The 144179-nt window shown below is 39.3% G+C and overlaps 3 protein-coding genes and 1 non-coding gene across 6 annotated transcripts; 2 read left to right on the forward strand and 2 right to left on the reverse strand.

Annotated features, from left to right (window-relative positions):
- Positions 1-29743: 29743 nt before the first annotated feature.
- On the reverse strand, positions 29744-29850 carry LOC137939584 (small nucleolar RNA R71). Its single transcript, XR_011109966.1, has one exon. It is a non-coding gene; the product is annotated as a small nucleolar RNA R71 (small nucleolar RNA).
- An 8111-nt stretch (positions 29851-37961) lies between these two features.
- Positions 37962-39158, forward strand: LOC137939344 (transcription factor TCP11-like). The gene has a single exon (XM_068784624.1). The coding sequence runs from the start codon at positions 38148-38150 to the stop codon at positions 38769-38771; it is 624 nt and encodes a 207-aa protein (XP_068640725.1). The 5' UTR covers positions 37962-38147; the 3' UTR covers positions 38772-39158.
- A 3193-nt stretch (positions 39159-42351) lies between these two features.
- On the reverse strand, positions 42352-99879 carry LOC137938947 (OVARIAN TUMOR DOMAIN-containing deubiquitinating enzyme 12-like). Of its 3 annotated transcripts, XM_068784073.1 has the most exons (12): positions 99626-99879; positions 96395-96516; positions 92348-92768; positions 92083-92258; positions 79682-79755; positions 78743-78797; positions 47397-47471; positions 47251-47324; positions 47122-47170; positions 43417-43501; positions 43110-43166; positions 42352-42680 (listed from the first exon to the last, which is right to left on the reverse strand). In XM_068784073.1, exons 3-12 carry the CDS (start codon positions 92676-92678, stop codon positions 42643-42645), a joined length of 1014 nt encoding a protein of 337 aa, XP_068640174.1. In that variant the 5' UTR covers positions 92679-92768; positions 96395-96516; positions 99626-99879; the 3' UTR covers positions 42352-42642. The 3 variants fall into 3 exon arrangements, with proteins under 3 accessions (XP_068640174.1, XP_068640173.1, XP_068640172.1); XM_068784072.1 differs by lacking the exon at positions 96395-96516 and having other exon boundaries at positions 92348-92720; XM_068784071.1 differs by lacking the exon at positions 96395-96516.
- Positions 99880-121090: 21211 nt separating this feature from the next.
- On the forward strand, positions 121091-121507 carry LOC137938222 (uncharacterized). The gene has a single exon (XM_068783214.1). It carries the CDS (start codon positions 121091-121093, stop codon positions 121505-121507), a length of 417 nt encoding a protein of 138 aa, XP_068639315.1.
- The last annotated feature ends 22672 nt before the right edge of the window (positions 121508-144179 follow it).

The raw sequence follows: 144179 nt of genomic DNA on the forward strand, positions 1-144179 counted from the left end.
AACCAATTTTCTATATCTGGCATAAAACATGATCAATCAACCTATGTAAGCTTGATCGGTCTTATAGAAAGTAGTTCGGCAGAAGCACCTAAAACATGACTATGTAATTGATTGATCGATCATAACAAAAAAATTCCATATTGAGCTATAAAGTGTGATCGATGATACATCGTTCTATGATCAATCATCCATAACATTGCATAGCCAACCCCATAAAGTATGATAGATCAACCTAATTGGATTAATCGATTAACTAACCATTTTTGAGAAGTTGAGAATTCAATTGATTGATGGGCTAGTTGATCAACAAGTCTTTGGAATACAAAAATACAGTTGTTATACATGGTTGATCATTCATAACTTTCAAGTGATCGATCAATATTTTTTTGCAACTTTTTGAAAACGGACAAAAAATGGCTAATTTGATGGGGGAACTTATAAATACCCCTCCAAACACATTGTGAAGAGCAACTCTAGCATTTATTGGAAAATTTATTGCATTCAATGACTTTTTTTATTTGAAATTCCTTCACAAACCAATTTTTGAGAGAAAATAGCTTCAAAATTGCAACAAAACTTCCTATCCCTCTCAAATTCTCCATGTATACCAGTAAATCAAGCTCGAGACACTCATCTTTTGTGCATCAAAGGTTGGAGACTTGGAAATCTCAAGAAGAACATTTTCTATCCAAATTTCATGGGAGTAAGTTTTCTTTTTATTTTTGTATTTTCATTGATTCTTCTTGTTGGAAGTTGGGCCCAAGCCCACAGACCAAGGAAGGCCCACACGTCCAAGTTTGTTAGAAGATGGGCTCAAACCTATAAGACCAAGGAAGACCCACATCTCCAAGAGAGGTGGAAGATTGGCTCAAGGCCCATAGATCAAGGAGAAATCCCACAGACCCACACAGTGGTGGCATAATGGTAAATAAAGAGTCATCTCATAAAGATGACATTGATGTAATTAGTTTTAAGTTTTAGGAGTATTATTGTAATATCATAATCTTATTCATCTATAAATTGAGCCTCAAGGGGAGGGTTAGGACACAAGTCCTAACTCGTGGGAAAATGCATGATGAAGACTTTAAGAGGAGATTGTAGTCCACCAAATGATAAAACGATATATATAATGTGACATATGAGATAGACTAAGATACTCAAAGTCACAAAACATCACCATTAGAATAAAGAGGACAAAGACTATAAAAATTACTCAAGTATCACCTATGAAAAGGACATAATATATCTAGCAATATGCGTTTATGCCTAAGAAGAAATCATAGCTAGGTAAGAAAGTACAGAGAGAAATAATTATTCACTTGAAGTAAGTTTTCCGATATATGTAGGTTTTAAGTGGTAAAAACATTTTCGTCTTGATTCAACTAGCTCCACAAAACTTTTTAATGGGATAGAAAAACAAATAAAAATTGCTCTTGAAAAAAAAAAAAATCTTGTTCGAGTTGGTTTTAGGAGATGAGAAAATTGTCACCCAGAATCTTCCACAAAAATTTAAAGAGGATAAAAAATAATTTTCTTATTGCCCATTTTGAAAATGAGTTTATTAATTTTATTGATTATGTGTATGTGTGTGCGTGTATCTGTGTGTTTGTTTGTTTTAAGGATAATGTACTTTTAGTATATTTAATAGGATTAACGAATTTTGGTCATTCAATTGTGAAAAAGTATCTTTAATAGTTTGAAAACTATTCATAAATTAAGTTAAGTTCGAAAATAAAAATTTTAGTTTTGGAATATAACTAGTAACAGAAAAGGTAAATAAGTAGAAAAAAAAAAACTTGTTATCATATGAAATGGAACAATTGGCTCATGAAAGTCTATCAAATTAAAACAAACATTCAAGTTTTTGGTGACTCAAAGTTACATTATGGAATAGATAAAAAAAATTAAGTAATATAAATGTATTGAATATATTTATAGTAATTATATTTTTCATTACATAGTTACATAATATTTTGATTTTATTTTTTTGTAATCATAATTTTTAAAAAAAAAAAATTAAACTAATAGGAGGAAACAACATAATTTTACTCTCGGATTGGTTGTTAGTGGTCACTTTTTCCTTCATTGCTCCGTGAGGTCAAGAGAAAGATCATGAACCCCAAAGGAAAGAACACACCCCAAATGTTGCTTTAAACTGGCATGGGTGTTTTGGATTTTTCGAAATGTATCACCTAGATCAAACTTTGAGATATATCATTTCGCTCCCTAGAAAATATATGATCCCATATATAAGGCACCCTGGTTTCATAAAGACACAATTGCAAGGATTCTCAATCTAGTGCCACTCTATCAGGACCACTGGTTCATCTACCAAGTAGGGTCCAAATTATTATTTTTTTAATTCAAAATATCAAATTTAACTCTTGTGAATTGACACTAATGACAAGTCAACCCCATCTTCACAACACGTGTCAAAGGATAGTAGGACGAGGTCCAATGTCTTGCTCTAATAAGCCTAAGCCAAAGTTTGACAGCCCCATTTTAAATAGCTGACAATTAGAATATTTCTCCAATTACATTTGTATTCAGTATTTGATTAATTGTATATGTAAATTTAAGAAAAACATAAAATGACATATGTGTTGTATTTTTTCTCTCAATGTGCCTTATTAATTGTTTTACTAGTAAAATGTATATAGGTAAATGGGTACTCTTACATAAATTCATAAATTACTTTTCTAAATACTTGGATATTATACAATGAAATTATCATTACCTTAGTTAATTATTTAGAGGAAAACTATTTAGAAGTGTTATTACCTGAATAAATGAAAACATATTTTAGGATCGACATTATGAAGACGCAATTATTTTGGAAAAGAATCATTAGATAATTTTACGTTTTTTAGGAAGAATTAACAATCAAACTGTGTCTCTCTCTGTTAAATTACTAGACCAACTATAGTCAAACCATGTACTCCCTCTCACAACCATCGATAGTACGTTTCAAATATGAATTCATGTATTAAGAGAGATTTATCTCAATCACTCTCTATCCACCCACATGAAGCAAATCAATTCGAAATCGATTTTAATAGGTATAGATGTGGGTGGCCTTGAAAGTCTAATATGTATAGATTACCACAAAATCCAATTCATACTATTGATATATGGGAGATTTATTCCCCATGATACTCTCATATTTTTAAATTAATAAAATTTTAAAAGCCACATTATTTCTAACGTATTATAAAAAAAAAATTCAAATCACCTTAGTAGATTAAGAAAACATTCGAGATACACCCGTTGTGAATAGGATAACTATGTAAATGGTTGTTTGAAGTTTAGAAGTGTTTTATAAAAATTACGAAAAACTATGGTGTAGCACTGGTTCAAGAAAAAACATTTTTTTCCCAAGCCACTCATTGTTTCTTTTCTTGCTCGAAGTTGCTGCATGAAACTGCGACAAACGTGCATTTGAAACCGTCCTCCTAAACACTTTGTTCAAGTGTTTTTCTTTGGAAATCGGAGGACCATTCATCCTTTGGTTTCTATCATAAGAAAGAATTGGACATATTATGTGTTTTTAGGGTGGCATCAAACTGAACCGGTTCACGAATAACTCGAGCTTGGCTTGGAGCTAGTTCGATTAGATTCGAATAAATCCCATCTTGAATTGAATTCGAGATGGGTTTTCGATTTTTTTAAGTAAACAAGCTGAACTCAAACAAGAGGCGATTCGATTCACAAGCTCGCAAAAACAATGTAGAGTTTCTTAGTTTCATTGTAACCCTAGCTTCTCTCTATTGAAAACAATTTGTTTCCACAATCATATATTGATGAGATGTATCTAACCCTGGTTTTCATAGTCACTGATCCACAAATTCTATGTCTCTCTCCAATATGGTTTTGGATCAATCTAGAGCCAATCTTGGTTCCTCATTCAAGGCCACTAAGATCTCTGCTTCGTCAACCTTATAGGGGTCAAATTGTTTTTTATTCAAAAATTGGATTAAAAAATCAGAACTATCTAGGTGTCAATTGTAAGCCTTCAAGAACCTGTGTTTGTAATATTTAATATAATTTTTAATACATAGTTATATAATATTTTGATCGTATTTATTTGTAAATGCAATTTTCCAAAAAAGATTAAAAAAATCCGAAGAAATAATATAAGTTTACTCTCATGTTAGTTTTTAATGGTCACTTTTTCCCTTCAAGGAATCTTCCATGAGGTAAGCGCAAGACACTAAAAAGAATTATATTCTTAACACAATCATGTTATTAATTTTATTGCACTTCTAAAAGAAAAATATTTAGAGGTGTTATTACCTAAATAAATGAAAGCCAGTTTTAGGATTGACAATACGAAGGCCCAACTATCTTGGGAGAGAATCACTAGACAAAGATTATTAGTCTTTTAAAAAGAGGAAAAATTATCATGTATCAATGAATTAAAGAATAATTGGGAATGACTTGAGAAATGCAAGCACATGGAGTTTTATTCATAATCTAATAGTCAATTTAAGCCACTAACATTACTTTTATAGTGCCCCTACAATAAAAAGAAAAAAATGTTGGCACACATTCATTTGGACATTAATATGAAAGAATGGACTAAGCTTATCTACCGGTCAATCAATCAAACTTTATCTCTCTTTCCTTCTCTCTCTATAGAACTACTCGACTTGCTACCAATCAAACTATTTGCTCTATCTCTTTCTCTCTCAACCGTTAGCAAAACGTTTCAAATATGACTTCTTATACTAAGTAAGATTTCTTTGTCTTACAACCTCTCTCTCAATCACACTCCAAATAGAAATCAAATTTAATAGGGATAGAACTGGGGTGGGCTCGAAAGTCTTATATATATATCGATTACTCAAAAATCCAATTCATATTATTGATATATGGGAGATATACAACCTATGTTGTATCAATGGACTTGATAGGACAATACTCTCATACTTTTGAAAAATTAAAATTCTTAAAAACTCATTATTTTTGCAACATATTCTTGAAAAATCAAGATACTCTCATCTCTTACGCAAAATACAGATAGATACTCAAACCAGCTTTTGTCATCTGATACTCTCATCTCTTATGCAAAATACAGATAGATACTCAAACCAGCTTTTGTCATCGCTCTCTCCCTCTCTCTCCTCTCTCTCTAATTCAGTTCCAATGCCATATAGTTGTTGCAGTTAAAAAATCTCTTACGTGGTCCGTGGATGGGTTGATCGGTCCACTCGTCCCTATCCTCAATGAATCAACTCGTCTCTCTCATGTCCTATTCCCATATTGACGAGGTAACGGCTAGAGGACGGACTTGGGAGTTGGAAAATTAGCATGACTTGACTGGGAAAGCATCCCTGATCTTGCAGAAAAATTCCAGCAATCATGTTGATTCTTTCATCCCTTCACTTCACTTGTATCATCTTTCAAGAAACAACCGGTTAAGCTTTTGCAGACCCGGAACATAAGATCTTGCATCGTATCGTCTCAAGAAACACCGAGATGTCCATCACTGATCTTGACATGGCAAAAGTAATTCTCTCTCTCAAAAACACCCAGTGGGCTTAAATATTTTTTGGTTCTTTTAATGCAAGTCTTTGATGTAGCTCTTCCATATAGAAAAATAAACTGTTTTGGGAAAACGGAGGCCAAATGCAAGCCTCCATGAATTGACTTAACTTGGAACTGATTGGCTTGGAAGAAAAAGGCCAAAATGACGACTTGAGTTTGATAGTGGATTCACCCCAATTCCCCTTCCTCTCGGAACCGAATCCAATAAATACCATTGCAACTCCCTTTCCTATCTCTACTTCACTCCACTTGTCACTGAAAATGGACCAAAAGGCAAAAATTAGGATTTGATTAGTCAATAAACAAGGCCAAAATGAGGACTTGTCAATTGGACAAGCTATCGATAATAAAAAAAAACTATAAGATGTATTTGTACTAATAGAAATAGTAGGAGAAAAATAAAAATAATTTTTTTTCTCTCAAATGAGTAAGTCTTTAGTGGTGAGAAAATTTTCAATTTGATTCATTTTGCACAACAACTATTTTGAGGAGAAAGGAAAACTATAATTAAAAAACAAAAACATAATTTTCTAATCTTTGAGTTAGTTTAGGCAAATAGATTTTTTTTTACCAATTCCCCCTACTCAATTTTGTAATATAACCAACATGTTCACTAACCAGTGAGTGAACCAACATGTTCACTAATCATGTTGCAACTTGTTCATGCATTTCTGTTCTTGTTCATCGTTCTGAAGAGCATAGGCCATATTCTAAAATAAATGAAACGTGTGTTAAGGAAAACATTGACCAAGTTCAATGTTTAGTGAAACCAGATTGCATATTGTGTAATGCATCTCCTCACCCTAGGGCATCATTGTCATTTATAAAATATGCTCCTAATAAAATATATTTGTTGGAAAACAGGGCCCAAGCCCACACGACCAAGGAAGACCCACATATTAAAGTGTATTAGAATATGGGTTCAAGCCCATAAGACCAAGGAAGACCCATGGATCCAAGAGAAATAAAAGACGAGCTCAAGGCTCACTGATAAAGGAGAAGGCCCATAGGCCCACATACATTGATGGCAGGATGGTAAATAAAGGGTCATTACATAGATATGGCAGTGATGTAATTATGTTAAAGTTCCAGGGTTAAAACCCTAAGTTAAGGGGTATTATTATAATATTATAGTTTCATAAATCTATAAATAGAGCTTAAGGAGGGTAAGGAATAATCAATTCCATAACCCTTCTTCCTCCAATTTTCTCCCAATGAGTTTCTTTTCCTTTTTCTCCATGAGTTAAATTCATGGAGTCCTGAAAATCAACGTAGTATTAGAACTTTGATTTTCAGGACTGCGACTATGGTTATTCTCTCTTTTATTTGTTAGTCTCGAGCACTATTTTTTTGCTTTCATCTTTTTTATTAAATCATATCATCCACCATGCCTGTATGCTCTCTCTCTCCACACTTTTTTTCCGTATCTGAGTTGAGCCGAATTGACTCGGTTTAGTAGCTTGAGTCCAGCACGACAGTCGATCGGAGGCTGGAGTTTCCTCCTAGCGTTGTCGCCAAAAGAAAAACTCAGCCTTCCCCAACATTGCTTTCCGTCAGTGAGTCCATATTGGCAGCGGGTCGAACACTGGCATATTGGCGTGCGGGCTAAAAAAACGGCATCGAAGACGAAACCTTCTCACGGCGAGGAAGTCGCCGAGCATTGCTCTATTGAGGTTTACAATCCAAGATATCTTTTCGTTCTCCGTTCTGGAGGTTGAAGACGACTGCCGAGCTTCTCGAGTGCCAGCACTGAGTTGCAGTTTCTATGCTTTGTTTCCGTCGAGAGTCCATTACAGCGTCGGCATTCGGGAAGAAGATGTACTACTGTTGTATTTTTTTCGTCATTCTCTGTTCGGCGCCTTTGCCAAAGAAGAAGAAACACCAGGCAATGCAAAGGGAAGCCAAGTCGAAGACGGAGACTCCTTCACTGTCTCTTTGAGAATTATACACTCTACTAGCTCCGCCGAGCTTCCCGAGCGCCAGCTATGAGTTGCTATTTTTCAGGAAGTTGCCATCGTCAACGTTCGGCTTAATTCCCAATGATGTCTCTTATTTCGGAGAGTTTCCATTTTCGTCTCGCCTTCAAGATCTCTCTGGCTTTTATTCGGAAAATTTCCTCCCAAAGATATCTCATTTTCCACTGTTCGGTCAGGGAAGAAGGCACTGTTGCCTTATTCAAGTTTCCTAAGGGGGGGTTAGTCCACAATGAAGTGGAATGAATTCACCCCTCATTACTTAGTTCATTAAATAAAGGCGTTAGGGGGGGGGGGGTTAGTCAACAAAATGAAAATTTGATCTTCATCTTCATCTCATGCATCTACATGATCTTCATCTTCGAAATAGGTGTTTATTGTGGAGAAGTTCATCTTCGAAATCTTCAAAATAGGGTGTTAGTGTGGACAAGTTCATCTTCATCATCATCTTCATCTTCGAAATTTAAAACCATTGATTTTATTAATTATAAAAATAAGTTAATTAAACCAAGTGTTTGAGTTAACAATATTTTAATTACCACTATTAAATCACTAATACAATAGAGTAAATAAAAAATAAATATGATTAATGAATAAAAAAGTATTATATTAATAACATAAGATAGATTTTTTACATGGTATTAATTAATAATATATTTTGACAAAATTAAAAGTAATTAATTAATCAAATGCATACTTTAATTATATTTTATTTACAAGAGACTTAAATATGAAGTTTAATATGGTAATAAAATTGAACAAAAATAATAAATAAATACATATATAACTTTATTAATAACCTAAAAGAAAGATTATTCTAATAACGAGTTTATGCCTTTAATATTAAAATCATCAAGTTACAAGTTTAGTACATATAAACAACGCATGTTCAAAAGTAATAAGATACAACCATCATTTATCGTTCTACATGGAAGTCGATTTGGCATCTCGAAATTGTACGGCTCTTGTAGATTCTAATGCACTTTGCCTCCAAAAGCATGTTACTTGGTTACCCACATCCTCAAGACTATCACAATCGTCGTTGTCTGTATCATCCATTGCACCTAATTGGACTGCACCACCTCCTCCACCGAGCTCGCCACCCGAATCATCATCTTCATCTTCAAATATATCATCATAATCCTCTCCACATATATAATTGTGCAATATGCAACAAACATGTACAATTTTCACCTGGATCTTAAAAGAAAATGGAGGAGTGCCTTTTAACATTTGAAATCGAGCTTTTAAAGCACCAAAAGTTTGCTCAATAATATTCCGTAAAGATTAGTGTCTTCGGTTGAATAATTATTTTTCCTTTCTAGGAATATTATCTCCAAATTCTTGCAGATGATACCGGGTTCCTCGAGATGGAGCCAAAAATCTCGGAAGATTTGCATAACCAGCATCGACTAGATAATATTTTCCTATAATAGAAATTATATACTACATAAAATAATTGAAGATAAAATAGATAAAAAATGACTGCATAAAAATATATTACTTACCTTCAGGAACAAAGATTTTATCTCGGCGAGTCAATGCGTCCTTCAGTACATGTGAATTAGCTACTGATCCCTCCCATCCAACAAGTACATAAGTGAATTGCATGTCAAATGAACATGCTGCCATCACATTTTGTGAGAGATAGCCTTTTCTATTCCAAAACCTTGGTTGATCTTCAAGTGGAATGTTCGCTTTGATATGAGTTCTATCAATAGCTCCAATACAATCCTAATTATACATTTTCAATTAATATTGACTAATTTTGTATATTAATCTAAAATTATTTGGTTATAGGAAGTGATGTTACCTTGAAGTACAGATAAAACATTGAACTAGTTAAAATCTTCGAGTGTGTGCGTTCTGAAGGTCGTTTGAAGTAATCAGAGTGAAGTTTGAGGATTGCATCCAACACCTTGTTAAAATACTTACTTATGGTCCAATTTGATCTATCAAACATCTCTGCTGTGACACTATAAGATTGTTATTGACCAACAGTTAGGAGGAAATATGCAAGTTGTTCTTCAACTGAAATTGTTTTTGTGGCTAATAAAAACCCTTTACTAGTAAGTATATCTACCAATTTGTGAAATACCAGTTGATTCATCTTGTAAACTTTCCAAAATTTAACTAGTGATTTGTCTAGTGCCTTTTGCAGATACAAGGGACCATTCACCCCACAAGAATGTGGTACACGTTTGTTGCAATGGTACAAATAATATTTTCCCATTGCGATAAACAAAGTTGTGAATGCAACCATCGTTGCAACCTTTTCTTTGTCTGTCATAGTATCCATGGAAATCTACAAATTCAATAGCCTAAATGTCATAAACACAAGTAAACATCAATCTTCAATCATATCCTATTTGTAATCACAACCATTTTTATCCATATTCCCACATCCTACATTCAATCACATCCCTACGCAACCATATTCATTTAATTATCCACATCCATACTCATCTACCATATTCATCCATGCAATATATAAACACAACAACATATCAAATTTAAATACTAACCATACTAATAAGTCTTGCAACGTTATAATTCAAATATCATACCTAATACATAATAATATTCCAAAAGAATAGTGTATTTATAACGCATTACAATTAGTTTTCAAAACAAAATTTAAGCCACTTGACCCGCTCTTCCACTATCATCTCCGCAAACGTGACCTTCTTAGTTGGCATATCCAACCATAAAGGAACGCGAAACTTCAATTCTGCAGACAGGTTTGGGATTTCCCTGAGGGCTTTGACCCAATCTCTTTCAATATCGGGCTCTTTCTCTTTAGGCTTCATCATGAAATTCTCAAATGTCTGAGCTATTAGATCCATTGCATCAATGAATCTACTAGTGTCATCATCGGGCATTTCGGTTCTCTTTCTATGACGACTTGAAGATGACCGCTTACTTCTTTCAGATTAATTACCTGGAGACTCATCCGTGCTTAATAATGGTGATGGAGTATCCCTAACTATATCAACATCCTCGGGCTCATCCATCGGGACATGTTCTGATTCATGGATGAGTTCATCACCCTGATCTACAAAGGTTGCACCTCCTGACCCTACGGCTATTGTGTTTCCCACCACCACAGCTAATTTGTCGTACAGGGCGTCTGTACTTCTCAGCATCTTTATGCTCCTACAAGAATAAAACATCCTTTATACGTCTTGGAATAGAGTTATACTAACGCGAAAAACATAAAAAATATTTTATTGTACATCATAATTTACTGACCTTTATGTAGTCAAGCCATACAGAATTACATGCAGTAACTCGTTGTGTGGTTGCATCCCAACCGAACCCACTAGTGTTGATACAACTCGTTACCATTTGATATGTTTTTTTTCATGATCTCGTTCGATTCTTCACCTGCTCAACAATTTTTTTATTGACTGCGTTTTCATTGAACTTATTAACACAGTCCATATATACCTCATGCTTCCATACCCCGTCAGGCAACTTATTCCCTAGATTAACTTGCTCGACCAAGAGATCGAGCATTTTGCTAACATCTTCGAAGGTCCAAATGTCATATGGTCGACCGGTTGGTATTCTTCTTGCAACCATGTATAATCTAAATCCGAGATCGTTCTCATGGAAAAAATTTTATTAGACAACCTTTACCTGTCACGGAAACACAAACCATAAAAAATAGAATACCATGTGGTGGATATGTATAACACCTGAATCTCCTCACCACATGGCAAAAACATTCCATAGCACTTCAAAAATTCTCAACAACATTCTCAAACATTTCAAAATTAATTAAACTATTTTCACTACTGCATATGCACTAAACAATGAGAAAACACACACATCAAGTCCAAATTCACCAAACACCCCTAGTAGAGCCCCATATAACTTCACAGTCACTACGAACTGTACCTCGTCAGTGATGGGGGTCAGGTTTCATTGGCTAATGGACGCCTGTGTAGGCGACTCAGCCTTGTTTGAATTGGACTAAAACCCCCCTAATAAAACCTAAACCATAAACCATCAAACCCTATCACCTACTAAACTCTAAACCCTAAACACCAATTCCATAACATAATACCCTAAACCCTAGACCCCCTAAACCTTAGAAGCCCTAAACCCTAAACCCTACACCATATTTCCAGACCCTAAACCCAAAAAACCCTAGAACTTAAAAACACAAAACCCCCAAAACCTTAAAAACCCTAAACCTATTACCTACTAAACTCTAAACCCTAAACAGTAATTCCAGAATTTAATACCTTAAAAGCCCTAAACGCTACACCCTAATTCCAGACCCTAAACCCAAAAAACCCTAGAGCTTAAAAACACAAAACCCCCAAAACCTTTAAAACCCTAAACCCCCTAAACCTTAAAAACCCTAATCCCTAAAATACCCTAAATCCTTAACCATAAACCCTAAACCCTAATTACAGGACCCTTAAATACCGAGCACCAAACCCTAAAAATAATCCCTAACACGAATCAAGAATTTAGACCCTAAACCGTAACCCTAAATCCCACAATTATGCACAAATAATCCCCAATTAGGCATTGAAAATAAAATTAAATCAAATAAAACACTAATTTAATGAAAAAAATTAGGGTTTAGTCATACCTTCTAAAATTTGGGGAAAACCGAAGCCAAAGGGTGAAATCGATGCCGAATGGAAAAATTGATGCCTAATCGAAGTAGAAATTAAGCAATCGATGCCCAAATGTCAAAATCGAAGAAAATCAAAATCAAAATGGGGAAATCGAACGAAATCGGATGGTATTTTGGGGGAAAGGAGAATAGCCAAAGAGAGAAGGGAGTGGGAGGTTGAAAGGGAGAAGAGAGAGAAGAAAGGGAGGTCGAGAGGGATAAGAGAGAGAGAGAAGTGAGAGAGAAAAACAGAGAGCGAGTCCGAGAGAAGAGAGGGAGGCACGGAGACAAGAGAGAGGGCGAGTCCGAGAGAAGACTGAGAGACAGAGGCCGGAGACAAGAGGGAGCAAAGATGGAGGCCGAAGACGAGAATCCGAGAGGAGAGAGGAAGAAAAAAAGGGAAACGAGGATGCGCGAGAGAGGGGGGCGCGAGGAGAGCGAGGGGGAAAGCAAACCTTGCGCGTCCTTCATCTCAAAGAAGAACAAATATGGCCTTCTTTGAGATGAAGGATTTTAAACTGTGGAGACGAAGGACCGCTTCATCCCCTGCATCCAGATGAAATGTCATCTGCGCTCCACTAACGACTTCAAGTGTTGAAGGGCATCATGCGTTTGAAGTTCATCTCGGACTTCAAGTTTACTAACCTCCCCTTAGTGTAGAATGAATTACATTGAAGTGAGATTACACCACTTCATTCGCTCAGGCAAAAATTGGGGAAAAGTGATTCATACCTATTTTGTGAATCAACCGATTGAAGTGCGCGATGCGCATTGCTCCTTCCCTTCTCCCCCCGCGATCCTTCAGCAAAGTTTTTTTTTCTCCTCCCTCTTCCCCCACCCCTGTCTGCCTTCCTCCCTCTCGGCCTCCCTCTCCTCTCCCTCTCGATCTCCATCACAGAGCACGAGAGGTGGAGCCTCTATCATAGAGCCTCTCGGCCTCCCGACTTCTCTTCTCTCTCGCCTCCCCCTGTCGGGCCTTCCTCCCTCCTCTCGACCTCCCTCTCCTCTCCCTCTCGACCTCCGTTGTAGAGCACGGTAGGCCGAGCCTCTGTCGCAGACCCTCTCGGCCTCCCAACTTCTCTGCTCTCTTGGCCTCCCTCTTTTCTCCCTCTCGGCGTACCGTCGGAGCGTTGCCTCCGTCGTTGTTGCCCGCCTCTGTCGTCGTTGCCCGTCGCCATTGTCGTTGCCCGCCGTTGTCACCGTTGCCCACTGGCCCACCACTGAGGAAGACGATGCGCGCTAAGGAAGACGATGTTTAATTTTTCCTAAGTTAGGAAAAATTAAACCATCGTCATAATTGGTTTAATTATCCAATTTATTAAACCATTAGTTTTTTATTTTTTAAGTATGTTATTAATTAATAATATGTAAAATATATGTTATGTTATTGATAAATTAATATATTTATTTATTTATTATGTATTTTTTTATTTTGTGTTAAAAAAGTGATTTTTAATGTTAAACTATATCTTATGTTATTATAAAATAATTTATTTATTTATTATATTCCCTTATGTTATTTTTAAAATTTTTATTTATTTTAAATAATTTATTCTAGTCACATGTAATTATTTTTTAATTAATAATAAACTATAATTATTAAGTAATATAATATAGTTTTTCATTATTTAGGATATTAATATATTCTAATACTACACGTTAAATCACTTATAAGTGTAGTAACCATGTTTATTTTGGTTAATTATCTGTTTAGGTATATATTCTATTTAAGTATATTATACAAGGTTACTCATTTTCTTCTTTATATCATACTTTTCATTTGGGGGCACTAACACTGGAATATGTTTTCTAGTGCACTTGAACTTGTCTATACTAATACCCAAAGATGAGTTGAAGTTGAATCAATTCATTTAAGTTCAATTCAATTCTTCACTTCAATTCAAGTTCTTTGTGGACTAACCGCTCCTAAGTTAGGAAACTTGAATTAAATCAGTGCCTGGCCCACTTCTATTATGTCGAGACTCAGACTCGCTCGAGTTAATTCAGTGCGCCCGTTATCCCAGCCGACCGAGTGCACCAACCCGACCGAGTCAACCAAGACCAACTCAGACCGAGTCAACTCGGTTCGGGTCAACTTGACTCAGGGCACTTATTTTCTGCCTCAATATACGTGCCCAAGATTTCGACACGACTCGATAAAATTTTTTCTTTGGCTGGATTTTTTTTTTTGTGAAGAATTGATCGATTATTCCTTGGTCAGCATATTATTTGGAACAAATATGTGCATTGGACTATTTCATGGGTCATTTTACAAGAATTATTTTGGGTCGTGTTAAATGGGCCCAAGCTAAGCCCGTTTCAGTTGCTGCTATTGTGTCTCCTTTGATGAGACATTATTATTGTAGAAAAGGTAGCCTCATACCATTATTTATTTATGTCCCTGTCAAAAATATCAAATTTTTTCTATTGGGAAACCATGACGGAGGAACTTCATCCCCGTAAAAAATATCAAAATTATTTGTGGTTGGGAGTCCATGACGGAGGAACTTCATCCCCGTCAAAAATATCAAAATTATTTGTGGTTGGGAGTCCATGACGGAGGAACTTCATCCCCGTAAAAATTATCAAATTTATTTGTGGTTGGGAGTCCATGACGGAGGAACTTCATCCCTATAAAAATGTCAAATTTTTTTGGTTGGGAGTCCATGACAGAGGAACTTCATCCCCGTAAAAAATATGAATTTTTTGTCGTTGGAAGTCGATGACGGAGGAACTTCATCCCCATAAAAAATATTAAATTTTTGTAGTTGGAAGTCCATGACGGAGGAACTTATTATTATATTTATGTTACTTCCCCCATTAATATCATATATTACTCTACCACTTGAGAGTCGTTGTCCTATGGAGGGACAAGGTGGTGGAGGTGGACACTTGAGAACAATGTCTTCGCGGTTAGGAGTGATTTAATCTCCCTGATATTATACCAGTTGGGCCTCATGAACGAGAGAACCAACGTGAGGGGGAGTGTTGGAAGATGAAGGCATATTATACCAAAAATTTTTTTACATCATTTACAACAAGTTGGGAGTTCATGCTATTCTCTCACCCCCAGCTTGAGGGGAAGTATTGGAAGATAGGGCCCAAACCCACACGACCAAGGAAGACCCACATATCAAAGTGTATTTGAAGATGGGCCCAAGCCCATAAGACCAAGGAAGACCCATGGATCTGAGAAAAATAGAAGACGGACTCAAGGCTCACTGATCAAGGAGAAGACCCATAGGCCCACATACATTGATGACAGGATGGTAAATAAATGGTCATCACATAGAGATGGCAGTGATGTAATTATGTTAAAGTTCTAGGGTTAAAACCCTAAACCCTAAGTTCAGGGGTATTATTGTAATATTATGGTTTCATAAATTTATAAATAGAGCTTCAAGGGGAGGTTAAGGAATAATCAATTCCATAACCCTTCCTCCTCTAGTTTTCTCCCAATGAGTTTATTTCCCTTTTTCTCCATGAGCTAAATTCATGGAGTCCTGAAAATCAACAACATTGTCCTTGAACAACGTTTTATGGTCAAAGGGTTTCATTATTGTGGACTAGAAAAAACTCTAGAACATCTAAATTGACTTTGTTGTTCTTTTTATGATTTGTGAATTTCATGGAAAACTCTTGGAGGATCACAACTAACTTGTTATTCTTCATCACTGGAGATTGTTTTGTTATTAGATTGTGTAGTAGTTGTGCTCTATAAAAGAAACAAGTTTACTTGAGGATAATTTGTTACAAAAGCATAGAAGCATGAACCACCAAGAAAAAAACAAATCTATCCATGTCTGAACATCAAGAGGAAATTTTGGAGAAGATTCATGCATAAAAAAATCTGATTTGGCTAAGAAACAACCACCCTAATTCATGATGATACATCAAGTTGATACATTACTCATTGAATCAACTTGATTATAACTACAATGGATCTGTGTGACATCATTGAGTTGATTCGATCCCTCATCAAATTGACTTAATCTTAAATTAATTAATTGGTAAAATGAGTTTGGATTGATTGGACATTCATCGAGCCAACTAGATCTCCCATCAAATTCATTAGATCCTTCATCAAGTTGACTTAATGACTTGTTGAAATTTAAATAAAGTGTGCTTTTTATAAATTCTCACTATGCCTCTCCTTCTATGGCCTTTAACACATTTGATTTTATTCTAATCAAACCCAAAGCCTCGAGTTATTTTATATGGAAAGATTTGGTTTAAATAATGCACAAAAGTTATAGGCTAACATGTGTTTGGAATTAGACGCCCTAATTCCAAACTAACAAGAGCAATAATAATAATCGCAGAAGAAAGAAAAAACAAGTACGAGAACAAAGACAACAAGATTTATACAGGTTCGCCTCAAAGCGAGACTACGTCCTGTCTTCCACCACTACAGTGATCCACTATAAAAATGAATTAATTTACAAGAGAAATCGTACACACTTACATGTATTTTCTCTAACCTCTCTCGGGCTGCAACTCATCTTTCTTCTCGGTGATGATAAAACCCTAACAACGGTGCCCCCAAATATAATGGAAAAATTAGGGCAAACACGATACAAAAGGAAAATTTCCAAACCCCCATGGCTACCTTACCACAAAGGTTAATCCGCATACCGATTCAACATAGGGCATTGATTATGCTCCACAACTTAACAATCTCCCACTTGGAGACAAATCCATCATCAATATAGTGGCAACAACTTCTCAATCCTCAAAGAGAAGTTCAACTGAAGTTGCACACAACTTCAGTTTCTCAATAGTAATAGTTTTTGTCAACATATCAACCGGAATTTGACTTCCATGAACCTTCTCAAGTGCTATGATTCTATTCTCCAGAGCAGATTTGATGGAGTGATAATGCACCTATATGTGCTTTATTCTGGCATGGTAAACATGATTCTTTGCTAAATGAATAACACTCTAGCTGTCACAATACAACACATTATTTCCATGCTTGAGACCTAATTCTTCCTAGAAGAACTGCAATCATACCATGTCTTTGCTGGCTTCGGTCACGACGACACATTCTACCTCAGTAGTGGAAAGAACAACTATCTTCTACAACTGAGAGACCCAACTAACTGCTATACCACCCAATGAGTACACATATCTAGTGGTACTCTTCCTGCCATCAATGTCTCTAGCCATGTCAGCATCTATATAATCCGGTAATCCCAAGTTTGGCTGAGTTTGCAGTGCCTCTCAAATACATGAGAATCCACTTCACTGCTTCCCAATGTTGTTTACCCAGATTACTCATATATCTTCTCACAACTCCAACTGAATGAGCTATGTTTGGTCTAGTGCACACCATGGCATACATGCGACTGCCAATAACAGAAGCATATGGTACATTGGCCATGTGGGCTTGTTCCTACTCTGTAGAATGTGACTGCTCCTTAGATAGCCTAAAGTGACTAACTAAAGGAGTACTCACTGGTTTTACATCATTCATGTTGAATCTTCCAAAAAAGCTTCTTCACATATTCATTTTGTGACAGTTTCAAGACATCAGTATATCTAGCAATCCTCATCCCAAGGATTTGTTTTGCAGCACCCAAATCCTTCATTGCAAACTTCTTGGATATTTCCCTTTTTAACTTATCTATTTCTTGTTTGCAAGCAACTGCTATCAACATGTCATCAACTAGTAGAATGATGTAGGAGTCATGAAACTTCTTCACATAACGACAATGATCTGCCTGACACTTCAAGAAACCATTACTACTCATAAAGGTGTCAAACTTCTTATACCATTGTCTTGGAGTTTGTTTAAGACCATACAAGCTCTTTTGAAGTTTGCACACCATTTTCTCCTTTCCATGTGCTTTGAAACCCTGTGGCTGCGTCATGTAAATTTCTTCCTCCAAATCACTATGAAGAAATGTTGTCTTTACAACCAACTGCTCTAAGTGCAAGTCTTTATTTGCTACTATTCCAAGCACTGTTCTAATAGTAATTAATTTCACTACTGAAGAGCAAATCTTAGTACAGTCAATGCCTTCTTTTTGTTGAAAGCCCTTTACCACTAGTCTTGCCTTGTACTGCTTGCTGCCATCATGTTCGTCTTTTATTTGGTATACCCATTTGTTCAACAAGGCTTTCTTCTCTTTTGGTAACTTGGTCAACTTCCATGTCTGATTGGATAATAGTGAATCCATCTCATCCTTCATGGCCAACTCCCACTTGGTTGATTCATCAACTTGCACAACTTTCTCATAACTCTTTGGTTCACCTTTATCAGTCAATAAAATATAATTTAGTGCAGGGGAGTACCTCTATGGTGGTTTGCTAGTTCTGGCAGATCTCCTGAGTTCAGTTACAAGAATGTCCTCATTTACTTATGGGGGTAGATTTTCCTGGTCTTCCTAAGAGATATTATCGATCTCAATAACTGGAAGATCTCTCAACTGAATCACTTCAGACTATTTGGCTTCATCACTTGTGCTCTCAGACTCTGTTCTTGACCCGTCTTTATACATGGTTGTTAAGCACCTAGCCAATACTATCCAAAAAACCGGCCTATTAGGTAGCGGAAAGCCAAGTGCTTAACCCAGGACCATAACATCACACCCACCTTCACGAGCCGACGTCCACAGTGGCCCACTTGCGACGGCCCACTCTAGCGACACTGGTCTGACCCACCTTTTGTGGCCCTACCAGTAATTTTAATCCGGCCTCTAGGTCACCTCGTCCACTAAGTTTGCTCATGCCGGGATTCGAACTCGCGACGTGGGGGTCCGCTCTGATACCAAATGTTAAGTACCTTGCCAATACTACCCAAAAGACCGACCTGTTAGGTAGCGGAAAGCCAAGTACTTAACCCAGGACCATAACAATGACACCTTCATTGAAGGTCACGTCCTTTCTGCTGATAACCTTACGACTTTGGTCATCCCAAAAGCGACAACCAAACTCGGTACTACAATAACCAATAAAGAAACATATCTTAGATTTAACATCAAGTTTATTTCTAACAGAAGAATCAATAAGAATATAAGAGTCACAACCAAAAACTTTAAACAAAGAAAGGTTTACCTCTTTATCTCTACAGACCTCTTTTGGTATTTTTCAATCCAATGATATTGAGGGACCTCTGTTGATCAAATAGGCAGAGATGCTAATAGCCTCAGACCAGAACATCTTTGGCAATCCCGCATGTAATCTCATGCTCATAGCATGCTCGTTCAAAGTTTTATTCATCCTCTCAACCACACCATTTAGTTGAGGTTTTCTAGGAATGGTTTTCTTCATCTTAATTCCATTATCAATACAATACTACTTGAAATCATCATCTATATATTCTTCCCCATTATCTGAGTACGGACACTTCACCTTCAAATTTTTCTTAGTCTCAACCATTGCTCTCCATAACTTGAATGTATCAAAGGCATCAAATTTCTTTTTCAGGAAATAAACTCATACTTTTTTTATTGCATCATCAATAAATGTCACATAGTAGTTAGAACCACCAAGGGAAGTAACAGTTGAAGGCCCCCAAACATCTGTGTGAACCAACTCCAATTTTATTGTCTTTTGTTCCTTTCCAACCTTAGAAAAACTAACCCTATTCTGCTTGCTGAAAATACAACTTTCACACAAACTACTCTTTACAGTTTTCAACCTTTGCAGCTTCCCTTTGGAGTGAAACACTTTTATTCCCTTCTCACTCATGTGACCGAGCCTATAATGCCACAAATCTGAATGTAAAGAGTTCCAGTTTTAACTCTTTTTCAACAACCATGACTCCCTTAGTGACTTTCCAAGTAGCACCATTAAAAGTCACATTATGACCTTCATCATCAACCTGGCCTACTGAAATCAGATTACGCATCAGTTTTGGTACATGTGTCACCTTGTGAATTTTCCACACCCACCCGTTTGACATCCTCATACTAACATTACCAATACTGATAATATCCAAAAGTTCTCCATCAGAAAGATACACCTTCCCATGATCTCCAACAACATAATTCTCCATGATCTCACGATGTGTGGTGGTATGAAAAGAAGCTCTTGAATCTAACACCCAAGAGTCAATAGGGCTATCAACCGACAAGAGTAAAGTATCTTGTACTTCTTCAGTCTTCGCATTTTTAACATCATTTTTCTTTTCGTCCTTCTTCGGTGCTCTACAATTTTTCTTTATGTGACCAAAGTTGCCACAATACCAGCATTCCACATTCCTTCCGAATTTGGACTTTCTTCTTCCATTCCTTGACTTCCCTCTACCGTTGCCCTTGTTTGAATTCCTCTCGAAGTTCCTGCCCCTAGTATCAACATGTACGACAGAATTAGATGTCAATGATTCTCCAAAGTTCTTTCTACGAACTTTCTCCGCAAGAATGGTATCCCGAACATTATTAAAAATCAACTTCCCATTGCCTACAGAATTGTTGACCGCAACCCTCGTAGGCTCCCAAAAATTTGGTAGAGACACCAAAAGAATTAAAGTACAGACCTCATCATCAAATTTAATTTGAACGAAGGTCAATTGATTGACAATCGTGCTAAACTCATTCAAATGCGATGCTAGTGTATTTTTTGTCATCTTTAATTTGAAGAGTTTTTTCATGAGATGTACCTTATTATTTGCAAAAGGTTTCTCATACATGTCAGATGAATCTTCATCATCCCCGTTGTGATTTTCTCCAACGCTATGTTGTGAGCAACGTTCTTCGACAGTGTTAACTGGACTACTCCCAACACCTGTCTATCGAGGAGAATCCACTCATCATCTTTCATACCTTTTGGTTTCATATCCAGAAGTGGTGAGTGCAACTTTTTAATGTATAGATAGTCTTCAATCTACATCCTCTAGAACGCAAAATCCATCGAATTTGTTGATTCCTAGTGTCGATCCTTCTCCGATAGCCATTGCTCTCAATCACGAACCAATGCTCTGATACCACTCGTTAGGAATTAGACGCCCTAATTCCAAACTACTGAGAGAAATAACAATAATCGCAAAAGAAAGGAAAAAAAAGCACGAGAACAAAGACAACAAGATTTATACAGGTTCACCTCAAGGTGAGACTACGTCGTATCTTCTGCCGCTGCAATAATCCACTAGGAAGATGAAGTAGTTTATAAGAGAAATCACACACATATGATTTTTTAAAGGACCTTTTGTTCAAAGTGACCATAACTAGAGAACAACAATTTGACTAGTTATATTACGTAGAAGAAACCAGTCAAGTCAGAGCCTATCCTATTCAACACCTTCTAGATCATATCTTTAATTTTAATTATCATTTTGCTTCTTCTTCTTCTAGCTAGATAGTCAGATTAGAACGTTAGCATCTTCGCCTTAGACATTGTTCTTATGTGATTTCAAATTGGCAATGTCACAAATATTCAATAATTTTCAATAAGGGATTTGGTTATGCATATTTGTCATTGTTGTAAATTATGTAAACATGACCTTTTACACTCTTTGTACTTTTAGCATTACATCCACATCTTGACCATTACAAGTTATCCATGCATATGTTGTGGCCCAGCCCTTACAACTGTTGGAAGATGGGCCCAAGCCCATAAGATAAGGACCCACCATGATCACACGAGCTGGTGGGATCTACCATGATCATGTGAGGTGGTATGATGAGTCCTACACAATAAGAAGTCATATAGAGCCAAAATTATTATGGAAGCAGGTCTCACAGAAGAGTTTCAATTTAAAGGTGGTTTGGTTATGCTAGTCTTCTATTTATATCGAGTTATTTAATTATGGTAGGACTTATCTTTGAGTGTTAAAGTTTGGGTGTAATTGAGACAAGGGTAGTTTAATTATAATTGGACTCTACTACTTTCCTCTATTATAAATAGAGGTTCATGTACTCTGATTATAATCAAGTCAATTAAGTATTTCTCTTTTCCATAAATTCAACATAGTATCAGAGCAGGTTTTGTGAATTGACTCGGTCAACCCACAAAGGTAATGTGATTTTTTCTGATTTATTATATCTAGCAATTTAGGTTCGTATTTATGTTCTTTTTTTCAGTCCCTATACCCATTATTTGCTTTATGTTTTCACCTCTATAATGAATTTTTCATATTTCAAATTATGTATTGACGAAAATATATTTGAGTTTAATTTTCAAGGAAAAACTATTTTTTTTCCAATCAGAGTTATCTACCAAGAGAAATCGATATTTGAAACAGAAAAGGTCAGATTGCAAAAGAGCTTCGACCAGCAGCAAAATGTTTCAACTTCTAAGCTATTTTATGCTATAAAGGATGAAACTTTATATGGAGAATTATTTATTAAAATAAATATCTATATGTGTATTTTATTACCTATCAACCAATTCTCGATCTGAGTTTTTTATGTGGAGATATTGATCTTGGCAGAGTCATTGGTCATGCTAGGAAAAGGGGAAAGAGTACTTAGTTCAGTAGAGACCGAAATATATCAAATTATATATCTCAATTGAAGTATATTTTATGAAGAGAATTTATACATGTATGAAAGGTATTTAAGTCTAGTTTCAAAAACAGAAAATTTCATGTCAATCTGATCTATATTTAAGGATATATTTGCATTGGAAGAATCAAATGTCATATTGGTATCCTATTGCATTGAAAAATTCGAATTTAAGCCAATTGTTTTGTGCCACTTTTTGAGTTGCTTTTATTGATCAACTATATCAGAAAAAATATCTCACTTACCCCATTTTTGGTTACTACATCTATGTTATTTTGTTCGAGATGAGATCATTGCCATTACCTCCCAACTTGAGGGGGAGAAGTAAAAGAAGAAGTACAAAAAAGAGGTATTTTATATGTTGTGGTGATTTTAATGTGACAAAAATAGTCAAGAAAAGGGGGAGCACAAAGATGAAGCTTTTAAATCTAAGAAAAAAATTTTGCAGCAAAGAAAATTGAAGACCAATAATCCTGACATGAAATAATAATTGTGGTAATTTTGGTGATATCCGACTCAGATCGACTCGATTCTATTTCTCATGCTGGATTATTATTTTGAGGTATTCACAACATATTCCTTGGTCAACATATTATTTGGTGCAGATACTCGCATCGGATTATTTCATGGGTCTTTTTACAAGGACTTTTATTCGTTTCGTTCGTGTAATAAGGGCCCAGGCCCATTTCATCTGCAACTATTGTGTCTTTTTGGATGATACATTATTATTGAAGAAGTGGTGGCTTCAACATCCTATCTTCCTAGTTATTTGACAACCTTACTCCTACCATCCTTTATTTGACTCTCACAAACATCTTTGAGCAAATTGTTTGCATGTTGCTTCGGTTGGGACTTTAAGTCCATCACGTATATGGGTGTTTTACGTCCATTGAAACTTTTATATATATATATATATACCCCTGGGTCTTTTATCGTGGTCTTGTGAATGATAGACATTATCCACTTATCACATCTTTTATCGCCATCTTGTGAATGATAGACATTTATCACCCATTTCTACTTGTGAGAGTTGATGTAGAATTTAGTTACATCGGCTTTAATACCTCGCAAGCGTACGAATCGTTCATGTAATCTAGCGGGAAGCGAGGGTCATATCCACAGGGAGGACTGAATTTTGTGTATTCTTCATTCAACAAGCCTAACCAAATATGATGAATTAATATTAACTAAACACTAATTATTTTTTAAATTATCAAGCAATCATCTGGTTAACTACCTACACAACAGGAAACGTCAACTCTGGATTTTACGGTGATTCGTGCCTCTCTCGAGCGCCACATAACCACGGATCTGATTTCTCAATCCTTACGTCTAGCCCCTCTCGGGCACATAGAGTGAAAGACAGAAATCAGATTAAAATACCAAAATCCAACCTCAATTATAATCCTACCCTAATTAGCTAATTTAATCAAATATCTGGAAAACAAATATTCAATAAACATTAATTATCAAATTAGATTCAATAAACATTCAAAACCTAAGTTCAAACTATATAAAAAATGAAATTCAAAAATTAAGAATTACTCCCCTTCTTCTTCCTCTCGCTCGGGCAGCAACTCGTTCTCACGGGTGCTGCAATTTCCCGAAATCAATGGCTTCGGGTTGGCAAGAGTGAGTGGCCGAAGGTAGAGACGACGCCGGCGACGAAGGTTGAAAGCCGACGGACGGAGGTAACGTCCGACGAAGAACGAAACAGAGATGAAGTTCTCTAACCGGCTCTCTCGAGTCTCGGTCGGAGTCGGAGTCGCTCTGGGAATGGTCGAAAATACGTAACCAACGCCGAAGGATGGTCAGAAAGCGGAAGTGGCACCGTAGAAGCCCTCTCGGATCACTTCTCGGTCTGGCGAGCGACGACTGTCGAACTCACCTCGACGGAGACTCTCTCGAGCTCTCCTCGGGTTTGTTCTCGGTTGCTGGACGGCGGTGGATGACGGTGGCGTGGCGAAAGACAGTGACCCAGCGAGCGACGGTGGGAAACTCCTCTCGGGTCTCCCCTGTTTCCGGTGCTCTGTTCTGGCGAGCAGAAACTGTCGAACTCACCTCGACGGAGACTCTCTCGAGCTCTCCTCGGGTTTGTTCTCGGTTGCTGGACGGCGGTGGACGACAGTGGCGCGGCGAACGACGGTGACGTGGCGACCGACGGAGGGAAACTCCTCTCGGGTCTTCCCCTGTTTCGGTCGACGGTCGTGCTCTGTTTTGGTCGATGCTCTGTTTTCTCTTCACGCTCGTTCCTCCTCCCCCCGTTCGACGCTCTCTCATTTCCTTTAATACCATCTTATTTATTTTAAAATGATTTGACCTAAAAATCACCTCCATTTCACTAAGGGCATTTTGGTAAATATCTCCTTCTCGACCAAAATTCTCCTGAAATTCCATAATTAAATCTATAAAAAGCATTTCAGGAAGAAATAAACCTTAAAAACAATGAAATATAATTCAGGAGAGAAAAATATGCAATATCGACAGTGATTAATGCCGAATTCAATAAATGCTCATTTCATTTGAAAACCGATAAATAACCACCTATAACACAATTATAAAGGTTATTATATTATAATTAACCTAGTTCTCATGTCAGAATATGGCATCTATCAAGAGTCGGTGCCCGGGTTGGGACACTGTGATGAAGGAGCTAATTACTACATATATGTTACTACCCTTAAATTGGCATTTATTATTCCAACCACTTCAGAGTCGTTGTCCTGTGGAGGGACACAGTGATGGAGGAGTTTTACTACACTTCTGAGCACTACGTATAGACCCACCACCTACAAAAGATATAAGTGCCACTACCTGAGAATGATAGGAGTGTGCCCTACATCCAGCATGGGTTATGACTGAAGTATGGAGCAATGTCATACGATTTGGAGTGGATTTACTCTCACTTATCTTATGCCAACTGGGCCTCATGGAAGAGAACACCAGCGTAAGGGGGAGTGTTGGAAGATATGGAGGACTGCAATTTTATACGAAATGATCCTATGCATCATTTGCAGCAAGTTGGGAGTTCATGATGTTCTCTCACCCCCAGCTCGAGGGAGAGTGTTGGAAGATGAGCCCAAGCCCACACGACCAAGAAAAACCCACATATCTAAGTGTCTTGGAAGATGGTCCTAGGCCCACAAGATATGGACCCACCATGATCACACGATTTGGTGGGACCCACCATGATCACGTGAGGTGGAATGATGAGTCCTACACAATAAAAAAGTCTTATAGAGACAAAATTATTATGGAAGCAGGTCTCACAGAAGAGTATCAGTTTAAAGGTGTTTTAGTTATGTTAGTTTTCTATTTATATTGAGTTATTTAATTATGCTAGGACTTAACTTCAAGTATTAGAGTTTGGGTGTAATTGGGACAAGGGTAGTTTAATTGTAATTGGACTTTACTACTTTTCTCTATTATAAATAGAGATTCATGTACTCTGATTATAATTAAGTCAATGAAATATTTCTCTTTTCTAGTAATTGAGCAACAACGTTTTTAAGGCAGGTACTCATTCCTACCCTTAGACCCCTCACCATCACCTTTCCTATCAGTTCCATTATTTTTTTTAGACGATGACTCACCATATGCAATCCTAATAAATACTCATGAGGTTAGTACAAATTCGCAAAGAGAAGACAACCTTGATTATTTTCCTGTAGACTATGGACCACCAGATTTGAGAAGATCAACTTTCTTTCACGCACAAATAAATGATTCTTATATAAAGAGTGAATAATTGATGAATATATTAGTCTCAATATCTTTATTCTCACAATTTTGATGATAATAAATAAATTATAAACTAATAATAATCATTAACATTTTTAATACAACAAAAATACAAATAAAAATCCTTATCAACATCATTATTCAAATAGAGAGTCTACACTACCAAAGTGCATACAACAAATTATAAAAAGAAAGAAGACTTTTCGAACATAGGGATTGTTCAAACAAAGATATTGTTCGAACAAAGTGAAAAATAAAATGTTAAAGGAGGTTGTTAGAAAAAGGATAGTGTTCAAAGAATATGAAGAAACAAAAAGTTCATTTGGAATAAAGGATATCCGAATAAAGGCAATGTCGGAACAAAGCAGAGCAACAAATAATAAAAAGGTGGGAGTTTGAACAAAGGTGTTGAATTTATGGAAAGGAGAAATACTTCATTGACTTATTGTAATCAGAGTACATAAACCTCTATTTATAATAGAGAAAAGTAGGAGAGTCCAATTACACCCAAACTCTAACACTTAAAGGAAATTCCTAGCATAATTAAATAATCCAATATAAATAGAAGACTGACATGACTAAAACAACTTTAAATTGAAACTCTTTTGTGAGATCTCCTTCCATAATAATTGTAGTTTTGTTAGACTTCTTATTGTGTAAGACTTCTTATGTCACCTCACGTAATCATGGTGGGTCCCACCAACTCGTGTGATCATGGTGGGTCCATATCTTATGGGCTTGGGCCCATCTTCTAACACTATTGGATATGTGGGTCTTCCTTGGTCGTGTGAGCTTGGGCCCATCTTCCAACACTCTTGAATATGTGGGCCTTCCTTGGTCGTGTGGACTTGGGCCCATCTTTCGACACTCCCCTCAAGCTAGGGGTGAGAGAACATCATAGATTTCTAACTTGCTGCAAATGATGCATAGGATATTCTCGTATAAAATGGCATATAAAATGGTAGTCCCCCATATCTTCCAACACTCCCCCTCACGCTGGTGGTCTCTTCCATGAAGCCTAGCTAACATAAGACAAGTGAAAGTAAAATCATTCCAAGCCATATGACATTGTCTATACGCAATGCTCAGAAGTGTTATAAAACTCCTCCATCACTATGTCCTTCACAGGACAACGACTATCAAGTGGTAGGAGTAATAAATGCCAATTAAGGGGGGGTAATGATAGATGCCAAATTCTGGCATGAGAACTATATTAATTAAAATAGAATAGCCCTTATAATTGTGTTATAGGTGGTTATTTATTGATTTTCAAATGAAACATGCATTTATTAAATTTGGCATTAATCACTGTTTATATTGCATATTTTTTTCTCCTGAATTATATTTCATTGCTTTTAGGGTTTATTTCATTGCTTTTAATGACTTTTATGGATTTAATTATGAAATTTTAGGAGAATATTGTGTGGAGAAGGAGATATATACAGAAATACCATTAGTGAAAGGGGTAGGTGAATTTTAAGGAAAAATCGATTTGAGACCCGGAGAGGAGGAGGGGGAGGAGAAAGAGGGAGCTTGAGAGAGTCTCTCAAGCTACCGCCGACCGATCGAAGGGAAGACCCAAGAGGGCTCCCTCCAGCCGCCGTTCGCCGCGCGCCACCTTCGTCCACCGCTGTCCGGCAACCGAGAACAGACCTGAGGAGACCTCGAGAGAGTCTCCGTCGCGACGAGTTCGACACTGCCATTTTCTGCTCGCCAGGCCAAGAGGTGACCCGAGAGGGCTCCTCCTGCGCCGATTCTAGATTCCGACTACCCTCCGGTGTCGATTCCACACTTCCGACCTGGACTCGAGAGAGCTAGCCAGAGGAGTTCGGCTCTATTCCATCTTTAGCCGCACCACCTCCCTCGGTGGATTTCTATTCTTCTTCGCTGGCGTCGTCTCCACCTCCGACCGCTCGCTCTTGCAATCCGAAGCCCTCAATTCCTGAAAATCGCAGCAACCGTGAGAATGAAATTGCAGCCCGAGCGAAAGGAAGAAGAAGGGGAGTAATCCGTCATTTTATAATTTAATTAGTTTCCTATAGTTCGAACTTAAGTTTTGAATGCTTATTAAATTTGATTTGAGAATGGATGTTTATTGAATATTTGTTTTTCGAATTTTTGAGTAATTAGTTAGTTAGGGCAGGATTATAATTTAGGTTAGATTCTAGAATCTTAAATCCAATCTCTTATCCTTGAGAGAATGAGTTGTTGTGGGAATGTTTGGATTAAAGTTTTAAGTGAATTGAATATGAAACCTGAATTACACGTCTGCCCTATTTTGTAATTTTAGCATCATCACAATAGGAAATTGATTCTCTGCATTCTATTGTAATCTGATCTTTGTCATTAACTCTAGGCGCCCAAGAGGGGCTAGACGCAAGGATTGAGAATCCGGACTCGTGGTTACGTGGCGCTCGAGAGAGGCATGAATCACGGTAAAATCCAGAGTTGATGTTTCCTGTTGTGCAAGTAGTTAATTAGATCATTGCTTGATAATTTAGGATATAATCAGTGTTTTGTTCAGATTAATTCATCTTATTTGGTTAGGCTAGTTGACTGAAGAATACACAAAATTCAGTCCTCCCAGTGGATATGACCCTCGCTTACTGCTAGATTACACGAACGATTCGTACACTTGCGAGGTATAAAAGCCGAGGTAATTAAATGTTACTCCAAGTTTTTGGCGCCGTTGCCGGGGAGACGTATTAAGTTTATTTCTTTGTTCTCCATGGTCTCAGGTTAGATTTATTTTTCTGCTTTCATAATTTTATGTTTTTGTTTTATCTTGATGATTTTGTGTGGAGTTATTTTTATTTCTTGTAGTTAGTTCGTATTTTCAGTAGTTAATTTGTTAGCATAATTTGATAGTTAGTTTTGTTTCTTTTTGTGTTTTTATGCACGGGCGCCCCTCCTTAGGTGAACCCTTAGCTCCCTTTGTTGAAGAGGTAGAACATAGTTGTAGGAAAACACCAGAAGTCAAGTTAGGAGCTACTATGGCCAATCAGGGTGAGCCACCACAATTACATGCAGCAGGTGACAGTAGAGCCCTGAGGGATTATTCTATCCCATCCCACTTCACATCACCTTCTTGCATTATATTGCCATCCACTACTGCCACCAGTTATGAGTTGAAATCGGGTGTGATCCAACTCCTCCCTACATTCTATGGGTTGGCGAAGGAGGACCCTTATTACCACATCAAGGAATTCTTAGATATCTGTGCGACTTTCAAATTCCAGAATTTCTCAGATGACTCTATCCGGTTAAGACTTTTTCCGTTTTCACTTAAGGATAAGGCCAAGTCTTGGCTTAATTCCTTAGAGGTGGGCAACATCACTTCATGGGACACATTAGTCACAAAATTTTTGTCCAAGTACTTTCCCATTTAGAGAACTACAACCCTCAGGAGAAAAATCTCCAACTTTATGCAACAGGAGGGTGAACACTTTTTTGAGGCTTGGGAGAGATGGAAGGATTTGATCCGTAGGTGTCCGCATCATGGGTTTGAGAAATGACACTTACTGCAATACTTTTATCAAGGTCTTACACCCCAGGTTAGATCCTTTGTAGATACAACGAGTGGTGGGAGTTTGATGGGTAAGAGTGCTAGTGAGGCATGGGACTTCTTTGAAACGTTGAGTGATCAATCTCAGCAATGGGGTTCATCATTTAATGTTGATAGGAGATCCCACGAAGCCAAAAGAGGGGGTATCTACGAGGTTAGTGAAACACCCATGCTCATGGCCAAGATTGAGGGGTTGACTAGAAAAATTGATGCCCTTATGGTGTCCAAGAGTTCACCTGCTCCTAACCCATCTATTGTCTGTGCCATATGCTCTAGTTCATCTCATCCCACACAAATTGTGTTCGTCTAGTTCATCCTACCCGGAGCTCATTGAGGACTTGAATGTAGTCCAAAATTTTCATAGACCAAACCGGAATGAGCCATTTTTCAGAAACATATAATCCGGGTTGGGCTAGGCACCCAAATTTCTCATGGTCCAAGGGTCCACAGGTTAGGGGTCCTTCAGGGTTTATTCAACCCCAAGCTCCGTGCCCACACTTCACTCAACAACCATTGATTCCACAAAAACTTTCACTTGAGGATACACTTCAATTATTCATGTAGAATACACAGTCCTACATTGCTAAACTTGAAATGCAAGTGAGTCAGTTGGCCAGCCACATGAGTGAACATGCACAAAATAGACTCCTGAGTCAAACCGTTCCTAACCCCAAAAGCACACATGCGAGTGGGTCGAGATCCAATCCCCACCAAGAGCAAGCCAAAGCCATAACCACCCTTAGGAGTGGTCGTGAGTTGAACAATGGCGTAGGGACCATTAAGTCTAAGGAGTCAAAGGATGATAATGGGGACACATCATTGAGTGAAGAACCTCCAAGTTCTCCACCAACAGCCAGGTAGATTCCTAACCAAGTCCCACCAACTCTTTATCCATAGAGATTATCGGGCCCACCTAGGAAAGGAGATAACATGCATGAAACGTTGGAACTGTTTAGTAAGGTTCACATTAACATTCTAATTCTTGATGCTATTAGGCAAGTCCCTGCTTATGCCCGATTTTTGAAAGACCTTTGAACACAGAAGAGAAAATAACATGTTAACAAAAAGGTCTTTCTTACTGAGAATGTAAGCTCAATTCTGAAGCACAACACTCCTCCTAAAGTTAAAGATCCTGGATGCCCCACAATTTCATGTGTCATTGGTGAACACACCATCCAGAGAGTTCTTCTTGACTTAGGGGCAAGTGTGAATTTGCTTCCTTTCTCTGTGTACCAACAATTAGGTTTGGGGGAATAGAAGCCTACCCTCATCACACTTCAACTAGCTGACTGTTCTATCAAGATACCACGAGGAATAGTTGAAGAAGTTTTGATAAAAGTGGACAAATTTCTGTTCCTGGTCGATTTCATTGTTCTTGATACAGAACTAGTAGTCAATGTGACCAACCAAATTCCTGTCATCGTAGGACGTCCCTTCTTAGCAATATCTAATGTTGTCATTCATTGTAAAAGTGGTGAGTTGGAGTTGTCTTTTGGAAATTTTAAGGTCACGTTGAATGTGTTTAATGTCGGGCACCATCCACTTGAGTCTGATGATCTGAGTCCTGCATTTAAGATAGAGACTGTTATGCTTGATGACGAATCCACTCTTGAATCTTATGAGTCTTACATAACATTTTTAGACATGGACTATTTTGATGAGGAAGCATATTTCTAAGAGGTTGACTCTTTACTCAGTTCTGTACCTCTATTGGAGGAAGCTTATGAGGTTTCACAACTGATCATCCATAGGATCTTCATCTTGACTTGGACAAACCTCTTGAAACTCCCAAGCTAGATCTTAAGCCACTTCCTCCCACGTTGAAGTATGCGTTCTTGGGGCCCATGAACTCCTTGCTAGTCATTATTGCCTCTGATTTGAGTATTGAGCAGCAAGAACAATTGACTGAAGTTTTACAAGCACACAAAGATGCATTGGGGGTGGACTCTTGATAACTTAAAAGGGATTAGCCCCTCCATATGCATGCATCGTATTCATTTGCAATGTGAGATGCAACGTAGGTTAAATCCCCATATGCAAGAGGTTGTGAGAGAAGAAGTCATCAGGTTGCTTGTGTTAGGCATCATTTACCCTATTTCTGATAACACCTGGGTGAGTCTAATTCAAGTTGTCCCTAAGAAAGAGGGGATAACGATAATGAAAAATGAGAGTGGTGAATTGATTCCCACGAGAACTACCACCAAGTGGCTTGTCTGCATTGACTATAGAAAACTTAATTCCGCCACTAGGAAGGATCACTTCCAACTACCTTTCATTGATCAAATGCTAGAGTGATTGGCCGACCACAGTTTTTATTGCTTCTTAGATGGATACTCCGGCTATAATCAAATTCCCATTGCTCCAAAAGACCAGGAAAATACCACATTCATGTGTCCGTTTGGTACCTTTGCTTACAGACGCATGCCTTTTGGTTTATGCAATGCACCCGCCACTTTCCAATGGTGCATGATGAGTATCTTTTCTGACATGATTGGTGACTTTTTAGAGGTCTTTATGGATGATTTTTTTGTGTTTGACTCTAGCTTTGAGACATGTCTACACAATCTTTCACTCGTAATGTCCCATTGCATTAAGTCCAATTTAGTCTTGAATTGAGAGAAATGCCACTTCATGGTAAAAGAAGGAATTGTTTTACCACATGTAGTGTCTGAGCCGGGTATAGAAGTGGACAAAGCCAAGGTTGAAATTGCCAATTTGTCACCACCTACTTCTATGAAAGGGGTGCGTTCTTTCCTTGGCCATGCTGGGTTCTATAGGTGCTTCATTAAGGACTTGAGCAAAATTTCTCGTCCTTTGACGAATTTGCTTGCTCAAGATGTTGCTTTTGCCTTTGATAATGTATGTATTCATGCTTTTGAGACACTGAAGAAATGTTTGTCCACTGCACCCATTGTCCAACCCCCTACTTGGTCTTTGCCTTTTGAGTTGATGTGTGATGCCTCTGATTATGCATTGGGGCTGTTTTGGGGCAAAAGGCAGATACAATTTCCTATGTCATTTAGTATGTTAGTCGCACTCTTCATCATGCTCAATTGAATTACACTACCACTGAGGAGTTGTTAGTTGTTGTGTTTGCCGTGAACAAATTCAGATCATATCTGTTAGGGTCAAAGGTTATAGTGTTCACTGATCATTCTACTTTGAAGTACTTATTATCCATCAAGGACACTAAACCTCGCTTGATTAGATGGATCTTGCAATTGCAAGAATTTGACCTTGAGATTCGAGATAAGAAGGGTTGTGAGAATGTTGTTGCTGATCATCTATCTAGGATCTGTGTAGCACCTCAGGAAGGATTCCTTCCTGTAAATGATTCCTTCCCTGATGAACAACTTTTCCAAGTATCCCAGTAGTTGTGGTTTGCTGACATAGTCAACTATCTTGTAACTCGTACGAGACTGCAACGGAAGAGAAACAGACAAGCTTCTTGGAGACATCTTGGCGCCGGGAGAAAAACAGAGGTAAGCTCGGGACTCTCAGTGTCGGGAGAGAAACAGAGGGAGGCTCGAGTCTTGGCGCCGTGAGCACTGCCGCTTGGTGCCGCTATCGGAATAGAGCAGGTTCGGGTCACGGCGAGAAACAGAGAGAGTTCGGGAGGCTCTAGCCATTGTCGGAAGAGAGAGAGCTCGGGAGGCTCTCGTCGTTGACGGAAGAGAGAGAGCTCGAGAAGCTCTCGCTGTTGCCGGAGAAAAGAGAGTCGTGGAGGCTCGGGACTTCGGATCTTTGCGTCGGTGTGTGTGGCTAGTGGGAGAAAGCTCGGGAATCAGATACAGAGGAGCTTTCTCACAGTTGCGAGGTTCGGCACTGTCGCCGGAAGAGATTGGCTCGGGTCTCGACGCTGTCGCCAGAAGAGATTGGCTCGGGTTTCGGCGCTATCGCCGGAAGAGATTGGCTCGGGTTTCGGCGCTGTCGCCAGAAGAGATTGGCTCGGGTTTCGACGCTGTTGCCGGAAGCAATTGGCTCAGGTTTCGGCGTTGTTGCCGGAAGAGATTGGCTAGGATTTCGGCACTGTTGCCGGAAGAGACTGGCTTGGGTGTTGGCGCTGTCGTTGGAACAGGGAGGCGTTCCAGGTGCTTCTGGTAGAGGCAGCAGGGAGCCGTCTCAGGTGCTGCTGGCAAAGGCAGTAGGGAGCCGTCTCAGGTGCTGCTGGTACAGGCAGCAAGGAGCTGTCTCAGGTGCTGTTGGCATAGGCAACAGAGAGCCGTCTTAGGTGCTGCTGGCAGAGGCAACAGGGAGCAGTCTCAGGTGTTGCTGGTAGAGGCAACAGGGAGCCATCTCAGGTTCTGTTGGGAGAGGCAGCAGGGAGCTGTCTCAGGTGCTCCTGGCAAAGGCAGCAGGGAGCCGTCTTAGGTGCTGTTGGTAGAGGCAGCAGGGAGCAGTCTCAGGTGATGCTAGCAGAGGCAGCAGAGAGTTGTTGCCGTGAGTGACAATGTCATTGCTGTGTGAGACAGTGGGACGACGTTGTTGTGGTAACATATAAGCATCTCTATTGTATTGTGATTCCTCAACAAGAAATAAAATCCTCTGCAGCTCCCGTGGACGTAGGCAATTTGCTGAACCATGTAAAATTGTGTCGTGCGTGATTACCCTGTCTCTTTATGGTCGTTTTGTCCCTAACACCCTACACACATGTGTGTCTTCTAACAATAATCTAACCACCCTTTGGACTGCACCTCCTCACCACAGTACACCCATGTGGCACCCAACACTAGCCCTAGTCAAGCTTAGCCTCATTAGGGTTCTCTATTCCATTCCCCCATGTAACACCCAACACTAGCCCTAGTCAAGCTTTACCTTACCCCTATGAGTCAAACCTTCAATTAAGTTCTACTTACATTTGTTGAGCTATTTTCACCCACCTTGAGTCCTAGTCACACTAGGATGAAGCCAATTCTTCCCCTTGTATCCTCCTCCTTACCTCACCCACCCCTCCCCCAAAAATTTCACCACTCTAGAGATGTCCCCTTCCCCTATGTTAGATTCTAAGGTTTCATTGAAGAGAAGATAAGAAGTAGAAGAGAGAAAGGAGAGTAAAGAAGGCAAGAAGAGAGGGGACGGGCTAGATGAGAGACTATGGTTGTAGGGGAGAAAGAGAGCACCTATAGAGCTCTCCCCCTTCTTTATTTATAGATGAGAGGGCTAGAAACCCTCTTAGATAAAGGAAAAAAAGGGAATTTAAAATTTTACATAATTACACCCTATATCACTTCACTTAATTACATAGAAGATGCGAGTGTGCCCTACATCCAACATGGGTTATGACTAGAGTATGGAACGATGTTATACGACTTATAGTGGTTTTACTCTCACTTATCTTATACCAACTGGGCCTCATAGAACAGATCACCAGCGTGAGGGGGAGTGTTGGAAGATATGGAGGACTGCCATTTTATATGAGAAAATCTCATACACAATTTACAGCAAACTGGGTGTTCATAATGTTCTCTCACTCCCAACTTGAGGGAGAGTATTGGAAGATGGGCCCAAGCCCACACGACCAAGAAAAGCCTATTTATCCAAAGTGTGTTGGAAGATGGGCCCAAACCCATAAGATATGGACCCACATGATCACACAAGCTGGTGGGACCCACCATGATCATGTGAGGTGGCATGGCAAGTCTTACACAATAAAAAGTCTTATAGAGCCAAAATTATTATGGAAGCAGGTCTCACAGAAAAGTTTCAGTTTAAAGTTATTTTCGTTATGTTAGTCATTTATTTATATTGAGTTATTTAATTATGCTATGACTAATCTTTAAGTGTTAGAGTTTGGGTGTAATTGGGACAAGGGTAGTGTCCTTCCATAAATTTTCTTTGATTACATGAAGCCAAGCCAATGAAGTTTTTATCTTTTCTATAAATTCAACACTAACATGTTTGCTAAATTTACATGGTAAAAATTCAGAAGCTTATTAGTGTTAAAATTTACTTGATTGGAGATTTGTCATTTTGTAATCAACATTTTTTCCCCATCTTTAAGGGTCTCTAATTCAATGAATTTCCTATCCATCTCCCACAAACCTTCCTACACCATCTCTCATCAATTTTTAAAAAGATGGGCTTTACATGATTGAACTGATAAAAGGGCCTCCCTAATTGGAAATTTAAAATGAAGCTAAATAAATTATTGTTTATTTAGCTTCATTTCACACGATGGTAAGTTCTTCCCCTCCATTTTTTGTTTGAACCGTAATCTGGTCCTTCCACATCACCTACTACCCTCTTTCCCTTTCCAAGCAACAAATACAAAAAAATGTTGAAAGCCCAATTTTTCAAAACACTTTTAACCTTTAGAAGGAATATTTTCTTTTGAGACAAAAAGGTCTCTACAAATGCTGAGATTAATCTACCACTTGAGTCTCGAGATTAGGTGTTAATAGACCTTTCACATTCCAAATCAATGAAAAAGAGTATCATTCATGTTTTAAAAAACAAATAAAAGAGAAGATCTAAACACATATATAGAGATGTTGAAGCTAAAGGTTTTGGTGCATCCGTTGAGGCACTCACAAGAGCTTCAGGGATCGTTCCCCTTTTAATTGCACCTCTTCCCCAATCACAACATTTAACTTTGTTGTGCTTCCTCTCTTTTATTTTCACCTTATCTACATCAAATGGTTAGATTCAATTAAACTTGGATCAAATTGGTTTGACCTTCAATTGAAATGATAACATTAAATTAAAAAATTAAAAACATTTTTCAACCAAAGGCCTTAATTGTGAGCAAAACAAACTATCTAATTCTTCTCACACATCTCTCACAAGTTTAGGCAAGTATCACCATATCTTTCTAGGATTAATTAAGAAAAGTTAAGAAGAAGGCGAAACTGTAGTCTTTCGGTATAAGGAAAAAATGGCGGCGATGAGAATAATCCAAGGCAATAGATTCTTTTGTAATATCTATGGTAGGGGTGACATTGAAGCAAACTTGAACCTTTACAGGTTTGAACTTGGTTTGATCGTAAAACTTTATGCTCAAGCTCGAGCACAAAAATTCTAAATTAGTTCATACTCGAGCTTGAGTCGGGTTCGAGCTCATCATATATTTAAAACTAAAAATAAAAAATTACAAGAATGAATAAAGAGAATTTGGTGATGAACTTTATACCATTAAACTATACGCTATTGTAGAAGAGTATAAAACTATGCAGAGCATACTAATGTACAATAACCAGTTTCATAAAGCTAATAGAAAGAGTAAACTTCTCCATCTATTACATTTATTCTATTGACAAGTAGCAACATCGGATGCTAAGAGACCCGAAAGGGTTGAACAATCGATCATCTTTGACGTTTGAGGTAAATAAGAGTAGTCATCAACCAACAATAGAGAAAACTAATGAGATAAATTAGGGTATTGAGTATTTTCCTAAAACACTCCATGCTAAGAGTCCTCTCACAAGCTAACGAGCGGAGCTTAGTTATACTTAATAAGTTTTATTCCAAATTTGAACTCGAGCCGAACTCGAGTAAAAATTGAATTCAGCCCAGTTTTTCTCAAAGTAAAACTAAAAAACACTTATGGGTTTGACTTAACGACACTTCTTAGGCAGATAAGAACTTTGTTTGTTTTAATTTTTACAGGACTGCTGCTGCCAGTAATTAATCCATCTTAATTTGTTAGAGTGCATCCCAATGTTCCATGAAGAGCTGATAGAAGAAAGATTCCTAGTGTGTTGGTTTCTGTGTGGGGACTGGAACCGGGAGAATCCAGGTCGTGTGAAAGGTCAGATTTGAGCTATCTACAGCTCCCTCACTTCCTGAATCTAAATTGAGTCTATCCAAATCCCGATCCAATCCAAGTAATCAATTCAAAATTTCAGGGACCCGAATTGAATCTGGTTCGTGAGTCATAACGCCCTGATCCAAATACATCCAAACACAGAGAAGAGGAGTTATAGTAATGGAAAAGGAAAGCTGCAAATACCAGAGAAGACCCTAATTGAGTTGAGAGAATCTGCCAGCAAATAAGAAAATGTTGAAATACCAAAAACTTGGCGTGGCTTTCTCTTTCCCCTCAAAACTTTCTTCTCCCTTTCTCCTCGCTCACTGTTGCAAAGACCCCCTCCGCGACTCTCTCTCTCTTTCTCGTCGTAATAAAGCGTAAAAGGAACCGAGGTTACTTGTCTCCTTTCCCTTCACTAAAGCAGTCGAGAAAGACGAAATTTGTTTTTGCCCCTTTTCTTGGTTTTTTAATCTGTGAAAATCCAACCCTTATGGGTTCGGAGCTCCTCCTCTCCGCATCAGAAGCCTCCAGCAGTCGATCTCGATCTCAGCTGTCGGTACAGGATCAACCGGAGCTCGGCAAGGCTAGCGGCAGCGGTCGCTTCGCTGTCGCGCAGCGCAAACCCTCCGGCACCAAGGATCGCCACACCAAAGTCGAGGGCCGGGGCCGCCGAGTCCGCATGCCACCGCTGTGTGCCGCCAGGATTTTTCAACTCACCCGCGAGCTCAACCTCCGATCCGACGGTGAGACCATCGAGTGGCTCCTCCGACAGGCCGAACCCTCTATAATCGCCGTTACCGGCACAGGTACCGTACCCGCATCCGTCTCAACCTCTTGCGGCCCGGTCCCCTCCTCGTCCGCTAACTCGAGCACCTCCCCTGCCGACATCAATTTCAACCATAACAGCGCCGGCCATAGCGATGCTAGAATCCTGCCGTCGGGGTTCTTTATGAACCCATACTTCGAAACCCTGCCGATCTGCCGACTTCCTACGATAGGGATGGAGGGCGGTGCGGCGGGAGTTAGGCAGCATATGCCATTCACCGCTATGCTCCTTCAGCATCCAGGCTCCGGAGATGACGATGGAGAGGAGAACGAGCAGCAGGAGACTTAGATTTCGAAAATCCAAGGTCTTTTTTACTGTTTTCTGTGTTTTTTTTTTTTTTTCCTGGGGTTTTCAGCTGCAGAGAAAACAGGGTTTTGTTCAGGAAAAAAAAAGAGCTGATAAAACGCTAGGAGACATGGTGTAATAATCATTAAAATACATGGAATAGGAATTTCTCTGATTATATAAGAAGCTCTACGTTTCGATTTCTCTTCCCCTTTTTCTATTTTTATTTTTCAAGTGGAAAATACCTTGTGGTGGGACCAGCAAGCATATAAACTGGACCCACTAAGATCCGTGCGAATTCTCCAATGATTGAACTATTACATCGATGTCGTCCTTGACGATCGATTTACTATTTTTTTTAATGCTCGCGGGAAAAAAAAAAAAAAAAAAGACTCACGTGGGGGCGGATGAGACCCACACAATCTTGTTTCTGGAACCTAAGAGTATGTGGGCTCACCTTTCACACTTTATAAGGCGCAATTTATATCTGCTTGGTGGCACCCGAGCATATCTCTATTATTTATGAATCTACCAAAGAAATTTTCAACACATTTAATTTTTTAAACCAAATATTATTAAAAAAAATAACATAATATTTAAAATCATCAATAGAAGTAAATAAGAGACAGTAGGAGAGTGAAAATGGTAATTTGTGACTCTTATTGTATTGTATTGACAAGAATTGTAACTAAAATTGAGAGGATACGAGAAAAATAATTAAAAAGTGGACACTATGTGTTTGATAATTGTAGACAACGGTGATGATGTCATATAGAATTGCTAACAGATTGATTGAGGATAACAGTCATTTGTATACACCATCCTTAGCAAAAATGTTGTTCTCATGCAAAGATTTTCACATAAAAAAGAAGTAAAAACTCAATGGAAGAATTAGTAGATTTATAGAACTGAAAAATAGAAATAACATTTTTTTGCATAGTAGGTATACAAAGAATACTATTTAAGAAAAAAATGGTGTGAGGGTATAGAGAGAGATTTGTAACTAGTATGAGTATTAGGGAGACCTATGCCATCACCAATCACAAGTCCGTGGTAACATGGTGTGATACGTCACTATCCAAAAACCAAGTAGAACCAGTAGAAGAATTGGCGGTTGTAAGATGGGTTTGTGGTTGCCATGGTGACAAAGAGTAAGGTTGCCAGTGAGGAGGTTGGCAAGGAGCCTAGGACGATGGCAAGAGCAGTTGCATCTAACGAAAGACAAGGCACTATGGAACGGTGAGTCTTTTTTCACGATACCATTGGCAACGACCAAGGTAGGGTTAATGCTGAGATCGACTATTCGGTGTGACGATGTTGGTGAGACTTGAACCTGGAGCTGTCATTGAGTGGTAGGAGGATGCCCCAGGTCATTGTTGACGACAATTACCTGACTTGCCAGAATTGGAGCAAAAATTGGGTGGATTTGTTAAAGCTGGAAATGGACAGGAGTGAACTTGATGGACACGTAGCGAGAGTTCCTTATTGATGACTTTTTTATGTAGTTCCTCAAAAGAAGTTGGTGTGTCACAACCATTGATAATATCGATAAATGGTTTGTAATCATCATCGAATCCATCCAAAAATTTCTCAGTGAGATCCTCTGCATCCAAAGTTTTTCCTAAGGTCGCAAGTTCATCAATACGTGTTTTAATAAACTGCATATAATCGGTAATAGATTGAGATCCCTTAATGACATGCTTGGGTTGTTCCTTGATCTGTTTGATGTGGCCGCGCAAAGGCCAGACATAAGTTCAGGCCAAAGTATTCCAGGATTCATGGGAGGTCCTTGATTAAGTGTTCAGCAGAATGAGAGATGGCATGCCAACAAGAGCACAATAAATCAGTTTGTCCTGACGAAGCCATGTATGGTATTGGGGATTGGGAGCGGCGAGATTATTGACAGTCTTTGTGGCTGAGGGTGCAAGATGAGAACCATCAACGAACTTGTATAAATCATAATTGATAAGAGTGACTTCCATCTTAAGCTTCCAACAAAGATAATTGGTGGATATGAGTTTGACTAAATCATGGATGTTGATTATCGTAAGAGGTATGGTTGGATAATGGGCATTAAGAATGGTGGTTTGAGTCTCTTCGGGAGTCATGAGTGTAAACTTGGATGATAAGGAAATAATAAGTTCCTGTTGACAAGTTGGAAGACTGTCAAAATAAATATGATGTACCTCGGAAATCAAGTTGGAAGTTAGTCGTCGATGTAGAGGGGAGGGCACTGTGACTTTTTTTTTTTTTCGTACATGTGAGATTCACACGTGGGACTTCACACGAACAACGCACACTTCGGTTCCAACTTTGCGCGCATCATCTGGTTTCGAACTTTGGCGAAGTCGGAATCGGGTTTGCTGATGTGGGGCATCAGAAGGCCGAGCAGTGGCTCAGCTGTAGTCGTCGACGACTTTCAGAGGTTTCACCGAAGTTGGGTCACCTAGAGGTTTCAATGGTCGCAACCTTCTGGACGCGGTGAAGCCCTTGAGGCTAGTCGCTTCATATCATAACTGGATACTTCCAATGGCACAATGAGGACAAAATGATCTGGAAATGGGCACAGATGGAAGCTTCTCTGCCTGCTCTTTCTTTGAGAGCAGAAGAGATCAACAGCGACCTAATAAAGCGGCAACATCTTTGAACCTCCTGCGACCGGACAAGGCCATCTTCTTCGTCCAGGGACAACTTAACCAGAAGAGAAACTGAAGAATCGGTAGACCTTATCCTCCTTAACAGAAATGGTCAACTATTTTTTAGCTATTTGGACTCCGGCTAATTGCCTTCTTTGGGGAGAATACGGTGGGTAAAAATGAAATAACAGGGTCTTTAACCAAACCGCAGTCATTTATGGTGCCTATATCAAAGAAAACTGGGCTGCAATTGCCGATATGTATGCCACCAAACCCCGAGCACATCAGAAATGAACCCATTCAAACTAAACCTGATTAAGATGAAAGCTCCATTTGACAATCCCAGTCCCGCCAGATTCAATGGAATCGTTAGAGATCACAATCCATCTTGCTTTTCTGATAGGTCTCAGAATCACGATTCTCAGTGTCAATTAGTTATAGAAGGTAAATAAGTTTGTGTCATTAGCCGGTGTCAAATTTATCTACCAAATTTTGTAATTTTTCTTCTTTTTGTTTGATGAAGGTTTGTTCTTCTTACTCTCAATAAAAACCCTCTTTTCAAAAAAAAGTTCCTAATAGTCTATGTAAAATTCCTACCAGTTGCTAGAATTTTTTTTTGTATTATGGAGACTATAACTTCCAAGTTTTATTTTTCTCCAATACTCTGATTAATTTTTGCGGACAGTTTAGCTGATTCGACTTTTGGAATCACTTTCCCACCAAGTTAACATTTTTCTTTTAATGTTCAAGGATCTGAAAGAACATGTACGATGGGGGACAGGAGAGAAAACATAACTAAATTTTACTTGAATGATGCTCACAACCTCTTAAGACTTTCAACCGGCGTGATGCAGATTCAATGGCTCTTGATGCAAAAGAAGGTAAAATAAGTTCATGGGCAATCCAGTAGTAACACAAAAGATAGAGCAAACAACTCGAAACCTGATTAAATAGTGGCGAAGTATAATAAAGGAATGTAGCAAGTAACAAAATATATACAAGAGCAACCAAGGCACAGCGAAAGCAGAATAAAATCTTAAAAAGAAAAGAGAAAAAATCATGAAGGTGAAAGAACAACAGTAAATTCAACCTTACCGCATCCCCTTGCATGAATGATACAGTCACATTAGCTTACAATAGGATGGCAGCTGCTCCACAAAAATCACCTTGAGAACAAGCAGGTGAAAAGCTTCAGATAGTGCACTTACTTTTCTTTAGTGCTCATTATGAATGAGCCACTAACTTCTTTTCTTCTTGGTCCCCGATACTGGCATATCTGAATCCATCAATAACAATATAAAATGTTTCAAATTCATCAATGCAAATAAGCACAAATTTGGACAAGCTAGCATTTCTATGTTCAAAATACAGATAGGAATGACCAAGGCGAAAAAACTAACGGTGATCAAATAAGTCTGACATGGAAGTAAAAAGCATTTATTACTTCCTTGATATGGAATCACATACATGACACGCATATGTGATCTCAAACCAGATGCAATTCCCATCTCTTTGATGTTAACAGTAACTATGAGTGACAGACATCTTCACAGCTACTTTCTTTTTTCTTTCTAATAAGGTAAGAACTTTATCTTTCAAAAAGAAAAAAAAGGAAGGTAGGGAGGCCCCGGGGGCCTTTTAAGTACACCAAACAAAACAGGTAGTACAGAAGAAATTTAAAAAAATGACACTAACTAAGGCTTACCTCCCTCTTGGTAGATTGCATTGTAGTGAACCTCTGCCCAAAAGCTTAAGAAAATAACTGTGCAGGCATATTAATTCAAAATCAGGCTCAGTACTTCTGTATAATATATCTGTGCAGGCATAAATAAATTATGGATCAACATTTTCTACTTCTAACAACTATCCAACCTCACCCATTACCCTGTCTTTATATTAGGGTTTTTTTTGTCTAATGACATAAGCACGCTTTGCTCCCTCATCACATATTTTGATAAAAGAAGGTCTATCTTTTGTTTCTATCCTTAAGCACTAATTACTAGGAATTTTACCTTGTTTGGATTTCTGGATGTTAGGCAAAATTTCTATGTAGCAGGTGTCCTTGAATGATGTTATAACAAATATTTTTACTCCATACTGCACACGGAAAAAATGACCATTAATCAAGATAATGAGAAATTTCTTTCCTACCTGACAATTTCTGGTAAATAACTGCAAATAAAGAGAACCAAGACAGATGCACCAGTATTCAATAACTATAGCTCTGAAAGAAAAAAACTTTACTAGGATTGCTTAAATTTTAAATAACTAAAATCTTCTGTTGATTCGAAATAAAGATATGAGAGAATACACAGTGAGTATAGTTCTATTTTTTATTAGGGCAAATACAAGGACCCACCACGCCGTGCCAGGCAAGGAAAAAAAGCATTCCCTAAAATGCAGTCTGTTCTCTTTTAAAATGTAAAACAATTTTTAGCAAAAAGATGAGTGGTCCCTAGAACCCAAGGAGCCAAAAAAGGCTACAAGGCTGACGGGGGAAGTATAGTGAAAAAGGATGTTGAACTCTTCCCTCCTTTAACCTAAATTGCATATTCAACGTTACCTTAAATCTGATGCTATAACTTAAAAACTCCTCTCAGATCTGGTACTGTAATGGCTTTACAGATGACAAGTGAAGCACAACAAATGCAACTTGCATAACAGCAGAAATCAGGTAATAGCAAAGCTTGAATCATTTCTTTAAAGTCAGTTGTCAAACAGCCATGAGGAAGAAATGGACAGGATACTAGCCAACATTCAGGGGAAGTGAATAAAATGGATTTCAGCGGTACAGCTGCTTGACATGGTGAAGGCAAGGACTCCTCTAACTGGGTGTCAAGATCTTTATCTGAACTGGAACTAAATATCAAGATTCACACATTTGTGCCATCTCTATTTTTGTTGAAAGGAATAATGTTTTTGGCACACGCAGAATAACAACCAGACAACATCAATTCAAAGATTTCAATCCAGATTTCTTCTATCTAAGGCTTAAGATCATCAGTGTAGAGAATGAAGGTGGTCTTTTCTTCACACATGCATCAATGTGGGAAGCAGCTGCTAATATTTGTTCTTTTTACTTGAGAGTTTGTGTCTTCACACTTTTGTATATTAATTTCAAAGTCAGATACAAAACACAAGTAATAAATGACACAAAGAACATAAAGATTTATAGTGGCCCACAACCAAACATGAGTTCTTAATCCACTCCCAAAGTGTTTGTACCTCAGAATTAATTCTTTATATTTGGGAATCAAACTGTATCTATAGCAAATTGTCACAAAACTCAATTACAGTGCTGCCCACACAGGAACTTATTCTACTCAATTGACCACAATAACCAATTTACAATACACACCGCCTCACTAGATTTAGAAAACACTAGACTCTGAAGCCTAGACCCAAAAAGGAATTTTCTAGTAGCTAACTAAGCATTTTTGCCTAAACCCATAACGGGATTTATCAACAGCTCACTAAGCACTCTTGCCTAGACCCATAAAAAGATTTTCAGTAACATTAGCCCACACAGGTACACTTGCCTAGACCCATAAAAGGATTTTCAGCAGCTCTTATCTGCTGAAGGACTTACAACTCTCATAGTGATAGCAAAAGTTTTACAACCTATACCACCTATACCCTTAATAAAATATCAACAACCAACTAAGCAACACAATTTAGACTCAGAAAAGTATCAGCAACTAATCCTCAACCACAAAAGTTTCTCTCAATAATTGAGATGTCAACAAAAGCTTTACTAAAGTTTGCAAGGGTTACTTGCTTACGATTTAGTCCTTTACAAAAGCCTCTTAATCAGGCAAATTTTACAATACAAGCATAAAATAGATAAGGACAACCAATCTATATGCCTATACTATGTAATAGTAGCTCAATAAGTCCTTAATGACATGATTTCGAAATGAAAGTTTGAAATAAAACTTGGGTTGGTCTTTCAAATAAGGAGACACTTAAAAGCAGCACAAATCAAATATGGATTTCAAAATTTAATCCTATAAGTAATTATTTGAACAATTTTGAAAATTTCAAGTTAGAAGATCTTTAATTCAGATTTACTCGACCAAGTGTATTCAATTGGTTTCAAAATAAGAGCATATATAAGCACTTGGATTTTTGATTTCCCTAAATTGTTCTTATTATGCAAATACCACTTCAACTTCTCTTGCTAAAGTAAATAATAAGATTTCAAAAATAACGGTACACAACCTGTAGCAAGGATTAAACTAAACAAATAAAGATTTCAAAGTACTAACTTGGAAATACTTTGCTCATTGAAAGAGGGTTTCTCAAATCTTTAAATTTGGACTCCAAAAATCAGTTTCAAAATATAAACGAGCACAAGAATGGTCGCGGAAGACTTAGCAAGTATGGATGGCGATTTTCCAGAAAAATGGTATTCAGGTGAGCCTTCATCAAGACCTTTTCGGCACCTTCCAGATGGTATTGGGGACTCGTTTGCCAAGAATTGGTAAGCTGCTTCTCTCTACATGCCTTGCCCACATTCCATGGTGTCTTTGGCTGGAGAAAAACAATAGGAGGTTTAATCTCAAATTCAGAAACCTAGAAAGCACCATCTCTTGCGCAATAGGAATGATCTCCAACTAGTTGCATACTAGGAAGGAATTTGCCCCTCAAGCGGGAATATCCCTTCATTGGAATTAGAGTCTTCTGGTTCATATGGTGGGTCCTCAAAAGGTGCTGGCAAAGACCGAATGGTAGCCTCCCCCTAGCGACTGCATGAAGTTAAATTTTGATGGAAATACTTTGGGGTGCCTAGTACCAGCCAGTACAGGTGGTGTCTTCAGGAACCACATAGGTGAGACTATTCTCTCTTATGCGGGGCTGGTTGGTATTGCCGAATCCAACACCGCGGAAGTGGCTTCCCTTCTCCATGGGTAGGAAATTTTCAAGGACAGTCATCATAGAAACCTGATGATTGAAGGGGATTCTAAAGTTGTCATTAGTTGGTGCTCCATCACCGCCTCCCCCCATGGCGACATTGGCCCACCATTTCTTCCATAGCAGACATTGTATATTCTATTTCTTGTACATGGAGTCACATTCTTGGGTAAGTCAATTCCTTGGCTGATAGGCTAGCTAGATTTGGAACATCCCAGCAATCTCTCATTGTTTGGGACGGTTCCTCCCCCTTGTAATTTTACTCTTTTGAGCAATCCAACACTATTTAAAAAAAAGATATAAAGGTTTAAGTGTTTTCAAGTGACTAGGGGAATTTTTGTAATTGTCATTCAGAACTCTATAAAAACACTGGGGTTCAAGCTTGACCCCCACAGAGAGTCATTCTACAACTCTGATTTCTTTCTCTTTTCACTCCCTCTCTCTCCTTCTCGAAAACCCTAAAGTTCACTCTTTTACATACCATATGCTATAGATAGACCTAATAAAAGGAAATGCATCGAAGTTGACGACATGCGTGTTATTTTGATGAGTGTACATAATTATTGAAATCTCCACCATATGCACGTAATTATGTTGTATTCCATCGGGATATTTACATAATTGAGTGTTTCCGCTAAAATACATCAACGATTAAATTTATTCCAAAAGAAAGCAAATGAACAAGAAGAGGAGGCAGGAAACCAATATTTCTAGAAGAGAAAGATTTCACATAGAACCATCATGAAATCAGAAATTTTAGAAATTTAAATACTTTCAAAAAACATAAAAAGGACAAAAAATACCGAATCTGCAGCAGCCTGCAATGTGACATGGTCACCCCATTCAACTGCCCTATTCCATTTGCACAAAAAGGTTAAATTGTGATAAAGCAGCGCCATGTGGTAAGAAGAAGATAACACAGAAGAACGTACTTGGACATTTTCTTCAAATATTCACTATAAGCCATCGGAACATATCCTTCATATATATCTGGGTGAGCCTTAAGCTGGAATAGAAATTGTGAGATTTTGAATAAGCAATGCAGGTAATGAAACCTGAAAAATAGTTCACTAGCAACCTGATTAACAACTTGCTGCCTCACAAACTTGTGGTGCTCAGTAGTACCGTAAAATTGATCTGAAAGTGCTCGAAACTGAAAACAAAACAAAGCAATATGACAATTTGCACAAGAGTTTAAGGAACTCAACCTGATTACCACACAAAAGTCTTCTCAAGCAGACTAGGGGGCAAAAAATGAGAAAAGGATAAAAGAAAGCATAAAAAAACATTGCATGCTTTGCCATGACCATCAAATAATAATGTCTTCAAAACATCCAAAGACAGGGTAAACTAGTCATTTAATGCCTTATTTGTAATAAAAGATACGTATCTGCTTGAGGAGACCTAATTTAAGTACATTCAGTCCAATTTACCCTCTGTATTTGTAGCACTTCATTTTTTGTCCATGACAAGGTTATCTTGTTTAATATTCTTCATGCAAATGAGTATGTGTACGGTAGCAATGTTATAAGGTATCTCAGCTAATAACCATAGCATTCTACCAAGCCTAAAGCAACGTAACACTACCTCATAAAAAAATTCTCAATTTCAAACAGCTACCCAGAGGAATAGAGCATAGGCACAACAACTAAACGGTAAAACTTTTTACCCAGTGACATGGTTGTCTTGTTTAATTTTGTTGATCCAAATTAGCATGCATATGGATTCCAGCATATAAGATTATCTTTTAGTAGAATCAGGACTGTTATCCTCTGCCACATTTATGGTTTGACTCAACCTAATGCTCTTTTACCCCTTAAATCAATTCAATCCCTTGCAATATACTGCCACCTGCACAATTGCAAGATACAATAACTAACCATGTCTAAAACCAGGATGACTAACACACCAGTTTCAGAAGAGAACATAGGGCATCAGAGGACAGTCTAAATTATCAACCCTGTCAGAATGAATTCTACTTAAAAACATACAAGTGAGATAATTTCTTAAAGTCCAAGACATGTCAGAGGCATGGAAACAGCTGAAAGGCCTAGTTAACACTTTTAACTGCCATCAAGTTTAGGGTTTAGGGATGCCTCCTCCCCACGGACAATACTATTTGCTTCGGGGTTGGTACTATGGATCAGATCAGAAAACTGCATGCTGTTCTGAGATTTGAATTGGCTTCTGGTCAGAACATAAACTAGAGTAAAACCACTCTTCTTGGCTACCACATTGATCCAGCTGGGCTTCGGGATATGACGAACTACTTGGGATGCTCTGTGGAAAATATGCCAGCTACATATCTTAGGCTCCCACTTTTTGATTCTTGGCCCTTGGCATCACTATGGTCCCCCCTCATTGAGAAAATTGAAAAGAGGCTAGCCACTTGGAGGGGTAAGCTCTTATCTACAACGGGGCCGCCAAATTGTCTCACTCTCCTCAAGTCTTGTCTGGCAGGGCCGCCAAATTATCTGTTATCATTCATGCACTGTCCGGCCTCTGTTTGCTCCAAAATTGACGCCATCCGTCGGCAATTTCTTTGGCGAGGATCAGAAGACACCTTCAGATACCATTTGGTTAGTTGGAAGGATATTTGCATGCCTCATAATAAAGAAGGATTGGGCATCCGGCCTACAAGGGAAATGAACAAAGCTCTTATGCTCAAATGGATTTGGAATTTCAACAACAAGCATAACAGTTTATGGAGGAATATGGTTAAATTCTACCTTCAATTTTGGGGTGCCTAGTGGAGAGAGGGTGATGCCGCTCGCCTCCTATCCCAGATATGGAAATCAATTTTCAAGCTCCTTCCAATATTCAGAGATGCTACCTTGTTTCACACGGGCAATGGAAGGACCCTTCACTTCTGGTCGGATGAATGGTGTGGCCCCCAATCCCTCTTGGAGGACTTTCCGGGGCTGCATAGAGTGGCTAGAGACCTCTCTTGCTCTCTGGCTGATTCATGGAGTGATCAATCATGGAGTCTCCCGCTCCGATGAGGACTAAATGATGAGTAATCGTTGGTTTTTTGCTCTCCTTACCAAACTCAGCAATACTATTATCTGAGAGCATTCAATTGATAAGCTGATTTGGAAGCCTAACACTAATGGCCGATTCACAATTACTTTTGCTTACTCTCTTATCAGAAAGCAAGACTACAATATTCATGAGCACAAGGCAAATCTGACTTGGAAAATCTCAGCGCCCAACAAAATCAAATTTTTTGTATGGTCGGCCATCAGAGAACAGATTCTTACTTCTGACAACCTTCATAAAAGAGGCTTCACCGCCCTTGATCTTTCTTGTCCCCTCTGTGGTGAGTGCGATGAGACAGTCCAGCATGTCCTCTTACACTGTGGATTTTCGTGGCAAGTTTGGATGAAGATTTTTCAAAAGATTGGGCTCCAAGTGGGGCTACATCAGGACCTCTTCAACACTTTTGAGATGGTTCGAGAGATTCACCTTCCTCGGTTAGGTAAGTTAATTCTTTCGACTTGTCTTATGCATGTTTCATGGTGCATTTGGCGTAAGCGGAACAACCAGAGATTTAACTCCAAAGCTTGCACCCCGGATAACACGACTTCTCATGTCGTTGGCCTCATCTCGAGTTGGCTTCATACAAGGAAGGAATTTGCCGCTCTATCGGGTGTTTACCTTCAGGAAAACTGGAGCTTGATCGCCCATATACCTAGCTCCTGCAGAACTCCGAGTATGACCATCTGGGATCCTCCCCCTTGCGATTGCATTAAGCTCAATTTTGATGGTAGTGCTATTGGATATCCTGGGCCGGCAGTAGTAGGCAGTGTGTTTAGAGGTCACAATGGAGACCCTATTCTTTCTTATGCTGGTTCGGTGGGCATTGCCGATTCTAATACTGCTGAAGTTAGTGCTTTATTGTTCGACCTCCAAATCTTCAGAGATCGTCTCCATGGCAAGTTAATCATTGAAGGCGACTCGAAGACTGTTATTAGTTGGTGTTCCAAAGACAGCTCTCCCCTTGGTGCCACTGACCAATCACTGATAGTATTGCTGACATTGTATCTTCTATTCAATGTAATTGGATTCTCATTCCTAGATCAGCCAACTCTTTGGCTGATAAATTGGCAAAATTTGGAATTTCCCAACAATCTCTCATTGTTTGGGAAGGCTTCCCTCCTTTGTAAATTGCTCCTTTGAGTTTTTGTCTTAATTAAAATCAGCTTCATTTCAAAAAAAAAATAAAAAAAATGCCATCAAGTTACCTGAAACAATGAACCTTAAAATAATTGAATTGGGGTCACATATTCAGGCCAGATTACAAATATGATAAGTGGTTAAATCTGCATTGAGATAAATCAAGGGGTCAAATACTGCATCATCATTTTCTCAAAACACAAAATATTATCAGCTTTAAGCTTTAATGCAACATTGTAAGGACCAGACCAGCCATTAAACAAGTGGCAAATGGGATTCCAGTTCAACTGATGGCCCAACCATTTTCAACCACCAGTTGAACCAGTAAGTAAATAAACAGTTCCTAATAAATTTTCTATTTATATACAAAAAGACATTTTATTTCCTAATCATTACACTAGTTCTCGCACATGTTGGTGGTTGGAGACTTCCCTTTTCTTTAAGAGATGACATCAATTTGTAAAAGTCGTTGAGCTCCAACAATGCCAGACCAGTTGAACAAGCTGGTTCCTAGGTCGAGCAAATTCAGCCAACCAGGTTGGCTGGTATTCAGTGAAAAACAAGCCTGAGCACAGTAACTGGTCCCATTTCAGTTTGAACAACCAATTTGATCCGGTTCTTATAACAATGCTCGAGTTTCACAAAGATAGTAACCAGAGGTACAATAAATAACAACATAATTTACGAAGTTTATAATAGCATTCTTCCTGTCTTTTTTAAGAGTGGCAATTTTTATTTATTCCCAACAGATTAAGAGATAAAAAGGCACTCCAATCTTTCCATGGCCTCTATGAACAATTCCTTTCTTTATTTCTCTTAATTTTTTTCTCTCAGTACATTTCTCACCCTTTTGCCAAAAAAGGGCATTTCAATAAAACATAGAGCTAAAGAATGGATGAAAAAGGATGAGTAACTTATAATGCATACTGAAACAAGACACTAATCAGTAAGTAAGTTCTTTTTTCTGTTGTGGGCTCTTTTATGGACAGTTATGTTTGTTAGGGGACACAGCAGAAAGAGAGAGCGCCGGCAAAACTGGGAAGCCCTCAACCTGGACATGCCAGCAGCCATGATGACGGAAACCTACGTGATCATCTAATCCCTTGCCAGAGAACAGACACCACTAGCCAACATTCCAGGCTTGTGTTGTCACCTTAGATGAAGGCTGGGAGGTAGTCAGCAACAGAAAGTGAAGATCTGAACCAAAATACCCCCTTCATCCACTTCAGACACGGCAACATGAAGGCATTCATGGATGTGATCCCCTTCAGAGCAACTGAAGCAGTCAAAATCACCATCAAATCAACAAGCTACTTTGGGTTCATTAGACTTCCTCAACAAATCAACTACTGCTGCAGCTCCAAAACTCCTACAATGCTCGAAACAAGCTATGGACCGGCAACTCCATCTATCGATTCTGACCACAGAGACAACAAGCCATTGAAGTGGTGGAGACCAGTGACACCAGGCACATTGCCCACATTGTCCTATTCCCATCTGATAGCCTTGGCTTTGACAGTCCAAATGCCTTGATTCATTCATACAAATTCTTTACCGCTACCAACAAAGAAACTGACCCTCACCCACACCAACTCCAACCCATGAACCTCACTACCCTTCTGGTTAAAACAATTTGTACACGCTAAACGGAGATCTTCCCTCCAACACCTTGTTGTGGAGGTCAGCCCACCCCAATAGGTTGTATTTCTCACTGATTTATTGAATATTCACACACTTTCCTTCACAAAAAGAAGGATTTTGGCATTTTAATTCTTGCAAAATTACAATTGATGGGCTACTCCTAGAAAGGAGATTGCACACAGTGACACGCATCCTAGGAGAACCAATCCCTCGTACATTCCATGAGATTAGAATAATTTCTTTCCTTTTCTGTTAACTCCTGATGCGGGCTTGTTGCCCAGTAGGTCATCATCGTTGTTGCCACCAATAGAGGTGATAGTGCCGCCCACAAGCCCTCCGAACATGATGCCAAGCCAAAAAACGGATTGGCTGGTGTCGAGCCGAAGTAAGGTCTCCCCAGAATGGACGTTGCTAGGGTTGATGAAGAGCTGGGCTCAATTGAACCTCCGACAGTCGGTGGTACACTTGTCCAATTTGATAAGAGTACCGAAGTGGCGCTATCCTCCCAAAGCTCAGGTGGGAGACCCATAATTTGGATCCACTAACCGAGGCATCTTCGGTGCAAGGTGGAAGGCGGGGTTCTGATCCCGAACTGAGGAGATAGAAGCGGAGACTGGGAGCCAAGTCACAATCCATCGGTCTCCGATTGAACGGAAAGTGATTATCCACTCGCCCGGTCAAAGATAGGATCGGTGCTGTCAGGTTTGGAAGCAGTGAGGAGTATTCAGGATTGGGAGGTGGGCACTGGGGGGTGTAGGAAGTGTCGAATGGTTTGGATGAACTGGTTCCAGCCGAATCCGGTGTAGGTGGCCTCTGGTATGGCAATGCAGGTCATGGTGGTGTGATCCTTGTGTTGAGATATGCGGCATTCAGCACTTCCTCTCTGGCAGACAGTGCGGAAACTGAAGTACTAGGGGTCAGACCAGAGCTCCCTGGTTCGTGGTGGGGAGTCGTGGTCTACAGCCATGGCCACTGAGAACTACGAGAGGAAGGAAGCGTAGGCAGCCAAAGGGATGGTGATGAATGCCCTTCGATCTCCTGTCCTCGCTATCATTCGAATGCAGGGAGTGTCGCAGAGAGCCACTCGCGCGATCGACAGCGAGGTAGGGCCAAAAAGGAATTGGAAAGGAGCAGTGGAGGGTGTCGCAGATCCTCGGGGATGCTGCTGTCGATGATTCCGACGGTGAACAGTAGTCCAGTTGGTGTCGCCGTCGTCGTCTTTAGTCATCGGAACGTCGCTCTAGTTGCCAGGTCTGGAAGTCGTCTTTGCGGAGATGAGGTGAAATCGGAGCATAGGCAAGTCTTCGATCGTCGTCGGCTGCTGTCGTTGGCTCTGGCCAGCTGAGAGTCGGGTAAGGTCGCCGGATTCCTTCCTCGAGAACGGCAGTGGGGGAGACTGTGATGCCCGTCGCGATCGGAAGGAGTTTTTGATTGGGGATGACGATTGCCCCTCCCGCTCCGGCATCTCTCATTTCTCACTTTGGTCTCTCTACGCTCGATTCGCTCACGGCGGTCGACCGGCTCGTTGTGAGTCCCACGTCACGTCTATCATCTCGCAGCAAATAAAAATTGCCAGCCTGCTAGCCTCAATCAATCGTAGACATGAAATTCAAGAAGGTTACCAAGACTGGCAACGAAAATGATGTTACGGACTGGGCATTTGAATATCTAAAAACAAATGCACCGGAGTTGCTTCATTTGATTGATTGAAACATTACAGATTGAAGCTTGTCATATGTTGTTGAGATGATGACATCTCTTGTACCCTTTTTTGAAACTATGCTTTTGGTAAACATATGTAACTTTGTTTTTGTAAACAACATTGATCCGATGACAGAAATCCGTACTTAATAGTTGTTGATTTTCAGGATTCCATAAATTTAGCTCATAGAGAAAATTAGAGAGAGAAACTATTATATTACAATAATACCCTTGAACTTAGGGTTTAGGGTTTTAACCCTAGAAATTAACTTAATTACATTAATATTGTCCCTATGAGATGACTCTTTATTTACCATCCTGCCATCATTGTATATGGGCCTATGGGCCTTCCCTTTGATTTGTGGGCCTTGAGCCTGTCTTCTATATCTCTTGCTTACATGAGTCTTCCTTGGTCTTATGGGTTTGGGTCTATCTTCCAACACACTTGAATATGTGGGCCTTCCTTGTTATTGTGGGCTTGGGCCCTATCTTCCAACAGTACCTCTATAATAGGAAGGCAATTTTGGTGTGTTGAAGCTCCTTTTTTATATATACTTAATGTAAAAGAGTGAACTATTAAGGTCTTTGGAGAAACAGGGAGAGAGAGAAAAAAGAGGAGAAAAAACAAACCACTGAAAAGACTCTGTGTGGGGGTTGAACTCGACCCCTTGTGCTTTTATAGAGTTCTAAAATAAAAACTACAAAAATGCTCCTAGTCACGTAATACCACTTAAATCCTTGTATCTTCTACATATTTATTCAAATTACATGATAATTAAACTAGAGATAAAACTAAACATATAGAATAAGAAAGTGTAGCTGTTGGACTTCACAATAAGTGCAAAATGACGATATTACTCTTCAGTAGATTTTCTAACACTCCTCTTCAAGCTAGAGCATACCATAACTCCGAGTTTGCTACAGAATACTTCAAATCCACGTATGCCCAGTACCATAGTAAACATATCTCCAATCTGATCACAAGACCGTACATAGGGGTTCACAACTTCATTTTTCATTACAGAGTCTCGAATGAGTGACAACCTACTTCAATGTGTTTCGACTATTTGTGAAACACTAGGTTCCCTGTAATAAATACAGCAACTTGATTGTCACGGTACATGGCCATGGGCCCCTCCTATTGTAGTTTTAACTCTTTGACCACAAATCTTACCCACATCATTTCACTGACAGTGCTCTATATTCAACTTCAGCACTAGAATGAGCAACAACATTTTATTTCTTACTCTTCCGGCTAATTAGATTACCTCCTAGGAAGAGGCAATAACCAGTGGTAGATTTTCAGGTCAAGTCTATATCCAACATAATTAGCATCTAGAAGGCCTTCCTTTCCAATTTATCGTGATCGATTAGTTAACATGTTGGTTAACCGTATTCTGAAACACGAAAAAAAATCATTTACTTATCAAATTATCTATCGAGCCGCAACCAAAGACAAAAAAATCCACTATTTGTTTTACGTTGTTGATTTTCAGGACTCCATGAATTTAGCTCATGGAGAAAAAGGGAAAGAAACCCATTGGGAGAAAACTAGAGGAAGAAGAGTTATGGAATTGATTCTTCCTAAGCCTCCCCCTGAAGCTCTAATTACAGATTTATGAAACTATTATATTACAATAATACCCATGAACTTAGAGTTTAGGGTTTAGGGTTTTAACCCTGAAACTTTAACATAATTACATCAATGCCATCTCTATGAGATTACCTTTTATTTACCATCCTACCATCAATGTATGTAGGCCTATGGGCCTTGAGCCCATCTTCTATATCTCTTCTATATCCATCGGTCTTCTTTGGTCTTACGAGCTTGGCCCTATCTTCTAAAACTCCCCCTCAAGCTGGGAGTGAGAGAACAATATGTACTCCCAGATTGTTGCAAATGATGTATAAAATCATTTTTGTATAATGTGCCTTCATCTTCCAACACTCCCCCTCACGCTGGTGCTCTTGTTCATGAGGCCCAGCTGGTATAATATCTGTGAGAGTAAATCACTGCTAGCCGCTAAGACATTGCTGTGAAGTGTCCACCTCCACCATCGTGTCCCTCCGCAGGACAATGACTCTTAAGTGGTAGAGTAATATATGTTATTAATGGGTAAATAAGTTCCTCCGTCATGGACTTCCAACCACAAAAAATTAATATTTTTGACGAGGATGAAATTCCTCCGTCATGGACTTCAACCACAAAAAAATTGATATTTTTTACAGGGATAAAGTTCCTCCGTCATGGACTCCCAACCACAAATAAATTTGATATTTTTTACGGGATGACAATTAATAATGGTATGAGGCTACCTCTTTTTCAATAACAATGTCTCATCAAAAGAGACACAATAACAGCAGCTTAAATAGGTTTGACTTGGGCCCATTTAACACGACCCAAAATAATCCTTATAAAATGACCCATGAAATAATCCAATGCACATATCTAGACCAAATAATATGTTAACCAAGGAATAATCTATCAATTCTTCAAAAATAATAATCCAGCCAAAGAAAAATTTGTACCGAGTTGCGCCGAAATCTTGGGCACGTTTACCGAGGCAGAAAATAAGTGGCCCGAGTCAGGTTGACCCGGACCCGAGTTGACTCGGTCTGGAACAGAAGAGTGGTCGGCTGGGTTGCTTTGCCGGTCCGGGTTGCGGTAGAACTAGTGCTGGGTTAACTCGGCGCTGATTAATTAGGAAACATGAAATATTTGAACACCGTCGTCTTCCTCCCCTGCTTCTTTGGCGGAAACAGAGCTCGGTAGGAGGAAACTTTCCCACAGAGGCTCAACGGAGTTTCCGAAAAACAGCAACAAAGATTTCTGGAAGATGACTAGCAGCAAAAGTAAACTTTCCGACCGCAATAGTGCGTCCTTCTCGGCGCCGAAGGACTTTTGACGGAAACAGTCCAGAAACGGCAACAGCAATAGCGAAGATCATCCGAGGAAGCCAGCAAGGAGTTTCTGAAATCAGTAAGTCGTCGTACTCCTGACGCGGCAGCCAAGCTAGCTTTGAGATAGACTTTCCGAAAAATAGAGATCTCGGAGAAGCAAAAAATATTTCTGGATTACAAGCAATCACCGAGATACAGCAGCAATGGAGCTGCTGTAACCGCTGGAATGGCCTTCCCAAGGAGTACAAGCTCTATGCTCTCTGTGACGCAAAAGTGGCGCTTATTGTCTTCTCCAGCCGAGAACCAGAGAGCATGGACCAGAATGTTTCTGGATGCTGGCTTCCGCACAGAGTGGAGAGATGTCAGAAGACACCGGTTCTGGATGCCATGGAGAGAATGTTTCTGGATGCTGGCTTCCGCACAGAGTGGATGAAGGCAAGTTGAGACCAAGATAAGCAAAACGGTTCTCGCGCGATCCGACGCCGTTCCGGTGTTGGGTTCCGTTGCCATAGATCGAGTCACCGGACGATCTCCTCTGGCTTCCAGGTTGAACGACGACGAAGGGAGTGACTTAGGGTGCTTAGAACGACCAATGGTTGATAACTGTTGAGCTTTGGAAGAAGCTCCCCCCTTAGGCCTCGTGAGAGAGAACCCAATCGCATTTACAACTATCGATCTTCAACGACGTCCCTATAAAATATTAGGAACACACACTACAAAGGCCACGGTAAGGCCATAGTTTTGAAAGAAATTACATCAATACCACTTAATTGAAAAATTTGAAAATTGCATAAGTTACCCTCTACATCTACTAGCTACTCTAGATGCTATGGAGTCCATAACATCACCCTCCTCCTAGAGAAACAGCTTATCTTCAAGCTCAAATGTGGGGTAAAGGGCCCGGAATTCCTCGAGTGGTTTCCAGGAGGCTTCAAGCATATCTGTGTCAGCCCACTGGACTAAAAGCTCCCATGACTCCTGAACGCAACGAGCCTACAAGACTTGCGTTGGGGAAGGAAGAACATGACCATCATGCACTGGAGGCAAGGGCGTGTGCGGCATGGGTGAGTCTCCCCGAAATGGCTTCAAGAGAGATACATGGAAGACGTCATGTATTCTGGCGTCTCGTGGGAGCTGCACACGATATGCAACACTGCCAATACGAGCCAATACCTGGAAAGGGCCATAATATTTGGGAGAAAGTTTGTGCCTTTTTGCTGTTGTAAGTGAAAACTGACGGTAAGGCTGAAGTCTCAGCCAGACATAATCTCCCGGAGCAAAAGAAAGGTCCCTATGACGCTTGTCATAGTAATGTTACATAGTGTCCTGAGCTTTCTGCAAGTGAGCCTTGACCTGTGCAAGCATAGTATCCTGTTTGCCCAAAGCCTGGTTGATCAGTAGTACTCGAGACAAAGCAGGTTCATAAGATAGGATACGAGGAAGTTCACGCCCATAGACCACCCTGAATGGTGTGGTGCCCAGTGCTATATGGTAAGAGGTGTTATAACAATACTCTGCCCATGCTAACCAGCGTACCCAACGTTTGGGGTATCCCCTACGAAACACCTCAAATAGATCTCAAGAGTGAGGTTCACCACTTAAGTTTGGCCATCGGATTGAGGGTGGTAGGCTGAGGAGAAGGCCAATTTGGTACCCTGTAACTTGAAGAGTTCTTTCCAGAAGGTACTTGTGAATACCGCATCTCTGTCACTGGTGATGGACTCGGGTAAGCCATGTAGGCGTACAATCTGATCCAAGAAAATCTGAGCGACATGTGTAGCTGTATACGAATGCGCCAAGGGTAGGAAGTGTCCGTATTTGGAGAACCGATCCACCACGACCAGAATAATAGATTTGCCCGAAGAATTGGGAAGACCCTCGATAAAATCCATGGATATATCTGCCCATACCTAGGACGGCAGGTGAAGAGGTTGCAGCATGCCAGCTGAGTGTAGGGATTCCGCTTTGTTCCGTTGGCAAACTTGGCATGCAAATACATAGTCTGTGATCATATGCTTCATGCCCCTCTAATAGAAGTCCCTACTAATACGAAAAATAAGTTTTCTGCTAGCCCTCATGAGTACTATCATGCAAGGAAGAGCCAATGCTGCTGAGTAGAGTGGGCGTGTGCTGGAGAAAAATGCGTTTCTTATACAAGATGAGGTGGTCTTGAATTTCCCAATTGTTGTCCACAGTGCGTTGCTCAATCTTTTGGTACAATTCTATGAGCGCAGGATGGTTCTGAATTTCACCTCTGATGGAGTCGAGCAAAAGAACCCACGGTTGACTGATAGCATGCAATTGAGGTTCCAACAAATCCCTACATGATAGTGCATCCGCGCCCCAGTTAAGGTGGCCTGGTTTGTACTCCACCTTGAAATCAAACCCCATCAGTTTACTCAGCCAATGTTGCTAGGGGGAAGTAGTGATACGTTGCTCCAGCAAGTATTTCAAACTGCAATGGTCTGTTCGAATCACAAAGTGTCTACCCCAAAGTTAGGGTCTCCAATGCTGAATGGCTTTGGCTAAGCTCATGAGTTCCCTTTCATATGCAGCTAATTTGTGGTGGTGTGGGGCTAGGTGGCGGCTGAAGTATGCTATGGGGTGACCGTACTGCTGTAATACTATGCCAATGCCCCCACCGGAAGCATCACATTCAATAATGAACGGGTCTTCAAAATTTGGGAGTTGGAGAACCGGTGCAGAAGCTAAGGACTGTTTCAGCTGCTGAAATGATGAATCTGCTATCTCCGTCCATGTGAAAGCATTCCGCTTGAGTAAGTTTGTAAGCGGCGCTGCAATCTGGCCATAGTCACGAATAAACTTTCTGTAATAGCCGGCCAGGCCTAGAAACCCTATTAAAGCCATGACCAAATGTGTTGTCTGTATTTTGCTCATATCCACTTTAACCCCGAAGGTGGAGATGACATGACCCAAATAAGCGACCTCTGAGGTACCCATCTCACATTTGGATTTATTCAGGAATAAATGGTGGGAGTGCAAGAGGTGGAATACCTGACGCAAGTGCTGAATGTGGTCTTCCCAATTCTGGCTATAGATTAAGATATCATCAAAGAATACGAGAACATATTTGCGTAAGAATGGGCGAAATACCTCATTCATGAGTGCCTAGAAGTAGACGGCGCGTTGGAAAGACCAAAAGGCATCACCAAGAATTTAAAATGACCATTGTGTGTACGGAAAGCGGTTTTCTCCACATCGTCAGGGTGGACCCAAATTTGATGGTAGCCTGATTTCAAGTCCAGCTTCGTAAATAATGTTGCTCCATGTAGTTCATCCAACAGGTTCTTCCACTACCGGTATGGGAAATTTATCCTTTACTGTATGAGCGTTGAGCTCCCTGTAGTTTACACTGAACCGCCAAGAATTGTCATGTTTTTTTACCAACAGCACTGGCGAAGAGAATGGCGAGTGACTGGGCTGAATAATGCCTTGAGCTAACATGAGCTGACACTGGCGCTCTATCTCGTCTTTCTGCAAATGTGCGTAGCAGTATGGGCGTACCACTACTGGCTCGGTGCCCAACTTTAACCGAATACGACGATCACAAGCCCGTATCAGTGGAAGGGCAGCAGGTTGCTGAAATAAGTTAGTGAATTCAGCCAAGAGCGAGGTGAGCTAACTGCCATCAGAGTACAAAACTTGGAGATTTTGGAGAGTACACTGTAATGGGGCATGAGTACCATGTAGGGTGAGCTGTTGATGGTTATTTTGTGAGACTCATAGTAAGAGACTTGAAATCCCATAAAATCGGACCCAACTGCTGCAGCCATTTAATCCCCAGTACCAAATCAAACCCCAGCAAGTGGAATGATAAAAAAATCTGCTTCAAAGGTGTGGCCTTCAATAACGAATGTGAATGCTTAACATAACCCCATGCTGGTAACTTTTTCCCCATTAGCTACAGAGACGGAAATGCCAGGATTGTGCTAAAGTGGCAAGCCCAGTTGTTGTGCTGTGTTAAGTTCCTAGCCAATACATCCCAACAGACCGACTTGTTTGAAGCGGAAGGCATAGGTACTTAACCCAGGACCATAACATTACACCCCACCTTCGCGAGCCGACGACCACGGAGGCGCAACAACACTAGCCCAACCGCAGTGACATTAGCCCAACGGCAATAATACCTAAATGCGACCTACCAGTAATTTTAATCCAGCCTCTGCGACCTACTAGTAATTTTAATCCAACCTTTGCGCGCCCCGGGACTCGAACTCGCAACGTGGGAGCCCGCTCTGATACCAAATGTTAAGCACCTAGCCAATACATCCCAAAAGAACGACCTGTTAGGAGCGGAAGGCATAGGTACTTAACCCAAGACCATAACGTGCTACTGGTTGGCTGAGGAAATTGTGCGTGCTTTCCGAGTCGACCAGTGCCAGTAACATGAGATTTTGAATGCCAGCGTAGACCTGCATAGTATTTGTGTTGTGTAACCCCGTCATGGCATGGAGGGAAATGGTTGGCTCTTCCACTTCCGTGTCGACCTCTTCCTCTACTGGGGTGCTGTCTTCGGGATCTTCTACCTCAAACCAAAACAACTTTTTGCATAAGTGGCCTTGGAAGTATTTTTCATCACAATTGAAACACAACCCCTGTGTCCTTCGCTGATCCATTTCTGATCTAGAAAGACGTTTAATATTGACAACGGCTAGCCAACACACCCAAAAGATCGATCTGTTAGATGCGGAAAGCTACCGCCTACAAGAGTGGACGGAAACCCACCCTGCCCATTCTTGACCGCCTCTCACGTGATTCGAACGCGGGACGTGGCGTGCCCAGCTCTGATACCATGACAACGACTAGCCAATACAACCCAACAGACCGATCTGTTAGGTGCGAAAAACTACAACCTACAAGAGTGGACGGAACCACTCTGACAAATATACTATGGGGTAGGTGTGGACTTGGTAGTCCCGGATGTAGGGGAAGGGGGTGGCCTGGGCGCAAAGGGGAGCTGTGGTTGGGGGGGGGGGGAGAGCAGGGGGCACCCAATGTAACTTGGCTCGGCCAGGGTGGTCAACGCACCAAGGATTCTTTCATGATCCGTTGCTTGGCATCCAGTGTACGTGCCAAATTCATAGCATGTGCTAAGGATGGGGGGTCTTGCAATTCCACTTTGAGGCGTAGAGCCTCCACCAGACAAGCAATAAATAAATGGACGCACAAACGGACTGGCGTGTGCAAGGCGTTCCTAAAACTGTTTTTGATACGTCTCGATTGACCCGATTTGCTTGAGATTAACCAAATCCCCAAGAGGATTGTTGCGTGCTGGTGGAACAAACCTCAACATATAGTAGTCTTTAAAAAATTCCCAATCATGTACATGATGCTCAGAATTAAATTGGGTATACCACAGTTGCGCTTCGTCGAGCATGTGGAAGGCAGCTAAAGAGACCCTCTCCTCGGGCTGCGTTCTTTGGTGCCAAAAAAAAATGGTCACACCAGTGCAACCAGATTAACGGGTTAGTAAACCCATCATAGGTTGAAAAATTTAATTTGGTGTACCTAGGCACGTTGGAAGGGCTGGTGCCGTGAGTTCCCCCTGGAGTTAGATGAGCAGGACGCAGAGGAGGCACTGGTGGGGGTGGCATATTGGGCTGCTCGGTAGGGCTGTTGGAACTACCCGGTAGGGGAGCCTCTTGTGGCCCCTGGAGTTGGATAAGTTGGAGAAGAGCCTCCTTAATTTCTTGCATCTCTATGTGCATAGCAGCGTGGTCAATCCGAATCTCGTCAATAGAGGTGCGCAAATCAGTAGGAGAGGAGGAATCGTCCATGGTGGTCCTGTCTGATACCATGATGTTGGGTTCCCTTGCCATGGATCGAGTCACCCGACGATCTCCTTTGGCTTCCAGGTTGAACGACGACGAAGGGAGTGACTTAGGGTGCTTAGAACGACCAATGGTTGATAACTGTTGAGCTTTCGAAGGAGCTCCACCCTTAGGCCTCGTGAGAGAGAGAACCCGATCTCTTGTTTTTTTTTTGAAATGATGTTGATTTTTATTAAGACAAAAGCTTAAAAGAGCAAATTACAAAGGAGATAATCCTTCCCATACAATGAGAGATTGTTGGGAAGTTCCAAATTTAGCCAATTTATTAGCCAGAGAGTTGGCTGATCTAGGAATGAGATTCCAATTACAATGTAAAGAAGATACAATGTCAGCAATACTATCAGTGATGGGCCAGTGGTGCCAAGAGGGGAGGTTGTCTTTGGAACACCAACTAATAACCGTCTTCGAGTCACTTTCAATGATTAACTTGTCATGGAGACGATCTCTAAAGATTTGGAGGTTGAACAACAGAGCACTAACTTCAGTAGTATTAGAATCGGCAATGCCCACCGGACCCGCATAAGAAAGAATGGGGTCTCATTTACAACTACTGATCAATGCTTTCCTTTTTCCATTCAACGACATCCCTATAAAAGATTAGGAACACACACTAACAAAGGCCAATGGCAAGGCCATAGTTTTGAAAGAAATTACATCAATACCACTTAATTGAGAAATATGAAAAATTACATAAGTTACCCTCTACGTCTACCAGCTACTCTAGATGCTATGGAGTCCATAACATCTTGACAGTTCAGCTATCGATGCTCCAAACGACGATCATCGTGAAAAATGTGCTAAAACAATGGTGGGGAGGCTCTTTTTCTGACGATCGGTGACCAGAATCGTGTAGAATCCTTTCTCCAGCATCATGATTTAGAAGAGGATTCTGTCAAAGGAGAATGTTGGAGCGCAAGATCCAAACGAAACGAGTAGCTAATTATGCCCTCTTTTAGCTCCTCTCGGTAAAGGAAATAAACCTTGCAGATCTCTGTCAATCGACAGTGACAAACGAAGAGAATAACAAAAATAACAGTATAATAGAAGGAAATAAAAAAAAAAAGAATTCCAATGAGCATAGTCTCACGGAGAGAGTAGCAGTAGAAAAACATAAAATAAAAAAATAAAAAAATAAAAACCAACGGGGAATGAGATATGAAAAAACCATAGTCGGAGTCATGAAAATCTAAGCTCTGATACCATGTTGATTTTCAGGACTCCATGAATTTAGTTCTTGGAGAAAAAGGGAACGAAACCCATTGGGAGAAAACTGGAGGAAGAAGGGTTATGGAATTGATTCTTCTTAACCCTCCCCCTGAAGCTCTATTTATAGATTTATAAAACTACTATATTACAATAATACCCCTGAACTTAGGGTTTAGGATTTAGGGTTTTAACCCTGGAACTTTAACATAATTACATCAATGCAATCTCTATGAGATTACTTTTTATTTACCATCCTGCCATCAATGTATGTGGGCCTATGGCTTGGATCCATAGGTCTTCCTTGGTCTTATGGGCTTGGGCCCATCTTCTTAAGCACTTTGATATGTGGGCCTTCCTTAGTCGTGTGGGCTTGGGCCCTGTCTATTAATGTAAATATGTATATGTAAAGGGGCATACTTATCTTTTTCTTTGATCCAAGGGCATACTTGTAAATTCCCTCTTCCTCTTCCTTTTCGAATAGGGTTTCTCAAACCCGACGGATTTTTGTATTTTCGGAATGAGAGTTTGATAATACAGAAACCTCTCTGAAATCAGAGAGATTTACATGGTATCAGAGCGGGAAATCGAGCGATTTTGCTTCGATTTTTCAGTCTAAGGTGTTTTGGTTGCTCTCACACTCGAAATTTTTTATTTTGCTCGGTTTGTGCTCGTTCTGTTCATCTGATGCTTTCGTGCCACTCGTCTGCTCCTCGTCCGATGATCCCTGGTGCTTGAAGACGCCTCACCACCCCGCACAAGCTCTGTCGTGGGTTGAATCCTCGTTTCGGTGCCCTCAAAGGTTGGTTCCCCTCTATTTCTCGAATATTTGTAGCTTGTTTGCTATGTCTCGTCGACCTCTAGTATTCACCTATGCGATTTCTGTCCGTGGAAGGCATTACGGAATCGTGGAATTTTAAAATTCCTGCAGTAGGTTTACCATTGAAATTTGTTGATTTTGGGGTTTTGGAGTGGGTTTCAGAAATAGTTCTATTGGTGGTTGCTTGAAGTTCTAGTGTTATTATTTTTTGAGAAAGCGTGATATAGATTTGTGTTTGTGAGGGAAGTTGATTATAGTGACTGGGTTGAGAGCTGGTTTCAGTTTGGACTTACCTATCTATGGATTCAATTAGTCATGATATGAAGGTTATTTCTGTCCGATTAGATGGAAGTATTACTGCTCCAGAACCTACATCCACTGACTTCATCAAAGAAAATAAGAAGTGGTTGACTGATAATGCAAAAATCATCACTTGGATCAACAACTCAGTGGATCAGTCTATCAGTTTGCAACTGTTGAAGTATGAGACTGCAAAAGAAATATGAGACTATTTAGAAACTCTGTATGAACAGACAAACTTTGCCAAAAGGTATCAAATTGAGACAGAAGTTGGGTCTGCTAAGCAAGGTGATTGTACAATTCAAGAATTCTACTCTTTTATGACACCTCTGTGGGATCAACTATATATGATGGATCCACCCTCCTTTCGGAAGCTCCCTGAATATACCCGAGCATGTGATGATCACAAGCTTACCGACTTTCTTATGGCTCTTTGCAGTGATTTTGAACTGATACGAGGATCTATGATCCATAGAGCTCCGCTACCCACCTTGTCTACAACTGTATCTGAATTGTTGGCTGAAGAAACACGATTGAGGTCTTTAGGTGGGATTTCTTCCAGTAAGACATCATCACCAGATATGTCACACGTACTTGTCTCTGGAACACACTCTCATACTCAGTCATCAGGGGGCATACTTGGTTCTGGAACACACTTTCATACTCATCAGTCATCAGGGAAGCCAAAAGTGCCAGTTCCACAAGATGAATGTTCCTACTGTCATGGTAAAGGTCATTGGAAACACCAGTGTCCCTCATTGCAAAGCAACAATAAAACTCAAGGCAATTTCAAACCTTCACAACATCATGCCTCTAGTCGTCACAATCAAGGCCATTTCAAATCTGCACCACATCATGCCTTCAGTCGTCCACCTCCGCATAGAGGTTTTCGTCCATCTGCTGCCATTGGATATTTGGATTGTTCAGATGCCTCTTCTGCCCCAGCTCCCACCAGCAATGATTCTACGCCTGATCTCTCATCATTAGTTGCCGAGCTCACTCGCATTCTTGGCAAGTCGTCTGCTCTCAGTACTCAATTTGCATCTCATACAGGTATGTCTTGTTTGGCTGGCTCTAGTGACACTCATAAATAGATCTTAGATTCTGGAGCCACACACCATATGACACCCCACTTGTCTCTTTTACATGATTGTGTTAAGCCTTCTCACCCAGTTAACATACAAGCTGCTAATAGCTCTCCCATGCCACTAGCCTCGGTTGGAACTGTCACTCACCCAACTTGGTCTTTGTCTGATGTTTTCTATGTTCCCCATCTAGCTGTTAACCTTCTTTCAATTGGCAAACTTACTGATTTAGGTCTCACCATTACCTTTGCTTCTGATCATTGTCTTATACAGGATCGCCAGATAGGCCATAGAGAAGGTGGTCTTTACTTGCTTGATGATTTGAAATTGCCAGTATCTTTGCAGGTGTCTAGTTTTTCAGTTCAATCCATGTTGCAAGATTTACTTTCTGTAGATAACTCTTTTTACTTATGGCATACTTGTTTAGGGCATGTTTTTGCTTCTCGTTTACAGTTTATGATCAAACACAATATGTTAGATTCTATTATTAAATCTTCCCCTCTTCGTGATTGTGTTGGTTGTAATCTTGACAAACAATGTCATTTACCCTTTACATTGAGTCACTCAGTTACTTCCTCTCCCTTTGATCTTGTTCACTCTGATGTTTGGGGACCTGCACCTGTATCCACAAAAGGTGGGGCTCGCTATTATGCATTGATTGTTGATGATTTTACTCGTTTCTCTTGGATATTTCTTATGCATCGAAAATCAGACTTCTATTCTATTTATGTTCAATTTTGTGCTATGGTGCAAACCCATTTTTCCACTCACATTAAATTTTTTCGCTCTGATTCGGGTGGTGAATATATGTCATCTTTATTGAATGATTTTCTGAAGTCTGAGGGCACTATTCATCAGTTGTCTTGTCCTTATACACCTCAACAGAATGGTGTTGCAGAACGTAAACATCGTCATCTTATTGAAACCGCTCGCTCTTTACTGCTCCATGCCTCTGTCCCTTCTGAATTTTGGGGGGAAGCCTTTCATACTGCCACTTATTTGATTAATCTAATTCCGTCATTTGTTTCTGGCAGTATCTCTCCTTTTGAACGGTTGTATGGTGTTCGTCCTACCTATGATCACTTGCGAGTCTTTGGTTGTGCCTGCTTTGTTTTATTACCCCCTTCCTGTTGCACTAAATTGTCTGCCAAATCTGCATTGTGTGTGTTTCTAGGTTATGGTTTTGGTCAAAAAGGATACCGATGTTATCATCCTGAGTCTGGTAGACTTTTTGTTTCTCGCAATGTTAAGTTTTTGGAACAGTTTTGTTACTTTCGGATTCCGTTGTCTACTCCTGGTTTGCATGATACAGAATTGTTACACATTGATCCATTTGTGCCTGATGAGCCCCATGATGACCAGTTAATCATTCACCATCCGTCCACTGATTCACCCCTCCATCCGGAGGTCTCCTCTACTATGCCTTCAACAGTCACATGCAGGTACTGATTTACCTTCTCCTATGGCGCCTCTCCCTCTCGACTCTCTGGACTCTGGTGATTCGCATCTTGCCACCCGTCGCGTTTCCACTCTTGTTCGCCGTCCCCCTCAGAGGTATAGTCCATCTTCCTATGTGCTCTCTTCCCCCTATCTAACTTTTTTTGTCTAAGATTCATTCTTTTGTTGAGCCTAAGTCATACAAGGAAGTTGTATCCGATGCAAATTGGCGACAGGCTATTAATGATGAGCTCACCGCCCTGCACCAAACAAGTACCTGGGAGTTGGTTCAACTTCCTCCAGGTAAGCATGCTATTGGTTGTAAATGGATTTTCAAAATCAAAACTCAATCTGATGGTGCACTTGAGCGATACAAAGCTCGGTTAGTTGCAAAAGGATTCTCCCAAACAGAAGGCCTTGATTATGATGAGACTTTTGCTCCAGTTGCTCAAATGAAGACCATTCGCACCTTGATTTCTATTGTAGCTATTCAAAAATGGCATCTTCATCCAATGGATGTTAAAAATGCCTTTTTAAATGGTGATTTGACCGAGGAGGTATATATGCGGCCACCACCAAGTCTTCCTCATCCTGCTGGTTATGTTTGCCACCTTCGACGGGCTTTATATGGTCTCAAACAAACTCCCCGTGCTTGGTTTGCGAAGTTCAGTTCCTCTTTGATCCGCCTTGGCTTTGTTGCTTCCAACTATGATTCTGCCATGTTCATTCGTAAAACTGTTGTGGGGCATATTGTGGTCCTTCTATATGTTGATGATATGATTGTAACTGGTGATGATGAAGCTGGCATTGCAGACCTTAAATGACAACTTCATTATCTCTTTGAAATGAAGGATCTTGGATATTTACAGTATTTTTTGGGTATTGAGGTTACCTATTCTCCTGAAGGTTATATTTTGTCTCAATCCAATTACATCTCTGAAGTGATCAGTCGTGCAGAATTGACAGATGATCGGGTTATGGATTCTCCCATTGAACTCAATCATCGCCTTAGCCCTATAGATGGTGACTTATTGTCAGATGTTACCTGATACAGAGAGGTAGTTGGGTCCCTAGTTTACTTGACGGTAACCCGTCCTGATATTACCTATGTTGTTCATATGGTTAGTCAATTTGCTTCCGCACCTCGTACCACTCATTGGACAACCGTTCTCCATATCTTACGCTACTTACATGGCACTGTGCATCATGGCTTACTTTTGTCTTCCACCTCTGATTTGGTTCTCACTGGTTATTCTGATGCTGACTGGGCTGGTGATCCGACAGATCGAAAATCTACTACTGGGTATTGTATCTTCCTTGGCAATTCTTTGGTGGCTTGGAAGAGTAAGAAACAATCTGTTGTATCTCGCTCTTTTGCCGAGGCAGAATATCGGGCTATGGCCACCACTGCTACTGAGTTAATTTGGTTTCACCGCTTACTTGAAGAACTTGGCTTTCCTCAACTGTCTGCTACCCCTATGTTGTGTGATAATCAAAGTGCCATTCAGATTGCCAAGAATCCGGTTTTTCATGAGCGTACGAAACATATTGAGATTGATTGTCACTTTGTGCGGCATCACTACTTACAAGGCTCTCTCACCTTGCCACATGTTTCCTCCACATCTCAACTTGCAGACGTCTTCACCAAATTGCATCCAACTCCTCGTTTTCATCATCTCATAGGCAAATGTATATGTAAAGGGGCATACTTGTCTTTTTTTTTGGTCCAAGGGCATACTTGTAAATTCCCTCTTCCTTTTCGAATAGGGTTTCTCAAACCCGATGGATTTTTGTATTTTTGAAATGAGAGTTTGATAATACAGAAACCTCTCTGAAATCAGAGAGATTTACACTGTCTTCCAACATACGTCAAGCAATACGTGGACTAACTCCCGATATAGCAATAAAAGCAAGACGTGTAGGCAGATCAAGTCATCAAGTTCCCATTGAAATAGGATCTACACAAGGAAAAGTGCTTGCCATTCATTGGTTATTAAGGGCATCCCAAAAACGTCCAGGTCGAAATATGGCTTTCAATTTAAGTTCCGAATTAGTCGATGCTGCCAAAGGGAGTTGCGATGCCATACGCAAAAAGGGAGAGACTCATAAAATGACAGAGGCAAATAGAGATTTTGCATATTTTCGCTAATCCATTAACAAGATCTATGTAGACACCCAGATCCATGGATCCATATATCTCGATTGGAAAAGAATTAATAGAAAAAGAAAGAATCAGAATTGATCACTATCTTTCTCCAAACAAACGAAAAGGAAAAGAAAGAAGAAATACAAATCATGGATTAACTAAGCCCTCTCGGGGGCTTGCTTAAGAATAAGAATGAGGAATCTCAGGAAAACACCAGGGAAAAAGGTTTGATACTATTCATGGGGATTTTGTAAATATCCTATTCAAAAAATTGAAAGTTTGAAACAATTGGCACTTCCCGGAGATTGGATGGAGTTACTAATTCATGATTTGGCATGTACAAAATGAAAACTTCATTCTCGAATCGATGAGAATTTTTATGAAAGTGTTTCATTTGCTTCTCTTCCATGCAAGTTTCATTTTCCCATAATATATCCTCATTTTTTGCCTAGTTCTTCTTCTGATGATCGATTCAACCTCTGATAAAAAAGATATACCTTGGTTATATTTCATTACTTTAACAAGTTTAGTAATAAGCATAACTGTACTATTATCCTGATGGAGAGAAGAACCTATAATTAGCTTTTCAGGACCTATAATGAGCTCTTCAACTCGCCCTCCCGCATGACCTCATTGGAACCATTCGGATTGTTAAAGACACCCTCTTCCCAAGCTTGGAAAGATCCTCCTCTCCGCTTGTCTTGCCCATGTTCCCTGGTGCATCTGGCTAGAGCACAACAACCAGCGCTTTAACCACAAATTCAGTAGCATTGAGCGCTCTATTGAGTTGGTTGTGGGTCATTTTTTTTTTTTTTTTGGAATGATGCTAAATTTTATTAAGAGAGAGCTCAAACGAGAAAATTACACAGGGGAAGCTTTCCCAAACAATGAGAGGTTGTTGGGAGGTTACGAAATTTGCCAATTTATCAGCCAAAGAATTGGTTGATCTAGGAATGAGGCTCCAATTACAATGAATGAATGACACAATGTCAGTAATACAATCAATGATTGGCCAGTGGCGCCAAGGGGGGGAGCTATCTTTAGAACACCAGCAGATGACAATCTTTGAGTCTCCTTCGATAAGCAATTTGCCATGGAGGCGCTCTTTGAAGATTTGGAGGCCGAATAGAAGAACACTCACTTCAGCAGTATTTGAATAAGCAATATCCACTAGCCCAACATAGGATAGAATAGGGTCTCCACTACTGTCTCTAAAAACACCACTAGCTCCAGCCAACCCAGGACAGCCTAAAGAACTGCCATCGAAATTGAATTTGATGCAATCGCAAGGGGGGGGGGGGGGGGGGGGGGGGGGGGGGGGGGGGGGGGGGGGTGTGTTTGTAACCGGATTCTTGCAGGGGCCCACCATGTGTAAGATCAAACCACAATTTTCCCGAAGGGAAACACCTGATAGAGAGGCAAATTTCTTCTTAGTATGTAACCAACTCAAGATAAGGCCCACTGCCTGAGAAGCTGTATTATCCGGGGTGCTAGCCTTGGAGTTGAATCTCCCATTATTTTGCTCGAGTCATAGGCACCATGGGACATGCGCAAGGCATGCCAAGAGAATTATCTTGCCCAACCTAGGAAGGCGGATCCCCATAACCATCTCATAGGTGCCAAAAAGGTCATGATGTAGCCCCATTTGCTGGATTGTTTCATCGCACACACCACAAAGGGGACAAGTACGATAGGGGGCTGTGTAGCCTATTTTATGGAGGTTGCTAGAGGTGAGGATCTTTTATCTGATGACCGTCCACACGAAGAATTTGATTTTACTAGGTGGATGTTGTGAATCGGCCATTAATGTTGTGCTTCCATGCCAGTTTATAAACTACAAGCTCACGAATAATAATGTTGCTGAGTCTGGAGAGGAGAGAGCAAAAAGCCAAAGTTTCCTCATCATTTAATCCTCAGCAAAATGTGAGACTCCATGAGCGATCTCTCCAAGAATCGGCCACTAAGCAAGAGAGGTCTCTCGCCACCCTAGAGAGCCCCGGGAAATCCTTGGAGAGGGGGCGGGAGTCGCACCATTCATCCAACCAAAAGTGGAGGGTCCTTCCATTGCCTGTGTGAAAAGAAGTTACGTCTCTGAATATTGGGAGTAGCTTTGAATTGATTTCCATATCGGTGATAGGAGGCGAGTAGCGCCATCCTCCCTCCACCAGGCACCCGAAGGTTGAAGATAGAACCTGACCATATCTCCCCATAGGCTGTTATGCGGTTGTGGGTCATATTACTACTAGTTGGTTGTTAAGTTGTGGAGTTTAATCAATGCCTTACACTGAGTCGGTGCGTGGTTAGGGATTTCACTCTTGTATTACAGTTGCCCTAATTTTTCCTTTATATTTGGGGGCGCCGCTATTAGGGTTTGATTATCATCATCGGAGAAGGATTTTGAGTTGCGGCACAAGAGAGGATAGAGAAAAGCACTAGTGACTGTGTGTGATTTTTCTTGTAAACTATTTCATCTTCATAGTGGATTACTATAGTAGCGAAAGACAAGACGTAATCTCACCTTGAGGCGAACCTGTATAAATCTTGTTGTATTTTTGTGCCTTTTTTTCTTCTTTCGTGATTATTATTATTGCTCTCATTAATTTGGAATTAGGGCATCTAATTCCTAACACTAGCTTCATTCTCGTCGAGAATTCTCTTCCCTCATGGGAATGCTGCTTTATAGCAACTGGCGTGTCCTCGCCCACATGGTGGGCCCGAAAAAGGCTCTTGGCATGGTCGAGTGGTTCCCCCCACCCCCGGGCAGCATCAAGCTAAACTTTGACAATAGCGCTTTGGGTTGCCTGAGCCCGGCTGGTTTTGGAAGTGTTTTTCTTAATTCTTCGGGTGAGGTCATTCTATTTTATGCGGGTCCTCTGGGTCTTGCTAATTCTACCATTGTTGAAGTCTCTTCCCTTTTTTTTTTTTAAATAATGCAGAATTTTATTAAGACAAAAACTCAAGAGAGCAAATTACAAAAGGGAGAAACCTTCCCAAACAATGAGAGATTGCTGGGAAGTTCCGAATTTAGCCAATTTATTAGCCAAAGAGTTGGCTGATCTAGGAATGAGATTCCAATTACAATGAATAGATGACACAATGTCAGCAATACAATCAGTGATAGGCCAGTGGTGCCAAGGGGGGGAGCTATCTTTTGAACACCAACTGATGACAGTCTTCAAGTCTCCTTCAATAATTAGTTTGTCATGGAGACGTTCCTTGAAGATTCGGAGGCGGAATAGAAGAGCATTTACTTCAGTAGTATTTGAATCAGCAATGCCCACCGGCCCAGCATAAGAAAGAATAGGGTCTCCATTGTTGCCTCTTAAAACACCACCTGCTTCGGCCGACCCAGGACAGCCAATAGCACTACCGTCAAAATTGAGTTTGAAGCAGTAGCAAGGGGAAGGATCCCAGATAGCTATAACCGGAGTCCTTCAAAGGCATGTCATATGAGTGATCAAACTCTAATTTTCCTGAAGGGAAACACCCAATAGAGTGACAAACTCATTTTTTGTATATAACCAGCTCGAAATAAGTCCAACAACATGTGAAGCCGTATTGTTCGGGGTGCTAGCTTTGGAGTTGAATATCCGATTATTTTGCTCGAGCCATATACACCAAGGGACATGCGAAAGACAAGCCGAAAGAATTAATTTGCCCAACCGAGGAAGGCAGATCCCCCTAACCATCTCATAAGTGTTGAAGAGGTCCTGATGAAGCCCCATTTGGAGCCCAATCTTATGAAAAATCTTCATTCGGACTTACCAAGAAAATCCACAACGTAAGAGAACATATTAGACTGTCTCATCGCACACACCACAAAGGGGACAAGAACGATCAGGGGCAGTGAAGCCTCTTTTATGAAGGTTGTCAAATGTGAGGATCTGTCTTCTGATGACCGACTACACGAAGAACTTGATTTTACTTGGCGCTGAGAGCTTCTCCATCAGCAAGATACATCTTCTCATGATCTCCATCAACATAATTCTCCATGATCTCACAATATGTGGTGGTGTGAAAAGAAGCTCCTCAATCTAATACCCAAGAGTCAATAGGGCTATCAACCGACAAGAGTAAAACATCTTGTACCTCTTCAGTCACTGCGTTTGTAGCATCATTTTTCTTTTCATCTTTCTTCGAAGCTCTGCAGTTCTTCTTTATGTGACCAGACTTGCCACAATTCCAGCATTCCATATTCCTTTCGAATTTGGACTTGCTTCTACCATTCCTTGACTTCCCTCTACCATTGCCCTTGTTTGAATTCTCGAAGTTCTTGCCCCTAGTATCAACACTTAGGGCAGAATTAGATGTCGACGCTTCTCCAGAGTTCTTTCTACGAACATCCCCCACGAGAATGGTATCCCGAATATCATTAAAGATCAACTTCCCATTGCCTAGAGAGTTGTTGACTGCAACCCTCATAGGCTTCCAACAATTTGGCAGGGACGCCAAAAGAATTAAAGCATGAACCTCATCATCAAATTTAATTTGAATAGATGTCAATGATTGATAATTGTGCTAAACTCATTCAAATGTGATGCAACTGATGTATTTTCTGTCATCTTTAAATTGAAGAGCTTTTTCATGAGATGTACCTTATTATTTGCGGAAGGCTTCTCATACATGTCGGACAGAATCTTCATCATCCCCGCAATGATATTTTTCGACGCCACATTGTGAGCAATGTTCTTCAACAGTGTCAACCAGATTACTGCCAACACTTGTCTATCAAGGGGATTCCACTCATCATCGTTCATATCTTCTCGTTTCATAACCAGAGGTGGTGCGTGCAACTTTTTACTATACAGATAATCTTCGATTTGCATCCTCCAGAATGCAAAATCCATACCATCAAACTTATTGATCCCTAGTGCCAATCCTTCTCTGCTAGCCATTGCTCTCAATCACGAACCAAAGCTCTGATACCATTTGTTAGGAATTAAACGCCCAAATTCCAAACCAACGAGAGTAATAATAATAATCGCAAAAGAAGGGAAAAAACAAGCACAAAAAAGCACAACAGGATTTATACATGTTTGCCTCACAGTGAGACTACGTCATGTCTTCCGCCGCTGCAATAATCCACTATGAAGATGAAATACTTTACAAGAGAAATTGCATACTTACAGGTGTTTCTCTCTCACTTCTTGGGCTACAACTCGAGAAGTTCCTCGGCATAAGATGATCAAACCCTAATAGCGGTGCCCCTCAATTATAAAGAGAAAATTAGGGCAACCGCATTATGAGAGTGAAATTCCCAAATTGCCCTTAATAAAATAACAGTTAATATATCGTGGATCGGGAGTTAATTAGGTCAATCCGCGACCAACTCAGCGTAGGGCGTTAATTAGGCTCCACAACTTAACACACTGGCCCTGCATAAGATAGAATAGGGTCTCCATTGCTGTCTCTGAAAACACCACCAGCTCCAGTTGGCCCAGGACAACCTAAAACACTGCCATCAAAATTGAGTTTGATGCAATCGTAAGGGGGAGAATCCCAAGTGGCCATAATCAGAGTTCTACACGGACCCGCCATATGCGCGATCAAGCCCCAATTCTCTTGAAGGGAAACACCCAATAAAGAGGCAAACACTTTTCTGGTGTAACAAACTCGATATAAGGCCCACTACATGAGAAGCCTTGTTTTCCGGGGTACTAGCCTTGGAGTTGAATCTTCGGTTATTGCGCTCGAGCCAAAGGCACCATGGGACATGCGCAAGGCATGCTAAGAGAATTAGCTTGCCCAACCTAGGAAGGCGGATCCCCATAACCATCTCATAGGTTCCAAAGAGGTCCTGATGTAGCCCTATTTGGAGTCCAATCTTCTGAAAAATCTTCATCCAGACTTGCCAAGAGAAATCACAATGTAATAGAACATGTTGGACTGTCTCATCGCTCATACCACAGAGGGGACAAGTACAATCAGGGACGGTGTAGCCTCCGCAATGGAGGTTGTTAGAGGTGAGGATCTATTCACTTATGGCCGTCCACATGAAAATTTTGATTTTACTAAGTGTTGAGAGCTTCCATGTCAAGTTTGCCTTGTGCTCCTGCATGCTGTAATCTTGCTTTCTGATATGAGAGTAGGCGGATGCAACTGTGAATCGGCCATTAATATTGGGCTTCCATGTTAGTTTATCAACTGCATGCTCACGGATAGTAATGCTGTTAAGTCTGGAGAGGAAAGCAAAAATCCAAAGTTTCTTCATCATTTAATCCCCGACGAAACGTTAGACTCCATGAGCAGTTTCTCCAAGAATCTACCACTGAGCACGAGAGATCCCCCGCCACCCTAGAGAGCCCTATGAAATCCTCATAGAGGGGGAGGGGCTGGGGGCCGCACCATTCATCAGACCAAAAGAGAAGGATCCTTCCATTGCCTGTGTGAAAGGAAGTTACATTTCTGAATATTGGGAGGAACTTTTAAATTGATTTCCATATCGGGGATAGGAGGTGAGTAGCGCCATCCTCCCTCCACCAGGCACCCGAAGGTTGAAGATAGAACCTGACCATATCTCCCCATAGGTTGTTATGCTTGATGTTGAAGTTCCAGATCCATTTGAGCATAAGGGCATTGTTTATCTCCTTCGTAGGCCGGATGCCCAAACCACCTCGATTGTGGGGCTTGCGAATATTCATCCAACTCACCAAATGATATCTGAAGGTGTCATTTGATCATTTCCAGAGAAAACGCAGACGGATGGCGTCAATCCTGTAGCAAACAGAGGCCTATACAGAATCTGCCACTGAGCATGAGAGATCCCCCGCCACCCTAGAGAGCTCTATGAAATCCTCATAGAGGGGGCGGGGGCCGCACCATTCATCCGACCAAAAGAGGAGGATCCTTCCATTGCCTGTGTGAACGGAAGTTGCATAGCTGAATATTGGGAGGAACTTTTAAATTGATTTCCATATTGGGCATAGGAGGTGAGTAGCGCCATCCTCCCTCCACTAGGCACCCGAAGGTTGAAGATAGAACTTGACCATACCTCTCCATAGGTTGTTATGCTTGATGTTGAAGTTCCAAATCCATTTGAGCATAAGGGCATTGTTCATCTCCTTCGTAGGCCGAATGCCTAAACCACCTCGATTGTGGGGCATGCGAATGTTCATCCAACTCACCAAATGATATCTGAAGGTGTTCTTTGATCATTTCCAGAGAAAACACAGACGGATGGCGTCAATCTTGTAGCAAACAGAGGCCGAACAGTGCATGAAGGATAATAAATAGTGTGGCAGTCCTACCAAACAAGACTTGAGGAGAGTGAGTCGACTTGCAGTAGATAAAAGTTTGCCCCTCCAAGTAGCTAGTCTCTTTTCAAATTTTTCAATAAGGGGGGACCAAAGCATTGCCGAAGGCCGTGAGTCAAAGAGTGGGAGTCCTAGATATCTAACAAGAAAATTTCCCACTGAACACCCCAAATAGTCAGCCATACCCTGAAGTACAGATGGGTTGATATGATTGCCTAGGAGAGTAGTTTTCTTCCAGTTAATGTTCTGACCAAAAAGCCAATTCAAATAGTCCCAATACATCACGCAGTTTTCGAATATGATCCATAGTACCATCCCCAAAACAAATGGTATCGTCTGCAAATTGAAGGATCGGCACATCGAAGGTTGCACAGTCCATCGTGGGAGGAGCCAACCCAAGTTCTTGGCCGAATAGATCAATGAGGATAAATATTCCGCTACCACATTGAAGAGCAAAGGGGAAAGAGGTTATCCCTTTCTGATTCCCCTAGATCTCTTAAAATACCCGCAAGCCGTTCTATTGAGAAGAACGGAGTAGCTCACAGAGGAGATGCAACTTTGAATTCAGAAGTGTCATTTTTTCCGAATCCCATCTTCTCCAGGAGAGTGTCCAGAAACTTCTAATTAACTCTGTCAAAGGCTTTTTCAAAATCAAGTTTTAGGATGAATCTGGGGCGTTTTAAAGCCTTAAAATGGTGGATGATCTCGTGACATGCCATGGCCGAATCTAATATATTCCTTCCCTTGATAAAATCAATCTGGCCATGGAATCAATGCTAAATAGCCAAGTTAATCAATGCTATTGAGAATCCAAATCATAACCTAACTGTCCTCAGTCTTCATTCATGGGAATTCGAGGATCTTCCCTTATAAACTTGGACTTCCTTTTTGCCTTAAGATACATAAGGACTGATTTTGACCAATTGAGATAGTTTATCCCATTTAACCACTTAGATATTATCAATGCGGTATCTTTGCCCTCAGAACTTTGGGATTCCTTTGAGGTTGTGATGATTTAACCTGAATCAGTTATCTAAACAGCAAACAATACTTCAACCCTGATTCCAGTCCCACACATTTGTTCAAGTACAAACTAGGTGGGCCCCACTTCGAAAAAACTAGGATTAGGATAGTATTTGCAAAGTGCGCCAACCACGACAACAGAACAGTTCAATCTATGCAGTCACAGTTGCATAAGCCACAGAAAATCACCAAGAACAAGGGCTGACATCACCAACCAATGGGTGACGCATGCAAAAAACCCTGTATTGGGTGCCCACAGAACAGAAAAAAGTTGATTTCAACTCTAGAACCCCTCATAGGGCAGTAATCAGCCACATAAACTGCTCAAGATGCAGGAGGAGGCATTAACCCTAGGTTATGGCAGAAGAAGAGTAAAACATTTTAATTTTTAACTAATCAATCAACCCAGAAACTGAAAACTCCTCTTCCTGGACGTCGCTTGCTTCAATGGAACAGAAATTTGGGCTTCAAGGCATTCCAATCTGGATCACATGCTGATACCATGAAGAAATGAAGGATTTGAGAAGATAGAGAGAGAAAGGGAGGAGAATAGAGAGAGAGAGGGTTTCCGAAAGAGAGCAAAGTCGCTTTCGTAATCTAGGGTCGAGCCACTTCCCTTTTCCATTACAACTTCAAAAAAAATAAAATACAACTCTATATCTTTACATACACAACTCCAAAATACATGAAAATAAGACCATAGAGCTTTTAAGGCATGCTGAACAAGATAAAGCTATCACTCGACTTTACATACAAGGTAAAATTATTAAACTACCCCTCATGATATCTTTTAACAATATAACTACTGTACCAGATACTTTTTCACACCGTTCGGTAAACTCATTTCAAAAACTCAATAGCTGCAATAAAAACTTCAGAAACAAACCTGACAATTACCATCTCCTTGGACCTTGAGCTCAACTAGATCATATAACTGCAACCTACAGAGACAAATGACTAATATCATACATAAACAATATAAAACACAATTTATGAAGGGGAGAGAGAGAAGTGACCAAAAAGTTAAATGCTTTACATCAGCCCATGTCCTCCTTGGGTAAACTTCAAGTTCTGCAAGAACAAAAGTCGCTCCAAAAGCCAAAGAATGTTGCTTAAAAACAGAAATCAAAAGGCTAGAATTCTCAGTTGTTCAAGAACATCATGTGGCTCTCAGAGTCTTCTTTTTTTTCTTTTTTTTTTTCTTTTTTTCTTCATGTATTTCTTGAACCCAGGCCATCACAATAAACACCCCCATGTGACCATTGAAAGTATGCAAACTATGAAAAACAAGAAATCTGTACACAAAATTTAAGTGCCAAGACAAATTCTTAAACTACGATGTCTTCAGATTACTGTCTTCCAATTGTAGCCTATGAGTTAATGTAGTTTTAAATTGTGACAAATTTTCTACAAGATGAAGACTGGTAAAAAATAAAGGTGTGTCACTTAAGGTTAAACAGAGAAACTTTTCAAAAGAAAAAAAGAAAAAAAATTGACTGAAGAAGTGTTAGCATAACAACTATTTCTGAGTTGCATCTGCACCCTATTGCAGGCAATCATGTGCCACAGCTCTGACAGAAGTCAAGGACATTTATTTGACAAGTTCTGAACTAGAAACTGTCAAAATCAGCGCCTAACTAAATAAGTATTTCTGTAGCAGTTTCTCATGAAATTAAGCAATAAAACACAGTGTGCTAGTCATAAAACCAATAATCGCTTCAGACTCAGGACTCAAGATAGTTCAAGTAAACGGTGAATCATGAGTAACAGAGAAACAGACACAGAGACAGAGAGAGTCTATGAAAACATTCTGGAAATGACATACCTATCCAACAGCCTTTGGTGATCTGTAGTTGCTTTATCAACAGATGGAATTTCACCATTAATTCTTGGAACATGCTGCAGAAAAATGAATAAAAAGAATTTTTACTCTCACAAGTGATAGTTATAAACCGCATATAAGAAAGTCTAAAGTCTAGTTACAATCAGTATCAAGATAAACTATAAGGTTAGGCTGCATCCCCATTCACACAAACTGGTCTGACAAAGAATCTGTTGAACAAGAACAAGAGCAGACTCTCAGCCAGCACACAAAAAAGCCTAGCCCAAATTACAATCAGTATCAAGTTCAACTACAGGGTTAGGCTGCACTTACTATCATGACAAACTGGTCTGCTAAAGCATTCATTGAACGAAGCACGTTGGACCACAAAATTTATAGAGAGGATGTAATATCAGTAATCTGTTGGAATCGTTGATCATGAGATAACAGAGCTTCATCTCACCCATGAGATAACTGAAGGCTTCATCTCGCTCATGAAATAACAAATTTCGTACCCCTTTCCACAATTACCAGGGCAGGAAATTGTCTTTTGTTAACTATGAGGCCATTAAAGAGCGCATTTCATAACCTCCATGTATCCCTCTCCTTCGGCGTGAATTTGTCATCCAAAAATTGGGCGGAACTCATAATTTTTGGTGGTTAGACAAGAGGCACTCTAGTCAACTCTTCCCCGAAGGGCGCTTCATCTCCCACACCTTCCACTGCTTCAAGACCAACGTCAGTATTGCTGCTAGTTGGAGTGATCTTTGGGTTGCCAATGCCTCTCTTCAACTTCTATTTCCTCACCTATTTCACCTTGCTGTCAACCAACAAGTCCCTTGTGCTGAGGTAATTAGGAACGGCAGCCTTCATAATGTTGACTGGACAATGCTCTTTCAAAGGCCTCTAAATGATCCTGAAGCAGTTGCAGTAGCATACTAAAGGAACTAGATCAACCATTCCTCAAGATTTCTCAAGCTAACAAAGTAATTCAGTGTCCTGCGGTGGAGGGCACCTTGCCAGTCTCATTATACTACAAAATGCTCACATCCGATGCCTCCCCCACCTCCTGCATTGGCTCCATTTGAGCTTGAAGAGCCTGGGATCTGTCTAGTCCATACAAGATAAAATATAAGGCCTGGAGAGTGCTCCATGGCTAATTTTTTTCCAAGGACTCTTTATCCAAACAGAACTCCTTGTGGTTCCTTATTATGCGACCTATGTGAGCTAGTTGATGAAAACATTGATCAGCCCTTACTCCTAGAGGATCTGATGCTATTTTCTCGATATGTTCAAGATGCCAATGTCGCCAGGGAGGAAGGGTTGACTAGCACACCAGCCGATGACAATTTTTTTTTTTTAAATGATGCTGAATTTTATTAAAACAAAAGTTCAAAAGAGTAAAATTACAAGGGGGGGAAGCCTTCCCAAACAATGAGAGATTGCTAGGAGGTTCCGAATTTTGCCAATTTATCAACCAAGGAATTGGCTGATCTAGGAATGAGATTCCAATTACAATGAATTGTAGACACAATATCAGCAATACAATCAGTGATAGGCCATTGGCACCAAGGGGAGGAGATTTCTTTTGAGCACCAGCTGATGACAACCTTGGAGCCTCCTTCAATAAGCAGCTTATCGTGAAGATGGTCCTTGAAATTTTGAAGGCCATAAAGAAGAGCACTCACTTTAACAGTGTTGGAGTCGGTGATGCCCATCGGCCCAGCATAGGAGAGAATAGAAACTCCACAACTGTCTCTGAAGACACCACCTGAACCTGCTGGCCTAGGACAGCCTAAAACATTGCATCAAAGTTGAGTTTGATGCAGTCGCTTGGGGGAGGATCCCAAGTAGCCATGACCGGCATCCTGGGAGGACCCGTCATATAAGTGAGCAAACTCCAATTATTGCGAAGGGAAACACCCCACAGAGTGGCAAATTCCTTTCTGGAATGCAACCAACTAGAGATTAAGCCCACTGCATAAGAAGTCGTATTATTCGGGGTATTGGCTTTGAATGGAATCTTCGATTGTTACACATAAGCCATAGACACCATGGGACGTGTGCAAGGCATGCCAAGAGGATTATCTTGCCCAATCTAGGAAGGCAAATCCCCATAACCATCTGACAAGTGCCGAAGAGGTCCTAGTGAAGCCCCATTTGGAGGCCAATCTTTTGAAAGATCTTCATCCAAACTTGCCAAGATAACCCATAGTGCAGAAGAACATGCTGAACTGTCTCGTCACACACACCACAGAAAGGACAGGTGCGGTCAGGAGCGGTGAAGCCTCTATTGTGGAGATTATCAGAAGTGAGAATCTGATCTAACTGCTAGTAGAATGATAATACTCTTCTACTATAATCAAGAACCCAAATCGAGTTACAAGGTTTGCATCTTCCCCTCGATAGTGCAAGGACTTAACCAATGACATCGCCTAAATCCAAAGAGAACTCAATAGAGCTAGAACATAAACACATACTGAGCCAAGACATCATACTGATAGCTAGAACAGGAGAGCTAGCCATATTAATTCAATTGATTAGCAGCCAATGATATCACAAGAGAAATCAACAGCTGCTTGAGATAACCGAAGACCAGATTTCAAAGAAATTTCTGCTTGAAATTGCTGTTGTAAAGAAATACACTGGACTATAGCAAGACATGCCCATAACATATTCAATTCATGATTGGCAACGTGACCTGTTGCTGATTCACCAGCTAGATAAAATAAATCACAAGTAATTAGTTCCAACTGTTGGAACTTTGCTGAATAATTAGCAACCGTGATGGAGTCTCCAGTGGACACACATAGTAGGCAGCAGCACAGAAGAAGCACATAGATGAATTCATATCATCTTCATCATGCTGGAATTAAAAACTCATGCTAATTCACCAGTTAGATAAAAACATCAAGAGCAGCAACGTCACCAAATATATCTCAGCACCCAGTGTATATTTCAATTAAAACAACAGTCATCAATGAAAGCACCAAGTTGTTAGAGGAGTTTCAGAAATGTGCAGTCATCATCAACGTGCTGGAATTCTAGGGAGAGGAGAAGGCAGCAGCTGCTTCTCTTATCAAAGCATGTGACAAATTTTGAATTTCTGCTGCTAAGAGAATTTAAATTGAAACTCTTTTACACTGTTGCTTAACGGCAACAGAAAACTAGAGGAAAATAACCGAGAAGAAACCAGCTTCTGTTGCTGGAAGAAGAAGATACTCTCTTGATCTCTACTGCTGCACTTACGTTTCAAAAGAAAACAGAGAAGAGAACAAGCTCTGCAATTATGGAAGATAAAAAAGACAGCATCATATGTCCAGGTAAAGTTCTGGATTCCAGAACCCAAAAATCTGCTGCAACATTACAGGTGATCAAATAATCAATCTGTTTCAAATCTCCCTCGTCTCCTCTCTTTTCAATTACTTCATGGTTAGCCTGCAAATCTGGTACAAGAGAAACTAAAGAGAGGCAGACTGAGAAGACTTACAGAGCAGAGAAGATATCCTCTGCTGTAAATATACTCAGAATAGAGAAACCTGAGAAAGCAAGCTCTGAAGATGAGCCTACGTCAGAATCATTGCAAGAAATCTCATTCAATTTAAAGAAAGATGCTGGAAATAGAATTGAAAGACAGCATGCAAGAGAGGCAACGGCTCAGTTAATCCAGCCTGGTCTGGGTTGCGGTCAAAACCAGCGCTCGATTAAACCCAGTTTCCTAACTTAGGGAAACATTAATTTTGCAACAGTGTGCTCTGTGATTTCCGAAAAAATAACAGCAACAATAGAAATAAGATCTTATCCAGCAGGTCCAGCAGCGAAATCAGCAAAAAAAATGACCAAAGGAGACCATAGGAGTTTCCGAAAAATCAGCAGTGAGTATGGAAATCGGACAGCAGCAGCAATGATGAACCAGCTCAGCTCATCCGGAAATAAACCATTGGCAGAGACGCTTGGTTGAATCCAGTTTCCTAACTTAGGGAAACTTTAATTCAGCAATGGTATCGTCTTCTTCCCCGCTTCCGAACAGAGCTGGACAACAGTGAGAGCAGAGAGGGATCGTCGCAGTTGCCGGTGATAAACCAGCGATCCCAGAGAAGCAGCTCTGCAGAGAATCGGAAGTTTCCTAAAAATAGCAGTAAGATCTTCCGAAGAAGCAGCAACGATGAACACGGAAGAACCAGCAGAACCAACAGCTATAATCAGCAAGTTGGCAATATTTTCTTCGGATTAAATAACAGTAGGTGACGATACAGAATCAAGATAACTTCCATAAGAGCAGTAAGCCAGATGGGATGATTCAGTAAGAATCCAAAAATAAAAATCAGGCAGTAACGATCGGGCAAAGGCAGAGTCAACCAGAAACTTTGTTGTTTGAGTTTCCGAAATCAATAAGCCGTTGTACTCCCAAAGCAGAAAGCACTGAGATCACCGATATTTTCCAACTCGGGAGCCAATCTTCCCAACAAAAAAGAAAACAGCAACACAGCAATACCAGAAAGATAGGAACAACAGTACCAAAAAAACACAACCAGCAACTTGGTATCTTCTGCCGAAGCTCGAAGCAACAATCAAGGCAGATGACTCGACAATTAATCAAGCGGAGATAGCAATCATCAATTACGGGAAATCGGCAGCAATCAGACCGCAACTAACAACTCTGCCAAAAATAAGCAGATACAGAGATAAGCCACCAAAGAAAAAAACAGCAAAGAGATCACCACCCAGTCAAGGAGACATCCAGCAAAGGAGGAGATATTATCTGGATTAATAGCCGTAATATCCCAGAGAAGCAGCAGCAGGATCCTTCTCAGAATAAGACTCCATCAGATTTCATCAAAATAACAACACCTTCATGACGCATAATCTAGAAGGGAAATATAATTAGAATCCTGAAAATCACAGCTCTGATACCATGTGAAGTTGGGTTCAAGGCCTATCCCAAAATGACTAGCCATCTTAAGAAACCTCTTTCCCAATTGATAAACTCAACATATTTATTCTCACTAATCCATGTGGACTATTCTTTAACACGAGGCAAGCATATTTTATTCTAGCTAACCAAATGGTATCTAAAAGTGTCTTTTGATCCTCTCCAAAGAAAGCCCCGACAAATGGCGTCAATCTTGGAGCAAACTGAAGCCGGACACTGCATGAATGATAAAAGATATTTTGGCAGCCCCGCCAAGCATGACTTGAGGAGAGTGAGTTGCCCCGCTATAGATAAAAGTTTACCCCTCCAAGTAGATAATCTTTGCTCGAATTTCTCAATAAGGGGGGACCAAAGTATCGTTGAGGGTCGAGAGTCAAAAAGTGGGAGCCCTAGATATATAGCTGGCATGTTCTCTAAAGCGCAACCCAGGTAGTCTGGCATTCCACGAAGCACAGAGGTGTCAATGTGATAGCTGAGGAGAGTGGTTTTCTTCCAATTAATATTCTACCCGAAAGCCAACTTAAATAAACCCAAAACTGCACGCAACTTTTTAATCTGGTCCATGGTACCAACCCCAAAACAAATGGTGTCATCTACAAACTAGAGGATTGGAATATCGAAGGCTCCACAATCTATCGTGGGGAGAAGCCATCCCAAATTCTTGGCCGAGTAAATTAAGGAAGGGGCTCACGAGATGGCTTTGGAAGATTTGAAGCCCATTGAGCAGTTCAGAGAGTTCGGCAGTGGTAACGTTGGAGACTCCAAGTGGCCCAACAAAGGAGAAAAGGAGAACCATTTTCATCATGGATTACTCCACCAAAACCTACAGGACTAAGACAACCAAAAGCGCTGCCATCAAAGTTTAGTTTGTAGTGGCCCGCCGGTGGGGGAGCCCAAATTGCCATAATCGGAGGACGAGAAGGATGCGTCATACTATCTACCAACTGCCAGTTCCCTCTAAGATTGGAGCCGTTGAGGCTACTAAACTCCTTTCGAGTCAAGAGCCAGATTGTTACATGGCAAACAATATTATCTATCAACATTTAATAGGGGTAGATTTAAAATTGAATTTTCAGCAATTTCTTTCCTTCCATAAGGCCCAAAGGATATGACCAATGCAACATGAAATGAGCAGTTTCCCAAGCTTCGGGAGTCTAGCACTATTAACTGAGAGAATAACGGATGGAAGATTTTGTGAGGAAAAACACTGGAGACCGATTTTATTTAGGAGGCTAGTCCACACAGTATGGGCAAAATGGCAAAGTAAGAGGACATAGGTGGCAGTTTCTAGAGAATTTTGGCAAAAGGGACAAGAGGGGTCCTGGACAGGGGTTACGCACCAAATTAAGGAATCAAAGGTGAGAATTTTGTTCCAGGATATTTTGTCCTCTGATGAAGGCACTTTGGCAAGGGTTAATTATTTGAGGGAAGGTAGATATGAGCCGATTAGCGAGAATGCGACCTATGATTTTGTATGAGCTAGAGGTAAGGCTGATAGGTCTGAAGTCTTGAGGGAGGGCTGAGTTGATTTTTTTTGGAATTAGAGCTATGAAAGAGGCTCTGATGGATTTATGGGTGATGTCAACTTGATGGAAGTTGTTTACAAAGGCATGCACATCGTTTCTAATTGTTCCCAAAAATTTGTGGTAGAATTCTCCATTAAAATCGTCTGGCCTTGGGGCGCGGTCCTTAGGTAGGCCAAGGGCATCCAAATCGATTTCTTCAGAAGAGAAGGGACGCTCTAGGTATTCAGCGTCTGAAATGGAGATACGCCTAAACTCAAGCTGATGAAGGATAGGCTGGTTGAAAGACTCCTCTGAATAAAGATCTGTAAAAAACTTCACAAGAAGGTTAGATATAGAGAGGCTATCCGTGATCACCTGATCTCCATGACAAAGAGAGGTGATACGGTTAGCTCTCCGACTAGCCGAGGCAACCGCATGGAAAAAATTTGTATTTCCATCCCTGTCGGTCAGCCAGTGAAATCTTGCCCGCTGTTTCCAGTGAGTAGTTTCATTTTTTAGAAGATTTGAAAGATTAAGATTTACTTGATTTCAGAGAAATAATTCAGGAGAAGAAAGAGACCTTTGTTCTTCGAGGAGATCAAACTCAGATATGCGGCGGCGGACAGAATCTTTTCAAAAGGCAGCAACAGTGCGGTGATTAAAGGACTAGGATTGGATCTTGGAATTCAGGGCTTTGAGTTTGAGGGGGAAAGACCAACCCGGGTTGTAGTGGTGGGCTTAAGTTGAGAAGCAAAAGATCTGTCCAGAAGCCAGGAGTTCTCAAAGCAAAACGGCGATCGACCCCAAGCTAGGGGGTGAGTGTTGATTTGGATCGGCCAGTGGTCAGAGCCGACTTTGTTAAGGACTTGACCCGATGTTTAGGCAAAAAACTGAAGCCAGTCATTATTTGCAAGGAATCTATCAAGTTTGGAGAAGATTGGGGGGCTTTGGCCATTGGACCAAGTTTATTTTTTTCCAAAGAGGGATTTCAAAGAGTTCGAGGCTACCAATGAGATCCGAAAAGACTCTCATTATGGAAGAAATTTGATTAGCGGGAGGCTTTTTTGGGAGCAACGAAGGGTAGCATTGAAGTCCCCAGCAAGGAGCCAAGGCAAATCCTAGAGCTGGACGAGGAGGAGAATTTCATCCCAGAAAGAAGCTCAGTCACGGTGACAAGTTGGGCCATATATGCTTGTAAAGGCCTAGAAAATCCCTAGAGATTGGTCACGAAAACGGATGCCAATAGAGAATAAGGCTGGTTTAGTAAGGGTGGCTTCAACAGAGTTTGGGTTCCAAATAACAAGAATGCCACCGGAATGACCAACTGCGTCAACCATTGCCCATTCAGTGTCCGAGTCGTACCAAAGATCTCGAGCGACAAACATGTCAAAAGATTGCAGGTTCGTTTTAATCAAAATTACAATATTTGGTTTACATTCAAAAAGAGTTGCCTTAATCACCGCACACTTGAAGCATGAGCTGATTCCCTTGACATTCCAAGAGAGAATTATCATTGTGGGGGGAGGGGGTGAGATCATCCTCCGGGTAGTAGAGGACGCCATGGTAGTACTTGCAGAAGTCCCAAGCTAACTTCTTCATTTCCTCCAACTCATGCGCAGGTTATTTTTGCACCTGAGTCATGAGGTGCCTGTTGAGATTTTCGGCACGCTCACTATGGGAGAGCAGAGGGAACCCTTCTAGGTAGTCAGGCCTAGGAGGGGAGGGAGTGGAAGAGCAGTTCTTGGAGGAGCAGGAGTCTATCGGGGCAGGGTTTTTGCCCTTACCCTCTCCTTACCTGAGCCTAGGGTGCTATCAAACTTTACTTTGATGGCTCCTCTCTTGGTAATCTAGGAACTGTTGGGTTTAGAGGTGTGCTCTGTGATTCTTTAGGTGTCATTCTTGCATCCTCTACTGGGCCTCTAGACACGATGAATTCCACCACTGTTGAGCTCCAAGCTCTTAGGCATGGGCTGAAGATTTTCAGAGATCGCTTTGAAGGTCCTGCGTTCGTGGAAGGAGACACCTCGGTTGTCATTTGCTGGAGCTCAGGGAAGAAAGACCCCCCGAGCACCTATTGCCTTGTTTTTTAAAAATTCAGGAACTGTGTTCCCCTATTTGTTCTTGGTCTCATGTCCCTTGTTCAGCAAATTGTTTAGTTGACTCCTTAGCCAAAGAGGGGGCCACCTTCAACCCTCATTATAAGGGGGCCCTCCTCTTAGGTCTGTTTCGTTTTGATATCTGGGATTATTAGAGCATGAATTTATAAAAAAAAAAAAAAAAACCAGTGGATACACTTTTGCAGTGGTGGAATTAGTATCACCAAGCAGTCTCTAGTATGAGAGTAGAATGTGGCCATCATGATCCTAAACAAATGCTACCAAATCTAGAGGGGCCCAGGTTCCCATGAGAATTCACATCAAAATTCAAAATAAGATGGCCTCAGAAAGGCAGTCTAGGCCAAAAAAGTTTCAACTTGGTGTTGGTTACATGAGACGATTATTTTCCAATTCCTCTGTGTAATAGAACCAGGAATATTTCAAAGCCATTCACTAGCTTGAAGCACTGAAATATCATATGTGTTGCTCTTCCATCACACAGCTGATCATACTCAACTTATTAGCAAAGGTCAGTCATTCTGCTCTATCCATAAGAACCATGTGATGGCAGCAATTGTGATTCTCCATAACAGCAGCTCCAACACAGAGTGAAATAGTAGCTGCAAACAATAAGGTCCAAGAGTGTGGCTGGTAGACAGTATCAAAGCCCAAAATGATAAAGGAAAAAAGAATCAAACCTTCAAGGCATGTAATGTTTTAGGGTGGTGCTAACCACATGAGACAACTGTTTTCCAATTCTTCCCATAGTAGCCCCAGAAATTTCTTCAAAGTCATTCACTTGCTTGGACTACAACCATATCGTGTGAATTGTTCTTTTTGTCACATAGCCAATCATGCTCGACTTATTAGCAAAGATTTGGTCATTCGGCAGTGGCTGTAGGTACAATGTAATGGAACAATAGTGATTTTCCACAATGGCAGCCCATACTTTCGGAGAATTAAATAGTAGCTGCTAGCAATGAGATCCAAGAGTGACTAGTAGATAGTAGTGAAGCCCAAAACGATTAAGGAAAGAGTTCCAAACCTATAGAGTAAAGATCAATGAAGTAGAGAATGATCAATCAATTCCTCAGCATTTCTTAGAATTTGCACGAGATGTTGACAACTTGTATACCTCTTTGTTGCAGCTGGTCACGAGTCAATATTTCTCCTTTCAGCATGCACCACATGGAAACTTTATCCTGGGTCCAACTGCCAAACGATCAAGGGATGGGGAAAGATCTCAGAGGGGTCATTATCAGTCTTCTGATAACATGAAGAGAAGGTAAACAGGTAAGATCAAAGACCAGTCCAGATAATCTTATCTTCCCATGAGCCCCATTTACCCTTTCTGCCATGCCACAGAAGAAACTGTTAGCCACTTGCTTCTCCTGTGCCCTTTCTCTTGGGAGATCTGAACGTCAATTATAACCCGAATTGGATTCCATCTCTGCTTCCCTGAGGTCTTGCCCACCGCCTGCCAAATGCTTGCAGGGACCCCTGTCCCTGGTCTTGGAAAATTGATGATCTCAACTTGCTCCACTTTCATCCCTTGAGGTCTTTGGCTAGAGCACGATCAAAGGAGATTCAATGCCAAGTTCAACTCTCAAGATAGAGTCATTGAAACTATCTCAGGAAATATTGCTACATGGCTCCATTCTCAAAAAGCCTTCTCCCCCTTCTCGAGATCTTCCATCAAAAACAATTGAAGATGTCTTGCCCAGCTCCACACTTCTTCGAAGCCCCCAATTATTTTTGAGTGGACCCCACTGCCTGTTGGTGTACTTAAGCTGAATTTTGACGGATCCTCTTTCGGCAACCCTGGCTTAGCTGGTTTTGGCGGAGTGGTTCGCGACTCCCTTGGGAACCAAATCGTTTCCTTCTCCGGCCCTCTCATTGTTGCGCATTCCACGATGGCCAAGCTTCAAAGCCTGCTTAATGGGCTTCACATTTTCGCGATCATTGCTCCAGTCCCATCCTCATTGAGGGAGACTCTAAGGTGGTGATTGGTTGGTGTGACAATTCCTCTGTGCCTCCGTGGCGCCATTGGGACGCCTTTTTTGAAATTATAGATATTGTCAATTTATTTGACTTTTTGGTCTCTCATCCCGAGATCAGCAAATTCTATGGCTAATGTTTTAGCCAAGCAAGGAGCCTCCTCTTTTATCTCCATTTCTGAAATATTATGTTGGGAAGGTGGTTTGGCCTCGAACTGTGTTACATGTAACACCAGCCAGTTGCTCTCGCAATCTACCTCTCCCAATTGTACCTCACGGTAGTCTTCAACAAACTTCTTCCCACCATTTCTCCAATCTCTCTCTCATTACTAACTATTGAAAGGTTACTTATGAGCCCTCCACATCTAACAATTGTCACTAGTCCAGGGTATCTCTTTGTTAAAAACCTTCCCACCCTGCAAAAGATTATGTCTTTTTGCAGCTATTATTGTCCTAGAGAAGTTTCCCAATTTTCGAATTCTACAGCTGTGTTTCTACAGCATCCCTCTATGGTTGTCTTCTCAGCCACATCATAACCTTGACACATCAATTAGAAAGTAGAGATGTTTCCATTTCTCTTTAAATTCTACAATGGTGGAAAAGACAAAATCAAATGTTGGCACTTAAGGCTCAGAGAAAGTCCTGGTAATTCTCATGTAACTTCTTGGACTACTATATCCATTTATTATCCTTCATACATATTTTATTATTTATTGTTTTTGTCTCAGATATATTGCTTTCCTTTTTCTTTTTATTTTGTCTTACTTTTCATCTATGCTTTCTTTTCTCATTTATTCCTCTATTTTGCCTCTGTATGTTACAGTTTTATTTTGATGTTTTACTTCTTAGCCCATTTCTGTTTTCTTTCTAGGCTCATAGTAATTTGAAATCTGTATAAGTTTGTTAAGCAGACAGACAATTGTTTGTTTATGCTGAGAGAAACCCATAAAGCTATACAAAGCCATTCTAAAAATTTTCACAATTCAATAGTTTAACAAAATTATCAACATATAAGAGGAGATGGACATCAACTTTTGCATCAAGGAAAAACGATCATTGGGATATACAATCTCCCATATCACATAAGGTTGCTGTGCGACCCATAGAGCATCCGCTACATATCAAATTCCTACCATAACTCTCTTATACAATTTGGTCACGAACAGAGGCTCTTTCTTTCTTTTTAATATCTATGTATCTATCAGTATGCATGTTCAAATTTGTCTACAACTAACTTCATTTTTCTTCACTCAAGTTCATTGCTTACCTATGCTCAAAAGTGGTACAATTTAAGTCAGATTTACAAAAGGAAACAAAATTCCTTTCAGGTCAGAGTCATTGCCCCAACACCTAACCAGTCAGAGTCAAGAAATGCCCTTTGCTTAACAGGATAGAAACAAGAAGCTAAAAAAGTTGAACCCAATTTAACACTTCGATACTCTTTCACAGAACTTTACCAAGACTAAAACATAAAAAACTCATCAACTTTATATATCATGTTCCTGATTCATATAGGCAAATGTATGAGAATAGACAATGTGCAGGTTGAGCATTTCCAATGCAGCCACATACCTAGTAACCAATCTCAACCCACATAAACTCACATGTTATGGGTCTTTTGGGTAGCATGTGTTTGTATAACAAATATTCCACAAAAAAAGGAAAAAGGAAAAAGAAAAAAATATATTAGACAAGTATAGCCAGAGCTTAGCTACTGCATATTCAAAGCAGTGTGCCTTGAAAACCCTATTGTTTAGCTTGAAGGAAAAAAGAGACGTTTTAACAAAAAGATGGTTCTGAGTTGAAATTTTAAGTTTTCCAAGATTACTTTTTCTAGAAGGCATATGAACAACTCAAAGACGCTAAAACTTACAGCAACAGGAACCATCTGATTCAACCTCTTGCCCACTTCTCCATCCAATGCTGAAAATTCATCTGGCAGCTCCAATGAGGCAGACCATTCTACACCAGCGTAAGGGTTTTCTCCAGGACTGGAGTCTGAACTTGAGGACCCCACATCATCCCCTTCCTCCTGCCCACCATCATACCCTGCATCAATCAAGTATACAATCACAAACAAAAATTGGGTAAGCCCAATAAATTCATCAGCAAACTGACTAGGAAAATATCTCCCAAACCTGCAGTGTAATTTCTTGGAGATGGGTCAAACCAATCCTGCGCAAGAATGGAAGCTTGCAAGTGCATCTCACCCACATTAGAAGACCCAGATGCTTCTGCAACTGCAAGATGTGAAAATTCCTCTTGAAGAGCATGGGCAAGGATCTCATCATTCTCTATAGTCAGTTGCTCTGAGCTAAAAGGGTATTCTCTTGCATACTCTTCATCATGATAGTTCGAATCTTGTTGAGTGATGGTACCACAATAAGCAGAATTTGAGAATGGATCAGCACCTTCAAGAAGGTTAAGGCCCCACTGCACAACATCAGGATCTTGCTCATATGTGATCATGACTTAACAAAACTATCTCCTCCAGGCTATGTAAAAAATATTCTGATGAAGAATCCAATAATATTAGTAGGAAAATCTTCAGTAGTTCACCTGATATGATAATAAGAATATATTATTAAAAACCAAAAGAAGGCCAACTACAGTCCTCGTACTCTGATAAATCCAACAATGATTTTCAACAAATTAACAAGGTAAGACCATTTTCTTCGTAATTACGGGCATTAGAAGCCTACTACTATCAACAAAATGCAAATTAACCAAGGGAAAATAAAGATTCACTTCACAAGCTTGAGTATGATCCACAAAATACAGCAAAGTTTTGCTCCTCTTTGCTGTTGGTGGTGTTATGATCATGAAAGACTTAAATAACGAATAGCCTAGCACCAGAAACATCACAAATGTTCCAGTCAAATATGTCAAAATGGCACATTCGCGTCATCTCCTTTCATCTGAAAGCAAAACCATGCTAATGATATGATGGACTTACTCCGAAACTCCAAACAATAGGTTAATCAACCTTTACAAATGGAACTATTAATGACTTAACAAGTATGATCTCGATACAAAGAACATCGTGAAGAGCTAAAATGGCACAAAAAAAATAAAACACAATTCCATCTGCAGTGTTGAATTTAGGACCCCATGATTGAAACCTCGAGCAAGATGAGAGAGGGAGAAGAAAAAATGCAAAGAGAGAGAGAGAGAGAGAGAGAGCTTGGGTAAAGAGGAAAGAAGATAAAAGAGAGAAAAAAAGTTTAGGCTAGAGAAAGATTCTTCACGAGTTGAGAAGTGGAGAGCTTGATTGAACCCTTCAACCAAGACCCCTATTTATACTATTTTCATTATATATTTAGAGATAAGATAGGATCTCTAATATCACTGATTACATCAATCATGATTATCCAAATCTACATAAATTAAGGGAAGATAAATCGATTACATTAATCAAGGAAGATTGCCAAATCTTCCAACTCATGTGGTAAGGATGCCAGCTCGTGTGATGACTCATCATACCACCTCACGTGATCATGGTGGGTCCCACTAGCTCGTGTAATCATAGTGGCTCCCACCTTATAACACTCCCCCTCAAGCTGGGGGTGAGAAAACATCGTAAATGCCTAGCTTGCTACAGATGGTGGACAAGATCTTATGAGTGACTGCTTTGGTGAGAATGTTTGTAACTTGCCCTTGTGAGGATATATGTTTTAGAGATAATATGCCAGCATGAAATTTCTCTCATATGAAATGACAATCTACTTCAATGTGCTTTGTTCTCTCATGGAAGACCAGATTTGAGGTGATATGTATTGCCACTTGATTATCGCAATGTAGATCCATAGAGGCTTCTTTATAGAATCTCAGTTTAGTGAGAAGGGATCTGATTCATAGAAGCTCACTAACTGTTCATGCCATGGCCCTGTATTCTACTTCTGCATTAGACCTTGCAACTACATTCTACTTCTTTCTTCTCCATGTAACCAAGTTCCCTCCAACCATTGTACAATATCCCGAAGTAGATTTTCTATCATCCGAGGATCCGGCCCAGTTTGCATCTAAGAATCCTTTTATGTTGAAGTGACAATGGTTCTTATAGAGAAGCTCTCTTCCTGGAGCTCCTTTCAAATATCGCAATATTCTTTCAAGTGCATATGATATATCCGGCCTTGTTACATAGAGATAAATGAGTTTCCCCACAAGTCTTTGATATTTTTCGATATTCACATCTTCTCCAGTGCCTACAGTTAATTTTGTATTGGAATCCATTGGGGTTTCTGTTGGTCTACACTCCATCATTCTTATCTACTCCACTAGATCAAGGACATACTTCCTTTGAGATAGTATAATCCCATATTTGGATTGTAATACTTCAATACCCAGAAAGTATTTAAGTAGTCCAAGATCTTTTGTCTTGAATTATTCACATATTTTTTCTTTGGTTTCCTAAATACCCTCGGGATCGCTACCGATTAAGACACTATCATCAACATATACGGCCAAAATCACTTTGCATTTAGGTGTGTCTTTAAGAAATATGAAGTGATCTACAAAACATCTGTGAAATCCGGCCAGTATGAGTGCTTGGCTAAACTTATCAAACCATGCACGAGGAGACTGTTTCAGACCATAAAGGGATTTCTTCAATCAACATACCGACTCTCCCTCAACCACAAATCCAGGTGGTTGTTGCATAAAAATTTCTTCCTTTATATACCCATTGAGAAAAACATTTTTCACTTCAAGTTGATAGACCGACTGGGAAGAATTAGCAGTAAGAGATAATAAAATACGTACCGAGTTTATTTTGGTCACCGGAGAGAATGTTTCCTCATAATCGATCCCATAACACTGTGTATAGCCTTTATCAACGAGGCGGGCATTAAGGCGAGCAACTGACCCATCCAGATTGTGTTTAATAGTAAAAACCTACTTATAGCCTACAGGTTTTTTATCTGATGGAAAAGGAACTAGAGCCCATGTCTAATTCTCATAGAGTGTCTGCATTTCTTTGTCCATGGCCGCCTTCCACGCTGGATGTTTCAGAACCTCCTGATAGGACTGTGGGACTGAGATGGAGGAAATAGACAAAAGAAATTGACAACATGAAGAGGATAAACGATGGTGAGACACAAAATTGGATATGGGGTGAGAAGTAGAGGGCCTAGTGCAAGTTCTGGGTTATTTTCTTAAAGCAATGGGTCGAGTATCATATTGTGGTCCAAAAAGAACAAGAGAAGATGTACTTACCTCGATGGGATCTGCAAACTCCACAAGTGTGGTGTCAGCCAGCACTTTAGGGGGTTGAACAGTTTCCGTAGCACGGGGCACAACGGTAGAGGAGAGGCTGGTACTGAAGAGAAACCTGGAGGAGTATTGTCAGAGTAGTATGAAGAGTCTTCAAAAAAGTTTACATCCCTAGACACAAGTAACCTTGGAAAGTGGGATTGTAGCAAATATAACACTTCTGCGTGCAAGAGTATCCTAAGAAGATACACTTGACATATTTTGGATCAAGTTTACTGTGTTGTGGGGAGGTAATATGAAAAAAGCATGTACAACCGAAGACTTTCAAGGGAAGCAAAAAATGATCACCATGTAGAAACAATAAAGAATATGGGGATTTATGACCGAGAATGGAAAAAGGTAGCCTATTTATAATAAAGCATGAAGTAAGGATGGCATGCGGCCAATAAAAGTATGGGACTTTAATGGTATACAATAAGCTACAAGTTACCTCAAGAAGGTGACGGTTATTCCGTTTTGCTACACCATTCTGTTGGTGGGTGTAGGCACAAGATGTTTGATGGATAATGTCATTTTCTTGAAAAATAGCCAAGATTTCTAGAAGTATATTCTTTGGCATTATCAAACCGAAGTACTTTGATTTTCTGACCAAATTGAGTGACAACCATAGCATGAAAGGATTTAAATATGGATGGTATTTCATATCGCTCTTTGAAAAAAATAGCCATGTGGTACGAATAAAATCATCAATAAAGGTAATAAAGTACTTGACTCGGGAAATGTTTGAGACACTCAAGGGTCTCCATACATATGTGTGGATCAATAAAAAAGGAGCAACACTTTTAAGTTCTGGACGAGGTAAGTATGTGGTCCTCTGGTGTTTGCTCAGTTGACAGACTTCACAATTTAAATTTGACCTATCATTAAAGGTAGAGAAAAGAAGATGAAGAGATTGTGCAAATGGATGTCCCAACCGATTGTGTCATAGACTTGTTTCAGTTTCCTTGGTTGAGACGGCATTTATTTTAGGCACATCTAGGTAGTAGAGCCCTCCTTGTTCACAGCCTCCACCAATCACCTGCTTCATTATAAGACCCTGAAACACACAAGAAGTAGGTGAGAAGGTAATTGAGCAATTAAAATGTTGTGTTATCTGACTAACAAATAAAAGATTCAAGGGAAAGGTAAGAACAAAAAGAGTATCTGTGAGCGGAAGTGATGGTGTAACAGAGGTGGATCCTTTCCCGAAAACTTTAGTTTGGGAGCAAATCAGCTATGGTAACAAGTTTATTCGAGAGACAAGGAGAAACTGAGTGGAGAAGATTTTTGTTACCTATGAGATGCTCGAAGGCCCCTGAGTCAATTATTTAGGATGAAGAGGAGGAAGTGGCAGAGAGCATACCTGAAGCGGTGGTGGCAGTAACAGTTGAGGAGGAATTTGGAGGAGAGACCATCAGTGTTTTCATTTTCTGGAATAAGTCATATTCATCATCAGTAAGGGTTTTCTTTTCTGTTGATGAGGTAGACTGGTCCTCCTTTGTATCACTTACTGAGGCTTGATTAGCCTTAACCCAATCTGGTATGCCATGGATTTTAAAACACTGGTCTATAGTGTGGCCATTTTTCTCACAATGGGTGCATTCCCTGCCGTTTGTTCTGACAAAACCATTCCTTCCACTTTTTCCTCGTCCTCCTCTATAATTTCTTCCACGGCCTCGGCCACGGTCGGTTGATGTTCCCTTATGCCCAGAGTACATGGCGGATGACACTTTTGTAGGAGAAGGAGAAGAAGAGTCTGAAATGCGGAGTAATGTGACACACACATCATCAAAGATGGGAATAGCAGAGGCGTTAAAGAGTTGACTTTTAGCAACTTCGAGATATGGCTTAATGTTTGCTAGGCAAATGGCAGTGGCTAAGGCTTCCTTCTGCTGGTCTTGGATAGGGACATCGGTGGAGGTAGGCTGAGCTAGCTTCCATTCTTGAAGAAGACCTCTAAAACAAGCCAAATATTCATGGATATTTTCTCCTTGTTTAGTGTTGAACATTCGTTGCAGAATATCATAATCTGTGTAAGTTGTCAGAGCTAGAGTACAACTTAGCACATGTCTCCCAAATTCGTTTGGCAGTATCGAGATGAATAACATTGTTGGAGACAGGTTTTTCCATGCTTTTGATGAGCCAACTAATTACCAAAGTGTCATTTTTTAACCACTTAGCATAAGCAATATCTTCTTCATCAATGGGCGGCCCAAGTTTGGTGAAGTGACCAAGTAGATCCCTTGTTATAAGTAACCATTGAACCGATGTGGACTAGCTCAAGAAATTTGATATCCCTCGCAAGGGTATGGTAGTAATCTTGAGAATATCATTCTTTTTACCTATGTATTCTTCAGCCATAAGAGGCAATTCAAGGGTCATAATGTACTCAAATGTGAAGTAGCCTAAGTAAACTGCATGGAGATTCAAGACCAGCCAAGGCTAGCTTAGGTAGATGGGAGAAAAACCCGAGCTTATCAAGTCTTTAGGCAAGGAGGGAACCCTCTTAGGCTAGTCAACTTGCTAGCCAAAAATTTATATAATTAATTCTCTAGTATTCCTTGTAGAGAATAGCAAAAATCAATCAATAAGCATGAGATTAAGAAAGGTAAGGTAGCAATTCTGAATTAGATCTTTCCAAGATCAGTCCAAAACTATATTTGACTCCAGCTTGGGATAAACCAGTATATATTTAGTTTATCATGAATTAGGCAAGATATAATTAATCAAAAATAAACAAAATCATGCCTAATCAAAAAAATATTGTAAGATCTTCAAAAACAACAATCTTTCTTCAGATAGATTGGCATCAACTAGCCACTTCCTTTCTTATTTTGTGTTTGATTCCTTTTATATTAAACACTATATTTGATGCTTGATTTCCAAGAACAATCAGCCACCTCGTGGCTCTCAAAAAATTCTCCAAAAAATCCCAAAACCGAGTAGAGTTTCTTCAAACAACTCGGTTAATGGAGAAATTTAGCATATAAGCTAAGTAATTAGATTTCTGAAATCCAATGGATAAAAAAACACTCATAATAGGCTCAAGAACAATTTTCTTCATCAGGAAAATCTTGTTCCCACAAAATTATAACAGTTTATGCAGAAAATCTCTACATAAACCGATTTTCATCCAAGAACTTGCAAACCGACAAAACTGCCTTGGAAAACTTCTTCTAAGCCAAGATGCATAAATCTCAATAATTTCATAAGATGAAGACAAAAATAAAATCATCTCTGAACCATCTTCTAAAGATCCGAAAACCAAAAACATGAAGCAACAGTAACAAGAATGAAAAACTTATCTCACAAACTTCAAACTTGCTTCACAAAGAGCCTTCTATGAGTAACTTTGATCATAACTTCTTAGAGCATTCTTTTGACGTGGGGATCCTAAATTTGATGCTCTAATACCATGTTGAATTTAGGACTCTATGATTGAAACCTCGAGTAAGATGAGAGAGGGAGAAGAAAAAGAACAAATACAGAGAGAGAGCTCGGGTAGAGAGGAGGGAAGATAGAGAGAAAAAAAGTTTAGGCTAGAGAGAGATTCTTCACGAGTTGAGAAATGGAGAGCTTAATTGAGCCCTTCAACCAATACCCCTATTTATACCATTTTCATTACATATTTAGAGATAAGATAAGATTTCTAATATCACTAATTACATCAATCATGATTATCCAAATCTACATAAATCAAGGGAAAATAAATCGATTACATTAATCAAGGAAGATTGCCTTCCAACTCATGTGATAAGGATGTCAGCTCATGTGATGACTCATCATGCCACCTCACATGGTGGGTCCCACCAGCTTATGATCATGGTAGGTCCCACCTTGTAACATGCAGGAGGTTAAAATCACTAAATTCCTACTTTACGCTATGAATCATCCAAAGAAGGCTATAGAAAAGGCAATCACGACAAAAATGAGATGCAAAAAATACTTCCAAATATAAATTTCTGCACAAAGTTTAACAGACAAAAGTTAATGCCAATTCCTGCAAGACTTAATTGGTACAAAAATTCATCTATTGAAAATTGTAAACCAAAATCTCCTCCGAAAGAAAACAGAGACAGAAAAGCCATATCGTAGGAACCGAGTTCATTTCCCATGATCTAAATGCCATAAATTAATGATCGAACAAAATTCAACAAGATACATACCTCCCGTACTCCGTACGTTGACAAGAAGCCTCCGAACTCTCTTCCTTCGGCAGGAACGATCGATCGGGACGAAATTTCGAGAAAATCAAACAACTCAAAATTCAAGAAAAAGAAATTGAAGAGCCAACGATCTTAATACAGAAAGAGTGGCTTCGAGACGTCACATATGAAGAAGGCAGATAATGAGAGGAGGATTTTGTGGAAGCGAAAAAGTTCCAACCACGCTCACGTCCCACTCTTTTATATAAGGAATGTACGAGGATTCACCTGCATAACACGTCTTCTTGGGCGGACGGTGGATCTTTCCTTCTTCAAAAGTCGTTCGGGGGTAAAATTTAACTCTATCTTAGAGTGCACTTGAAAACAGATTTTAGTGTTAATACCCTTAAATAAAAAGTATGATATAAATAAGAAAATGAGTAATATTTAATAATATACTTAAATAGAATATATACTTAAATAAATAATTAACCAAAATAAACATAATTACTACACTTAACGTGTAGTATTAAAATATATTAATACCCTAATTAATAAAAAACTATATTATATTACAGTTTATTATAAATAAATACAATAATTATATGTGACTAGAATAAATTATTAAAAATTAATAAAAAATTAAAAATAACATAAGCGAATATAATAAATAAATAATTTTTTTTTAATAACATAAGATATATGTTAACATTAAAACTCACTAATTTAATACAGTAATAAAAATACATAATAAATAAATAAATATATTAATTTATCAATAACATAATGTTTATGTATTATTAATTAATAATATATTGACACAAAATGTAAAACCATTGGTTTAATTAATTATAGCAATGGGATAATTAAACCAATTAATAATTACAGTTTATTATAAATTAATATACTAATTACGTGTGACAAGAATAAATTATTAAAAATAAATAAAAAAGTTATAAATAACATAAAAAATATAGTAAATAAAAAAATTTATTTTTAATAACATAAGATATATTTTAACATTAAAACTCACTAATTTAATTCAATAATAAAAAATAAATATATTAATTTATCTAAAACATAATATAGATTTTTACGTATTATTGATTAATAATATATTAAAACAATGTATAAAACCATTGGTTTAACACAAATTTTAATTAATTAATTAAACCAATTGATGATTACAGTTTATTATAAATTAATATACTAATTACTTGTACTAGAATAGATTTTAAAAAATTGAAAAAAAGTAAAAAATAACAAAAGTGAATATATTTATCGAATAAATTATTTAATTGAACTGAATATATAAATAAAATTATTTTATTTATAACATACTATGAATTGTTTACGTAATTAATAATATATTTTTATAAAATAAAAATAATTAGTTTAAATAATTATTAATAACATATATATATATATATAATTAAAAATTTTAAAAAAATGCTTCAAAATGAACCGAGTTACTCGTAATAGTCCACAATTTACAATATAAAAGTAAACATTTATGCTTTGGAATATAACAACGAGTTCGTGCATTTAAAAGCATCAACATACTAGTTTAGTACATACGAACGACAACATATATGTTCACAAACAATAAAGTACAACCATCAATAATCATTCCACATGCTAGTCGCTCTGGCATCTCAAAATTGTGCTGCTCTAGTAGATTCTAATACACACCGCCTCCACATGGTTGTTGATAGGTTGTCTTCATCCCCAAAATCATCACTATCATCACTATCTTCATCCTTATTTACACTTGCTAATTGGACCTCATCACCTCTTCCACCAAGCTCATCATTCGAATTATCATCTTCCAATTCAAACATATCTTTGTAATCCTCTTTACGTATATAACTATGTAATATGCAACAAGTTATTACAATTTTCATCTGGATCTTATAAGAAAATGGAGGAGCACCTTTCAACATTTGAAATCGAGCTTTTGAAGCACCAAAAGTTTGTTCAATAATATTCCTCAAAGATGAGTGTCTTCGGTTGAATAACTCTTTATCATTTCTAGGAAGGTTACCTCCAAATTCTTGTAGATGATAACGAGTTCCTCGATATGGAGCCAAAAATCCTGGCATATTTGCATAACCAGCATCAACTAGATAATATTTACCTACAGTACAAAATATATTCTACCTAAGATAATTGAAGATAAAATAGAAAAAAATACTACATAAAAATATATTATTTACCTTCAAGTACAAAGATTCTATCTCAGTAAGTCAATACGTCCTTCAGTACATGGGAATCAACTGTTGATCCCTCTCATCCAACAAGTACATAAGTGAATTGCATGTCAACTGCCATCACATTTTGTGAGAGATAACCTTTTCTATTCCAGAACCTTAGTTGTTCTTCAAGTGGGATGTTTGCTTTGACATGAGTTCCATCAATAGCCCCAATACAATCTTAATTATATCAATTCAATTAATACAAAGTAGCTGTAAATATTAATCTAAAATTGTTCATTAGAGGCCAAGTGATGTTACCCTAAAATATGGATAAAACATTGGATTGTTTAAAACCTTCGAGTGAGTACGTTCTAAAGGCCATTTGATGCAATCAAACTGAAGTTTGATAATATCATTTAACACCTTATTGAAATACCTACTTATGATCCAGTTTGATCTATCAAACATCTTGGTTGTGACACTATACGATTGTTGTTGACCAACAGTTAGGAGAAAATATGCAAGTTGTTCTTCCACTGAGATGGTCTTTGTGGATGATAAAATCATTTACTTTAAAGTATCTCTGCCAATTTATGAAACACAATTTGATTCGTCCTGTAAACTTTTCAAAATTTAACAGGTGATTTCGCCAATACCTTTTGCAAATAGATCGGACCACCAATCCCACAAGGACATAGTACACGTCTATTCCTATGGCTTAGATAGTATCTTCCCATTATGTACAAAATACATGTGAATATTATCATTCTTACAATCCTTTTTTTGTCTTTTTTAATATCCACAATGACGACTATAAAAATAATTCATGTTTCTTGCTAAATGTCATAAACAAAAAATCATACCCTTTTCTTCAATCATAACCTATTTTCAATCACACCTTTATACAACCATATCCAGTCACACATCCACAATATTCATCCACACAATAAGAACACAACCATATCCAATTACACATCCACACAATATTCATCCAAATGTTATATGATCGAGAAGTTTGTTGTCTTCTTCCAGCCATTTATAATCTAAATCCGAGATGGTCCTCAAGGAAATAAAATTTATCAAACAACCGTTACCCGTCGTAGTAACTAGGGAGACACGGAAACACAAACAACAAAAAACAAAATACCATGTGGTGGATATTTATAATACCCAAATCTCCTCACCACGTACCAAGAGCATTCCAAAGCACTTCAAACATATTCAACAACATTCTAAAAAATTTCACAATTAATCGAACTAATTCCATTGCAAATGACTAGAAATATGCAAAAACACACTCATAAAGTTCAAATTCACCGAACACCCCTAGTAGAGCCCCATACGACTATGCGGTTACTACGAACCATACATTGTCAGTGATGGGGGTCGAGTTTCGTTGGCTAATGGCCACCCGTGTAGGCGACTCAACCTTATTTGAACTGGACTAAACACCCTAAACCCTAAACCCTAACCGAGAACCCTAACCACCTTAAAACCCCTAAAAACCCCAAACCCTAAACCCTAGACCTTAACACCCCTAAACCCTAAACCCTAACTGAGAACCCTAACAAATTAAAATAAACCCTAGACCTTAAAACCCCTAAAAGCCCCAAACCCTAAACCCTAACCGAGTAAACTAAAAAATCAAAATAAACCCTAACCCTAAACCCTAGACCTTAAAACCCCTAAAAGCTCCAAACACTAAACCCTAAGCCCTTAAAACACTATCACCCCAAAACCGAGAACCCTAAGTTTTTTTTAAAAAACCATAAACCCTAATTCCAGACCTAAAGACTAAACCCTAGACCTTCAAAACCCTAAAAGTCCCAAACCCCAACTCTAATCCTGAAATTAAACCCTATCAAGACGAAATTGAACCATAACCCTAAATCCCACAATTAGACCACAATCAAGAAAAATTACGAACATAAATTAAAATTAAATCAAATACAAAACTAAATCAGTTGAAAAAAATTTAGGGTTTCGGCTTACCTTCTGAAATTTGGGGAAAATCACCACTGGATAGGAAAATCTAAGTCCAATTGAAGAAATTGACACCTAAATGTCAAAAAATGAAGAAAATCAAAACTAAAATAGTTAAATCAAAGGAAATCAAGGGGAAGGAAAGAGAAGAGTGAGAGCGAGAAGGGAGAGGGAGGCCAAGAGCGAGAAGAGAGGGAGGCTGATAGGGAAAAGAGGGAGACAAGAGAGGGAGAAGGAAGAGGGAGTCCGAGGGACATAGGGAGAGGAGATGCATAGAAGAGAAGAAGGGATAGGGGAGAGGAGACACGAAGATGAGAGGAATGAAGCGAGCAATGATGAGAGAAAGCAGAGAGAGAAGACGAAAGGAAGAAGATGGGGCGAAAAAAATCATTGGGAGACAAAGGCCGAGGGAGAGGGAGAGCAGAAGGGAAATGAGGGGTTTTTTTTCTTTCGGGGGGGGGGGGGAGAGAAACGTGGGACACACGATTCATGTTAATGAATCACAAAATAGGTATGAATCAGCTTTCCCCAATTTTTGCCTGATTCAAATGAAGTGGAATTCATTCTACACTAACAGCTTAATCTAATGAAGTAAGTAATGCGGGAGTAATTCAAGTCCACTTCATTTCGGACGGCCCACCCCCCCCCCTTAGTTTATATTTTGACGTTGTTAGTGGTACACCAATGCCCAGTTCATATTGATGAACCAGATGAATTCGAAGATGACACCCATGGTTTAATTTCCAGAATGAGGATTCCTTAGTTTTTTCCAATTCATCTGAATGAACCGTTGGGACACGTTGTCGTCTCCCGATTTTTTTTTCCTTTCTCTCTCAGTCTCCTTCTTCCTCCCGCATTTTCTTCTCCCTCTAGGCCTCCTTCTCCCTTCTCCCTTCTCCCCCTTGGTCTCCCTCTCCCTTCTCCCTATCGTTGCTTTCTTTTCCCTTAAAAGACCTCCCAATTCCTTCTATTTCCCCCATTTTGATTTCGATTTTCCACATTTTGATGTCGATTTCTTCAATTCTACTTCGATTTCCCTTGATTTCTCCATTGGGCTTTGATTTTCCCCAAATTTCAAAAGGTAACCCTAAACCCTAATTTTTTTTCAATCAATATAGTGTTGTATTTGATTTAATTTTAATTTATGTGTGCGTAATTTGTATTGATTGTTTAGTTACTACATAATTTTGGGATTTAGGGTTAGGGTTTGGGGATTTAGAATTTTTAAGGTTTAGGGTTTGGGTTTTTAGGGTTTGTAAGGTTTAGGGTTTAGGATTTATGTTCTGGGATTAGGGTTTAGGGTTAATAGTAGTTAGGTTTAGAGTTTTTGTGCCATTAGGGTTTAGGGGCAATGAGTTTGGGGTGATAGGATTTAGGGTTTAGGGTTTAGGGGGTTTAGGCCGGTTCAAACAAGGCTGAGTCACTTGCACTAACATCCATTAGCCAATGAAACTTGACCCCTATCACTAACAAGGTACAATTCGTAGTGACTGCGAAGTTATATGGGGCTCTACCAGCGGTGTTCGGTGAATTTGGACTTGATGAGTATGTTTTTTTATTTTTTAGGGCATCTACAATGGAATTAGTTTGATAAATTTTGAAATGTTATAGAATGTTGTTGAATAATTTTTAAGTGATATGGAATGATCTTGCCATGTGGTGAGGAGATTAGGGTGTTATAAATATCCACCACATGGTATTTTTTTTAGTGGTTTGTGTTTCCATGTGTCCCTTGTTACTATGACGGGTATATTTTTCCCATGAGGACCATCTTGGATTTAGATTATAAATGGTTGAAAGACGACAGCAAAATGTTCGATCATATGACATTTGGACCTTTGAAGAAGACAACAAAAAGCTCGACATCTTGGTCGAGCAGGTCAATATAGGGAACAAGTTGCCCAATGGGGTTTGAAAGCATGAGGTATATATGGATTGTGTCAATAAGTTCAATGAAGATGCAGTCAATAAAAAACTATTGAACAGTTCAAGAATCGAACAAGATCATGGAAGAAAATTTACTAAACAGTAACGAACTGTCTCAACATTAGTAGGTGCAACGGATGATGCAGACAGCAATGATAGCGATGGTCTTGTGGATGAGGGTAGCCAATCAAAAAACATTCGGATGCAGTGTACATTATAATCCAAAAGAGTCGCACAATATCGAGATGCCATAGCGACTCGCATGTGGGATGATAAATGACAGTTGTATCTTATTGCTTTTGAACATGTATCTTGTCGTTCATTTGTACTAAACTAGTAACTTGATGTTTTTAATATTAAAGGCACGAACTCGTTGTTGAATAATCTATCTTAGGTTATTAATAAAATAATATATTTATTTATTTATTATACTCATTAATTTTTATTACTATATTGAACTAGATATTTAAGTCTGGTAATTAAAATATAGTTCAAGTATGCATTTGATCAATTATTTTTCAATAATTATCCCATTTTTATAAATAATTAAATTAATCATTTTAATTATTTATTATTTTAGTGATTAAATAGTGGTAATTAAAACATTATTAAATCAAACATTTGATCAATTATTTTGGTTTAATTAACCAATTTGTATAATTAATAAAACCAATTAATAATTAAATTTATTAAATAGTTTAAATTTAACAAAAAAATATTATTATTAATAATACGTAAAAATATATATGGTGTGTTAAAGTAAGCATTTGACCAATTCTTTTTGTTTAATCATTCTTTTTTATGTTAAAGTATATCTTATGTTATTAATAAATTAATAACTTAATTTATTATATTCATTTATGTTATTTTTAACTTTATTTTTTTACAATTAATCATGTGCACAGTTAATTGGTTCACGTAATTACTGTATTAATGTACAATAAATTGCAATCATTAAATAACATAATATCTAATTTAATTAATTAGTATGTTAATATATTTTAATTATACATTAAATTACTTATTAGTGTAGTAATCATGTTTTTTTTATCTAATTTGGTGTTTAGGTATTATGTTTTATTTAAGTATATTATTACACGTTACTCATTCTCTTGTTTTTGTCATATTTCTCATTTTGGGGCACTAACACTGGAAATTGTTTTTCAGTGCACATAAACTTGTCTATAGAACTTGTCTATACTAACACCAAATAGGAAGTTGAAGTTTATGTAGATGGTTCAAATGAACTTTAACTTGAATTTGAAGTTCAAGTTCAAGTTGACACTTGCGTCGACTAACCCCAACACCCCCCCCCCCCCCCCCCCCCCCTCCTATTGGTGACTGCTTGGGCTAGGCAAACAAGTGCGGACCCGACGACGGACTTGGTAGACTCGGATCCGTATACCAAAGGGTTCTGGTATGACTTCTAGTACTGTCGGAGATGATGAAAAAGTTAGCTGGTCTGTTTTTTTTTTTTTTTTTTTTGTAGAAATTAGATTCCCTAATTCAAAACTAACGAGAGCAATAATAATCGCAAAAGAAAAAAAAACACGAAAACACACAAGATTTATACATGATCGCCTTAAGGTGAGACTTCATTCCGTCTTCCGCCTTTGCAATAATTAACTATGAAGATGAAATAGTTTACGAGAGAAATCGCACACACATATGTTTTTCTCTAACCTCTCTCAGCCGCAACTGATGATCCTCCTCCGAGTGATAATACCCTAACAATGGTACCCCAATCCACGACACAACGATCTAGGTGAAGCATAAGATGTCAATTAGGCTTCATAACTTAACATTTTTAATTGGGCAATTTGAGGGAAAGGGTTTTCTTCGGGATCAATAGGTGAGAAAAGTTGAAGTTGTTTTGGTTGTTGGATATATTTTGTTATCAAATGGGGGATCAAGCATGGAAATGCCAAAGAAGGTGGTGTTAGGAGTTCTTAAGATGAGATGGGGGTGGAGGTGGAGGTTGAGGATAATCGTGTTTTGATATGGGGTACATAACATAGTAATTGAACTTTATTCAAAGGCTCTCTTAGGAAGCAGACTTCAGTTCTCCTTTTTGTACATTACTTTAGAAAGATCATTTGGTGATTTCTTTTTCTTTTTTCCCCTTTTTTTAACCGTTATCTTCATCTTTATTTTTAGTGAAATCTTAACAACCTATAGAATCACAATCCAAGTACTATTTATAATCACTTTTTTGTAGTAGCTTGCCAGTTGTGCATGTCATCATCTTTTAAAAGGGTTGCTAGTATTTTCCTTGCAACCATGGTCTTTATTTTCAAAGCCCAAAACCCAAAAACGACAACTTGACCAAACTATTAAAGTGTTTTGATATCAATTAACATGAAAAGGCATGATCTGACCAAAACAAGTCATATGTTAATCACATTCCTCATGCCACCAAATTACATTCTATTGGTATAAAGATCTCCATTGAGATAATTTTGATGATAAGAAATACTTGATTTATTAATAAGTATAAAGTATACCTTAATAGTACAAAAAAATCCCAAATGAAATTTCTAGTAAAATAGCCCATTGAAAAGGGAAACCAAAAAGTCATACCGACCAAACAACATAGCAGCAGTTGTTCAACTAGATGGGACAATTTTCTAGAAGCAATCATTTGGGGCTATGATAAGAACCTCTTCAAGGTCTTATCTTATTAGCTTCCAAAACAGGAATTAAGGTTTTTCTAGGCAAGGGAGAGATAGAGAGATAGATAGATAGATAGATAGAAAGATAGATAGATAGATAGATAGAGAGAGAGAGAGAGAGAGAGAGAGAGAGAGAGAGAGAGAGAGAGAGATGGAGAAGGGGAGAGAAGGGGAAGAGCTTTAGGAGAGGGAGAGGAGACCAAGGATCGAGGGAAGAACGAGTGATCACTAGAGTTCAATCCAAGAAGCAGTAGATTGGCAGAAGATCAACCTTCTTGCACAACAACAACAGATGATCCTCTTACTATCCTCAATGACTGACCAGCAAGGCAGGAGGCTATTCGAGTAGAGGCAAAAGGGATATCTTCCATAAGGCAATCCCGAGCAGATACCAAGATGTTGTATATGTGATTTTAGTTGGCTGCACTCATTACTCGTGACATAACAAACAATCACGGGTCTTGTGACAACTTTAGCATCAAATTAGCACAAGGCAAAGTAGAAATCTAAATAAGGCAATGTAGAGATAATACCAAACACTAGACATGCATGAAATCGGTGCAAAAGACCATCATGCAAAACATATTGTTTCATAAAGAAGTAAAGGGGAAAATAACTTATCTTTTTTGAATCAGCATAGGCAGTCTTCTTCAAACCGAATGCCCATAAAATATTCAATATAAATTATTATCTTCATGTCTCATAATACGAAAAACAATGAAGCAACCTAGAATCTTGAAATCATTGCTCTGATACCATGTTGATTTTAAGATTCCATAATATTAAGGTATTCAACATAGAGTTTAGCAGAGAAGAGGAAAGGAGGAGAGGAGAAGGAGTGACGTGAGGTGAATGAAGAGAGATGTAAGAATGGATGTGAAGGAAAGAGAGAGGTAAGAATGGATGTGAAGGAAAGACAGAGAGATGGACATGTATAGGAGAGAAGAAAGGGGAGATAAGGGTTGTGGAAGATATCCAAACCCTCCCTCTTAGCAAGGGGAGAATAAGGGTTGTAGTCCATAGGATGGCATCGATCCAAGCAGAGAGATGGACATGTATAGGAGAGAAGACAGGGGAGATAAGGTTTGTGGAAGATATCCAAACCCTCCCTCTTAGCAAGGGGAGAATAAGGGTTGTATTCCATACGGATGGCATCGATCCGAGCCGAGCCCGAACCTACCTATGTTCGAGCCGAGCTTGATTTAAATATTTTGAAATTGAGCTCGAGCCGACCCTAGTCTTGAGCCTAAAATTTTTATCGAGCTCGAGCCCAATAATTTTAATCGAGTTCGAGTCGAGCTCGAGCTTCAACATTCATTTAAAACTTTTCAAAAAATACATGTCTCGAGTTCGAGCTCCAACATACATTTAAAACTTTTCAAAAAATACATGTCAAATAATTTTATATAAAATTATGCATACATTTTACATATAATTGGGCATGACCTCTACTTAAAATTGGGCATAAGGGTGGCATCAAATCCAGCTGAGTCCGAACCTTGTTCGAGCCGAGCTTGATTTAAATATTTTGAACTCGAGCTCGAGTAGCCCTAACCTCGAGCCTAAAATTGTAATCAAGCTCGAGCTCGAGCTCTAGCCGAGTTCAAGCTTAACCTACATTTAATACTTTACATAAAATATATGTCAAATAAATTATATAAACCTACATTTAATACTTTACATAAAATATATGTCAAATAAATTATATAAACCTACATTTAATACTTTACATAAAATATATGTCAAATAAATTATATATATAATTATGCATACATTTTAAAAAAAGAATGATAGGGAGGTTCGGGATTGAATCTCGATAATGGATTAGAATGCATCAATATTAATATTTTTACCCAAAATGTTTTCTAGCTTATTTTGTAATTTTTGAATCTGGCCATAAATTACTATGGCCTCCTTAGTGTTCCGGTTGAATATTTATATTCTAGGAAAAACATTTCTTGTTTTTCCTATGATACATATTTTCAAAAACACTTTGAATAAAATCCTATTACTATTAGTGACTTACTAGAAAATTACAAGAAATATTTTAAAATTTTTTTAGGAAAGTTAAATGGACCTCTTATTGCCTCTTCTAGGGAAATAAATAAAAATTAATAATTAATCTAATATATTACTATATTTATCGATAAAGTTTTAATAAAATAAAATATCAAACACAAATTTCTATGAAAATTGCCTCATGCTAAAAGTATTATAGTATCAACTGTCAAATACTTATTCAAAAATTTTCTACATGGTTTTCTAGCCCATCTTGGCAGGAGAATCTTACTTAGAAAATTATATGATTTTTAATAAGAATTTTCAATTAGAAGAATATTACAAAAAAAAACACGAGAAATAGTCCCTAGGAACGTATTTATATTAAAATATTTTTTCAATTTCTTCAAGAACCACGAGGAAGGGACAACTAGAGTTTAAGCAAGAATTTCTTTTTCTCTTGTTTATGATCTAGCATGAGCGAATGTAGCATGGGGGGGGGGGGGGGGGGGGGGGGGGAAAGAATTTTTTTTACCTTAACTTAGGTATCTCTGGTTTTTCCACTGAGACAATGCAGAGGGAAGGGGGTTAGCGGCACTGGCCAGGACCTGTCGTCAGGGATGACAACTGCGACAGAAACAGAGGCGATGGCAGATGAAGGAAGGAAGAAATCGAACCAAAGATGACAAATGCGACCAACGAACAGCTATCAACGGCAACAAAGGTGGCGACAGTAACACCCCCCCCCCCCCCTCGCTCCCGGTCCTGACTCTTGAGCCCGTTAACGAGCTAGCTCGTGAGCTTTCCAACCGAACTATGGTTCGTTCGAGCTCGGCTCATTAACACAAAGAAGCCTTATCTAGATCTCAAAATCGGTTCGAGATCCAGATAAATTGAATAGAACCAAGCCAAGCTCGAGTCGTTTGCGAACCAACTCGGTTCGATGCCACCCCTAGTTGTGGATGATATCCAAACCCTCCCCCTTAGCCTTTATTTATAGATGTAAAGATTACATAAATTAAAAGTATACTCTTCACCCTAGAGAGAGTAAGGAAGATACAAAAAACTTAAGATATTTACAATAATGACACCCCAAGCTTGTCTATGTTTTTCAACATGCTAAACTATACTCCACTCTTAACAGTTTTGAAAAGATCTATGATATTTTTTAGGAGATGTGTTCTGAATTTATGGAAAAGAGAAATACTTCATTGACTTATTATAATCCGAGTACATGAACCTCTATTTGTAATAAAGGAAGGTAGTAGAATCCAATTACAATATGTCTCAATTACACCCAAATTCTAACACTTAAGGATAAACCTTAGCATAATTAAATAACTCAATATAAATAGAAGACAAACATAACTCAAATTATAACTCTTCTATGACGTGACCATAAGATAAAGATGCCAGCTCGTGGTTATCTTTGTGAGTCCTTCTTGATCTTCCAACCAACTTGTGGTTATCTTTGTCAGTCCTTGATCTTCCAACCAGCTTGTGGTTATCTTTGTGTCCTTGATCTTCCAACTTATGTGATAAAGATGACAAATTGTGGTAATCATGGTGGGTCCTACTTCTTATGTGTTTGGGCCCATCTTGTGGGCCTTCCTTGGTCTTGTGGCCCATCTTATAATACTCTAAGATATGTGGGCCTTCCTTGGTCGTGTGGATTGGAGCCCATCTTCCAACAATGTGTATGAAAAAGCAAGATGACAAACTTCATGAGTATTTTGTTTGATTTAGAGAGCTTCTATAAGAATAGAAATTTGCTCAGTCACACTCTCCTGATGTTGCCACTCAAGATACACAAAACAAAGCACTTACTCTAGCCATCTACCTTGCCAATTTGAAGCCCTACGACAATGTTGCCAAATCATATGTACTTAATCTTCTGCTAAACCATCCTTTGATGATATTTGTGTATTCCAGCCATGGCACCAGATTCCTGACCTGATCAATTTGAAAGTGCTACTATGTTCTCAGAAGAGAGGGGAAGTGATTGCTATTGTGGAAGAGGTGGAAGAAGTGGTCGTGATTGAGGAAGGATAGGAGGAGATTCTACAATCAAAATATGTTCATCTTAAATTCATCTTATTGGGGTATCTATAAACTGATTCTAGAGTCTTTCACTCTAGTAGTTCATTCATTGGTCACTTCGAGCATGTTCCAAATTTCTTTGGCAATTTTGTATGTTGAGAACCTATTGAATTCATTTGGACCTAACGCACATAACAATAGGTAAATTGCCTTAGAGTTTGTTATGAGTTGCACTTTATCTTCCCATGTGAGCACATTAAATTCTTATGTAACGAGGTGACTATCTTCAAGTTTTTTTTTTGGATCAAATGTGCCATTGTTGCTCACAAGCCAAATTTCCAATCAATGGATTGGAGGAAGAAATCTGTTCTTCCCTTTCAGTATCCATAATCCCCTTCATTGAATAATGGGGGACAGTTGATTGATTGTCATTTTGGAAACAACACTTTGTCTTGTGAAGCAATGAAATCAAGTAAGATTTTAATTTAGAAAATGCAAAGTCCACTTTTGATACAAATTTTTGGCCCTAGTGGCCTCTCAAGAGGGCACACACTGCAAATAACTCAAAGATGTTTTATTATCAATGTTCCCCTAGTAATATTCCCCATCTAAAAACCTTTCCATGGGAAATTCCATTAATTTGCTTTATTCGCTGGAATTTACACAAAAGAGATGTTGGCTCTCTTTTAAACCACATGTATTGACTACACGATTACACTAATATCCCCTAAGATTTTCATCTGAATTTTATCTCTAGCAAACTCTTCTATCTATAATTAAGGTCCTAAATCAATCTATGAATTGAAATGTAAAAATATAGAAGATGAAAAGTTTACACCCTTGTAAGTGGTGGAAAGATAGTCTTCTCCTTTATAAAGTCCAAGTCTCCAATTTCAAAGCATGAATGAAGATCATTTTGGTTCATGATTGTTACAATGTGGGGCCCACTATGGTACTGGAGCTTGTGGGACCCACGGTGAGGACGTAGGTCATCAAGAAGAATCCTAGAGGACTTGGGACACCAAGAAGAGTCCTCTCCCAATGCAAGCACGAGTTAAGGAATCAAGAATCACAAGCTGAATTGATTTAGAAGACTTGAAGATCAAGTGGGATCCACAAAGATCTCACGAGCTGACACTCTTATCAAGGTGCATTGGAGGATCATGAGGGGCCATCAAGGATAAGGCCACGAGCTGGCTTATCCCTTATATTTACGTGGATAATAAAGAACTTCTAGTTCTACTCCAATTAGTCTTCTAGGAGTTCTAGTTTGAATAGACTTACTTATATTGAAGAGTTAAAGTTAGAATGTAATTAGGATTGAATGACAAGTTGTATAAGGACTCTACCTCCTCCTCTACTATAAATAGAGGGGTTGTAATTCAGAATTATTCAAGTCACACATTCAATCCCGAGGTGGTTCTCTCTCTCCCTCTCCTTACTTGGTGCAACCCACTCTTCTCCTTTTATTTTTTTCTCTTCTCTACCGAGAGCTTTCCTCCCTTTTTCTCATTTTACTTTCTTCTTTCTCTTGTTCGTGATGATGGAAAATGGATCCTAAATTCAACAATGATAGAATGTGATGCAAGGACAAATTTTGATGAAATGAGATTTTTCTCAGTCTCTAGCTCTTTTTCTCTCAAAATTGACTTTGAAGTCGATTTCAAAGGAAATATGTCCTTGATCTACTAGAGGAGACAAGAATGATGGCGTGTGGATTAGAAAAAACCCTTATGGATTCTAATAAAAAATTATTTGCAGGCACTAGACAATATGTGGATATCAAAAAAAAATCAAAGACTTCTAGGGAAACTCATTTATCTCTAAGTAACACGACCAAATATATCATATACAGTAAGTATGGTTGTGATGGTCCTGGGTTAAGTACATATGCCTTCCGCTCCTAATAGGCCGGTCTTTTGGGTAGTATTGGCTAGGTACTTAACATTTGGTATCAGAGCTAACGCTACGTCGCGGGTTCGATTCTCGTGTGCTACAAGCGGCGTGTGGAGGTGTATAGCCCTGGGCAAAGGGGGCGACCTAGCGGAAGGGGCGACTAGAGTGTGTTCTCGCACCATGGGCCATCACTATAAGCAGAAGGGGCGACCTGAGTGTGTTCCCACACCTTAGGGCCGTCGCTAGAGTGGGCTGTCGTCAGAAGTTGGCCGTCTCTAGTGTAGGCTGCCGTGGGCGTCGACCTTGCGACAATGTGTGTGATGTTATGGTCCTGGGTTAAGTACCTCTGCCTTCTGCTCCTAACAGGCCGGTCTTTTCGGTAGTATTGGCTAGGTGCTTAACAATGGTGAGTCAATACATGCACAAACCACAACTTACTCACTAGAAAACACTAGAGAAAATATTACGATATTTGAAAGGAGTTCCAAGAAAAGGGTTTCTCCATAAGAACCATGGTAACTTCAACATAGAAGGCCTCTCAGATGCAGACTGGGCTGGATCCCCGGATGACAAAAAATCTACTTCAGGATATTGTACAATGGTTGGAGGAAACTTGGTTACATGGAGAAGCAAGAAACAAAATGTAGTTACAAGGTCTAGTACAAAAGCAGAATACAAGGTCATGGTACACATAGTTAGTGAGCTTCTATGGATCAAATCCCTTATCACTGAAGTGGGATTCTATAAAGAAGCCCCTATGGATCTACATTGCAATAAAAAGGCGGTAATACATATCACCTCAAATCCGGTCTTCCATGAGAGAACAAAGCACATTGAAGTAGACTGCCATTTCATACGAGAGAAATTCCAAGCCGGTATATTATCTCTCAAACATATCTCCTCACAAGGGCAAGTTGTAGACATTCTCACCAAACTAGTCCCTCATAAGATCTTGTCCACCATTTTCAGCAAGTTATGTATTTATGATATTTTTTCTCCCCTAGTTTGAGGGGGAGTGTTACAAGGTGGGACCCACCATGATCACACGATCTGGTGGGACCTACCATGATCACGTGAGTTGGTATACTGAGTCATCATGTGATTTGGCATCCTTATCACATGAGTTAGAAGATTTGGCAATCTTCCTTGATTAATGTAATCGATTTATTTTCTCTTGATTTATGTAGATTTGGATAATCATGATTGATATAATTAGGGATATTAGGGATCCTATCTTATCTCTAAATATGTAATGAAAATAGTATAAATAGGGGTTTTGGTTGAAGGGTTCAATGAAGTTCTCCACTTCTCAACTCGTGAAGAATCTCTCTCTAACCTAAACTCTTTTTCTCCCTTTTCTCTTCTCTCGTCTCTATCCGAGCTCTCTCTCTCTCTCTCTCTCTAGCCTAAACTCTTTTTCTCCCTTTTCTCTTCTCTCGTCTCTATCCGAGCTCTCTCTCCCTCTCTCTCTCTCTCTCTCTCTCTCTCTTATTGCTCTTTTTCTTCTCCCTCTCTCATCTTGCTTGAGGTTTCAACCACGGGGTCCTAAATTCAACAAGATGTAGCCAATAATCAAGAATTCCACATGTTGTGGTAATCAAGTTTTATGAGGCTATAATATCCAAGGGGAAGACAAGAAGAGAGCAAGATGAAGACTACAAGCTAGATGTGAACAAGAAGAAGATGAATAAAATTAAGGAACCAAAATTTCTTTTTCAAGCTCACAATTTTCTTGACCAAGATTATTTGCAAAGTGAAGTTGCAAACACCAACTTGAGGGGGAGTATTATGATACACCCACATGTATTGGAGTGGCATGGCCTGTAAATAACGAGAACATTCATAGAGATGACATATAATTTTAATTATTAAAGATGGTGTATGTCATCTTATGTCTTTTTTCTTTTGAAGCATGTAGCTCTAATGACATTGTAGTCATTGTAAACACCTTCACAATACTATAAATATAACATCAAGGTATGGGGTATAAAATTCAAGCCTCGTCATCTTGGATCAAATTCATCCTTACACCACTCTTTCGTTTCCTCTTCTTTCTATCCCTTGGTTTCTTCTCTCCTCTCTCCCAAGACCTAGAGTTTCGCTCTTTTCTCGTTCCCTTGACATCTCTTGTGCTTATATGTTGGCCCTAAAAATTAACATAAAAAACATGTATTGAGCTACACATGGCTTAAAGAGAGCTGGAATCTCTCTGTGTAAATTTATGCTATTAGAGCTTTGAAATAGTAGAATTTCCCAAGCAAGGGTTGTTGGGTGGTGAATACCATTAGGGGAACATTGATAGCAAAAATTCTCCTTGTGTTGTGTGTGCGAATGTTTATTTTTCATTCAAATTACGAATTTGCATGATATTTTATTTACACGCCCTACATAGCTTATAATTTAAAATACTCAATTCAGCCCCATCTTAAGATGCCATCTGGGTCAACTATTTAATCCCATTCCTCACATTCAATGCCACTATTGCAATGAGATGGCTCATTATGCCAACATTAGCCAAATTAAGAATGCAAATGGCATCAAATAATGTTGGGTACCCAAAACAATTGGAAGGGTTGTGGTAACCCAAGTTTAGCTACCCAAATCACCTAGTGCTTCAAACGTTATCCCGAAGGGACCCAACTTAAAATGGATCTCTATGGGAGAAATCACTTGTGATGTAGATTTGTCTCCAAGCCAAAGAACAAAAAAATGTTTGGATTTTTTATATAGGTCGCTTGAGACACATGATCGGTGATAAGTCGAAGTTCATAAAACTCAAATTTAAAGACAATGGTCTTGTAACATTTGGAGACAATAGAAAAGGTATCATAGAAGGAATTGGTAAAATCGGTACATCTACCTCTTTCAGATCCTATTTTTATTATGTCGAAGGGTTGATGCATGATTTACTTAGCATTATTAATTTTTTGAAAAAGGTAACAACGTTTCATTTGAAAAGGACAAATGCTTAGAAAAGAACAAAAAAGATGAACTAGTTCTAGAGGGACATAGAAATAGAAACTCCATGTTGTGAACATAGTTCATTTACCCTCAACTAGTGGCAACTGTTTGGGTGCAAAAATTGATGAATCTTGGTTATGGCATAAGAGACTAGGACTTATTGGAATAGAATCCTCGAATAAACTAGAAAAGAAAAACCTAGTGAGACGACTACTAGATCAAAAAATATTAAGAGATACACCATGTGATCTTTCCCAATTTGGAAAGTAACAAAAAAATTCTTTCAAATCAAAGATTATAGTTTCAACTTCTCGACCTCTTCAACCAATCAACAATGACTTAGTTGGACCTACTCAAACCATAACCCAAAATGGAAAGTGTGTCACCTTAGTGGTGGTATATGACTACTCTAGGTTCACATGGATAGATTTCCTAGCTCATAATTCTGGCAATTGAAAAACTATGTGAAAAAGTTCAAAAGGAGCAAGGCTATAACATTGTCAAAATTAGGAGTGACAATGGAGGAGGATTTGAAATTTCACTCTTCAAGGAATATTCCACAAATCATGGTATAGACCATACATTCTCAATCCCAAAAGTTATTGGTCTTTTTTTTTGGAAACTCCTCTGGTCATCTTTTCTACTAAATGCTCAATCAATCCATATTAGGATAAATAATTGGAAACAATGGATTTCTAGAACTTTACTGGAGTTTTTATTTGCGGCAATTATCTCTCTTGGAAAATAATATTCTTGTTGATTTTTTTTGGCATTCTTGATCCTTGCTGCAATCTCATATTTCTTCCATTGACGGGAGTTTATCTTCGGTCGAAAAGTTTCCTTCCCTCGCTGCTGCTTCTTTGGGATCTCTAGTTCAGTTGCTGCTAGTTTCTGAAATTCATCTCTTCACTAACGTTTTCCTTCTCTGGATCGTCTCTTTTCTGGCATTGGATCGGATTGGTCTTCCTAGAGTTTCGTTACTGCGTAGTTGTCCATTCCGAGTTCCCACTGACTGGTTATTGAGCTGGTTCTAATCCTACTCTGTTCAAAAAGCGCTGCGGGGAAGACAAAGACACTGTTCAGCTCGTTTAATCTACCAAGTGACCATATTGGTGAACGTCTATGTAATTTATCGAGTCAACCTCACTATGACTTGGCTATATTAGACTAATACCTGACTCGGTTTGATTGGGTCGCTTGCCTCAGTTTGACTCAGTCCATTGGCTCTGGCCTGATTATTATCTTGAATTTTTTGGCAGCTTATTACTCGGTTCCTTATTCAAGGATAGACTCTCTGCAGATTATTTTATGTGTCCTTATTAAGGACTTTCATTATTTGATACGTATTATTTGGGCATTAGCCCATATCCACTATTGCTTTTGTGTTTCTTTGATTGGGACATTATTATGGAAGGACTCCTCGGTTGCTAATTGTTGTCAACATTGGTTATTCTAATGAATAAAATAATGTATATGGTGGCCCCATCATATTATTTTCCATGATTCCCCATTACTTTCTTATTAATTATTAAAATCACTTCTAAGCAATGCTATAGACCCACTACATAAAAAGTATAGGAGTGTGCCCATCATCTAGTGTGTGTCAAGTCTATTATTCAACCAAGAGCTGTTTTTTGGGCAATCCTTAGAAAGGGAGTAGTCTCTTTGTTGTTCCCTATAGTTGGGCTACTTTTTTGCCTTTGAAATTGAGTGAAGAGTATTTTAGACTATGAGCATTTTGACTGGAGCATGGAGCTTTGTCAAATGGCTAGAAATCAGTTTTCTTCTCTCACTATTATATTATGTAAGCTTGGTCTCTTGGTAAAGAACAAAGAGATCACCAGTTTGATCAGGAGTGTTGGAAGATATGATGTAATTTAGATGAACTACCATTTTATATGGAAAAATCTTATCCACCATTTGCAGCAGGCTGGGTGTTTATGATATTTTCTCACCCCCAACTAAAGGGGGAGTGTTAGAGGATGGGCTCAAGCACACACAACCAAGGGGAAGACCCATACATCCAAGAGAGGTGGCATGATGGTAAATAAGAAGTAAATTCATAAAGATGATAATGATGTAATTAGTTTAAGTTTCTTGTCTCTTCTTAACTTTTCTAGGGTGAAGGGCATAATTATAATATTGTACCTTTATCATTTATAAATAGAGCTTCAGAGGGAGCATTTGGACACAAGTCCATAACCTCATTCTTCCTCATGTTTTCTCTCCAACATGCCTTCTCTCCTTTTATCCATGAACTAATCTATGGAGTCCTAAAAATCAACAAACTCCTCAACAAAATGGTGTTGTTGAGAGAAGAAATAGAACCTTAATTGAGATCACTAGAGTTATGTTAAATGCATACAGCATGCCACATAAATTTTGGGTCGAAGCAACAAATACTACTTGCTATATCATAAACTGAATACCTATAAGGCCCCTTCTCAACAAAACTCCTTATGAGTTATATATGGGCACACTTCCCAATGTTACCTACTTTACAACTTTAGATGTAAAGTGTTCATATTTGTTGATTTTCAGGACTCCATGGATTTAGCTCATGGAGAAAAAGATAAAGACACTCATTGGGAGAAAACATGAGGAAGAAGAGGTTATGGACTTGATGATTCTAATGTTATGGACTCAATAACACTGAGTCATCTACTTTATTTTATTATTTATGTTGCTTTTAATTTTGAATTTTATTGATTTGTAATAAGATTTAAAGGTAGGGGTAGAATTGGGTTTTATAACCCTAACCTATGTTGATGTTAATTACCCTATTTAAAGGGTAAGGATGGAGAAATAAAGCAATTTCAGAATTAGCATAAACTAGGTTCCTTCTAGGCTCCCTATTCTAGGGTTCTTGGCGTGAACTCTCTTGGAGGTTTGCTGCATCCATTGGGGAGTCTTTGAAGAGATCTTGGAAGGAAAAGGAAGAGGAATTACCTTTCTCTTCCGAGCTGCAAGAGAAGATCATCTCTTTCACGAAAATTCCAGAAAGGGAGAAGGGTTGGCGTGAGCTAACCAGGAAGGAGGACAAATTCTGGTTGTTGAATTGGAGTTGACGTCAAGAGGTAATTCTTAATCTTGTTCCAAGTATTGAAGAATAGAATTCTGTTTCTTTTTACGTAAGGTACCAGTATTGCATGGTAGAGGAAACCCTACCTTGACATGCTGGATTCATCTATACCTCGCTGAGTTACTAGATCCATGGCTAGGGACCATAACAACTTGGTATCAGAGCAGGGTAACCCGGCAGAGAGAAGCACCAACAAATACTTTGAATTGCTTGAAAGAAAATTTGATACAGTCCTAGAGAGGTTCTCCAAAATTGATATCGATTTGGAGACTTTGAAGGGAAAGATGGATAGCATGGAGACTTGTCTGACTACTGGCAAGAAATTTGCTGCATTGGAGGAGAAGTTCATTCTCAGTTTGGAAAGTTTGAAAGGAAGGATGGATAGCATGGAGACTGGTCTGAGCACTAGCAAGAACCCAATTCTGGGGGACCATTCGCAGATCAGAGGGGGAGATGAGTTTACTAGACACACGAGTTTCTTGGGTCAACAAGGACCCTTCATTCCAGGGCGACACCTCAACCAAGGGGGAGGCATTGTACCTCTCATTCGAGATCAGAGAGGAGGGGACCATTCGTATAACAGAGGGGGAGATGAATTTCCTAGGCACACGAGTTTCTCGGGACAACAAGGACCCCTCATTTCGGGGGGACACTTCTACCAGGGGGGAGGCACTGTTCCGAGGTATACTAAAATGGAATTCCCTACTTATAATGGGTCAGAAGACCCTTTGATATGGCCGTATTGATGCGAAAAAATTTTAGCCATCAGCGAGTCCCGACCTATGACCGAGTCAACGTGGCTGTTTTTCACTTACTAGGGGAAGCACAACTTTGGTACCAGCTAATTGAGGTTGATAGCGATGTGGTAGATTGGGATGAATTTAAGCGACTGTGCTCTCTTCGTTTTGGTCCTCCAGCTTACAACAACCCTCTGGGAGATTTGGTTTTGTTATGCCAAACTGGGGCCGTGGAGCAATATAAAAAACTGTTCCAGGAAAAATTGGCACGAGCCAGTAGTATGGTACAAGTGGATCAACAAGTTGCGCTGTTTACAGCAGGACTGACTGAGGCGTTAAAGCTTGAGGTGGAGTTCTATGCACCTGTTGACTTATCCAGCGCTATGAATATAGCTTGTGCTTTAGAACTGTGACAGAAGGCACAACGCAGACTATAGGCAAGGGGAGCGCATTCCTCCGAGAAACAACCCGGGTATTACTTTGATAGGGGATCCGAGATCTAGTCATCCTACACCTCCTTATATAAAAAAATTGACAAGTGCTGAAATGGCGGAACGGCAGGCTAAAAATTTGTGTTACAACTGTGATGAACCATATCGGGTTGGGCATCAGTGCAAAAGATTGTTTTTGATCGATAAGGTTGAAGATGAGGATATCGAGGTGACAGAGGATATGATAGAGGAAGAACCACCGGACATCTCCCTGCATGCCATTACTGGGCAGCAATCGACCACAATAACGCAGCATGGGAGCAGCTCGACAACTTTCACCAGGTCTACCTAGCTTCCAAGCTTGAGGACAAGCTTGATCTCCAAGGGGGGGCAGATGTTATGGACTCAATAACACTGAGTCATCTACTTTACTTTTATTATTTATGTTGCTTTTAATTTCAAATTTTATTGATTTGTAATAAGACTTAAAGGTAGGGGTAGAATTGGGTCTTATAACCCTAACCTATGTTGATGTTAATTACCCTATTTAAAGGGTAAGGATGGAGAAATAAAGCAAGTTCGGAATTATCATAAACTGGGGTAATTTAGGTTCCTTCTAGGCTCCCTATTCAAGGTTTCTTGGCATGAACTCTCTTAGGGTTTGCTGCATCCATTGGGGAGTCTTTGAGGAGATCTTGGAAGGAAAAGGAAGAGGAATTACCTTTCTCTTCTGAGCTGCAAGAGAAGATCATCTCTTTCAAGAAAATTTCAGAAAGGGAGAAGGGTTGGCGTGAGCTAACCAGGAAGGAGGACGAATTCTAGTTGCTCGATTGGTGTTGATGTCAAGAGGTAATTCTTAAACTTGTTCCAAGTATTGAAGATTAGAATTCTGTTTCTTTTTACGTAAGGTACCAGTATTGCATGGTAGAGGAAACCCTACCTTGACGTGAGTCATAAGAAAGGAGGTTCCACGTTGAGGCATCAAGGAGCTCCATTGATTCTCTGGTTTCATCCATAATTAGGAAAAGGAAACTCCTTTTCAAGGGAAATGAATTCAGCAAAGAGAACAGGTTTTTCTTGGATCATTACAATCAGTCAAACCCTCTTAACGTGTTGGATTCATCTATACCTCGCTGAGTTACTAGATCCATGGCTAGGGACCATAACATCTAACCCTTCCCCTGAAGTTCAACTTATAGATTAATCAAACTATATTATTACAATAATACCCCTGAACTTAGGGTATAGGGTTTAGGGTTTTAACCCTGGAACTTTAACCTAATTCCATCAACGTCGTCTCTATGAGATGACTATTTATTTACCATCCTACCATTATTGTATGGGCCCATGGGCCTTCTCATTGATCTATGGGTCATGAACCCGTTTTCCACATCTCTTGGATGTATGGGCCTTCCTTGGTCTTATGGGCTTTTACCCATCTTCTAAAACACTTGGACTTGTGAGCCTTCGTTGGATGTGTGGGCTTGGACCCATCTTCCAATACTCCCACTCAAGCTGGGTGTGAGAGAACATCATGAACTCCCAACTTGCTACAAATGATGTATAAAATCTTTTTGTATAAAATGGTAGTCCTCCAAATCTTCCAACACTCCCCCTCATGCTGGTGTTCTCTTCCATGATGCCCAACTAGCCAATTTAGGGGGATATAACATTGATGTAATAATAAGCTCATCCATCATGGTGTCCCAATCCGGGCACTGACTCTCACTGGTAGATATTTTTGACAAGGTATCAAGTTCCTCCGCCACGGTGTCCCAACTGTTGATATTTTTAAGTTCCTTCGTCATGGGGTTTTAAGTTCCTCCATCATGGTGTCCCAACCGTTGATATATTTGATGGGGTATTAAGTTGCTTCGTCATGGTGTCCCAACTGTTGATATTTTTTATGAGGTATTAAGTTCCTCTGTCATGGTTTCTCAACCATTGATATTATTTACAGGGTATTAAGTTCCTCCGTCTTGGTGTCCCAACCGTTGATATTTTTTATGGGGTATAATAAATGATGGTATGAGAAAGGATATTGAGGCCACCTCTCCTTCAATAATAATATCTCATTCAAAAATATATAATAGTTACAACTGAATATAACTCGGCCATCGAGTCACGCAAAGTCAAATGGTAGACCAATATAGCCGAGTCATAACATAAATATATATAAACCTTGGACACGTATATCAAGGCAGAGAATAAGTGGCCTGAGTCAAGATGACCCGAGTCGAGTTGACCTAGTCCGAGTTGAGCCGAGTTGGTCTGAGTTAACACGGTAGAACATAAGAGAGCAACGCTTGGGTTGCTGGGTTAACTCGGCTAGGTCCGGTTGGACCGGAAGAGACGCGGGCTCATGCTGATTAATTGAGGTTTCCCAACTTAGGAAACATGAAATCGGTAGTCATCTTTTTCCTCGGGCAATTGGCATCCCAACAAAGCGGGACAACAATGCAGCCGGGAAATCAGCAGCTTCTGAAACAAATCACTGGTAGCTCAAAATGAGATAAATTGAAAATTTTCTGAAACCAGTTGTTTATGCGGCAGAGACATTTTGGAATGATCAACAGTGTCGTGATGGAATGGAATCCCATCAATTCAGCAGCTGGCCAAAATATTTTCGTCTTGCCAGCGGAGAAGCAATTCATCCTGAGAAGAAAGATACGATTTTTTACAAACCAAGAGTGCGTCTTTGGACGGCAGCAGCGGAAACTTTTTGACAGCAGCAGAGGTGCTGGATAATAGGCTGTATTCAGAGCAAGTTACAGAAACAATTATCTTCTCTTTCTTGGATTATCAGAGACCAGAGACAGCAACCCAGCCGATTATTTCTAGAAGATAATAAATCATGAGTATTTGCCGAAGTTTCGGCGGGGGAAATAATACAGTGAACTGAAGATCTTCGTCAGACTAGAAATAATCTAGCAAACAGAGTCAGCCAACAAAAAGATACCAACCAGCCAGCAATAATCTTTCAGTAATGCAAAACCTGTAGAAGATAGCCAGCGTTGATTCAGACAGTTTGGCAAAGTAATTACTTCTAGAGATTAATTTGGACAGTTCTCTGAGACGTTCAAATGGCAAAGTTCGTCCTCCACCAGAACCAGAGTCGTCGTTCTTTGGTGACGTATATGGTGTATCTTTTACTGTTCTAGTCGGAGGTTCTCCATGCAACCAAAAACTCTCGACGGAGAAAAACTCCCGCTCGTCGATCGAGATCAATAATGACCAAAAATGCACGCCGGCGTTTCTTCATGACAGTGGAAACGCATGATACTCTGAGACGGGTCAATCTGTTGCAATACCCTCGGATGGAGACCCAAACTCACCGAATTACTGTTGACTGCTTGGAAGGAAGACAAAGCTTTCAAACATATATGGACTCCTTTAATTCAGCTTAATATGAAGAGATCCAAATAGCAACGGAAAGTTTTTTGGATGCTGGTTGATTGCTGGAGCAAAGATACCAGATCACCAAGCCGACAAAATCATAGTAGAGTCATGCTTGGAGTCTTAGGCTGGATGCACGGAGTAGCAGGCTAAACCAGTTGTAACAAAATCACAGGGTGCCATGGTAACGATGAATAATTCTCAGTAGCGAATGAAGGTAACTTATCAAAATAATGTCTCAATCATAAACTCGACACGAAGGATGGAGATGCAGGATAGCATCGACACGAAGCTCGTTGCCCATTTTGGAGACCTTGACAATATCGAGCAAAGTTGGCAAAAAATTCAGAATAAAAATTGAACCTTTACTTGAAAACTCAAAGATTATAGTCAGGGGAAAAAATAACGAGAAAGAAAAAAAATTATAATACTAAAAATAAACCATAACTACGAGTCCTGAATATTAATGCTCTGATACCATGTTGATTTTCCACGAATTTATCTCATGAAGAAAAAGAGAAAGACACCTAATGGGAGAAAATAGGAGGAAGAAGAGGTTATGGACTTGATGATCCTAACTATTGAATTTAGGATCATTTTTCCAATATTCCAAGCAAGGTAAGAGAGAAAGAAAAAGGAAAAAAAAGGAAGAAGGCTCTCGGGTAGAGAGAAGAAGAGAAGATGAACAAGGTGTGCACCAAGCAAAGAGAGAGAGATTTACTCAAGAGAGAATTGTAGAACTTATTAATTCCGAATTACAACTCTATTTATAGTAGAGGAACTGCTACAGTCCTTATACAATTAACCTTTAAATCTCCTAAATACATTCCAACTCTAACTCTCTAAGATAAATCTATCATGAAAGGATAACACAATCTAATAGAGTTCTAATATAATTTGAATTATAACTCTTCTTCAAGAACGTGGAGATAAGGGAGGAGGCCAGCTCATGACTTTATCCTTGTGGATCCCACATGATCTTCCATCTTATATTGATAAGATTCCAATTCGTGGTATCTTTGTGGGCCCCACTTGATCTTCAAGTCTTCTAACTCATTTTAGTTTGTGCTTCTTATCTTCTTAACTCATACTAGCTTGGGTGAGGACTCTTCTTGGCATCCCACATCCTCATGGTGGGTCCCACCAGCTCGTGCACCATGGTGGGTCCCACATTGCAACACTCCCCCACAAGCTGGGGGTGAGAAAATATCGTAGATGCCCAACTTGCTGCAGATGGTAGACATAATCTTGTGAGTACCCGGCTTGGTCAAAATATCTGCAATTGTGATGATATATTTTTTAGAGATAAAAGACCCACTTGAAACTTTTCTCTTATAAAATGGTAGTCCACTTTAATATGCTTTGTTCTTTCATGGAAAACAGGATTCAAAGTAATGTGTATTCCTGCTTGATTATCACAATGTAGATTCATTGGATCTTCTTTGTAGAATCCCAATTCATTAAGAAAAGATCTTATCCATAGGAGTTCACTAACAGTGTGTGCCATGGCTCTGTATTCTGCTTCTACACTAGACCGTGTTACTACATTTTGCTTCTTGCTTCTCCATGTAACCAAATTCCCTCCAACCATTGTACAAAATCCCAAAGTAGACTTCCTGTCATCTGGTGATCCGGCCCTGTCTGCATCTGAGAACTCATGAATGCTGCCGGGTCGGATGAGCCAATAACTCGAACGGGTTCGGTCAGTTTTTTGAGCAAGAATCACAACGTTACCTTACCTTCACCATGATACGGACTCCAAGTTCTTATGGCAGAGCACGAGGAGTTTCCAACTTCAAGCCCTCTTCCTGGAGCTCCTTTCAGACATCATAATATCCTTTCAAGTGCTTGCCAATGACTAAGTTGTGGTTTGTACATGTATTGACTCGCCACACTTATTGCATATGATAAATCTGGCATTGTTACATACAGGTAAATAAGTCTTTCCACTAGTCTATGATATTTTTCAATATCTATATCTTCTCCAGTACCTGCACATAATTTTGTATTTGAGTCCATAGGAGTGTCTGTTGGTTTGTATCCCAACATTCCTGTCTCCTTCAATAGATCAAGGGCATACTTCCTTTGGGATAGCACAATCCCATGTCTAGATTGTAATACTCCAATACCTAGAAAATATTTGAGTAGTCCAAGATCCTTTGTCTTGAATTCAACACATATTTTTTCTTTTGTTTCCTGGATGCCCTCGGAATCACTACCAGTTAAAATAATATCATCAACATATACTGCCAGAATTACCTTGCATGTAGGTATGTTTTTAATAAAAACTGAGTGATCTCCAGAGCATCTGTTAAATCCTACCCATATGAGGGCTTGACTAAATTTCTCAAACCAAGCATGAGGGGACTGTTTTAGACCATACATAGATTTTTTAGTTGACATACTGACTCATCCTCAACAACATACCCAAGTGGTTGTTGCATATAAACTTCTTTGATGTCCCCATTCAAAAAGGCATTTTTCACATCAAGTTGATATACCTGCCAGGAAGAGTTAGTTGTCAAAGATAATAACACATGTACCGAGTTCATTTTTGCCACTGGAGAGAAGGTTTTCTCATAATCAATTCCATAACATTGTGTATAGCCCTTAGCCATGAGGCGAGCCTTCGGCCGAGCCACAGACCCATCCGGATTGTGTTTCACAGTAAACTGTTAAGCACCTAGCCAATACTATCCAAAAGATCGGCCTGTTAGGAGCGGAAAACATAGGTACTTAACCCAGGACTCTAACAGTACCCCGCCCTTCCCCGAACCGACGACCGCGGAGGCTACCACAATAGAGCAACCGGAGCCGGGTCGATCCCGGGTCAGTCCAGGCGCGAGACCACCCGCATCCGCCTTGGGAGCGCCGGGATTCGAAGTTGGGACGCAGGGCTAGCTCTGATACCAAATGTTAAACACCTAGCCAATACTACCCAAAAGACCGACCTGTTAGGAGCGGAAGACATAGGTACTTAACCCAGGACCCTAACATAAACACCCATTTTCACCCGACGAGTTTCTTATCTGATGGAAGTGGGACTAGAGTCCGATTTTCATAAAGTGTCTGCATTTCTTCATCCATTTCTACCTTCTACCTTGAATGTTTGAGAGCAACTGATAGGATTGTGGTACAGATATGGAAGAAATAGCAGAGAGAAATTGACAACATGCATGGGACAGACGATGATGAGACACAAAATTTGATATGGGATGAGATGTAGAGGGTGCATGATCTGGGTTCTTTTATTTGTGCGATAGGACGAGTATCATATTGTGGGCCAAAAACAACTGTAGAAGATGGACTTACCTCGATGGGATCTATAAACTCAGCAGGTGTGATATCAGCCAGTGTTTCTGGGGGCTGAGAAGTTTCTGTAGCACGGGGCACAACTGGTCTAGGAGAACCTGTTATTGAAGATAAACTCGGAGGAGCATTGTCAGAATAGTATGGTGAGTCTTCAAAAAATGTGACATCCCTAGACACAAGTAAACGCTGAAGAGTGAGATTATAACAAACATAGCGGTTTTGTGTACGAGAGTATCCTATAAAGATACACTTGATAGATTTAGGATCAAGTTTATTGTGTTTTGGGGAGGAAATATGGACAAAACATTGACACAAGAAGATTTTCAAGGGCAGTGAAAACAGATCATCATTTGGTAATAGTATAGAGTAAGGAGATTTATTACCAAGAATGGAAGATGGTAGACGATTTATAAGAAAGCATGCGGTAAGGATTGCATGAGGCCAATAAAAATATGGAATTTTCATGGCATATAATAAACCTCGAGCTACCTCAAGAATATGACGACTTTTTCGTTCGACTACAGGATTTTGTTGAGGAGTGTAGGCACATGATGTTTGATGGATAATGCCATTATCTTGACAAAAAGAGTCAAGTTCTTTGGAAATGTATTCTTTGGCATTATCAGACCGAAGTATTTTTATGTTCTAACCAAACTGAGTGAGTACCATAGCATGAAAGGACTTAAAAATCAATGGTATCTCATAACGCTCCTTAAATAGAAACAACCAAGTGGTACGAGTGAAGTCATCAATAAATGTAAAATACCTGACTTGAGAAATATTTGAGACGCTTAAGGGTCCCCATACATTGGTATGAATTAATGAAAACGGAGTAATACTTTTGACTTCTGGATGAGGTGAGTATGTACTCCTTTGATATTTACTCAGTTGACAAACTTCACAATTAAACTCGGACCTGACTTTAAGAGTAGGAAACATATAATGAAGAGATTGTGAAGATGGATGTCCCAACCGGTTGTGCCATAGCCTTGTCTCATTTTCATTGGTAGAAACAATATTTTTTTTTTGGCACATCCAGGTAGTATAGCCCCCCTTATTCAATGACTCCACCAATCACCTGCTTTGTTATAAGATTCTGAAATACACACGAAGTGGGTGAGAAGGTGATAGAGCAATTAAAATACTTTGTCAGTTGACTAACAGATAAAAGATTCAAAGGGAAGGTAGGGACAAATAGAATATTAGTGAGTGGAAGTGATGGTGTAACGGAAGTGGATCCTTTCCCTTGAACCTTGGTTTGAGAACCGTTAGCTATGGTAACAAACTTATGTGAAAGACACGGAGATACAAAATGTAATAAATTTTTATTACCTATAAGATGCTTGGAAGCTCCTGAGTCAATTATCCAGGATGAAGATGAGGCAGATAGCATATTTGAAGCAGTGGTGGCAACGGTATTTAATGAGGAATTTAGAGAAGAACCCATCATTTTCTGAAACAACTCATATTCTTCATTAGTAAAATTTTTCTTTTCAGTTGATTTTATAGGCTGATCCTCCTTTGTATCACCTACCAAGGCTTGATTAGCCTTTGTCAAGTATGAGTTGTCATTGGCATTTCTCCATAGTGACCATTTTTTCCATAGTAACTCCTTTTCATGTAATAGCATGTATCGATAGTATGGCCATATCCCCACAATGAGTGCATTCTTTCCACAATTTTTCCATGCTTTTGATTAGCCAACTAACCAAAATGGTATCATTTTTTAACCATTTGTTATAAAAAATGTCTTCTTGATCAATAGGTGGTCCACGATTGGTGAGATGGCCATGTAGGTCCTTTGTGATAAGAAACCTCTTAACCGATGTGGACAAACTCATAAAATTTGATGCCCTTCGTAAGGGTATTGTGGTAATTCTGAGTATACCTCCTTTGCTACTGACATTTTCTTTAGCCATAATAGGCAGTTCAACGAAAATAATTCTCCAAAAAATTCTAATAAAAATATCCAAGTAGTATTCTTCAAACAACTTGGTGCATGGAGAAATTTTGCATTGGCATTAAACAATTATTATTCTGATTTTTTTTCTGAGTAAATAACCACTCATAATAGACTCAATATCAATCTTCTATATCAAGGGAATCTTGTTCCCACCAATTTTTTTTTCAACAATTTGATCATGGGCTGGTCTCGGTTAATAGAAATTCCAAACCGACAAAACTGCTTTGATAATTGTAGAATTTAGGATTTCATGAAAGGAACTTCAGATCAACAAGAAAGAAGAAGAAGAAGAAGAAGAGAGAAGGAGAAGAGAAGAAGAAGAACGAGGAAGGAGAGAGTTTGGATTAAGGGAGAAGAGGGTTGCGTCAAAAAGAAAAATGAGGGTTGGACGAATTTGTGGAAAGAGAGGAGAGTGTTTCAATGCCCTACCTCTTAGCCAATGCTTTTATTTATAGTTATACAATGCCCTTAGGGCTACAACTTGATAAAACAAAAGACATAAAAGGAACACATATTTACACTTCTATGCCATCTTTACGGAAAGTACAATATTTTACACATATGCCACTCCTTTGACGTGTGGGCTTCTTATCTTGAGCTCGTGGGCTTGAGCCCATCTTCCAACATTCCCCCTCAAGTTGGAGAAAAGACATCATAAATACCCAGCTTGCCACATATAAACGATAGGATTTTAGATGTAACGAGTTTAGTGAGAATATCAGCTACTTGCTCTTGAGATGACACATGTTTGAGAGAGATTATTCCTGCTTAAAACTTCTCCTATATAAAATGACAATCCACCTCAATATGTTTAGTTCTTTCATGAAAAACTGGATTTGAAGTGATATGAATGGCTGCTTGATTATCACAATGCAGATTCATGGACCCCTTTTTATAAAAACCTAGTTTGGTAAGAAGGGTCCTAACCCATAAAAGTTCACTAACGGTATGGGCCATAGCTCTGTATTCTGCTTCGGTGCTAGATCTTGCAACTACATGTTGCTTCTTAATTTTCCATGTAACCAAGTTTCCCCCAACCAGAGTACAATATCCTGATGTAGATTTTCTATCAACAGGAGATCCAGCCCAATCTGCATTTGAGAAACCTTCTATGTTGAAGTTCCCATGTTTTTTATACAGCAATCCTCTTCCTGGAGCTCCTTTTAGATAATGTAATATTCTCTCTAAAGCCTACCAGTGGGTAATTTGTGGTTTGTGCATGAATTGACTCACCACACTTGCAACATATGATATGTCTGGCCTAGTTACCGTGAGATAAATCAGTTTTCTCACGAGTCCTTGATATATGGGCCTTGAGCCCGTCTTCTATATCTCTTGGATGTATGGGTTTTCCTTTGTCTTATGGGCTTGAGCCCATCTTCTAACACACTTGGACTTGTGGGCCTTCCTTGGTCGTGTGGGCTTGGGCCCATCTTCCAAAAAGATTGAAAGAACCAAAGAAAAAATTAGGGAAGTTTGAATGAAGGGCTGATATGGGAATTTTCTTGGGCTATTCAACTGATGACAAAGCATATAGAGTTTATAACAAGACATCTATGAGAGTCGAAGAGTTGGTACATATTCAGTTTAACGAATCCGATTTATCAAATCTAACCCAAACTCCAATTTCTAATGACAGTGCGAACCCCTTTTATTCAACCTTGAGAACTCAACGTCAAGACCAAAATCTTGAAGAGAACCCCAATGACCCGAATAACCAAGAAGAGCCACTTATGGAGCCAAAGTTTTATAGGTTCAAGGCTAATTATCCATTGGAATTGTTGAATTTATGGAAAAGAGAAATACTTCAAAGACTTCATTAACTTATTGTAATTAGAATACATGAACTTGTATTTATAATAGAGGAAGGTAGTAGAGTCCCAATTACACCCAAACTCTAATACTTAAAGATAAGTCTTATCATAATTAAATAACCCACAATAAATAGAAGATTAACCTGACTAAAACTCCTTTAAATTGAAACTCTTCTATGGCATGTGATAATGATAAGGATGTCAGCTCATGGCTATCTTTGTGGGTCCCACTTGATCTTCTTATTGGCTTACGCCCATCTTACACTACTCTTAGGTATGTGGGTCTTCCTTGGTCGTGAGAGCTTGAGCCCTATCTTCCAACACTCCTCCTCAAGCTAGGGTTGAGAGAATAGCATGAACTCCAAGCTTGCGGCAAATGATGTATAAAATCTTTTTTTTTTGTATAATGTGGCACATCTCCCGACACTCCCCCGTTATTTACGTTTCTATTCTATTTCTGGTTCATAATCGGCGACCGTGATGATATCTCTGTCTCTGAAGCTGCTCTCCTACTCTATTCAATGTCAAGGTAGAAACTTCTCTAGTTCTATTTCTCGTGTAGAGACATAAAAAGATGGCTGATAATCGTCAGAAGTCCTTTGGAGGTTGCTCCTATTATCGAAAAGTTTATTTCTGACAGATCTATCTGCCTCATCTGTTGTAATCCGATTTTCGAGTTGCTACTGCCACCTGTCTTTGGAAAATTATTTTGCTTTGCTGTCATGAAGGTTGACATCCGATGACACTCTATTTATTTTAGAAGGTCCTGATTGCTATCAAGCCGAGGTTTCTTCATCAAAATCATATCTTTTGAGGCACTGTTTTTGACTCGTTGGTCACTCTGTTCGGCGGACTTGCTCATAGCCATTGCTACCGTTACAACAAGCTATTGTCTTACAATATTTTGTGTTGGAAGGCAGGGCCCAAGCCCACACGACCAAGGAAAACCCACATATCAAAGTGTATTAGAAGATGGGCCCAAACCCATAAGACCATGGAAGACCCATGGATCCAAGAGATATAGAAGATTGGCTCAAGGCCCACAAATCAAGGAGAAGGCCCATAGGCCCATATATATTGATGGTAAGATAGTAAATAAAGGGTCATCTCACAGAGATGGAATTGATGTAATTAAGCTAAAGTTCCAGGGTTAAAATCCTAACCCTAAACCCTAAGTTCAGGGGTATTATTATAATATTGTAGTTTCATAAATCTATAAATAGAGCTTCAGGGGGAGGGTAAGGAATAATCAATTCCATAACCCTTCTTCCTCCAGTTTTCTCCCAATGGGTTTCTTTCCCTTTTTTTTTCATGAACTAAATCCATGGAGTCCTGAAAATCAACATGATATCAGAGCTTTGATTTTCAGGACTCCAACTAAGGTTTTTCAGGTTTCATTCTCTTCCGTTTAGAATTAGAAATTTTTTCTCTCTTTTATTTGTTAGTCTCGTGCACTAGTTTTTTTGCTTTCATCTTTTTGATTAAATCATCATCCACCATGCCTGTTCCTCTCTCTCGCCTTCCCCTTTGACGACATATTCTCTCCAATAGTGACCGACCTTTGCAACCCATCCCTGTAGTCAAGTTCTTCGTCTTCCTCACCTTCGACTTCCTCCTCATCTTCAGTATCATATTCACTAGATTGTTCGGTCTCCATATCTTCGATATAAGAATCACTGTCATCGCTATCCTGGTTAACGGCTTTATCTGATCCAAAGTAAAACCCAGTAAAGGAAGGTATCGTTTCCAGTACCGTATGGTGCCGAGGATTTTGCAGTGATTGCTGGTATAATCATTGCAGGGAGAGCAGAAGCTTATGCACTCTGAGTCCTGGCAGTTTGGCATTTGATGATCTTGGCAGTACTTTGAGGCGTCCTTGTCGAGCACAAAGTCGTCCTTTGCTGTTGCCAAGGCAAGCATGACCATCAAGAAGGTGGCGACGATTGCGACGTAAACTTTACCCATATTGTTGGCTTCTTCTTTAATTTTTTCTCTTTCGTTTTCTGAGTTGCCGAGAAGCCGTGAGTTGCCGTTTCTGGAACTTGAGAAGCCGGTAGAAGTCGTGAGAAAGCGACAACGTTTCTGCTGCTCGACTCCTCATTTTTTTTCCGTTGGTCTCTGTTTGGCCATGGGGAAAAACGACCCGCCGCTGCTGGAGAAGACGAAGAGGGTTGGTAACTTTCCTTCCAAGTTTTCGTTGAGCTCCTTTGGGCCTTTGTGGGAAAGTTTCCTCCCGCCGAGAGCTGTGGGAAACTTTCGTTCCGCTGAAGATGCCCGAGGAAGAAGACGGACTATTGCCAAATAATTTTCTTTCCTAAGTTGGAACAGTTGATTAAATCCAGCTATTTTGGCGCAAACCGGACTCGCCCGAGTCAAGCCAGCACCGAGTTAACCCAACCAACCACTCTTCAGTTCTAGACTGAGTCAACTTAGACCAACTCGGTCCGGTCAACTCAGACCAGGTCAACCTGACTCGGGCCACTTAATTTCTGCCTCAGTAAACATGCCCAAGATTTCAGTGCAACTCGATAATTTTTTTTTTCTGGCTGGATTATTATTTTTGAAGAATTGACAGATTATTCTTTGGTCAGCATATTATTTGGTCTACATATGTGCATTAGACTGTTTCATGGGTTATTTTACAAGGATTATTTTGGGTTGTGTTAAGTGGGCCAAAGCCAAGCCCATTTAAGCTGTTGATATTATGTCTATTTTGATGAGACATTATTATTGAAGAAGAAATAACCTTTTACCATTATTTATTGTCAACCCTATCAAAAATATTAAAAAAAAATTTGTTGGGAGTTCATGACAGAGGAAATTATTGTTATATTTATTGTCAACCCCGTAAAAAATATCAAATTTATTTGTAGTTGGGAGTCCATGACGGCGGAACTTCATCCACATAAAAAATATCAAATTTATTTATGGTTGGGAGTCCATAACAGAGGAACTTCATCCCTGTCAAAAATATCAAAATTTTTGTGGTTGGAAGACCATGACGGAGGAACTTCATCCCCGTAAAAAATATCACATTTTTGTGATTGGAAGTCCATGACGGAGGAACTTATTGTTATATTTATGTTACTTCCCCCCATTAATATCATATATTACTTTACACTTGAGAGTCGTTGTCATATGGAGGGACGCGGTGGTGGAGGTAGACACTTCAAAGCAATGTCTTAGCAGCTAGGAGTGATTTACTCTCACTAATATTATACCAGCTGGCCCTCATGAACGAGAACACTAGTGTGAGGGGGGAGTGTTGGAAGATGAAGGCATATTATACAAAGACAGATTTTATATATCATTTGCAGCAAGCTGGGAGTTCATGTTGTTCTCTCACCCCCAACTTGAGGGGGAGTGTTGGAAGACAGGGCCCAAGCCCACACGACCAGGAAGGCCCACATATCAAAGGGTATTAGAAGATGGGCACAAGCCCATAAGACCAAGGAAGACCCATGGATCCAAGATATATAGAAGACGGGCTCAAGGCCCACAAATCAAGGAGAATGCCCATAGGCCCATATACATTATTGGCAGGATGACAAATAAAGGGTCATCTCATAGAGATGGTATTGATGTAATTAAGCTAAAGTTTCAGGGTTAAAACCCTAAACCCTAAGTTCAGGGGTATTATTGTAATATTATAGTTTCATAAATCTATAAATAGAGCTTCAAGGGGAGGGTAAGGAATAATCAATTCCATAACCCTTCTTCCTCCAGTTTTCTCCCAATGAGTTTCTTTCTCTTTTTCTTCATGAGCTAAATTCATAGAGTCTTAAAAATCTACATTTTGCCAGTGATGGACAACGACCTGGTGCTCATTCCTATCGTAGCGTGGAGAGACGGAAAAGCTCGCTGTTGTTCTTATAAAATTCTGGAAGCGGGAAGTCGTTTATGTTGTCCAGCGCTGTTCGGGGAAGATGATACCATTGCCGAAGAAGAAGAAGAAGACCATTGCAATTAAATTTCTCTGGTCTCCCTCTCTGTTCGGTGCCATGAGGAAGACAAAGCGGCATGACACCGTGAGGAAGAAAACCTTGTTGCCTGATTAATTTTTTATGCTTGCCTTCGGAGATAGCATTTTTGTTCTTCCGAGCTGTTGCTGTCTCTCTGTTTGGCCGACCGCGGGGAGGAAGATGGAAGCTCTGTTCGGCTGTCGGAGGATGACGAAGGCTCTGTTGATAAAATTTTCTTAAGTTAGGAAAAATTAAACCAACTGGTTCAGCGCCTGTTCCAGCCCAACCCGGACCGATATGGGTCAACCCCACAACCCAACAACCCAACAACCCGAGGCTGTCCTCCTAGCTACTGTTAAGCAGCACCAGTAGACCAAGTCAACCTAGACTAACTCGGACTGAGTCAACTCAAGTCCGGGTCAATCTGATTCACGCCACTTATTTTTTGCCTCGGTATATGTGTTTGGACCAAGGCGTATACATATTTCTACAGCGACTCGTATAATGGTCTATTATTTGACTCAGTGCGACTTAGTAAAATTTCACTCTGGCTAGATTATTATTTTGAAGAATTGATAGATTATTCCTTAGTCAGCATATTATTTGGTACATATATGTGCATTAGATTATTTCATGGGTCAATTTTACAAGGATTATTTTAGTTTGTGTTATATGGGACCAAGCACATTACAGTTGTTGCTATTATGTCTCATTGGATGAGACATTATTATTGAAGAAGACGTGGCCTCAATATATATTACATCATTGTGACGGAGGAACTTATTACTACATCCACTTGATTTTCTTATGGGCTTCAACCATCATACACCACTCTTAGGTATGTGGGTCTTCCTTGGTTATGTAGGCTTGGGCCCTATCTTCCAACAAGAATAAATCATTGGTGACCCTCAAAGAAAAATCGCAACTAGAAGAGAACCTCATGAAACTATGACAAATAGTGCCTTCATTTCTCAAATAGAGCCCAATATCTTTGCATAAGCTAAAAATTATGTCTTTTGGATCATGGCAATGCAAGAAGAATTGAATCAATTTGAAATAAACAAAGTTTGGACTCTAGTCATTGGAACTAATGGGTTTTTAGGAAAAAACATAATGAGGAAAACCAAGTTGGGTTAGTTGCCAAAGGATAAAACCAAGAAGAAGGTATTGATTTCGAAGAAACATATGCGCATGTGGTAAGACTAGAGACAATTCGAATCTTTTTAGCCTATGTTGGTCACATGAAGTTCAAATGATAATAAATGAATGTAAATAGTGCATTCCTAAATGGGTACATTTACGAAGAAGTGTATGATGAACAACCCAAAAGGTTTTGAAGATTTGAGCACGCTTGACCATGTATACAAACTACATAAAGCTTTATATGGGTTAAAGCAAGCTCCTAGAGCGGGGTATGAAAGACTTAAGTGAATTCTTAGAGAAAAATGGTTATAAGAGTGGTTGCATAGATAAGATTCTATTTACTAAGAACCATGATTAAAATTTGATTATCGTTCAAGTTTATGGGGATGATATCATATTTGGTTCTATAGACTCCTCTCAATGTCAAGACTTTGCTAGTGTAACGAAGAATGAATTTGAAATGTGTTGAATGGGTGAACTCACATTCTTCCTTGGACTTCGAGTAATGCAAACCAAAAATGAAACTTTTTAAAATCATTCCAAATACACTAAAGGATTGCTTAATAGATTCAACAATGAATATCTTAAGTCAATCAGCATACCCATGAGTTCGTCCTTGAAATTTGACTCGAACAACTCCGATGGCCATAGATAAAAACCTCTATAAAAGCATGATACGATCCCTACTTTCCTTTTCAGCCAATGGATCGGATACTATGTTATCGTTATCCACTTGGAACATTGAAGTTAGGTCTTAGGTACTCACACTCTTAAGCCATTGATTTAATAGGTTACTCTGATGCAGATTTTCCCAGTTGCAAAATCGACAGAGAGGGTATGAGTGGCAGTTGCCAATTACTAGGAAATATGCATGTCTCTTGTTTTTTCAAGAAACAACACTCGATTTCGCTATCCACCATCGAAGCTGAATACATTGCATGTGGAAGTTATTGTACTCAACTCCTTTGGAAAAAATAGCAGTAAGATGATAATGACTTAGAGCAAAGAGAAATTTCAGTTCATTAGGATTTGATTGATTCTCAAAGCCCTGAGGAAAACTATGCATTAACAACCCACCTTGATTCACTTAGGCTAATAAATATGAGTTTAAAGAACACATCCTAGATTAGTAGTGCCATAAGAGTGAAGTAGAAATCTAAATATTACATTTCAGTCAGTCTACATTGGGCATTGATCAATCAATGCACATTGATAGATCAACCAACTTAAGTGATTGATCAATCAACCAACTTAAGTGATTGATCAATCAATCTAAATAGAATGATCGATCATTCATGGTGCACAATGAGAAGTTCAAGAGTTTTAAATGGATTTAACCCTAATCTCTTCACTCCAAATCATTTAAAAACTCTTTTCCAACCAAATCTTAGATCTCCAGGGCCCCCATTCCTCTTCCATTTCGATTTTTTCAACCTTTTCTCTCAAAAACTGAAATTTTACAATTGTTTGCAGAAATGTGATGGCAAAAAAAAAAAAAAAAAACCCAATCAAAAAGCAAGATGTTTGTGATGAAATTTCGAATTGGCTTGAGCACTTTCACACTCGAAAACAACGATGTAAGTATTTTCAAAGCTTCGCCTAAAAAAGTATTCTAGAGCCAAGTAATGTGGAAGTGCAGTTTATTAAGAGAGAAATTGAGGGATTTGTGGAGATGTTCTCACCCTAAGAATGGTTGTTGGGAAGAGATGAAGCCATATGCCCTCTTGTGAAGGTTTTCTACTCCAATATTAAAGTAGAAGAGCTTGGGCCCAACAATTTGAAGACAATCTCATATGTGAAGAAGACCACCATTTTAATTTAGTCTATGGAGCTGAACGGCCTCCTTGGCACCACATTCATAGGCATGATAGGATACGTCAAGAAAAACTGGCCAGTCAACCTTCACTCGAACTGCCCACAGAATATTCAAGACGCAATTCTATGTGTTTTCAGGCAGCAAGTGGGGAGTTCCTATGTGGTCAAGATCAAGGACCTCTAGATGGCCTTTTTATGTTGTGGAGACTAATTAATGCCTTACGCTCATGCAATGGGAGTTGTGAGCAGATATATGAGTAATCCTGGTAAACAACATTGGGAGCAATAAAGTGGATTCTTAGGTATTTGAGAAGCACTACAAACTTAGCCCTATGTTTCAGAAAGTCAGACTTGGGATTACAAGGTTATGTAGATGCTGACATGGCTGGAGACATTGATGGCAAGAAGAGTACCATTGGATATGTATACACATTAGGTGGTACTAAATTTAGTTGGGTCTCTAAGTTGCAGAAGATAGTTGCTCTTTCCACCACTAAGGCAAAATATGTCACCGTGACTGCAGCCAACAAAGAGATGGTATGGCTGCAGTCTTTTTGGGAAAAATTAGGTCTCAAGCATGGGAAGAATGTATTATATTGTAACAATCGGAGTGCTATTCATTTAGCAAAGAATCATGTTTATCATGTCAGGATAAAACACATACAGGTGTGTTATCACTTCATTAGATCGGTTCTGGAGGATGGAATCTTAGCACTTGAGAAAATTCGAGTCAGAATCCAACTGATATGTTGATGAAGACTATTGCGATTGAGAAATTGAAGTTGTGTGCAACTTCAATTGGACTTCTCTCTTAGGATTGAGAAGTTGTTGCTGCTGAAAATGAGAAATTGATGATGAATTAGTCTCCAAGTGGGAGATTGTTAATTTTTCGAGCCTAATTAACACCGGAGTTGGTCACGGATCGACTTTCACATTAAGGTCACCATGGGGGTACAGAGGCGGAGTCCCTGTCCAATCCACGATATATTGAATGTTGTTTCATTAAGGGTAGTTTGGAAATTTCACTCTTGTAATGTGGTTGCCCTAGTATTCTATTTAAATTTGGGGGGGGGGGGGGGGTGCCACAATTAGGGTTTTATGATTTTAATCTGAGGAGCATCTGGAGTTGCAGTCTAAGAGGTTAGAGAGAAACACCTGTAAGTGAGAGATTTCTCTAGTAAACTATTTCATCTTTATAGTGGATTACTGTAGCGGCGAAAGATAGGACGTAGTCTCACCTTGAGGTGAACCTGTATAAATCTTGTTGTGCTTTTCTGTGCTTTCTTTTACCTTCTTCTGCATTTATTATTATTGCTCTCGTTAGTTTAGAATTAGGGCACCTAATTCCTAATAGGCCCAATGGGGGATCATGGAGATAGTCACCCATGTCCTCAATTAGAGGAAGGAGACTTTTCTGGCTTCACCACCATCAACATTTTCTAGATGTGAGCAATTAACCAAAAGATACAACTGAATTTTGGGTATTTCATGGCTTCTCTGATGATGGATATAGCCACTAGCTTGAGCGCGGATGGTTTACCCTTTACTCAAGAGATCATGTCTATCCTTTGACGATGTGGAGTTGAAACCACCTCATCTTCCACCAGCTGACTCATTGCCTTAAAGGAGATTAGAACATTGTTGGACGCCATCCTAGAGACTCAAGAGCAGCTAAAGAATGGCCAAAACTAGATTCAAGCTGGCCTACTCAAACTCGAGAATATGGTACAGGCTATTCTTAGTTGCTCTACTCCACTCTATTTGATGGATGCACCTTACCAGTCCTTAGGATCGTCTTCTTGCCCCCTTTTTGTATTTACATATGCTAATACATTGCTTCTATTTCCATTTAAGCATTTTTAATTAGTAGACATTTTTGTAAAGATTGAAAATATATATGAAATGACATTCAAGCCAACGTTTTGATTACTCACATGTTTACTTTTAATATCTTTTTGAGAATGACAAAAGGGGGAAAAAGATAGCCTTAGACCCACAAGGCACACTAGAAGTTAAAAATTGAAAAGTAAATGATTAAAAAGAGATATGCAAAGTTTAAGGGGGAGCCAATTCACAAATTGCATTTTTTACTTAGCTCCAACCTTAGGATTGTGTATTTTTAAAATGTTCAAAGTTAGGTTTTGCCCTCATAAAAAAGGGGGGAAATTGATGACCGTAGGCTGATTCCCTTCTTGATTTTGAAAATAGCAAAACTTAATAGAGTTTATAAATTGCAAATTAACTATTTCAAATAATTTTCCTTCAAGACACATGTATTTCAAAGTCTTAAGATTCAAAACTAATCAAGCCACTCAAAAACCTCAAACTTCACTCTCAAGCCACTCAAAGACCCTAAACCCTAAACCTAATGGAAAGTCAACTCTTGAAGAAACACCCTTGGAAGATGAAGACAAAGTAAAGATTAAAGTTTAGGATGTACCGCGATATGTCAAAACTCTATCTTTGTAAAAGGGAGTTGTCCAAATCCTTCGATTTAAAGTACAATTCAAACTTGGATCTTTAGGACATACATTGCATTCGTACATGTTTTAAAAATATCATACACGTCTCTTGAACATGTTACATACACTTAGGATCATTTATTCACATGCATTTAAAGTCAATTTAGTTGAATTGGCACTAGAATGATTGATCAACATCTGCCAATGATCGATCATCTAGAAGTGCATAAGCCAAAATTATAAAGCATGATCAATCAACCTAATTTGATTGATTGATCATCCAGAACCTGTCCAAATCGTGATATAAACCAAGTTCGATCATCCCCCTTGGACTAATAGATCAATACTATCCAAGAACAAGAATTTTCATTGAATGATCGACCAACCACATATCTGATCGATCATATAGAATCTTGCCAGTCAGGGATATTAAGCACAATCAATTAGAAGTTCATTTATCGATCATACTTGGATTACACTACAAGAAGGAATTCTGATTGATTTATTACACCTTAGCAATGATTGTTCAACTTAAAATGTCAGACGTGAGAAGATATTGATTGATCATATCATCGATCAATAAGACACATTCTAATAGAAATATAGCCATTATACATTAATTGATCGATCAATCACTTTACAACGATCTATTAGTGTAACATTGACTTTTGAAAATGGGCAAAAAATGGTTAGTTTGGCTTGAGGATCTTATAAATACCCACCAAACCTCCCAGAGAGAAGTTAATGAGAATTTATTAGCATACTCTAGAAAATTCTCATACTCTTTCTTCTATTCCTCTCCTTTGCATCTACATTAGACAAGCTCCAATGATTTCATTGTGCTGCAAAGATGGTTGCTTGGATCTCTCAAGGAGAAGGTACTCTTCAAATGTAAAAGGTGTAAGTGTTTTTCCTTTAATTAAAAATTTCTTTTCTGAAAGGTTTATCTAGAACCTATTTTAATCTCAATAGAAATGGCCTAGCTAGAGTAAGAATCTAGCCAATCTCTTGGGAAGATTGATGTAAAAGCGTGCACTTGAGCTACACATGGTTTAAAGAGAGCTAGAATCTCTTTGATTTAAATTCCATGTATTTAAGCTAAAATAGTGGAATTTTCCAAGCATGGATTCTTGGGCGGTGAATACCAATAGGGGAACATTGATAAAAAAAATCTTGTGTTATCCCTTTCGTGTGTGAATGCTTTCTTGAATTTGAATGATTGCATGTTTTACATTTCCATGCCTTAGTTAAATTTTAATTTTTATTTCTCAATTTACCCCTCTTGAGAAGCCAACATGATGTTGCATTGTAATTGGTGTTAGAGGCAATTTAATATAAGAATCATTTAGCGACCCTAACATATTGAATTAAATATGAAGTGTAAAACATCGTGGAAGTGGATTAACAATCTTACAAAGAGGATTGTGAACCACTATAAATCTCTGTGTTCTTCGTGTTTTTCAATAATTGTAATTTTTCTTGAATTTAAGATTGCTATTGCACAATAAATTAATTGAGAAAGTGAACACACTTTAGGGTTGTGCAAAAGAAGCTAAAAAGAAGTCAAATTAGTAGCGAAGTTAACAAGCTTATTCATACTCACCCCTTCACGCGCATGTGCTAGGTTTGTTCCACGCCAAACCTTATAGTTAGTGAAAATTTCCAAAACAAGAGTTTTTGGATACATGATTGCCACTAGGGGAACATGAGCAAAAAAAATATCTTTGTGTTTTATTTTATATTTTTTGTGCTCCATATTTTAGTTTTTTCATTTTAATTCTACCTTAATGTAAGAATGACTAAAATTTTTTAGGACTCATTTCTGCCACTACCTCTCCCTCTAAAGTTGCCCGCTAAAAAGTGATTAGCAGGCAACAGATAGACTTAACAATCTAACTCTAGAAACCACTAATGGCAAGTGAAGAAAAGATGCCTCCCATGGAAGGCAAATATGCCAACCGTTCACTTCTATTTAATGGGGTAAACCATTCTTATTGAAAAATAAGAATGAACTACTTCTTACAATAAATAAAATGAGATGTATTCCTAGCCATCTTGGATGGCCATTCCTCCATTTTCAAACATGTATATGGAGAAAAGGTGGCAAAAGAAAATAATAAACTAAAAAATAAAGAGAAAACTAGATGAAGTAAATTCTAAAGAAATAAATGTATCACTTTGTGCATTATGCCCAACAGTTCAATAATGTAACTACATATAAAACATCTAAAGAAATATGAGAAAATTAAATATCACACATGAGGTTATAGAGAGAAATATATATATATATATATATATATATATATATAGAGAGAGAGAGAGAGAGAGAGAGAGAGAGAGAGAGAGAGAGAGTCTTGAGCAAGCCATTTAGTCCAATATAATGAATTAAAAGGAAACATAGTGAAATTAATTCATAATGAATTCAAGATGTCCCAACAAACTCTACAAATGTGTGAATTTATTTCGGCTTTTTTACCTAGTGATTTTACGCTACTCATCCAAGGGACAAAAGACCATTCTGATCCAATTAGTCACTTTCAAAAGAAGATCACCTCATAAATAATTTATTTTTGAAGTTAGAGTATATTGTCCTAGGAAAAGTAGTTTACGTGGATCGAGTTCCTAGGGATTGGTTGGAAAGTATGCTAGCTACTTGGACAAGCTACATGGATTGCACTTCTACCCTTCATAAAGGGTTTAGGATTTAGGGAAAAAAATTTATCCTAGAATCTCCGAATGCAAGAGAAAGGATGAATGTTTAAAAGCTCTCCCTAAATCATAAGACGT

This window comes from Aristolochia californica, unplaced genomic scaffold, assembly GCF_029961685.1.
Source record: "Aristolochia californica isolate CCGP_79_NKW_82.1479 unplaced genomic scaffold, dmAriCali1.0.hap1 SCAF_8, whole genome shotgun sequence".
NCBI lineage: Eukaryota > Viridiplantae > Streptophyta > Magnoliopsida > Piperales > Aristolochiaceae > Aristolochia > Aristolochia californica.

Excerpts from the sequence above, each read along its gene's own strand:
- LOC137938947 (XM_068784072.1), bottom strand. The coding sequence starts at position 92,678 with ATGATCACATATGAGCAAGATCCTGATGTTGTGCAGTGGGGCCTTAAC. Across the intron at positions 92,259-92,347 it reads TCCAAGAAATTACACTGCAG|GGTATGATGGTGGGCAGGAG; the intron begins GTTTGGGAGATA and ends TGATTGATGCAG. Across the intron at positions 78,798-79,681 it reads CACCAAAGGCTGTTGGATAG|GTTGCAGTTATATGATCTAG; the intron begins GTATGTCATTTC and ends TTGTCTCTGTAG.
- LOC137938222 (XM_068783214.1), top strand. The coding sequence starts at position 121,091 with ATGGCCGTATTGATGCGAAAAAATTTTAGCCATCAGCGAGTCCCGACC.
- LOC137939344 (XM_068784624.1), top strand. The coding sequence starts at position 38,148 with ATGGGTTCGGAGCTCCTCCTCTCCGCATCAGAAGCCTCCAGCAGTCGA.